At 43.0% G+C, this 144,179-nt stretch overlaps 3 protein-coding genes and 1 pseudogene across 13 annotated transcripts; 1 reads left to right on the top strand and 3 right to left on the bottom strand.

Moving 5' to 3' along the window:
- The first annotated feature begins 12,283 nt into the window (after positions 1-12,283).
- On the top strand, positions 12,284-23,746 carry LOC106603426 (olfactory receptor 8U9-like; annotated as a pseudogene).
- Positions 16,374-19,234, bottom strand: LOC106603566 (olfactory receptor 1052). Its single transcript, XM_014197423.2, has 3 exons — positions 18,796-19,234; positions 17,820-18,482; positions 16,374-17,149 (listed from the first exon to the last, which is right to left on the bottom strand). Exons 1-3 carry the CDS (start codon positions 18,937-18,939, stop codon positions 16,985-16,987), a joined length of 972 nt encoding a protein of 323 aa, XP_014052898.1. The 5' UTR covers positions 18,940-19,234; the 3' UTR covers positions 16,374-16,984.
- Positions 23,747-45,527: 21,781 nt separating the features above from the next.
- LOC106603565 (neuronal acetylcholine receptor subunit alpha-10) lies at positions 45,528-66,458 on the bottom strand. Its single transcript, XM_014197422.2, has 6 exons — positions 66,193-66,458; positions 52,128-52,273; positions 51,869-52,023; positions 50,127-50,373; positions 48,089-48,374; positions 45,528-47,208 (listed from the first exon to the last, which is right to left on the bottom strand). Exons 1-6 carry the CDS (start codon positions 66,251-66,253, stop codon positions 46,301-46,303), a joined length of 1,803 nt encoding a protein of 600 aa, XP_014052897.1. The 5' UTR covers positions 66,254-66,458; the 3' UTR covers positions 45,528-46,300.
- Positions 66,459-69,839: 3,381 nt separating this feature from the next.
- On the bottom strand, positions 69,840-97,677 carry LOC106603563 (nuclear pore complex protein Nup98-Nup96). Of its 11 annotated transcripts, none has more exons than XM_014197418.2 (33): positions 97,443-97,677; positions 96,269-96,397; positions 95,993-96,091; positions 94,971-95,018; positions 92,635-92,820; positions 91,882-92,024; positions 89,623-89,730; positions 89,283-89,469; positions 89,011-89,186; positions 88,790-88,933; positions 88,556-88,688; positions 82,871-82,963; positions 82,496-82,633; positions 81,658-81,979; positions 81,262-81,381; positions 81,032-81,182; positions 80,673-80,865; positions 80,445-80,583; positions 80,014-80,191; positions 79,775-79,930; positions 78,089-78,307; positions 77,868-77,997; positions 77,417-77,670; positions 76,827-77,008; positions 75,934-76,166; positions 75,471-75,731; positions 75,106-75,263; positions 74,624-74,907; positions 74,173-74,394; positions 72,116-72,357; positions 71,871-72,025; positions 71,200-71,311; positions 69,840-71,123 (listed from the first exon to the last, which is right to left on the bottom strand). In XM_014197418.2, exons 2-33 carry the CDS (start codon positions 96,345-96,347, stop codon positions 70,936-70,938), a joined length of 5,433 nt encoding a protein of 1,810 aa, XP_014052893.2. In that variant the 5' UTR covers positions 96,348-96,397; positions 97,443-97,677; the 3' UTR covers positions 69,840-70,935. The 11 variants fall into 11 exon arrangements, with proteins under 11 accessions (XP_014052893.2, XP_014052890.2, XP_014052889.2 ...); XM_014197415.2 differs by having other exon boundaries at positions 88,556-88,691; positions 96,269-96,375; positions 97,443-97,676; XM_014197414.2 differs by having other exon boundaries at positions 88,556-88,691; positions 97,443-97,676.
- Positions 97,678-144,179: the final 46,502 nt, after the last annotated feature.

The raw sequence follows: 144,179 nt of genomic DNA on the forward strand, positions 1-144,179 counted from the left end.
GAACTCCTGTTGTTCTTTGCCAGAATTTACATTTACATTTACATTTCAGTCATTTAGCAGACGCTCTTATCCAGAGCGACTTACATTTCATTAAAAAAAAAAAAAAATCCGTCCTGGCCCCCCGTGGGAATCGAACCCACAACCCTGGCGTTGCAAGCACCATGCGTTGCAAACACCATGCTCTACCAACTGAGCTACAGTCAAAGAATGAAGTAAAAACAGGCAACACTTTCTTTTGTCTTATCAGACCTTTCAGACAGAGGAAATACAAGAACATTTGGTTTCAAAAACTCTATATTTAAGAACTATTTATTAAACATATTTCCTTTCTCACAAACAAGTATTTTCTGTTTGGAGCTCAGTTGAGTGTCTGTGTCAGAGATCTGCTGCTCTCGCACTGAGAAGGAGAAGCTTGGGAAAGCTCCTTTTCACCCAAACATAATTATTAAAGTGCAACCAGAAGCAGTCAAAACAAAATACATCAAAGTCACTTGTTTATTTTGGACCTGTGCACATATCTATACACATGAAAGCCTCTGGGTCAAAATGACCTACAACATCATGTTTGTATACAAAATCTACACAGACATTCCAAAACACATCAGTGTGTCCACATTTTGAAGTTAGATTCATGACCATAAATTAGGAAATGTAATTTAGTTTCATGGAGAAAAAGAGAGGTTAACTAATATTTTAGACAACTCAAAAGTAAAAATGTGTCAAATTGAGCCGCAACAAAATAGGAAGGTTAAAGTCACCATTGGCCTCATGGTGAAATCCCTGAGTGGTTTCCTTCTTCTCCGGCAACTGAGTTAAAAAGGACTCCTGTATCTCTGTAGTGACTGGGTGTATTGATGCATCATCCAAAGTGTAATAACTTCACCATGCTCAAAGGGATATTCAATGTCTGCTTATTTTGTATGATTTTTTACCCATCTACCAATAGGGGCCCTTCTTTGCGAGGATTTGAAAACCTCCCTGGTCTTTGTGGTTGGATCTGTGTTTGATAATTGTATGTTTGGGGTACATAGATGAGGTAGTCATTCAAAAATAATTTTAAACACTATTATTGCAATCAGAGTGAGCCAATGCAACTTATTATGTGACTTCTTAATCAAATTTTTACTCCTGAACTTATTTAGGCTTGCCATAACAAAGGGGTTGAATACTTATTGACTCAAGTCATTTCAGCTTTTAATTATGAATTTGTAACATTTTCTAAATACATAACTCCACTTGGTCATTATTAAATCTCATTGTAATCAATTTCAGGCTGTAACGCAACAAAATGTGGAATAAGTCAATGGGTGTGAATATACTGTTTATATTTAGGTGCAGGAACTCTGCAATACATTTTAGCTTGTATTCCATAAGAGGTGAAGGAACAAAAGCAGTAGAAAGTCAAGCACTGACAATACTGTATGTTTTAAGACGTTGAAGGAATATTCGAGCTTCAGCAAATGAGGATGATGTTTGTTATTTACAGCAATTCTGGTAAATGTCTCTCAGTGTACTCTCTCTCCTGTCTTAACAGACAGACCAAAGATGGCATTTTCTGCAGCTCTGGCTGAAGTATAGGCCCCTTCAGTTATGACCACACACTGAAATATCCTACTACAATCCACCAGGATTTTCAAATCCCTATTTTATCCAATTTATTTTCATCAATAATTAGTCACAAATTATTGCACCTGAATTTGATTCTGAAAATGTGGCAATCATATTGTCTCTGAAAGCTTTTAAGCAATTAATATAATGCGTACAGTCATTTTAATTCAGTAGCTAAGTGAGGAGGTAATGATCACAATAACTTATAGAAAAGAGAGTGAGCGTGTGTGAGTGAGCGAGTGTGTGAGCGAGAGAGAGAGAGATTTCTAGCTAGCCTAATTCTTGAAAGTTGTACCCCCTGTCATGGAAATTCTTACACAGAGACACTCAAAGTCAATCTTAAATGAATCATTGTTTATTGTCAGCGTGCTGGAGAGGTTCCAACCAACTCAATGCACCATAGTACACGTCTGTCAGAAAACTCTGCCGGGGCAGTCCCAACAGTTGTCTTATATACGGCTATACACAAACAAGTTATATTTGCATGATTTTGCATGATGAATTAATCATTACCAGTTTGTTTCATTCATGTGACCGACCAATACAGTTTCATAACATGTGACAGATCAACACCTCACGAGGCTTCTTCTCTCTAAGCTGAGACCTTGAAACTGAGATATCGTTCTTTTGTTCTTAAAACACGGTCATTCGTTCTCAAAACAACGTTTGGGCGTACTGCCAAATTTCAACTACTGATAGGTGTGATTTGTACAACCACTTGCATGAACACAGAAATTGGTTTATAGAACAGCACATGAATAGAACACAGAAATTAGTTATAAGAATATTATTTGTTATAAGAATAACACAAACATAAAAATGTCCCTTACACCCCCAATATAGATGTGAAGTTTTTCTTGATTAATCAGGGATCCTTGTATCTTCGTGTATTTTGTGTTTGACAATGATACATTTTGATTATCCCTGCTCCCCCTCAACACTCATTCTAACGTTACACCTCTCAACTGCCCATTTCAATTGTTGATTTTTAAAAATATATATTTAACCTTTATTTATCTAGGCAAGAGAGTTATGAACAAGTTCTTATTTACAGTGACGGTGTACTCTGGCCAAACCCAGACAACGCTGGACCAATTGTGCGCCGGCCTATGGGACTCCCAATCACAGCCAGATGTGATACAGCCTGGATTTCAACCAGGTACTATAGTGACCTCTCTTATACTGCGATACATTGCCTTAGACCACTGCGCCACTCTAGAGCCCAATTTCTCTCTTGCTCATTCTCCCTGTCATTTACTCAAACTCACAAATGCTCAGTTGCAGAGAAGAGGAGATTTGCCAATTACACCCATTTCTAACAATGTTTGTTGCAGGAATCATATGATATACACACATAAGTTTTGAAAAAGATAATATTTTCTTGTCTCTTTACACATACTTGAATTTTTGTATTTACGTTAATTTTTTTAAGACTGCCAAGCTGTCTTCAATTGGGGGAACCTCTGTCCAGGACAATGTCCTCAGGATTATGGAGCGGTGTGTTTAAAAAACGTTTGAATATTACAACATGTATTAGGATTAAGCAAAGCTTTACCATTTAGAGATTTAAAAATATATATCCAACTACTGTCTACTTTTTCATATCCTCTTTCTTAAAATATTTCAGACTACCAATGAATGAATGTCCCAATTCAATATGAAGGGACAGAGGAGCAAACATGTCTTTGCTACCACTCGTTTGTGCTCCATTCTATTTGGTAAGTAAATGTGAGCAGTTGAAACATTTGACCTAGCCAATGAGAATTTTTTTGGTGCTTTTATTTACTATGCATTACGGTTCTGTCGTGTCCTGTATGCCCACATAATGCCAATCGTTTATTTATTTTCTTCTCTTTTTATGCTTACAGTGTCATGAAAAGCCAGAAAACTCAAAAGGTTGATGTATTGCAGGACCTCTGGAAAGTCCTAAAATATGCCCCTGACCGCAGTGGTGGAGGAGTATGCAAAGTATGTATATGAGCAAGTTGCTCTTTTTTGAAGACATCTCTAAGTTATAACTGCCACAAACTTCTTCAACGAGTACCATGGAAATACTTTAGCCAGCTGAGTCCAAAAAGTTTCTTCAGGAATGTCCTTTTCTAGTTTTCTTTTAAAATCACAAATTGATAAATTTGCAATGTACTGATTCTCTTAGCTGCAGATCTGACCAATCACACCACTCTTCAAGAGGGCCACTACGCTCCAGATCACCTTTTTCTGCTCAGAGGTCCTTGATGAGGATCTACCCCAACTACACCACTCTTATTAATCATTAACAACAACAAAAAATCCAAAGCGTGGAAGACGCTACAAGAGAAGTTGTTTGGCAGAAAGGTTTTTGTTTTTGTGTTTCAATTGTATTCATTTCAGTAAGAATAGAAATGTGTATTTGCATAATACGTATGTAGGTATGTGCACTAAGGACAGTGCCTTGCAAAAGTATTCATCATCCTTGGTGTTTTTAATATTTTGTTGCATTACAACCTGTAATTTAAATTGATTTTTATTTGGATTTCATGTAATAGACATACACAAAATATTTAAAATTGGTGAAGTGAAATGAAAAAAATTGCTTGTTTCAAAGAATTCTCAAAAATAAAAAACTGGAAAGTGGTGCGTGCATATGTACTCACCCCCTTTGCTATGAAGCCCCTAAATAAGATCTGGTGCAACCAATTACCTTCAGAAGTCACATAATTCGTTAAATAACGTCCACCTGTGTGCAATCTAAGTGTCACATGATCTCAGTATATATACACCTGTTCTGAAAGGCCCCAAAGTCTGCAACACCACTACGCAAGGAACACCACCAAGCAAGCGACACCATGAAGACCAAGGACCTCTCCAAACAGGTCAGGGACAAAGTTGTGGAGAAGTACAGATCAGGGTTGAGTTACAAAAAAATATCTGAAACTTTGAACATCCCACGGAGCACCATTAAATCCTTTATTAAAAAATGAAAAGAATATGGCACCACAACAAACCTGCCAAGAGAGGGCCACGGACCAGGCAAGGAGGGCATTAATCAGAGAGGCAACAAAGAGACAAAAGATAGCCATGAAGAACCTGCAAAGCACAGTGGAAATTGGAGTATCTGTCCACAGGACCACTTTAAGCTGTACACTCCACAGAGCTGGGCTTTACGGAAGAGTGGCCAGAAAAAAAGCCATTGCTTAAAGAAACAAATAAGCAAACACGTTCGCCAAAAGGCACGTGGGAGACTCCCCAAACATATGGAAGAAGGTACTCTGCTCACATGAGACTAAAATTGCCTTTTTTTGTCCATCAAGGAAAACGCTATGTCTGGTGCAAACCCAACACCTCTCATCACCCTGAGAACACCATCCCCACAGTGAAGCATGGTGGTGGCAGCATCATGCTGTTGGGATGTTTTTCATCGGCAGGGACTGGGAAACTGGTCAGAATTTAAGGAATGATGGATGGCACTAAATACAGGGGAATTCTTGAGGGAAACCTGTTTCAGTCTTCCAGAGATTTGAGACTGGGACGGAGGTTCACCTTCCAGCAGGACAATGACCATAAGCATACTGCTAAAGCAACACTCGAGTGGTTTAAGGGGAAACATTTAAATGTATTGGAATGGCCTAGTCAAAGCCTAGACCTCAATCCAACTGAGAATCTGTGGTATGACTTAAAGAATGTTGTACACCAGCGAAACCCATCCAACTTGAAGGAGCTGAAGCAGTTTTGCCTTGCAAAATGGGCAAAAATCCCAGTGGCTAGATGTGCCAAGCTTATAGAGACATACCCCAAGAGACTTGCAGCTGTAATTGCTGCAAAAAAGGTGTCTCTACAAAGTATTGACTTTGGGGGAGTGAATAGTTATGCACACTCTAGTTTTCAGTTTTTTTTGTCTTATTTCTTTTTTTCTTTTTTCTTCTTTTGTTTATTGAAAATTCGAAACATACAATATACCTGCAGTGAAGCCGCTCAATAACTACATCATACCAGTCAGCCAACAGATTCCCATTCAGAGCGACACACAGAAGCATCCAGGGTCAATGCCCTGCTTAAGGGCATGTTGATCGATCTACCACCGGGCCAAAAAATGTGAACCCAAATCCTCCAAGATCCCCACACAGTTCCCCAATAGCTGTCCCTCAACCATTCAAGACCCCTCCCACAGTCCCCCCCCAGGAAGAAAAAAATATATAAAAATACAATTAATTCCATTCCCCACCCCCAAGAACCCCCCAATGCACCAACAACCAAGAGAATGAACTAAAGAGAAAATGGAAAAGACAGAAGAAACAGCAAACAACAATGCAAAAATAAAAAATGAAAAAAATAAAACAAAACAAAACTAATTTAAAACAAAGGACATCAAGGACAACTAAAATCGTAACAGCAATGCCAACTGTATATGTTTGTGTGCATGTCTGGCACAATTACATGTATGTGTGTGTTCGTGTATGTGTTTTTTTGAATGAGAGTGTGTGTATATCCATGTGTACAAACACCTGCACGGCATCAGCCTCAGGCAAACTGGCATTACTTGTAAAAACACTGCCACTTAGTGTCATTCAAATGTACTTTTTATTATGTTTTATTTTGACTTTTTATTAGATTTCTTTCTTACTTTTATCTTTGACCATCATTATATCTCTCACACAGTAACTCCACTCCCACTTGTCTCCAATTTCACATACCAACCCTCAGCTTCCCTCAGCCCATCCCATCTATCTCTGCTGGCCACCCACTTCAGATTTATACACAAAACATATCTTTCAACTATGCTGTGATGTTTAACGTACAATTTTAATCTATCTAATGGAATAGAATCCACAGATTGCGAGTTGAAGATAAATACTTTTACTAAGAGAATTAGTATATTAGTAATTGACTGACCCGGTCTCTCCAGATCTCCTAACAGTACTATTTCTAACGTCAATTTTAGATGAATGCTATGCATTTTCAGCCATTCCTGAACCTGGCTATCTGAGGGCAATACCAAAATTGACGGTCTATTGATTCTATATCCTCACAACTAAATCTGCAGAGCTTCGATGATTTTATGCCCCAAATATTCAACATTTTGTTGGTGGCAAGAATTCTATATAATAATTTTAGCTGAAAAGCACGAAGTCTTGAATCTTGCGTTGTTTTATATATCAACTCATACACCCTGTACCATGGAACATAAAAAATCTCTTCCCAACTATTTTGTAATGTGTATGTCACAGTTACAATGGGTGCGTGTTGGTGGCAGGGAAGTCAGGCGCAGGAGAATTGAACTTTGTATAAACGGAGTTGTTTAATCAGTGGTTCACAAAACTCCAAAAGCAAAATTACAAAATAATAAAAAGTGGGTACAAAACCCGTCGCGCACCAACACATAATACACAAACATACAATCAAACAATCTCCGACAAGGACATGAGGGGAAACAGAGGGTTAAATACACAACATGTAATGATGGGATTGGAACCAGGTGTGAAGGAAGACAAGACAAAACCAATGGAAAATGAAAAATGGATCAGTGATGGCTAGAAGGTCGGTGACGTTGACCGCCGAACACCGCCCGATAAGGAGAGGGACCGACTTCGGCGGAAGTCGTGACAACAGTTGTCAACATCCTGGTCCTCAAATGAAACTGGTTTACTTTCCTATTTATGCTATTTTTATTCCTCCGCCAGTTTTAATTCTTTATATTGGGCAGACAGACCAGTTCCCTACCTCCTCCCGCAGCCACCTACCTCCTCCATTTTTGGGGCAATGCTGTAATCAATTGGTGGTACTCTTGGATTGAGCAGACCTTTCCGTACACTTCTGATAACTCCATGAAGGACATAACGCTACCATTCCAATTTCCAATATAATTTAAGAACAAAATACCCTTTTCAAACATCTTTCCCATAAACACAGGTATTTTTCAGGGGGATGAAATTGAAATTGTAGCCAGCTCTGCAATGCTTGTTTGAAAAAGAGAGATACTTTGAAAAAAGTATAATTTTCAATTAATCGAAAATGAGATATGACAATCTGCACAAAGGCAAAAATACTATTTTTAAACAATGAATGAGCTTTTCTTAGTAATCTACTTGAGAACCATTTAGGGTTCAAATAAAACTTTTGAATAAGTGAAGCTTTTAGAGAGAGTTTTAGTGCTTTTATATTTAATAATCTCAACCCACCTAATTCATATTCATTATATAGATAGGCACGTTTTATTTTGTCTGGTTTAGCGACCCAGTTAAAGTGAAATATTTTTTGGCTCATATGATTTTAAAAATGAATCATCAGGAGTAGGCAGCGCCATAAGTAAGTGAGTAAACTGAGATATGACTAAGGAGTTAATCAGGGCAATTTTTCCATAAATAGACAGGTATTTACCTCTCCGTGGTTGCAGGATCTGTCTTATTTCTTGTTTGTTTCACAGTAAAAAAGAATTTGCATCTTCAAAGTGGTTGGCATGTTGTGTAAATATAATGATACAACCCCCCAATAAATCTATTTTAATTCCAGGTTGTAAGGCAACAAAATAGGAAAATACCAAGGGGGTGGACCATTCTTCATACACACAAGAAACTGTTGAGCGTAAAAACCCAGCAGCGTTGCAGTTCTTGACACACTCAAATTGGTGCGCCTGGCACCTAATACCATACCCTGTTCAAAGGCACTTAAATATTTTGTCTTGCCCATTCACCCAGCCTCTGAATGGCACACATACACAATCCATGTCTCAATTGTCTCAAGGTTTAAAAATCATTTTTTAACCTGTCTCCTCATCTACACTGATTGAAGTGGATTTAACAGGTGACATCAATAAGAGGATCATAGCTTTCACCTGGATTCACCTGGTCAGTGTATGTCATGGAAAGAGCAGTTGTTCCTAATGTTTTGTACACTCAGTGTATGCATGTAAGTACGTATGTACCTGTGTGTATATATAAGTATGATCATTTTATTTTTATATACAACAAATATAGTGTCTAATTAGCCCATGTGAGCTGGGCGTCATGAAGATGCATGACACTATAATAAATCATACTGATGTCTTTTCAACCAGGCTTTGCGTACTGGACACCTTCACTGGCTTGCTGCTTTTCACTATGTGATTGGAATACTCTTAGTGCTGTAATGACATAAAGGGTCCTCTCGAATCGTTATGTCATTACAGAACTCTCTGATTACTTTACAGGTAATAAAGACAATGTAAAGCAAAGGTATTTTGTTGTATTTCATAGTTGACACATGTACACTTAAGAATGTAGCAGTAGGAGAAAGGGTCAGTTCAGGAGGAAAGGCAAAGTATAGAAAGAGGTAGAAAGAAGCAGACAGACAACCAGAGAGGGAAGGAAAGAGAGAGAGGGAGCAGGATTCTGAGTCAAGGGATCAGGCTCTGGTGGTAATCAGGGCAGAAGTGCAGCATGGCTGTTTCTCCTCCTCTGGCACCCTCTGCTAAGACTGAATCTAAGCAGAGTTATTAAGGAGTAAGCAAGAACCTGCTGAGAACCATCTCAAGGTCGAAATCCCCCTTCACAGAGTGGCAGTATGATTTCAAACACCGATTCAATAGAACCATTTAGAGTTAGACAACCTACAGGAGCACTGACCCTCTCAACACAATGACTGATGGATTTAACAAGGTTTATCATTAGAGAGATATAGATTTAAAGAACTTACTGAGGCAGTGACCTGTATCGGAGCTATATGATGGGTAGGTCTAGTTCTGGAAACACAGTGAATGTTAAAACCTGTAGACTTCCATTTGGCATGGTGGGGGAATGAATCTGAAGGGTAGTTCACTTGTAGGTACAGATGTAGGTACAGATGTTGGATCTTAATATGAGCACTCTTTTGTTGCTGACAAACTTCTAAAGTTGGTCATTTCCACTCTCAAATTTCCGACCTAATTTGCCATAAAGAAAAATGTATCAACCCCTAAATAAAAATTCCATTAATTATAATCCACATAATAATTAACATTTCCTGTTGCTGCAGCATTATTTTCCTGCCCTAACAAACTGCCTGAAATTAAGCTCCTACATCTGTAACTATAGCTCTGTGCTGAATATTGTATCTGCCTTTGGGAGGGCCACACACATCAACAGCAGAGGGAACACTCACTGCACACAAAGCACAAGTCATGTTTTTGACACGTCCTGATCTGTTTCACCTGTCCTTGTGACTGTCTCCACCCCCTCCAGGTGTCGCTTATTTTCCCTGGTGTATTTATCCCTGTGTTTTCTGTCTCTCTGTGCCAGTTCGTCTCGTCTTGACAAGTCAACCAGCGTGTTTTTTCCGTGCTCCTGCTTTTTCTTCTCTCTCTTTTGATAGTCCTCCCGGTTTTGACCCTTGCCTGCCCTGACTCTGAACCCGCCTGCCTGACCATACTGCCTGCCCTGACCTCGAGCCTGCCTGCCACTCTGTACCTCCTGGACTCTGACCTTGTTATGATCTTTTGCCTGTCCATGACCATTCTCTTGCCTGCCCCTTGGATACTAATAAATATCAGAGACTCGAACCATCTGCCTCCAGTGTCCGCATCTGGGTCTCGCCCTGTGCCCTTATAGTTTTAGTCAGTTTGTTGTATACTGGAATTATAAGATTAAGGCTTAATTTGCATTATTTTCCAAAGAGACAGCGAGGTTTAATGAGCAAGAGAAGGGGTGCCAGAGATACAGAGAGAGGGGAGTTGGCCATTCCCCAATGAACCTGTGGCAGCATGCAGTGTGTGCGTTCATGTGTTTGTTTTGTGTATGTGATAGTGAGGTCATACGGGTTCATTATAGTTAGTGTGATTTTAATTAGTAGGTAAAGTGTGTTTATGTTGACACTGCCCTATTAGTCTTCACTTCAGAGAATGTTCAATGCAGACACCTGGGGCCATCACCTCTCTTAATGAGCTATTACATCAAACAGACTCATGCAAGTACACACACCCTAAGGACTCCACACGCTACATGCTGCCCCAGGTTAACTCTCAAACACTTGTGTGTATCACTTAAGCTTGAATCCTCCCTGACCTTTGGCAGCCACATCAAACAACTGTGTAAAGTGCCATTCAATACCTGAAGAACATTGCCAAACTTCGTCCCACCCTCACTCAGTCTGACTCAGAGAATCTTGTCCATGCTTTTATTTCCTCAAGGCTGGACTATTGCCTATTCCCGAAAGATTGGAAAGCTGCTGCGATCATCCCCCTCTTCAAAGGGGGAGACAGTCTAGACCCAAACTATTATAGACCTATATCTATCCTACCATGCCTTTCTAAAGTCTTCGAAAGTCAAGTTAACAATCAGATCACCGACCATTTCGAATCCCACCGTACCTTCTCCGCTACGCAATCTGGTTTCCGAGCATGTCATGGGTGCACCTCAGCCACGCTCAAGGTCCTAAAAGATATCATAACCGCCAACGATAAAAGACAGTACTGTGCAGCCGTCTTCATCGACCTGGCCAAGGCTTTCAACTCTGTCAATTATTTTAAGAATTATAGATACAGAACTCCTCTATGCACTCGATATGTCCGATTTTAAAATAGCTTTTCGGTGAAAGCACATTTTGCAATATTCTCAGTAGATAGCCCGGCATCACAGGGCTAGCTATTTAGACACCCAGCAAGTTTAGCACTCATCAAAGTCAGATTTACTATAAGAAAAATGTTATTACCTTTGCTGTCTTCGTCAGAATGCACTCCCAGGACTTCTACTTCAATAACAAATGTTGGTTTGGTTCAAAATAATCCATCGTTATATCCAAACAGCGGCGTTTTGTTCGTGCGTTCAAGACACTATCCGAAAGGGTAAATAAGGGTGGCGAGCATGGCGCAATTCGTGACAAAAAAATTCTAAATATTCCATTACCGTACTTCGAAGCATGTCAACCGCTGTTTAAAATAAATTTTTATGCCATTTTTCTCATAAAAAAGCGATAATATTCCGACCGGGAATCTGCGTTTAGGTAAACAGACAAAAGAAAAGAAAGCATTCGGTTGACTCGGGCACGCGCCTAAGCCCATAGTACTCTGAGCGGCCACTTGCCAAAAGCGATAAAGTGTTTCAGCCAGAGCCTGCCTCGATATCGTTCAGCTTTTTCCCGGGCTCTGAGAGCCTATGGGAGCCGTAGGAAGTGTCACGTTATTGCAAAGATCCTCAGTCTTCAATAAAAATAGCCAAGATGAAACACTACTTCTCAGACAGGCCACTTCCTGCATGAAATCTTCTCAGGTTTTGGCCTGCCATATGAGTTCTGTTATACTCACAGACACCATTCAAACAGTTTTAGAAACTTTAGGGTGTTTTCTATCCAAAGCCAATAATTATATGCATATTCTGGGCAGGAGTAGTAACCAGATTAAATCGGGTACGTTTTTTATCCGGCTGTGTCAATACTGCCCCCTAGCCCTAACAGGTTAAATAAGGTAAATAGCAATATAGAATGGGAAAGCAGCCATGTGTTTGGACAATTAATAGACACTGCAGTAAATGAAACCTGTCTTGTCCAGGAACGGAGTCTACGCAGACCGGTGCACCATAGCCAATCAGAGCTACAGTAGGCCTTCATGCAAACAAGAAATTTGCCACACAGGCCTGCCATTGACTTTGAACTGGACTGTGTGTTTACAGGAAGTTGCAACAGCACAACTTTAGATCATTTGAACGCTTTGCAAAAAGCGAGAGGAGAGGAGTCTTTGAAGGACCTGGCGAACATGTTGGATGTGTTCAACCATGGACCTGGAGAAGATGAGGATGTCATCCAAGTACACAAACACAAACTGGTGAAGGAAGTCGTGCAGCACATCATTAACCAGGGCCTGGAAAACGGACCGAGAATTTGTAAGTCCAAACGGCATGACACGGTACACATAATGTCCATTTGGGGTGTTGAACCCTGTCTTCCACTCGTCTCCCTGTCTGATGCGCACCACATTGTACGCATTCCCTAAATCACATTTTGAAAAGAACGTAGCTCCCTGGAGTCTCTCAAAGGCTGACGACATAAGAGGAAGAAGGTAACGGTTCTTGATGGTAATGTTATTTAAACCCCGGTAATTGATACAGGGACGGAATCCCCCATCCCTCTTTCCAACAAAGAAAAAACCCGCTCCTGCAGGTGAAGTGGACGGCCTAATAAACCAGCCGCCAGCGCCTCCTTAATTTAACTGTTCATGGCTGCAGTCTCTGGACCTGAGAGAGAATACAGCCCTCATCTCGGAGGAGTGGTGCCGTGAAGGAGGTCGATGGCACAAACGTAGGACCTGTGAGGAGGCAGTTCGCTGGCCCTTCATTTACTGAAGACCTGACCCAGATCCCAGTAATCCCGAGGTACACGGGAAAGATCAGGCTTGTCATCCCCAGCCGGGGAACAGGAGAATCAGAAGCCTCCAGACGAGCAGGGCTGGAAAGATGTGGAGAGAGTTGCTGGCAGGTGGACTGGCATGAAGGATTCCAACCCCCAGAACTCTTCCCAAGGGCCTGTCAATTTGAGGATTATGGATAGAAAGCCACGGATGTCCAAGAACCAGGGAAAGCTCAGGAGAGTCCAACAAATGTAACTGGATAAACTCCACATGATAATCCAGAACTCGTAGCTAAATAGGCATGGTGAGTTGCTTCACCTTCCCAGACCCTAGGGTTTGACCTTCCAGCATTGTTTCACTGCAGGTTGGCCGGAAGCAAGGTGCGTACCGTGTCGGCAGCTGAAGACTGTATTTGACACGCCAGAATTCTCCCGTCTACTGACGAGTCATCCCGTTTCCCGTCAGCTCGGGATAGGAGGCATGGAAATGTCCAGACTGACCACAGTAAAGACAACATTGCTTGTTAATCCTGCACCATCTCTCCAGAGCGGAAACCTGGTGCGTCCCAATTGCATTGGCTCCTCTGAAGGATATGAAAGAGAACCAGAGCCGAATTGAGGACTCTGAAGGGTACAGGACAAGCAGATGCAGCATAAGGCAGTGGAACAAACAAATAATCGACTCCTTCAGCAGAACCCGAAACACTGGAAACAACTCTGAACCCCTCCGTCCTCTCACGACGACGTTCCCGAAGCCGGTTGTCAATCCGGATGGCCAGAATGATGAGTTCATCCAGAGTGTCAAGGTTGTCCCAGGGAAGCCGGTTCATCCTTGAGAACCTCGCTGAGTCTGTTCAGAAAGGCTGAGTGAGGTGCCTCTGTATCCAACCGCTTTCAACGGCAAGCATCCGAAAGTCAAGGGTGTAATCTGCTATGCTCCGGCTGCCATGCCGAAGCACAATGAGTCTTTTAGCAGCGTTCCTGCCACTGATGGCGTGATCAAAAACCCTCTTCATCTCCTGGGTGAAGCTTTGCCAACTAACACAAATGTCTGATTGCTTCTCTCATATGGCCGTAGCCCAGGCCAGAGCACGTCCTGAGAGGAAGGAGATGACGTATGCCACTCTGGAACGCTCTGTGGGAAACGTTGTTGCCTGCAGCTCGAAGGCCAGTGAGCATTGGAGCATTAACCCACGACACCTCCCAGGATGCCCCTCATAGTGCTCCTGTGCTGGGAGATGAGGCTCCCAAAGGGAGGAAGAGGCTGAGCTGGTAGGGAGTGGAGGATTAGGAACAGCCACAGGTGAAGCAGCCGTTGTTACCGACTGTCCTGTCTGCAGACGGTGCGGACAGTTCTTAAATCATCCGACAATGTCTGCAGCCACCCCTCATGGCAACCAATTTATTTTTATTTTTAATTAACCTTTATTTAACTAGGCATGTACATGCACATCCAATCACAGTTCCATGGTGGGTGAGAGCCGACCATAAATGGTGGAATTCGGAGTGTTCCTCATACGACTGAAAAATCTCTGCTGGGTCCATTGTAGGCTTAGGACTACTGTACCAATAATGCTAGTACGAACTCGAATCCAGGCGCAGAGAAACACAGCAAGCAGGGGTAAGGATAAACCCAGAACTTTTACTTAGTCTTAACAGAAACAAGGCAACCGCACAACAGCACATTAATAAAACATGAGACCTAAGCAAAGATTGAGACCAACTGAGGAACCTAAATAACAAGGCAATCAGGTGAACAGAGAAGGTAAATAAACACAGGAGAATCCAATAAGTTATAATCAGGGTAACCTGAAAACTAGAAAACAGGGTAAGGGAAACCCTCCAGCGGTAACCTAAGGAAACAACAATCAAATAACACAGAAACTGTGACACTTCTGGCTTGTACCATAAGTTTTGTCTATTTCTTCTGCATCCGTTGATACCATTAGTCTGTGTGTTTAATGGGGGCTGAGCTAGAAAGGTGTTTGTGAGACAAGGGCAGATCCTGAAGGGACCCTAGGCCAAGGACCCTAGGCCAAGTCCGAATTGTTTGTGCTGCGAACAATCAAAAGCTATCTATGAAAAGCTGAGACTCTCATGTGACATGTTGTGCTCTATATGACGCTCACAAGCTACACAATAGTCGTTAGAAGGTAAGGGTGGGGTTCTTCATAGAAGAGCATAGGAAATCCCAGGACGTAGTGTCTATAATACTGTAATAAGCTCACATAGTTGCTGTCACAAACTCCACACAGTTGTCACTGACTAGTTGGATATTCATTTCCCACTGAGCAAACAATTTCTGTACTTACAGCATTCATATAAATTCCTTTTAATCAGGTTTTTTAATAATAAAAACATATAAATATGCAGATAAATGAAAGTCAGATGGGTCTCGGGAATGATAAGTTTAAAGAAAACAAATCATGGATTACAGTTCTTCTATCAAGTTATAAAATCCTGAACGTCCCTTTAATCTTTTAAAGGTCACTCAACAGACCACCTACCCTGACCTAATCCTCTTCCTTATTATCTATGTCTTCACCTCGTTGCCAACATCGGCCTCATAGTACTGATCTCCATGGAGAGGAGCCTGCATCATCCCATGTACATCCTTTTCTGAAACGTGTCTCTTAATAACATAGTCGGGGCTAGAGTGATGATACCTCGTCTGTTAGGGGACACCATCCGCCTGGGCATCACCATCCGCCTATCACGCTGTAGGTCTAACATATTTAACCCGTACTGCGACAGCGCCTCCTTATTCAAGCTCTCCTGCGAGAGCGTGTTCATAAATAACATATATGTCTTAACATTTACTGTTATGCTGTTTGTCTCGTCCATAGGCAGCATCAGTCTCACCTATCTGAAGATTGCCATTGTTTGTCTGAGTAGTAGAAACACCTCTTTAAACAGCAAGGCCCTGACAACCTGTAGCACACGCTTACTGGTCTACCATATTGTGCTGGGATGTGGGTTTACCAGTTTCATCCTCCATCACTTCCTAGCTTATGCAGACCTGCGCAAACTGAATAGTGTGCTGGGTAGTGTGGTCCCTACCTGTGTCAACCACATAATATATGGTTTACAGACTAAAGAGATTAAACAGAGGATATTTAGAGTGTTCACAGAGCCAAGGTAGCCGCAGGATTTTGTGTTAAATCTGATGGGAAAATAAATAATCTATAATATAATGAGAACTGCAGTGTATGTGTGTGGCGTTCATAAAACAAGGGTGGAGTTTCTTCTCAACCACCACCTGAGGGACCTGTAAGGGTTCTGTTGAATTGGACCCTAACATTAGTTGAGAGCCATTATTTCATTGATGGTATGCATATTCAAAGCGTGTTGTAACAATTAAAACATACAGCTGCCCCGGTTTGGGTTAGCACTGATGGAAAAAAATCCTAATTCCTGCCATAATGCAAATCTACTGTAAAATACATAACTAGGAAGAACACTACTGTATGTTTTCAAACTGACATTTATTTTAGGTGGTGCAAAGTTTTGGGGGGGTGTTCCATGAATCATTTGTAGATTTAATTTCCACATGCAAACCAACATAGAATATTTTATTGTACAAAGTTTTATTTTAATTTGTGACGCCTACAGAGAAGGCAGAGGCACAAAACCAAAATCTGTTGGTACACTTTATTTGACAGTGTGCTATTTCCCTGATATTTAAGAAATAATATTGCGAGATTGTACTTACACAATAATCACCTGACAATTACTGTTGTTTCTTTGGTATTGATTAATAACAAGTATAATCACATACCATTTAGTACTGTATCTGGTAGTTTGTACAATGCGATTGAACAGGACTGTACAATTGTTATTTCATTTGTTGGTTCTTATCAATAAACTTCAAACTATTAAATCAGATTTATACAGTTGTGCAACCTACACCATGAACCAAATGGTAAACACGAATATTGTTCGGTTTCGTTTATAAGTGTATGATAATGAAACATTGAGCTGTTCTGCCCTCCAAGCAACAAACAATAATTGGAAACAGTGACTTGGCATTATTTTGGAATCTCTGAAAATTATCACACTTTTTAACCCATACTAAACTATTTTAAAGGAGATTGTATTGAATGTTTTGCTGTCAGGACAGTGTGTTGAGTGTTTTGCGGCCCTGCGGTGAGACGTCTCTGTGTCGGCAGAAGGCCCTCTTGATGGCCACTCTCAGCTCCTTGTTCCTCAGGCTGTAGATCACCGGGTTCAGGAAAGGAGTCAGAGCCGAGTACAGCACCGACACGATGATACGCACCTACAACAATAACACAACATGAATACAACATTAAGACAACCGCAATGCAACAATGATACCCACAACCACAATATAATAAACAAAAAGTTACACATTATTAAACAACAATGATAGCACTTACAACATCAACACAATGTTATCTAACCTTATCACAACGTTATTAACAGTATGACCTTGATCATATTCAACCATAAACATATACATAGCATTATTAGGGATGGTTGGATTCCATATCATTTGAGGAAGTACTCTGAAATTCCAATTATCCTCAATGCTTTTCAATTAGGAAAATGGAATTACAATTGGAATTTCATATACTTTCTTAATTGACTGGAATTGAAATGGAATTGACCCCAACCCTGTTTTTAGGATTTTCACAGCACTGCCACCATGACACAAATCTACAATGACTGATGAGCATACGTATGTTACACACAATTAATACAACAGTGCCATCTCATGGTGGGAATGCCATTTGAGTACCATTAGACATCAACAGTGAATGACCAATCAGAGAGGACATGGGTAATGGTGCAAATATCAGTCAAACTCTTCAACTGGTGAATGTAAGAATCACAGTGTTGACTGAAGGTTGTCTGATGGTAGAGTTAAACAGTCATTAGAACAGAGAAAGGAGGAGGGGGAGAAAGAGGATGAAGAGGAGGGTCACCTCTGGAGAGAAGTTTCCCACACGGTAGGAGATGTAGACAAATGAGGCAGAGCTGTAAGAAATGGACACAACCGTCAGGTGGGCGGCACAGGTGCTAAACGCCTTCAGTCGCTGTGCAGCGCCCATTTTAGCTATCTTCACACCGATGAGGATGTAGGAAGTGAGGATGAGCACACCCGTGGTGAGCAGCGCTATGAGGGCAAAAGACAGTGACACAATGCTGTCCACCTGAGTGTCCCCACACACCAGTAGCCTCACTGAGGACGGGTCGCACCAGCAGTGGCGCACCACGTTGGGTCCACAGTATGAACGCTGCAATGCCATGCTAGTGTTTGGGAAGGTGCAGATGGCGCCGAAGGTCCACGCCCCAATGATGAGTAGCAGGCAGACGGGGCGGGTCATCACAGCGGCATAGCGAAGAGGATTACAGATGGCCACATAGCGGTCGTAGGCCATAGCGGTCAGCAGGGCGCGGCCGGTAACAGACATGTGGATGAAACAGTACATTTGGATGAAGCAGCCGGGGACAGACACAGTCTTGACCTCAGTCAGGAAGCCTGACAACATGTTGGGAATGGTGACCGTTGTGTAAATCATGTCCACGATGGACAGGTTGTGGAGGAAGAAGTACATGGGGGAGCCCAGCTTCGGGTCGGTCCGGACCTTTAGGACGAGATAAAGAAAGTGGTTAGACAGTGATGTCATAGATAGGCCCAGCGGAGAGTTTTTCCTGACAACATGTCTCGACCAGGGGAAACTCTGGGCCCAAGCCATAAATCTCAAGAGTTCAAGACTCCTGACTCCTGAGGAGTATAGTGTAGTCTACGGGCCCTTAGAGCAAATTCTAAGTGAGAGGACCTGAATGAAACCTTTTGATTACTTACACTAACTAGAACTCATGGTCTCTCTTATAACATAATCTCTATCTAATGTTATTGTGATCTGGTTCTGGCTGTGCGTGTACAATGTACAGTACCAGGTAGATGATCATGATGTTTCCTCCGAGGATGATGGTGTAGGCCAGCAGGAAGATGATAAACAGGACCATCTTCTTCTCCCCCAGACTGGCCAGGCCCTGGATGATGAAGAAGGCGACAGGGCTGGACTGGGTGCTGTTCATACCTCTGGGCCAGTGGGCCTGATAGGATCTTAGACAAACCTGGTGCAGACAGAGAGATACATTGAGACCTTGTAGCCTACAGATAGAAGAAGCTCATTCTTAACAAACATGGCTTAGTACAGTTATATTCTTGTTGTGAAAGTATCTACAATAATACATGGTGTAACTAACATTTCTGTGAAAAGTGTTGCCTATAGAAGCAAAAAATATAACTCTTATTATTTCAGATTCTCAACCTTGGTGGTGTCAGAGTGGGGAAATCTATGATATATTCAATGTGATAGAACACAAACATGTATAATAATTCATAGCACGTGGTTCTCAATTATGTTTAGTTACAGGCCCAATGCAGTCAAAATTCAGTTTTCCTGTGTTTTGTATCATATTGTGCAACAGCTGATAAAACGCAGACTGTAAAAGTGTGAAGAAATTTGATCAGTGTTATTTCCTGATAGTTGCTAATTGGAAATACAATCTACACAGGACCTTCTAATCGGGAGGTTTTGCATTGGTGGAGTTTTGTATGGATTGAGGCAGTATAATGCCTCGATCCATACAACTGGGAACTTGGAACTCCAACTTCCGTCTTCAGTGTGTTCAAGACAACTGGGAACTCGGGAAAATTGAGCTCAGACTGGGAATCATTGTTTTGAAGAGTTATCCAACTTGGAATTCCGAGTTGGAAACTGCCATCTTTCTAGCCCTCTGACTTTGCCACCTGGAGATCACTGACATCATGATTTTACCTTGTTTTTTTCCGAGTTCCCAGTCCAGTTGTCCTGAAAGTAACATTATTAAAGGTCAGCTTTAATATTGCAGATAGATTGTAACTTCCATCAATGTAATTGTCTGCCTAATTTCTAATCCCCATATACATTTATATGTGTGTGTATACATACATATATACATACATACATAGCCACATATGAACAAATATACATACATATACATATATATATACATAACATTTGTTAATATAGACCAATAACAAACAGTTCCAAACCTTTTTGCCAATAACAGATTACCGTTCAGATGACATATTCATCCCCCACCCCACTCAGACCACTCCCAGACAGTCCAAGAAAAATTATTACTTGAGAAATAGTTTTTGGCTGAAAAGCTATTTTTTTTTTTTTTTTACAATTTGTATGGAAAAATATTACAGTAAGGTACTTATTTGTTAGCCAGAAATGATTTGATATTGAAATAAAAATGCCTGCATTCGGCCAACTAATCTGTTGAAATCTGATTACTATAACATAAAAGTTTGTAAACAGAACAAACATTAACTTAATGCTCATTTTTAAATAATATCTCTATGAGTAATCTATACAAATTTACATAGTGTTTCCTACGGAAATATTTTCAGACAAATCCACAAATCCAACTGTTAAAAAACAAAATCTATGTGATAATTTTGCACTATTGGAGGGTTAACCTCTTACCTGAGTGAGTGCAGGTCACACTCAGTGATCTTGAAGCTGAGCAGCTTCTTAAATACAATTATTTTACCAGCATCCCATAGTCCTTGTTTTTCCACAGGATGATGTGAGAGGCCGAAGGGACTTGTTATTTATCTAGTTTGTACGTCTACACTACATTCATTAAGAACTTTCCCTGGATTAATTAAACAAGATAACTCCAATGCAACGTATGTTTACATTAAACTCCAGGTAAATTGCATCATTACAGAATATTAATCATAAAAAGTAATTTAGCTACTGTATTTAACTCTAATTGGTGGTGTTTGTGTGTATGTGTTCACTTCTCTTGTGAGTAATTAGGTATGGCCTCATTAGCTGCAAACAGATGTTAAATTGGGATATTGTTACTGGTGGAACTGTCCGTAAAATCATGTTTAACAACTCTTACTGTGCACTGTCTTCTATTCCTACGGTGGATGAACAAAGGCCAGAATTCAACTGTAACACATGGCATTGTACTTGTGACTCTGAGAATATACATTTTTTACTTATCGAACAGAAACAGATAACTAAACAACTGGACATAAGCAGAAGAAAAAGAGGCCTCAAGGCAAATTTCAAATGACGTCCTCCACATTCAGTGTACACGTTTTGGGCCTCATTTGTTCTCTTGTCAAAAGTTAGGAATAAAGGCTCATTTGAGACACAGACCTTCAGATAAAACAACAGGTTTTACTCTCCCACAACCTTGTACAATATCAACATTAGAATACCCTGCTGTAAGGTCCTCTTCCTTTATGTTCTCTGGTTTAGTTCTTAAATGTACAGTGCCTTTCGAAAGTATTCACCCCCTTGGAATTTTCCCTATTTTGTTGTCTTACAACCTAGAATTAAAACAGATTTTTGGGGGGTTTGTATCATTTTATTCACTCAAAATGCCTACCACTTTGATGATGCAAAATATTTTTTATTGTGAAACAAACAAGAAATAAGACAAAAAAACTGAAATCTTGAGCGTGCATAACTATTCACCCCCCCTAAAGTCAATACTTTGTAGAGCCACCTTTTGCAGCAATACAGCTGCAAGTCTCTTGGGATATGCCTCTATAAGCTTGGAACATCTAGCCACTGGGATTTTTGACCATTCTTCAAGGCAAAACTGCTCCAGCTCCGTCAAGTTGGATGGGTTCCTGCTGGTGTACAGCAATCTTTAAGTCATACCACAGATTCTCAATTGGATTGAGGTCTGGGCTTTAACTAGGCCATTCCAATACATTTAAATGTTTCCCCTTAAACCACTCGAGTGTTGCCTTAACAGTATGCTTATGGTCCATGTCCTGCTTGAAGGTGAACCTCCATCCCAGTCTCAAATCTCTGGAAGGCTGAAACAGGTTTCCCTCAAGAATTTCCCTGTATTTAGCGCCATCCATCATTCCTTCAATTCTTACTGTTTTCCAGTCCCTGCCTGTTAAAAATATCCCCACAGCATGATGCTGCCACCACCATGCTTCACTGTGGGGATAGGGTTCTCGGGGTGATGAGAGGTGTTGGGTTTGTGCCAAACAGAGCGTTTTCCTTGATGGACAAAAATCTACATTTTAGTCTCATCTGACCAGAGTACATTCTTCCATATGTTTGGAGAGTCTCCTACATGCCTTTTGGCAAACATCAGACATGTTAGCTTATTTTTTCTTCAAGCAATGTTTTTTTTTCTGGCCACTCTTCCATAAAGCCCAGCTCTGTGGAATGTACGGCTTAAAGTGGTCCTATGGACAGATACTCCAATCTCCACTGTGGAGCTTTGCAGGTTCTTCATGGTTATCTTTGGTCTCTCTGTTGCCTCTCTGATTAATGATCTCCCTGCCTGGTCCGTGAGTTTTGGTGTGCGGCCATTCTTGGCAGGTTTGTTGTGGTGCCATATTCTTTCCATTTTGTAATAATGGATTTAATGGTGCTCCGTGGGATGTTCAAAGTTTCAGATATTTTTTATAACCCAACCCTGATTTGTATTTGTCCACAACTTTGTCCCTGGCCTGTTCAGAGAGCTCCTTGGTCTTCATGGTTCTACATGCTTGGTGGTGCCCCTTGCTTAGTGGTGTTGCAGACTCTGGGGCCTTTCAGAACAGGTGTATATATACTGAGATCATGTGACAGATCATGTGACACTTAGATTGCACACAGGTGGACTTTATGTAATTATGTGACTTCTGAAGGTAATTTGTTGCACCAGATCTTATTTAGGGGCTTCATAGCAAAGGGGGTGAATACGTATGCACACACCACTTTTCCGTATTTATATATTTTTTAAATCTTTCAAGCAAGTAATTTTTCTAATTTCTCTTCACCAATTTGGACTGTTTTGTGTATGTCCACTACATGAAATCCAAATAGAAATCCATTTAAATTACAGGTTGTAATGCAACAACATAGGAAAAACACAAAGGGGGTGAATACTTTTGCAAGGCACTGTATTCCACTGAAGACAAGTGTTAGATTCTCATGTATTGGTCACCTATGAATATAAGGACATAGATGGAGCCACAGAGAGTACATTTCTGAACAGGATTAGTTCCAGAATGAGGGGTGCTGTAGGTCTGCTGGTTTTGCTGTTCTGTCTGTTCGGGACATGGGCTCAGGGAGAGAGTGGAGGTGTCTGACATCACTCACACAGGGCTACAGCGAAAAGGGAGTGGGGTCAAGGAACGGAGTCTGAGGAGACAACTCACAAACAGATGAAAGGTCAGACCTCTGCTGACATCTGGGCTGAACTGAGAGTGCTGAGAGACGTGATGGTGGAACAGAGAGTGGAGCTGAGGAACATGGAGGAGGAGCAGGTTGGGGAGCTGCAGAGAGAGAGACTACAGGCAATACCCTTTTGGGATTTGAAGTACGGTTTAATTTTGCAACCTATTTAGTCATGATGAAGATTCACATACTGATCCATGTCATTCATTTTGATTTCCAGCTCAAGTAGTAGCCTTGGAGGCCAGAGTGACCACCACTGAGAGAGAAAATGTGGGTAAGAATATGTGATACAGTTGAAGTTGGAAGTTTACATACACAGGTTGGAGTCATTAAAACTCGTTTTCAACCACTCCACAAATTTCTTGTTAACAAAGTATAGTTTTGGCAAGTCGGTTAGGACATCTACTTTATGCATGACACAAGTCATTTTTCCAACAGCTTGGAACATTTCAGAAAATTATGTCATGGCTTTAGAAGATTCTGATAGGCTAATTGACATCATTTGAGTCAATTGGAGGTGTACCTGTGGATGTATTTCAAGGCCTACCTTCAAACTCAGTGCCTCTTTGCTTGACATCATGAGATAATCAAAAAAAATCAGCCATGACCTCAGAAAAAAATTGCGGACCTCCACAAGTCTGGTTCATCCTTGGGAGCAATTTCCAAACGCCTGAAGGTACCACATTAATCTGTACAAACAATAGTACGCAAAAACACCATGGGACCACGCAGCCGTCAAACCGCTCAGGAAGAAGTTCTGTCTCCTAGAGATGAACGTACTTTGGTGAGAAAAGTGCAAATCAATCCCAGAACAACAGCAAAGGACCTTGTGAAGATGCTGGAGGAAACAGGTCCAAAAATAAAATGAGTAATGTGAGTCCTATATCGACATAACCTGAAAGGCCGCTCAGCAAGGAAGAAGCCACTGCTCCAAAATCGGCATAAAAAGGCCAGACTACGGTTTGCAACTGCACATGGGGACAAAGATCGTACTTTTTGGAGTAATTTCCTCTGGTCTGATGAAACAAAAATAGAACTGTTTGGCCATAATGACTATCCTTTTATTTGGCGGAAAAGGGGGGATGCTTGCAAGCCGAAGAACACCATCCCAACCGTGAAGCACGGGGGTGGCAGCATCATGCTGTGGGGGTGCTTTGCTGCAGGAGGGACTGCTGCACTTCACAAACTAGATGGCATCATGAGGCAGGAAAATTATGTGGATATATAGAATCAACATCTCAAGACATCAGTCAAGAAGTTAAAGCTTGGTCGCAAGTGGGTCTTCCAAATGGACAATGTTGTGGTAAAATGGCTTAAGGACAGCAAAGTCAAGGTATTGGAGTGGCCATCACAAAGCCCTGATCTCAGTCGTATAAAAAATGTGTGGACTGAACGTAAAAGTGTGTGCGAGCAAGGAGGCCTACAAACCTGACTTCGTTACACCAGCTCTGTTACGAGGAAGGGGCCAAAATGCACCTAACATCAAGTGGTGATCCTAACTGACCTAAAACAGGGAATATTTACTTGGATTAAATGTCAGGAATTGTGAAAACCTGAGTTTAAATGTATTTGGCTAAGGTGTATGTAAACTTCCGACTTCAACTGTATGTGTTAAGTAATATGTTTATGATAGGCTAACATATTTTGAGGGTGGGAAAGGTGTTCTACAAATTCATAATATTATTACAATTATTATATTTTGATTAAGATGGTTAGGTTTGTCCATGTTTCTCTCCATTGCAGCATTAGCGGTCAGATTGAGTGTCAGCGAGAACCAGGTAGATGAGCTGAGGAGAGAGAATACAGGCAAAATGACAAAAACTTGAGTTAGGCCTATATAAATCACTTCACATTGATTGTTATTCAAGCCCATGAAGCAGAACTGTCAGCCTTGGAGGACAGAATGACAGAGTAAAAGTGAAACTGCAGGTAAAGCATTGCTAAACTTGTTTTATCTAATATTTGTGATGGGCTTATATTATAATAAAATAGTCTTATGATTATAGTCTTGAAAGGTAGACAGTGCCAGTGAGAGCGAAGTGGAGATACAAATAAAGAATTAAGGTGTATTTAACCTCTACGGGTGTTCGGTGTCCCTCCACCAGGACAGCTGAGCTAACGTGCACTAATGTGATTAGCATGACGGTGTAAGTAACAAGAACATATAAGACATAATCATGTCTTATATGGGCAGAAAGCTTAAATTCTTGTTAATCTAACTTCTATTTACAGTAGCTATTACAGTGAACAAGTACCATGCTATTGTTTGAGGAGAGTGCACAACAACAAATAACTTTTATCACGGCAACCTTTTTGATACATTCACCTCTGAAGGTAAATAATGTGCTTACATTCAGTAATCTTGCTCTGATTTGTCATCCTGAGGGTCCCAGAGATAAAATGTAGCATAGTTTTGTTTGATAAAACACATTTTTATGTTCAAATGTAGGAACATTTGAACTCCTGTTGTTCTTTGGCAAAATGCCACAAGGAGTGCCTGGATACAGCCCTTAGCCATGGTATATTGGCCATGAACCCCCGAGGTGCCTTATTACAATGATAAACTGGTTACCAACATAATTAGAAAAGTAAAAATGTAATTTTGCATCATTCAAAAATGTCTGATATGCCACAGCTTTCAGCCAATCAGAATTCAGGAGCAAGACTACCTGGTTTATAATTTAAAATGCAGTGCCTTCAGAAAGTATTCATACCCCTTTACTTATTCCACATTTTGTTGTGTTACAGCCTGAATTCAAAATGGATTAAAAAATAAATATTCACTCCCATCTACACGCAATACCCCATTATGACAAAGTGAAAACATGCTATTGAAAATAAAATTCAGAAATATCTCATTTACATAAGTTTTCACACCCCTGATTCACCTTTGGCAGCAATTACAGCTGTGAGTCTTTCTGGGTAAGTCTCTAAGAGCTTTCCACACCTGCATTGTACAATATTTGCACATTATTCTCAAAAAAAGTATTCAAGCTCCTTCAAGTTGGTTGTTGCAATGGCAAGACATCCATTTTCATGTCTTGCCATAGATTTTCAAGCCAATTTAAGTCAAAACTATAACAGGCCAAACAGGAACATTCAATGTCATCTTGGTAAACAACTCCAGTGTATATTTGGCCTTGTATTTTAGGTTATTGTCCTGCAAAGGTGAAATTGTCAGCCATTGTCTGTTGGAAAGCAGACAATCGGGTTTTTCTCTATGATTTTGCCTGTGCTTAGCTCTAATACGTTTCTTTTTATCCCCCCAAAAAACTCCCTAGTTCTTGCCGACAAGGATACTCATAACATGATGCAGCCACCACCATGCTTGAAAATATAAAAAGTGATAGTCAGTGATGTGTTGTGTTGGATTTGCCCCAAACATAACGCTTTGTATTCAGGAAATAAAGTTAATTTCTTTGCCACATTTTTTGCAGTTTTACATTGGTGCCAATTGCAAACAGGATGCATGTTTTGGAAAATGTTTTATTCTGTACAGGCTTCTTTATTTCCACACTGTAATTTAGGTTAATTTTGTGGAGTAACTACAATGTTGTTGATCCATCCTTATCAAATCAAATCAAATCACATTTATTTGTCACATACACATGGTTAGCAGGTGTTAATGTAAGTGTAGCGAAATGCTTGTGCTTCTAGTTCCGACCATGCAGTAATATCTAACAAGTAATCTACCAATTCCACAACAACTACCTTGTACACACAAGTGTAAAGGAATGAATACGAATATGTACATAAAAATATATAAATGAGTGATGGCAGAACAGCATAGGCAAGATGTAATAGATGGTATGGAGAACAGTATATACACTGCTCAAAAAAATAAAGGGAACACTAAAATAACACATCCTAGATCTGAATGAATGAAATATTCTTATTAAATACTTTTTTCTTTACATAATTGAATGTGCTGACAACAAAATCACACAAAAATAATCAATGGAAATCCAATTTATCAACCCATGGAGGTCTGGATTTGGAGTCACACTCAAAATTAAAGTGGAAAACCACACTACAGGTGATCCAACTTTGATGTAATGTCCTTAAAACAAGTCAAAATGAGGCTCAGTAGTGTGTGTGGCCTCCACGTGCCTGTATGGTCTCCTGAGGGATCTCCTCCCAGACCTGGACTAAAGCATCTGCCAACTCATGGAGGGCTGTGCGGCCCCCCAAAGAAATGCCACCCCACACCATGACTGACCCACCGCCAAACCGATCATGCTGGAGGATGTTGCAGGCAGCAGAACGTTCTCCACGGCATCTCCAGACTCTGTCACGTCTGTCACATGTGCTCAGTGTGATCCTGCTTTCATCTGTGAAGAGCACAGGGTGCCAGTGGCGAATTTGCCAATCTTGGTGTTCTCTGGCAAATGCCAAACGCCCTGCACGGTGTTGGGCTGTAAGCACAACCCCCACCTGTGGACGTCGGGCCCTCATACCACCCTAATGGAGTCTGTTTCTGACCGTTTGAGCAGACACATGCACATTTGTGGCCTGCTGGAGGTCATTTTGCAGGGCTCTGGCAGTGCTTCTCCTGCTCCTCCTTGCACAAAGGCGGAGGTAGCGGTCCTGCTGCTGGGTTGTTGCCCTCCTACGGCCTCCTCCACGTCTCCTGATGTACTGGCCTGTCTCCTGGTAGCGTCTCCATGCTCTGGACACTACGCTGACAGACACAGCAAACCTTCTTGCCACAGCTCGCATTGATGTGCCATCCTGGATGAGCTGCACTACCTGAGCCACTTGTGTGGGTTGTAGACTCCGTCTCATGCTACCACTAGAGTGAAAGCACCGCCAGCATTCAAAAGTGACCAAAACATCAGCCAGGAAGCATAGGAACTGAGAAGTGGTCTGTGGCCCCCACCTGCAGAACCACTCTTTTATTGGGGGTGTCTTGCTAATTGCCTATAAATTACACCTGTTGTCTATTCCATTTGCACAACAGCATGTGAAATTTATTGTCAATCAGTGTTGCTTCCTAAGTGGACAGTTTGATTTCACAGAAGTGTGATTGACTTGGAGTTACATTGTGTTGTTTAAGTGTTCCCTTCATTTTTTTGAGCAGTGTATATATATCTAACTACAGTCTACTTTTTGATATCCTCTTTCTTAAAATATTTCAGACTACCAATGAATGAATGTCCCAATTCAATATGAAGGGACAGAGGAGCAAACATGCCTTTGCTACCACTCCTTTGTGCTCCATTCTATTTGGTAAGTAAATGTGAGCAGTTGAGACATTTGACCTAGCCAATGAGACATTTTTGCTTTTATTTACTATGCGTTACAGTTCTGTCGTGTACTGCATGACCACATAATGCCAATCGTTTATTTATTTTCTTATCTTTTTATGCTTACAGTGTCATTAAAAGCCAGATAACTCAGGAGGTTGATGTGTTGCAGGACCTCTGGAAAGTCCTAAAATATGCCCCTGACCGCAGTGGTGGAGGAGGATGCAAAGTATGTATATGAGCAACTTTTTTGAAGACATCTCTAAGTTATAACTGCTACAAACGTCTTCAACTAGAACCATGGAAATACTTTAGCCAGCTGAGTCCAAAAAGTTTCTTCAGGAATATCCTTTTCTAGTTTTCTTTTAAAATCACAAATTGATAAAGTTGCAATTCACTGACTCTCTTAGCTGCAGATCTGACCCATCACACCACTCTTCAAGAGGGCCACTACGCTCCAGATCACCTTTTTCTGCTCAGAGGTCCTTGATGAGGATCTACCCCAACCACACCACTCTTATTAATCATTAACAACAACAAAAAATCCAAAGCATGGAAGACGCTACAAGAGAAGTTGTATAGCAGAAAGGTTTTTGTTTTTGTGTTTCAATTGTATTCATTTCAGTAGGAATACACATGTGTATGTCCATAATACATATGTAGGTATGTACACTAAGTACAGTCCCTTGCAAAAGTATTAAACCCCCTTGGTGATTTTACTATTTTGTTGCATTACAACCTATTTGGATTTCATGTAATGGACATACACAAAATATTCAAAATTGGTGAAGGGAAATTAAAAAAATTACTTGTTTCAAAAAATTCTCAAAAATAAAAAAAATGAAAAGTGGTGCGTGCATATGTACTCACCCCCTTTGCTATGAAGCCCCTAAGTAAGATCTGGTGCAACCAATTACCTTCAGAAGTCACATAATTAGTTATATAAAGTCCACCTGTGTGCAATCTAAGTGTCACATGATCTCAGTATATATACACCTGTTCTGAAAGGCCCCAGAGTCTGCAACACCACTACGCAAGCGCACCACCAAGCAAGCGGCACCATGAAGACCAAGGAGCTCTCCAAACAGGTCAGGGACAATGTTGTGGAGAAGTAGAAATCAGGGTTGAGTTAAAAAAAATATCTGAAACTTTGAAAATCCCACGGAGCACCATTAAATCCATTATTAAAAAATGAAAAGAATATGGCACCACAACAAACCTGCCAAGAGAGGGCCGCCCACCAAAACTCACGGACCAGGCAAGGAGGGCATTAATCAGAGAGGCAACAAAGAGACAAAAGATAACCCTGAAGGACCTGCAAAGCACAGTGGAAATTGGAGTATCTGTCCACAGGACCACTTTAAGCCGTACACTCCACAGAGCTGGGCTTTACGGAAGAGTTGCCAGAAAAGAAACATTGCTTAACTAAATACATAAGCAAACACGTTCGCCGAAAGGCATGTGGGAGACTCCCCAAACATATGGAAGAATGTACTCTGGTCAGATGAGACTAAAATTGAGCATTTTGTCCATCAAGAAAAAGGCTATGCCTGGCACAAACCCAACACATCTCATCACCCTGAGAACTCCATCCCCACAGTGAAGCATGGTGGTGGCAGCATCATGCTTTGGCGATGTTTTTCATCGGCAGGGACTGGGAAACTGGTCAGAATTGAAGGAATGATGGATGGCACTAAATACAGGGAAATTCTTGAGGGAAACCTGTTTCAGTCTTCCAGAGATTTGAGACTGGAATGGAGGTTCACCTTCCAGCAGGACAATGACCCTAAGCTTACTGCTAAAGCAACACTCGGGTGGTTTAAGGGGAAACATTTAAATGTCTTGGAATGGCCTAGTCAAAGCTCAGACCTCAATCCAATTGAGGATCTGTGGTATGACTTAAAGAATGCTGTACACCAGCGAAACCCATCCAACTTGACGGAGCTGGAACAGTTTTGCCTTGAAGAATGGGCAAAAATCCCAGTGGCTAGATGTGCCAAGCTTATAGAGACATACCCCAAGAGACTTGCAGCTGTAATTGCTGCAAAAAAGGTGGCTCTACAAAGTATTGACTTTGGGGGAGGGAATAGTTATGCACACTCTAGTTTTCAGTTTTTTTGTCTCATATCTTTTTTATTTATTGAATATTCAAAACATACAATATACCTGCAGTGAAGCCGTTCAATAACTACATCATACCAGTTATCCAACAGATTCCCATTCAGAGCGACACACAGAAGCATCCAGGGTCAATGCCCTGCTCAAGGGCATGTTGATCGATCTACCACCAGGCCAAAAAAATGTGAACCCAAATCCTCGAAGATCCCCACACAGTTCCCCAATAGCTGTCCCTCAACCATTCGAGACCCCTCCCACAGTCCCCCCCAGGAAGAAAACAATATATAAAAATACAATTAATTCCATTCCCCACCCCCAAGAACCCCCCAATGCACCAACAACCAAGAGAATGAACTAAAGAGAAAAAGGAAAAGACAGAAGAAAACAGCAAACAACAATGCAAAAATAAAAAATGCAAAAAAATAAAACAAAACAATACATTTAAAACAAAGGACATCAAGGACAACTAAAATCATAACAGCAATGTATGTGTGTGTTCTTGTATGTGTTTTTTTGAATGAGAGTGTGTGTATATCCATGTGTATAAACACCTGCACGGCATCAGCCTCAGGTAAACCGGCATTAGTTGTAAAATCATTGCCACTTAGTGTCATTCAAATGTACTTTTTATTATGTTTTATTTGGACTTTTTATTCGATTTTTTTCTTACTTTTATCTTTGACCATCATTATATCTCTCACACAGTAACTCCACTCCCACTTGTCTCCAATTCCACATACCAACCCTCAGCTTCCCTCAGCCCATCCCATCTATCTCTGCTGGCCACCCACTTCGGGTTTCTACACAACACATATCTTTCAACTATACTGTGATGTTTAACATACAATTTCAATCTATCTAATCGAATAGAATCCACAGATTGCGAGTTGAAGATAAATACTTTTACTAAGAGTATTAGTATATTAGTAATTGACTAACCTGGTCTCTCCAGATCTCCTTACGGTACTATTTCTAGGGTCAATTTTTGATCAATGCTATGCATTTTCAGCCATTCTTGAACATGAGACCAGAAACAGGCTACCTGAAGGCAATACCAAAATAAATAGTCTATTGATTCTGTATCCTCACAACAAAATCTGCAGAGCTTTGATGATTTTATGCCCCAAATATTCAACTTTTTGTTGGTGGAAATAATTCTATATAATAATTTTAGCTGAAAAGCACAAAGTCTTGAATCTTGCGTTGTTTTATACATCAACTCATACCATGGAATCGGTACATCAAAAATCTCTACCCAACAATTTTGCAATCTGTACTGCACAGTTGTCAACATCCTGGTCCTCAAATTAAACTGGTATTTCCAATTTATGCAATTTTTATTCCTCCGCCAGTTTTGATCCTTTATATTGGGCAGACAGACCAGTTCCCTACCTCCTCCCGCTGCCACCTGCCTCCTCAATTTTTGGGGCAATGCTGTAATCAATTGGTTGTACTCTTCGATTGAACAGACCTTTCCATATAATTCTGATAAGTTCATGAAGGACATAACTCTACCATTCCATCTTTCCAATAAATACAGGTATTTTATCAACCAGTACATTTGAGTTCAGCCATAAAATGTGTTCTATCTTTTCAGGGGGATGAAATTGAAATTGTAGCCAGCTCTGCAATGCTTGTTTGAAAAAGGGAGATACTTTGAAAAAAGTATAATTTTCAATTAATCGAAAATGAGAATTGACAATCTGCACAAAGGCAAAAATACTATTTTTAAACAATGAATGAGCTTTTCTTGGTAATCTACTTGAGAACCATTTAGGGTTCAAATAAAACTTTTGAATAAGTGAAGCTTTTAGAGAGAGTTTTAGTGCTTTTATATTTAATAATCTCAACCCACCTAATTCATATTCATTATATAGATAGGCTCGTTTTATTTTGTCTGGTTTAGCGTCCCAGTTAAAGTGAAATATTTTTTTGCTCATATGATTTTAAAAACGAATCATCAGGAGTAGGCAGCGCCATAAGTAAGTGAGTAAACTGAGATATGACTAAGGAGTTAATCAGGGCAATTTTTCCATAAATAGACAGGTATTTACCTCTCCGTGGTTGCAGGATCTGTCTTATTTCTTGTTTGTTTCACAGTAAAAAAGAATTTGCATCTTCAAAGTGGTTGGCATGTTGTGTAAATATAATGATACAACCCCCCAATAAATCTATTTTAATTCCAGGTTGTAAGGCAACAAAATAGGAAAATACCAAGGGGGGTGAATACTTTCGCAAGCCACTGTATACCATACATAACCACCTTCCTAATATTGAGTTTCTCCAACCCTTTTGCCCTCAGAACAACTTCAATTAGTTTCGGTATGCACTCTACAAGGTGTTGAAAACATTCCACAGGGATGCTGGCCCATGTTAACTCCAGTGTGTCCCACAGTTTTGTCAAGTTGGCTGGAGGTCCTTTTTGTGGTGGACCATTCTTGATACACACAAGAAACTGTTGAGCGTAAAAACCCAGCAGCGTTGCAGTTCTTGACACACTCAAATTGGTGCGCCTGGCACCTAATACCATACCCTGTTCAAAGGCACTTAAATATTTTGTCTTGCCCATTCACCCAGCCTCTGAATGGCACACATACACAATCCATGTCTCAATTGTCTCAAGGTTTAAAAATCATTTTTTAACCTGTCTCCTCATCTACACTGATTGAAGTGGATTTAACAGGTGACATCAATAAGAGGATCATAGCTTTCACCTGGATTCACCTGGTCAGTGTATGTCATGGAAAGAGCAGTTGTTCCTAATGTTTTGTACACTCAGTGTATGCATGTAAGTACGTATGTACCTGTGTGTATATATAAGTATGATCATTTTATTTTTATATACAACAAATATAGTGTCTAATTAGGCCATGTGAGCTGGGCGTCATGAAGATGCATGACACTATAATAAATCATACTGATGTCTTTTCAACCAGGCTTTGCGTACTGGACACCTTCACTGGCTTGCTGCTTTTCACTATGTGATTGGAATACTCTTAGTGCTGTAATGACATAAAGGGTCCTCTCGAATCGTTATGTCATTACAGAACTCTCTGATTACTTTACAGGTAATAAAGACAATGTAAAGCAAAGGTATTTTGTTGTATTTCATAGTTGACACATGTACACTTAAGAATGTAGCAGTAGGAGAAAGGGTCAGTTCAGGAGGAAAGGCAAAGTATAGAAAGAGGTAGAAAGAAGCAGACAGACAACCAGAGAGGGAAGGAAAGAGAGAGAGGGAGCAGGATTCTGAGTCAAGGGATCAGGCTCTGGTGGTAATCAGGGCAGAAGTGCAGCATGGCTGTTTCTCCTCCTCTGGCACCCTCTGCTAAGACTGAATCTTAGCAGAGTTATTAAGGAGTAAGCAAGAACCTGCTGAGAACCATCTCAAGGTCGAAATCCCCCTTCACAGAGTGGCAGTATGATTTCAAACACCGATTCAATAGAACCATTGAGAGTTAGACAACCTACAGGAGCACTGACCCTTTCAACACAATAACTGATGGATTTAACAAGGTTTATCATTAGAGAGATATAGATTTAAAGAACTTACTGAGGCAGTGACCTGTATCGGAGCTATATGATGAAATTATTTAGAAAGTAGGTCTAGTTCTGGAAACACAGTGAATGTTAAAACCTGTAGACTTCCATTTGGATATGGTGGGGGAATGAATCTGAAGGGTAGTTCACATGTAGGTACAGATGTAGGTACAGATGTAGGATCTTAATATGATCACTCTTTTGTTGCTGACAAACTTCTAAAGTTGGTCATTTCCACTCTCAAATTTCCGACCTAATTTGTCATAAAGAAAAACGTATCAACCCCTAAATAAAAATTCCATCAATTATAATCCACATAATAATTCACATTTCCTGTTGCTGCAGCATTATTTTCCTGCTCTAAAAAACTGCCTGAAATTAAGCTCCTACATCTGTAACTATAGCTCTGTGCCGAATATTGTATCTGCCTTTGGGAGGGCCACACACATCAACAGCAGAGGGAACACTCACTGCACACAAAGCACAAGTCATGTTTTTGTCACGTCCTGATCTGTTTCACCTGTCCTTGTGACTGTCTCCACCCCCTCCAGGTGTCGCTTATTTTCCCTGGTGTATTTATCCCTGTGTTTTTTGTCTCTCTGTGCCAGTTCGTCTCGTCTTGACAAGTCAACCAGCGTGTTTTTTCCGTGCTCCTGCTTTTTCTTCTCTCTCTTTTGATAGTCCTCCCGGTTTTGACCCTTGCCTGCCCTGACTCTGAACCCGCCTGCCTGACCATACTGCCTGCCCTGACCTCGAGCCTGCCTGCCACTCTGTACCTCCTGGACTCTGACCTTGTTATGATCTTTTTGCCTGTCCATGACCATTCTCTTGCCTGCCCCTTGGATACTAATAAATATCAGAGACTCGAACCATCTGCCTCCAGTGTCCGCATCTGGGTCTCGCCCTGTGCCCTTATAGTTTTAGTCAGTTTGTTGTATACTGGAATTATAAGATTAAGGCTTAATTTGCATTATTTTCCAAAGAGACAGCGAGGTTTAATGAGCAAGAGAAGGGGTGCCAGAGATACAGAGAGAGGGGAGTTGGCCATTCCCCAATGAACCTGTGGCAGCATGCAGTGTGTGCGTTCATGTGTTTGTTTTGTGTATGTGATAGTGAGGTCATACGGGTTCATTATAGTTAGTGTGATTTTAATTAGTAGGTAAAGTGTGTTTATGTTGGCACTGCCCTATTAGTCTTCACTTCAGAGAATGTTCAATGCAGACACCTGGGGCCATCACCTCTCTTAATGAGTTATTACATCAAACAGACTCATGCAAGTACACACACCCTAAGGACTCCACACGCTACATGCTGCCCCAGGTTAACTCTCAAACACTTGTGTGTATCACTTAAGCTTGAATCCTCCCTGACCTTTGGCAGCCACATCAAACAACTGTGTAAAGTGCCATTCAATACCTGAAGAACATTGCCAAACTTCGTCCCACCCTCACTCAGTCTGACTCAGAGAATCTTGTCCATGCTTTTATTTCCTCAAGGCTGGACTATTGCCTATTCCCGAAAGATTGGAAAGCTGCTGCGGTCATCCCCCTCTTCAAAGGGGGAGACAGTCTAGACCCAAACTATTATAGACCTATATCTATCCTACCCTGCCTTTCTAAAGTCTTCGAAAGCCAAGTTAACCTGTTGGGGATAGGGGGCAGTATTTGCACGGCCGGATAAAAAACATACCCGATTTAATCTGGTTACTACTCCTGCCCAGTAACTAGAATATGCATATAATTGTGTGATTTGGATAGAAAACACCCTAAAGTTTCTAAAACTGTTTGAATGGTGTCTGTGAGTATGACAGAACTCATTTGGCAGGCCAAAACCTGAGAAGATTCCAAACAGGAAGCGCTCTCTCTGACCATTTCATGGCCTTCTTGATCATCTCTAACCAAAACAGGGGATCTCTGGCATGACGTGACATTTTCTAACGCTCCCATAGGCTCTCAGAAGGTGCCAGAACGATGAATGGTGGCTTTGCAGGCCCTGGCTGAAAAACATTAGCGCATTTTGTAAGTGGTCGATCTGAGGACAATGAGACTGGAGGCGCGTGCACGAGCCGACACCATGTTTACTTTCTCTCTCTTTGAACGAAAACAACGACTCCCGGTCGGAATATTATCGCTTTTTTACGAGAAAAATAGCATAAAAATTTATTTTAAACAGCGGTTGACATGCTTCGAAGTACGGTAATGGAATATTTTGAAATTTTTTGTCACGAAACGCGTCGGGCGTGTCACCCTTGTTTACCCTTCGGATAGTGTCTTGAACGCACGAACAAAACGCCGCTATTTGGATATAACTATGGATTATTTTGAACCAAACCAACATTTGTTATTGAAGTAGAAGTCCTGGGAGTGCATTCTGACGAAGAACAGCAAAGGTAATCAAACTTTTCTAATAGTAAATCTGACTTTGGTGAGGGCTAAACTTGGTAGATGTCTAAATAGCTAGCCGTGATGGCTGGGCTATCTACTTAGAATATTGCAAAATGTGCTTTCACCGAAAAGCTATTTTAAAATCGGACATAGCGAGTGCATAAAGGAGTTCTGTATCTATAATTCTTAAAATAATTGTTATGTTTTTTTGTGAACGTTTATCATGAGTAATTTAGTAAATTCACCGGAAGTGTTCGGTGGGAATGCTAGTCACATGCTAGTCACATGCTAATGTAAAAAGCAGTTTTTTGATATAAATATGAACTTGATTGAACAAAACATGCATGTATTGTATAACATAATGTCCTAGGATTGTCATCTGATGAAGATCATCAAAGGTTAGTGCTGCATTTAGCTGTGGTTTGGGTTTATGTGACATTATATGCTAGCTTGAAAAATGGGTGTCTGATATTTCTGGCTGGGTACTCTGCTGACATAATCTAATGTTTTGCTTTCGTTGTAAAGCCTTTTTGAAATCGGACAGTGTGGTTAGATTAACGAGAGTCTTTAAAATGGTGTAAAATAGTCATATGTTTGAGAAATTGAAGTAATAGCATTTCTAAGGTATTTGAATATCGCGCCACGGGATTACACTGGCTGTTGAGTAGGTGGGACGCAAGCGTCCCACCTAGCCCATAGAGGTTAACAATCAGATCACCGACCATTTCGAATCCCACCGTACCTTCTCCGCTACGCAATCTGGTTTCCGAGCGTGTCATGGGTGCACCTCAGCCACGCTCAAGGTCCTAAAAGATATCATAACCGCCATCGATAAAAGACAGTACTGTGCAGCCGTCTTCATCGACCTGGCCAAGGCTTTCGACTCTGTCAATCACCGCATTCTTATCAGCAGGACTCAACAGCCTTGGTTTCTCAAATGACTGCCTCACCTGGTTCACCAACTACTTCTTAGAGTTGTGGCAGTCTCTATGGGGGTGCCACAGGGTTAAGTTCTCGGGCCGACTCTTTTCTCTGTATACAACAATGATGTCGCTCTTGCTGCTGGTGATTCTCTTGATCCACCTCTATGCAGACGACACCATTCTGTATCCTTCTGGCCCTTCTCTGGACACTGTGTTAACAAACCTCCAGACAAGCTTAAATGCCATACAACAGTCCTTCCGTGGCCTCCAACTGCTCTTTAATACAAGTAAAACGAAATGCATGCTCTTCAACCGATTGCTGCCCGCACCCGCCCGCCCTTCTAGCATCACTACTCTGGACGGTTCTGACTTAGAATATGTGGACAACTACATATACATAGGTGTCTGGTTAGACTGTAAACTCTCCTTCCAGACTCACATTAAGCATCTCCAATCCAAAATTAAATCTAGAATCGGCTTCCTATTTCGCAACAAAGCATCCTTCACTCATGCTGCCAAACACACCCTCGTAAAACTGACCATCCTACCGATCCTCGACTTCGGCGATGTCATTTACAAAGTAGCCTCCAACACTCTACTCAGAAAATTGGATGTAGTCTATCACAGTGCCATCCGTTTTGTCACCAAAGTCCCATATACTACCCACCACTGCAACCTGTATGCTCTCGTTGGCTGGCCCTCACTTCATATTCATCGCCAACCCCACTGGCTACAGATCATCTAATAGTCTTTGCTAGGTAAAGCCCTGCCTTATCTCAGCTCACTGGTCACCATAGCAGCACACACCTGTAGCACGCACTCCAGCAGGTATATTTCACTGGTCATCCCCAAAGCCAACTCCTCTTTTGGCCACCTTTCCTTCCAGTTCTCTGCTGCCAATGACTGGAACGAATTGCAAAAATCACTTCACCTGGAGTCTTATCTCCCTCACTAACTTTAAGCATCAGCTGTCAAAGCAGCTTACCGATCATTGCACCTGTACACAGCCCATCTGTAAATAGCCCACCCAACTACCTCATCCCCATATTGTTAATTTTATTTTTTGCTCCTTTGCACCCCAGTATCTCTACTTGCACATTCATCTTCTGCCCATCTATCAGTCCAGTGTTTAATTCCCTAGTTGTAAATATTTTGCCACTATGGCCTATTCATCGCCTTATCTCCCTAATGTTACTACATTTGCACGCAATCTATATAGATTTTTCTATTGTGCTATTGACTGTACGTGTGTTTATCCCATGTGTTACTCTGTGTTGTTTTTGTCGCACTGCTTTGCTTTATCTTGGCCAGGTCGGAGTTGTAAATGAGAACTTGTTCTGAACTGGTCTACCTGGTTAAATAAAGGTGAAATAAAAAATTTAAAAATAATACATTTCAACACACTCTTCCTCTGGGTCCCTGGCAGGAGTCTCTAGAATCTCCAATACATCTAGAAGAGCGCTGCCAGGATCTTGATGAGAGTGTGGAAACACCATCACATCTCCCCCCATCCTGGCATCTCTGCACTGTCTCCCAATCTCATTCTGTATTGAATTCAAAAACCCTCCTGATGACTTTCCAGTGTATTCATTGCAATGCCCTTCCTTATCTTAAAAGAACTGCTCTCCCTCCATAACACCACCCTCAGATCAAGCGATAGCCTGCTCCTCCCCGCCCCCCAGGACCAAGCGCTGCTCCTTGGGGTATCGACTGCCCCCAGCCTCTGGAATGCACTCACGGACCACCTGAAGGCACCACAAACTCTGGGCTCCTTTAACGGCTTAAAGACATTTCTCTTTAGGAAGATTTTCTGTTGATAGCTGTGCTCCTTGGTGTGCTTGTACTTTGTAGTGTCAGGTGTGTTCTTTGTGTCAGTTGCCCTGTCTAGTTGTGTCCCCAAATAAAGTAAAATATACTTTTATGCACTTTTGAGATTATTCTGTATAACGAAAAGCACTTTACAAATGTAATAAATCATTATTATTCACAGTACATCCACTGACACGAAGACAAACTGTATTTTGAAATAGGCAAACAAACACAACCATGATGTTATTCTGTAATTCCCTGCTACAGAAGAGTGTGTTGTTGGTAACAAGGTTATAATGACTGTTGATATGAGCTTGGAGGTGATGAGACACCCACAGGACTCATTAGGACCCTATCTGGAGGAGGGGGGGGGAGGGTGTCAGGAGGGGGCAGTGTTTGTGTGTGTGTGTGTGTGTGTGTGTGTGTGTGTGTGTGTGTGTGTGTGTGTGTGTGTGTGTGTGTGTGTGTGTGTGTGTGTGTGTGTGTGACTGCCCCTATAAACCAACTAATCCCTTTGTGGCATTGATATGATTCAGAAACATTTATTCTAGTGTGAAAATTGACTACAAAGTGTAAATAGGATAATTTGGGTCTTAAAGTCAGTCTCGTCTAAAACGGAGTTTGGAACCTCAGTGCTTTACAACGAGTAAATGAAGGTTGGGTTTTGGATTACAGTTATGTCAACAAATCAAGCCCCCTTTTTCCAGTAACAGTAATGGCAACATTGCCATCTCTACTAATTATGCCATCTCTACTAACTTCCTACTAATTATTTGCCTACTTTAGTAATGTCATTGTATTTCCATGCCACTCTAAGTTAGTGTAATTCAGAACTAAACAGTCCATAGCCTTTGAGGTGCAACCCATGTCTAGGGCACAAATACAGAAGGTAACCCACTTCATTCATATGATATCCCAATTGTGAAGCATAATTAATGTAAACTGACATTATTTGTTGCTTATTTTCTATTTCTTAGATGCATATAATGTCCAGGGCGTAAACTAGCCTGGTGGATGAGTCACATGTGAGGTACTGTATAATGGAACCAACCTGATCGCTGTGTTCACCTTTCTATTTCACTTCACATTTCAAATAGAAAGGTGAACGCAGCAAACGCGTTCACGAGACCTTTTTGAATGAATACAGCATTGTCCGATTGGAATATTATCGCTATTTTACGAGAAAAATACCATAAAAATTGATGTTAAACAGCGTTTGACATGCTTCTAAGTATGGTAAAGGAACATTTTGACATTTTTTGTCTCGAAATGCGCTCGCGTGTTACCCTTTGGATAGTGACCTGAACGCATGAACAAAACGAGGATATTTGCACATAACTATGGATTATTTGGGACAAAAACAACATTTGTTGTGGAAGTAGCAGTCCTGGGAGTGCATTCTGACGAAGATCAGCAAAGGTAATCCAATTTTTCTAATAGTAATTCTAAGTTTAGGTTGCCCCAAACTTGGCGGGTGTCAAATTAGCTAGCCGTGATGGCTGAGCTATGTACTCAGAATATTGCAAAATGTGCTTTCGCCGAAAAGCTATTTTAAAATCTGACATAGCGATTGCATAAAGGAGTTCTGTATCTATAATTCTTAAAATAATTCTTATGTATTTTGTCAATGTTTATCATGAGTAATTTAGTAAATTCACCGGAAGTTTTGGGTGGGAATACTAGTTCTGAACATCACATGCTAATGTAAAAAGCAGTTTTTTTATATAAATATGAACTTGATTGAACAAAACATGCATGTATTGTATAACATAATGTCCTAGGAGTGTCATCTGATGAAGATCATCAAAGGTTAGTGCTGCCTTTAGCTGTGGTTTGGGTTTTTGTGACATATATGCTTGCTTGACAAATGGCTGTGTGATTATTTTTGGCTGGGTACTCTCCTGACATAATCTAATGTTTTGCTTTCGCTGTAAAGCCTTTTTGAAATCGGACAATGTGGATAGATTAACGAGAGTCTTATCTTTCAAATGATGTAAAATAGTGGTATGTTTGAAATATTGAAATTATAGCATTTTTGAGGTATTTGTATTTCACGCCACGCGATTCCACTGGCTGTTGAATAGAGTGGGACGCTAACGTCCCACCTAGCCCATAGAGGTTAAGTCTGACCTGTTCAAACTTCAACATTGTACCTGTTTGTGTGTCAGATATTAACTATCCTAACTGCCATTTGAATAGATCAGCGACTATGTGTGTATGTGTTCACAGAAACATGTATGGAGACAGCACATGGAGACTTGCAAGATGATGTGATGAAGTCCAGACTGACAGACAGGCTTGATAGTGATGTCTCTGAATGGAGAGAAACCCGGCACCCGGCATTACAATTTTACTAGACACAACTTTTACTTGTATTGTCTTTTTTTAATCATTGAATTGAATGTTATCAGTCAATATGGGGAGGGAGAAACCATTTGTATTCTAACCAGGATCAGGATATGCCAAACATTACACTGAATATACAAAAAATTAGGAACACCTTCCTAATATTATGTTGCACCTCCTCCCCCCTTTGCCCTCAGAACAGCCTTAATTCGTCAGGGCATGGACTCTACAAGGTGCCGTAAGCATTCCACAGTGAAGCTGGATCCATGTTGACTCTAATGCTTCCCACATTTGTGTCACGTTGGCTGTCTGTCCTTTCGGTGGTGGACTATTGTTGATACACACGGAAAACTGTTGAGCATGAAAAACTCAGCAGTGTTGCAGTTATTTACACAAACTGGTGCGCCTGGCACCTACTACCATACCCTGTTCAAATGCTTTTAAATATTTTGTCTTGACCATTCACCCTCTGAATGGCACACATACACAATCCATGTCTCAATTGTCTCAAGGCATACAATTCCTTCTTTAACCTGTCTCCACCCATTCATCTACACTGATTGAAATGGATTTAACAACTGACATCAATAAGGGATCACAGCTTTCACTTGGATTCAGCTGGTCAGTCTATGTCATAGAAAGAGCAGTTTTTTTTAATGTTTCGTATACTCAGTGTATACGGGACACAACACAGGAAGGTATGACCACTCTGACATGTTTGCCAAGGTAGCCCCACTACCACCAGACAAAATGTTGATAGGCACAGTATCTGTATCGGCTGGGAATGACAATGAAAGATGAAATGTGCACATTGTTATATTAGCAGAGCACTGCTAATATGTAAAGGCTTATTTATTCTGCATGGACTTGTTACTACATTTGAAAGTTTGTCGTGACGGGACTACCATTAAGTGATGACTGTTATTTTATCAAATCAATTAACTACGTTTAATTGTTACATTATTAAATTAATCATGTAACAATTAACTCATTAGCAATCTTGGGGCACCACGGGAAAAGTTATTTAACGAGTTACTATCTCCCAACTTAAACTCTAAAGATATTTATATCTCTTACATCAATCAGTCAATTATTAATCATTACTTCATCAGTCTCAATCTGAATATCGCAAAATCCTTGGATATCTGCACAAACCCTAACCTAACGTATGAATCAGCAACATTTTGGCTAAATTATTTGTTTACTAACTAACTAAATAATCACACAAAAAGACATAAATACACACAGTATAGGTTGAATTGACTACTAACATAATGCACTGAAAAGACACTAGTGGACTAACCCGACATGATGGCTTGTTACACAATGGAAAGGGGTGGGGAAAGAAAGAACGGGAGAGACAGAGAGGGGACCAATTATACATACAGTTGGAAAACTATGCTCGTGGGAATGTGAATACTTTGCACATGAACGACCACTCTTTCAAAAATAATTGCAATGTACATATTTACGCTTGTATGTCTTTGTCGTCTCTCTCTGTTGAAATTGTTTGGTCGTGGTTTACTAAAGTACTTAAACAGCTGCAGACTGAATGTTCCGATGTAGTATTTATCATCATCTTTTTGGAGCAAGCCAAAAAATGAGGCCAAATCAGCAGGTGTAGTTCCCCTTTAGAGTAGTTCCATCTCGGTGAGAATGGATGGGTAAAGGTGGTAAAATAGTTGCGTAGGGCTGGTTCATGATATACCACTATCTCCATTGGCTCTGTAAACAACTGTTCCCTCTTAAAAAACATATCACTGTAGTAAGCAACTCAAAGTGCTTTTAAAGGCTATGGCCATAAAACTCACTATCCCGATGGATGTCATGCAGGCACATATACACACACCATGTCACTATTTGACATTTTTTGTGTGGGAGGTTTACGAAGGTCACTGCTTTTACATGGATTCAGTTTTAAGGGAATTTAAAAGCTGGCAAAACATCCACTCTCATTATTGTCACAATGAGTATTTGACATCATCAGCTCAAATACCAGCAGAATTATTCAGGATTTCAAAATGTCAAGGATACATACAGGTAACTGCCAAAATAATGAAAACACTTGAGTGACTGGCGGATACAAAGTATATTGAAAGCAGGTGCTTCTAAACAGGTGTGGTTCCAGAGTTAATTAAGCAATTAACATCCCACCATGTTTAAGTTCATGTATAAAAATGCTGGGCAGGCCATTATTTTGGAAATCCAATAGAGTTTCAGACACTTGTAGAATCTACGCCAAGGTGCATTGAAGCTGTTTTGGCCCGTGGTGACCCAAAGCCCTATTAAGACACTTTATGTTGGTGTTTCCTTTATTTTGGCAGTTACAGTGAGCTCCAAAATGATTGAGACCGTAACGTATACACCGGGAGTCAGGTGCAGAAGGTGAGTCAAATCAAATGTTATTGGTCACATACACATGGTTAGCAGATGTTAATGTGAGTGTAGCGAAATGCTTGTGCTTCAAGTTCCGACCATGCAGTAATATCTAACAAGTAATCTAACAATTTCACAACAACTACCTTATACACAAGTGTAAAGGAATGAATAAGAATATGTACATATAAATATATGGATGAGCGATGGCCGAACGGTATAGGCAGGATGCAGTAGATGGTATAGAGTACAGTATATACATATGAGATGAGTAATGTAGGGTATGTAAACATTATATAAAGTGGCATTGTTTAAAGTGACTAGTGATACATTTATTACATACCATTTTTAATTATTAAAGTGGCTAGAGATTTGAGTCAGTATGTTGGCAGCTGCCACTCAATGTTAGTGATGGCTGTTTAACAGTCTGATGGCCTTGAGATAGAAGCTGTTTTTCAGTCTCTTGGTCCCAGCTTTGATGCACCTGTACTGACCTCGCCTTCTGGATGATAGCGGGGTGAACAGGCAGTGGCTCGGGTGGTAGTTGTCCTTGATGATCTTTTTGGCCTTCTTGTGACATCGGGTGCTGTAGGTGTCTTGGAGGGCAGGTAGTTTGCCCCCAGTGATGCGTTGTGCAGACCTCACTACCCGATAAACTGAACAAACATGAGTTGTGTAACCGGTGATGTTGAGCGCCGGTAGGAGGGAGCAGGAGTAGCTGTGACAGATAGTGACATTTTCTTTCGTTTTTTTTGGGCTCTGTACTCCAGCACTTTGGATTTAAAATGATACAATGACTATGAGGATAAAGTGCAGACAGTCAGCTTTCATTTGAGAGTATTTCCATCGATATTGGGTGAAACGTTTAGAAATTACAGCACTTTTTGTACATAGTCCCAACAAATGTATTGGGACAAATTCACTTGTGCATTAAAATAGTAAAAAGTTTAGTATTTGGTCCCATATTCCTAGCACGCAATGATTGCATCAAGCTTCTACAAACTTGGATGCATTTGCTGTTTGGGTTGTTTCAGATTATTTTGTGCCCGATAGGAATGAATGGTAAATAATCTATTGTGTCATCTTGGAGTCACTTTTATTTTAAATAACAATAGAAAATGTTTCTAAACACTGCTACATTAATGTGGATGCTACCATGATTACAGAGTCTCCTGAACGAATCGTGAATAATGATCAGTGTCTTCTGAAGTCCACAATCAGCTCTTTCATTTGTTGGATGTTGAGGGAGAGGTTCTTTTCCTGGCACCACTCCACTAAGCAATTTCAAAGCCTATGAAAATCCTGTTTTCTACAGTGTGTGTAGTTTGGGAGTGTATATGAATGGTTGTCATCGTGAGCAGAATTAGTGCCTGGCAGTGGATGAGAGAGATTACCCTTGTACCGTCACTACAGAACTCTCCAATGGGTTTTAAAGTTAAGGTTAAATGGCTTTTCTAATTCCTTCAAAAAGCCATAATGATGTTAAAGGGTTATTGGATTGCACTACTACATGTCCTAATGTACCGTCCCCCTCATTCTCTTCCATGTATCCTGTACTATTCCTCACAACTGGAATGTATGAGTGTATAACAGTATTCCTTTCCCTTTCATGACTCACTCTGAAATGTTTGCCTGGGGTTACAAAGTGAAAAAAGTCAGAGGGATTTGGATATTATGAAATATTTAATACATTTAATGGCGTACTTGTACATATGCAATATTCTTTATGGTACAAGACAAGTGATGAGCATTGGATACATTAGTCTTCTTAAGCATGGACCACTACTATTATTTTAGCATTGTCATTCTATACTATATCTACACATCAAATCTTCAACAGCGTCAAGTGCACTCAAAGAAAGTGTGCACCTTTCAGGTGTGCACTCATAAAGTACTGTGGTTCTCATGTAGTGACTGGCAGGCCTGAGAAGTACACTTAAAAATACAATTGTCTAATGGATAATTCACATACAGTAAATCAGTAAAAGGACCAAGAGCGGTAAAAGTTATAGTGATATAAAAATGTGGACTTGTTAAACTGTGTGTGTGTGTGTGTTTTATAATAGTCGCCAGGTGGCAGAAGAATTGCTTTGGCTACATTTCACAGATTAAGTTTGTTCCTGTCTCCCCTACAAACACTTTAGACTCACAGAAAACTACTTCTGTATGAAATGAGATCAATTAAGTCTACCTCACAGTGCTGAATATAAACAGCTAGTATACGTACAAAAACCCACACACAGTATCTCCTGTGGTAAACTCTGAATGGTTTAGTTGGCCTACTGCACCTCGGAGTAGGATAAAGTTACTATTAGACACTGATCTCAGGTCAGTTTGGGGTCCTCCTTAATGGTTAAGGTCAGCATTTGGGAAGGGTAGGATCTGATCTTAGATCTGTGCCTGAGGGTCACTTGTACCTGGAGTCTTCTCCCTTTTCTCTCTGCACGTGCTCATACGGCCTTGCCCATAATGAGGAGGCTCATGAGGAAGACCATGATGAAGAAGAGCCACATGAAGAGTCGGTCCATGACCTTGGCCACCTTCCTCCACTCACCCGTACGTCTCTGAGTGGAACGCTGGTCATGATAGCAGCTGGCGATGTACTCGATGTTCCTGCGGAGCGCCTGGTGCTGACACACACACTGGACGCTCACCACCACCTCCCTCCTACCCCTAGCCTCTGCGCCTCCTAATGATCCTTTCCTTCTTTCTCCTCCTCCTTCCACACAGCCTCTCTCTCCTCCTCCTCTTGCACCTCCTCCTCTTGCACCTCCTCTCTCTCCTCCTCCTCCACCTTTGCCTCTTTTTTCCTCTGCCCCTCCCATGCACCCAATGTTTTCTCTGAAACGTTTCTCTCTTTCTGCCTCTCCTCCTCCTTCTCCCTTCTCTCCTCCTGCTGCTCCCTCCTCCTCCTCCTCTGCATCGATACTTACAAACAGGTCGTCTTTCCACCTACTGGGCTCAAACATTTGGTATGACCCTTTTTTCACATCCAGTCTATTCCCCTCCTCTTTCTCTTCCTGTGTCTTTATGCCCACCCCTCCCACTTCCTCTTCACCCCTCCCTTCCATGCCTGCCCAGGCCTGCCCGTTCACATCCCAGTTAGTACGTCTAGTTTGGGGGTTGCTATTGTGGTCGGATGGGGGCTCAGGCGGGGCCTGTTTCTTGGGGGTGCCAGTGAAGCAGTTCTCTCCCACCTCGAAAACGAAGCAGATCCGTGCCAGGTAGTGCAGGATGAAGCGGCGGGCCCATTCAGGGACAGGACGCGCCTCCGGACCACAGTGATGGATATTCATGATGAAGATAGTCAGGGTGGTCGATGCGGTGATCATCGTCATGGTAGCAATGTAGTACTTCCCTGTGGAGAAATAGTGATCAGCAATACAGTCTATTCCATGTATAACAACTCAAACATAATCATTCAATGTAATGGTGTACATTGGCTAACATAACATCACTGCCTTGCAGGATTCTAGACAGTGTTAAATAGACAGACAAGCATAATTGCTCCAGAGAGAGAAGGCAGGGTATAGGTTATCAAGCTGTGATTGCAGCACATTAAATTATCTGGACAGCCAATATCGACTTGCTTGGCCTCTCTACCATTACATCAACATTATCCCACATACACCAACACAATTTAGTACAGCGGCTCTCTAAGCCAAGCACACACAAATACTACAACTCAAATCATTCCTGTATTGAAATACAACTGCAAAAATGCCTACACTCTTGTTTAACTCTGCATGCATTTCAAAGTTGATTCAAATTTAATAAGTGCTTTTTGCTCATCCCAATACTATCACAATAAAATATGGAATAATATAGTGAATGTACATACAAAATATGCTTATTCAGTATTCATAAAGGTCTCCCTGCTGTGTATCACATCTCTACTATTCCAGGCAGTTAAATGGAGCAGCAGAGAGAGGCTGTATGAGGACATTGTGCTGAGCAAGACCCATTCAATATTCACTAAACATTTCTGCCTAAGTTTATGGGAGAAGAAGATCTATAAAAGTCTCTGAGGCGAGCTGGTCAGTCTCTGTTAGTGTTGGAGAAGGAGATAAAATGACCTCAAAAGACCAGAGAAAAGCATATATTCTAATGTGTCTCTTTCTCTCTGATTGCTGTACTCATGGCAAGCTGTTTCTCCCTCCCTTTCTCATTCTCTTTTTCTCCCTCCCTCCTCCATGTCTCTCCCCCCTCTCTCTTTCTAACACCCCCAAGTCCCTCACCTATGAGTGGTACGTTCTCCGAGGGTGGCATGCTCTCTGCCACCAGCAGCTGGAACACGGTCAGGGCCAGCAGCACAGTGACCCCCAGGGACACTTTCTCCCCAGAGTCAGCCGGCAGGTAGAAGCCCAGTGGGGCCAGGAAGGAGATCATCATACAGGGGATGAGTAGGTTGAAGATGTAGAAGGAGGCCCTGCGTTTCAGGTGCAGGGTGTAGGTGATGTCTGGGTAGGGGTCTGAGCAGCAGCCATACAGGATCACGTTCTTCTTGGCTGGCATACCCAGAACCTGTTGTTAGGATAGCATGGAATAGAATAGAAATGCGTGGCCTAGGGTAGTCTAGTGGTCTAAGAACACACATACACTGTATACACCAAAGTATGTGGATTCAGCTACTTCAGCAACACCCTTTCCTGACAGGTATATAAAATCGAGCACACCGCCATGCAATCTCCATAGACAAACATTGACAGTAGAATGTCCTTACTGATAGCTCAGTTACTTTCAACGTGGCAAACCTTTCCAACAAGTCAGTTTGTCAAATTTCTGCCTTGCTAGAGCTGCCCCAGTCAACTGTAAGTGCTGTTATTGTGAAGTGGAAAGGTCTAGGAGAAACAACGGCTCAGCCGCGAAGTGGTAGGCAACACAAGCTCACAGAACGGGACTGCCGAGTGCTAAAGCGTGTAGCTCGTAATAAAAACATTTCTGGCCTCGGTTGCAACACTCACTACCGAGTTCCAAACTGCCTCTGGAAACTGTTCGTCAGGAGCTTCATGAAATGAGTTTCCATGGCCAACCAGCCACATACAAGCCTATGATCACCATGCGCAATGCCAAGCATCTGCTGGAGTGGTGTAAAGTTCACCACCATTGGACTTTGGAGCAGTGGAAACACTGGAGTTATGAATCACGCTTCAACATCTGGTAGTCCGACCGATGAATCTGGGTTTGGCGGATGTCAGTAGAACGAATGCATATTGCCAACTGTAAAGTTCAGTGGAGGAGGAATAATGATCTGGTGCTGTTTTTCATGGGCTAGGCTTCTTAGTTCCAGTGAAGGAAAATCTTGACACTACAGCATAAAATTACATTCTAGACAATTCTTTGCTTCCAGCTTTGTGGCAACAGTTTCGGGAAGGCCCTTTCCTGTTTCAGCATGACAATGCCACCATGCACAAAGCAAGGTCCATACAGAAATGGTTTGCTGAGATCTGTGTGGAAGAACTTGACTGGCATGTACATACTCTTGGATCTCGTCACGGTATCTCTGTGCATTCAAATTGCTATCAATAAAATGCAATTGTGTTCATTGTCCGTAGCTTATGCCTGCCACTATGGGCAGGCATAAGCTGTTCACTGTTCACAACGTTCACATCAGCAAACTGCTCGCCCACACGACGCCATACACGTGGTCTATGTTTGTGAGGCCAGTTGGACGTACTGCCACATAGTCTAAAATTACATTGGAGGTGGCTTATGGAAGAGAAATTAACATTGAATTCTCTGGCAACAGCTCTGGTGGACATTCCTGCAGTCAGCATGGCAATTGCATGATCCCTAAAAACTTGAGACGTCTGTGGCATTGTGTTGTGTGACAAAATATTTTAGAGCGGCCTTTTATTGTCCCTAGTACAAGGTGCACATGTGTAATGATCATGCCATTTAATCTGCTTCTTGATATGCCACACCTGTCAGGTGGATGGATTATCTTGGCAAAGAAGAAATGCTCACTAACAGGGATGTAAACAAATTTGTGCACAAAATTAAACATAATTTGTGCAGAGATATAAGCTTTTTGTGTGTATGGAAAATGTTTTATTTCAGCTCATGAAACCTGGGACCAACACTACATGTTGCAATTATAGTTTTGTTCAGTGTAAAAAAAAACATCAAGATCAGACAGTCTTACAAATGCAAAGGTTTTCAATCAATAAAGTGCAAAAAGGGAATAAAGATCAGGCTTTGCCTGTATAAATAGCAGCAAAAGCATTGGTATAAATAAAGGATAGAAAAGTGGCAAAATAAACTAATCAATCTGACCTCCCACTCTACGTTGGCCACAAAGTCGGCCAGGTCAGCGCTGTCCAGGGCGTTGACCAGGTCCATCTGGTTGCCGTTGTGTGTCCAGGAGCCGAAGGTTAGGCGACACTGCTGGGCATCAAACGGGAAGAAGGACACGTCCACGGAGCACGAGCTCTTACTGATGGCCGGCTGGTCCCACATGATCTGTCCGTCGTTACGGATCACCACGTTGGTCTCCATAGAGCTGGAGAACTGGTCATCAGCACTGTGGGGGGTGGGGGGTTAGGGAGGGAGAGTATGGGTAAGAGGTGACAGGGAGGGGAGGGAGAAGGAGGAGTAGGGAGGTTGGAAAGAGGGGGGGGGTGTATGGGGGAGAAATAGCAAAGGGATGATGGGAGGAGGAGAGATGGAGAAGAGGCAGGGGAAAGAGTGTGTGAGGAATTCATTGGCGAACAAAGAAGGCAATTAAAACCATAGAAAAGTATTTCTTATCTACAATTGATATTAGAGAAAAAGAGAAAATATATACTTACTGTCAAGACTTTAGAGGTGAGACTGGGAAAAGACAGAGGGCAGAAATGTAGGGAAGGAAGATGGGCATGGAGTGTCTAATACCTTAATGACAGACAGACAGACAGACAGACAGACAGACAGACAGACAGACAGACAGACAGACAGACAGACAGACAGACAGACAGACAGACAGACAGACAGACAGACAGACAGACAGACAGACAGACAGACAGACAGACAGACAGACAGACAGAGTGGTTAAAGAGGCAGATGAGAGGGTTAATGACAGTTAATGACATGAAACCTGAATGACTCACAGAGAGATAAAGGATGTCATGATGGTCAGGCAGGATGATTGAAAGGTGATGTTTGAGGCACAAAGAGAGTGGGGAGGGCAAGAGTGGAGCCCTCCTCTCATAGCCAACTCCTACACTCAGCACTCTCACTACATTTCTGACCTTGATCACAGGTACTGGACTGAACATAGAACTTTAATAGTCACCACTCTCAAAGTTGGAATTTTCTCAGAAACCATATTTTAGGAACTGAATCTACATTCTGTGGCATCCCCCTGCTACCAACCTTCCTCCAACAGGGATTCAATATTTAAACAGGTAGAGTGTTAGCTCAGGAAGGGGATTATTGTGAGTTTCATGTAACACACAATCCTCACACCTGTCCAGATATAATCTCTGGAAAAAATTATATAGAACATGTTCAAGTCAAGCCCATCCTAAAGGGATTACTGATTCAGTTGTGTGTTGTAATTACAACAAATGGAGATTAAAACATAACAAAATAAAGGGAGAATAAGATACTGTGAAATAATAAATAGAAGGACTATTCCACTTATACTGTGTTTCCTAATGCAAAACCCTGTACACAGCAGTACGTTTAGATCCAGGTGCTAGTTTTGGCAAGAACAACTAGTATCCAAAAACAAGTGTAAAAACCGCATACTAGAAAAGACAGGCGACCAAACTTGTCAATCTGAAATGAAAAATAAATAGAACTAAAGACATTGCCATAAATTATAACTAGTGCCAGGAAACCGTCCTGTTAACGTAACCTATACACTGTGATGAGCATCAGAAGCACACCTGTTGCCTTGACACCCCCTGAGTAACAGCTTCTAGGGTGTCCAGCTTGTGTTCATAGCAGAGGAGGGTGAGGAAAAGGAGTGTGAGGAAGAGGACAACAAACCCGTGCAGGAAGAACCGATGTGTCTCAATACCAGCCAGACCTACTTGTTATATAGGACAATATCAGGCCTCCATACATAACTACTAGGTATACGGATGGTATCGAGACCATCGTAGTCATCCTTCTTCCAAGTGAGGTAGGCGTCCGTCCACACCATCCGGATCCACAGGTACGTGGTCAGGATCTGGTTACGCTCATCCTGCAGGGAAAACAGTATCAGAGGAGGCCTATACAGAGGGTAAGTAGTGCTTGTGGGGTCATCATGGTGACCTTGTGTATGTATGCATTTGTGTATATGTTTACCATGTCAATGATCTGTGAGAGGGTGATCTGCAGTGTGACGTTGATGATGTGGTCTGTGTCCTCCACCGGTCTCAGAGCGTTGGTGTAGTTAGCGAACAAATCAGTCAACAACTTCTGAGCATATCTCCCATGAGCACCCAGACACACTGTCAGAGAGAGAGAGAGAGAGCTGTAAGCACAGTAAGTAAAGCCTAGCAGAACTTAAGGAACCACATTAAATCCACATCACTCACAACCATTATTATTCTAATTGAAGCCTCAGTTCCTCAAAGGAATGGGGAAAATTGACTCAACAGCATCCCAGCTTGATTAACCTAAGTGGTACCTTGTAATCCACTAAATGATTCCAAAGCTCGCCTATATGTATGTCTGGTCCTCCATGCATGACTCACTACAGCCATTACATTTGATAATGTTACAGTAACTTTGGTTAGCCTCCTTCCAATACTGAACAAGACATTTTCCATACACTCAAAAAGCTTACTTCTCTCAAATGTTGTGCACAAATTTGTTTACATCCCTGTTAATGAGCATTTCTCCTTTGCCAGGATGTTCCATCCAGCTGACAGGTGTGGCATATCAACAAGCTGATTAAACAGCATGGTCATTACACAGGTGCACCTTGTGCTGGGGACAATAAAAGGCCACTCTAAAATGTGCAGGTTTGTCACACAACACAATGCCACAGATGTCACAAATTTTCAGGGAGTGTGCAATTGGCATGCTGACTGCAGGAATGTCCACCAGAGCTGTTGCCAGAGAGTTGAATGTTCATTTCTCTACCATAAGCCGCCTCCTACGTCGTTTTAGAGAATTTGTCAGTACGTCCAACCGGCCTCACAACCGCAGACCATGCCCCTACCTTTTGTTAAGGTATATGTGACCAACAGATGCATATCTGTATTCCCAGTCATGTGAAATCCATAGATTAGGCCCTAATTAATTTATTTCAACTGACCGATTTCCTTATATGAACTGTAACTCAGTAAAATCTTTGAAATTATGTCATGTTGCGTTGATAGTTTTGTTCAGTGTATATGTAGGAACGTTAATTATTAATTAATTGATGGAAGTGGTGGGAGAATCCTGCAGTCTCTCAAGCCTTTGTTGGAAGAGTTGCTGTTGGGTTTGGGACAGCTTATTGAGGCCCAGTTATATTTGGAATTGGTTTGGCAACAAACAAATAAACAATACAATTGCAACCTCATGTGAATTTAATTAGAAATGTAATTTGACAGACAGACACAGAGAGACAGACAGGCAGAGAGAGAGAGAGATAGAATGAGAAAGAAAGAAAGAGACAGGATGAGAGCGAGAGTATTGAGGGAGATGGATGGAGACAGAAAGGGGAAATATTGCAGTGATAAACATGGAGTAGTAAATTAGGAGTGACTTTAGGGTAAGATGAGGAAAGACAGAGAAAAAGGTATAGAGGGAAGGAGGTAATTACTGAATGCTCTGGAGAGAAATGATGGAGAGACGTTGGAGAAGGGAAGAGAGGGGAAGAGATAAGCAGGTAGGTAATTATAAACAGTAAATGAGATAGTGTGTCCATCTAGAGCTGCTAAATGCCTGTCCATTCACTTCCTACTGCAGACAGCAAAGTGTAGCACAGCCACGCTCTATCTGGCACTACACCACCCATAGCAAAACATTTGACACACTCATTGTCTCTACCCAGCCAAGATCTGCCCAGTGATGTGAGCCTACCAGACGAGCTAAATGCCTTCTATGCTCGCTTTGAGGCAAGCAACACTGAACCATGCGTGAGAGCACCAGCTGTTCCAGACGACTGTGTGATCACGCTCTCTGTAGCCGATGTGAGTAAGACCTTTAAACAGGTTAGCATTCACAAGGCCGCAGGGCCAGATGGATTACCAGGACGTGTACTCAGAGCATGCGCTGACCAGTTGGCAAGTGTCTTCACTGACATTTTCAACTTCTCTCTGACTAAGTCTGTAATACCTACATATTTCAAGCAAACCACCATAGTCCCTGTGCCTAAGAACAACAAGGTAACCTGTCTAAATGACTACCGCCCCGTAGCACTCACTTTTGTAGCCATGAGATGCCTTGAAAGGCTGGTCATGGCTCACATCAACACCATCGTCCCAAAAACACTGAACCCACTCCAATTCGCATACCGCCCTAACAGATCCACAGATGACGCAATCTCTACTGCACTCCGCACTGCCCTTTCCCACCTGGACAAACGGAACACCTACGCGAGAATGCTGTTCATTGACAACCGCTCAGCGTTCAACACCATAGTGCCCTCCAAGCTCATCACTAAGCCAATGACCCTGGGACTGAACACCTCCCTCTGCAAATGGATCCTGGACTTCCTGATGGGCCGCCCTCAGGTGGTGAGGGTAGGCAACAACACATCCACCACGCTGACCCTCAACAGGGGGGCCCCTCAGGGGTGCATGCTCAGTCCGCTCCTGTACTCCCTGTTCACCCACGACTGCGTGGCCGCTCACGACTCCAACACCATCATTAAGTTTGCCGATGACACACAGACACACTTTACGTATGCTGCTGCTACTCCATTTATATATACTGACTGCCTTGTCACTTTTACCCCTACCCACATACTGCATTACCTCAACTACCTCGTACCCCTGCCCATTGACTTGGTACTGGTACTCCTTGTATATAGATAGCCTCATTGTTTTTGTGTTAATATTTCCTTTATCAAATTTGTCTTACTTTTTAACCCTGCACTGTTGGGAATGGGCTTGTAAGTTAGCATTTCACTGGTGTATTCAGCGCATGTGACCAATAACATTTTATTTGATACACCTACTAGAATAGTGTGTAACGTGTACGTTAAGAATCGGGAAGCAAGTACAGGGAGTGAGTTTAATAAATAAACAAAGAACAAAATAAGAAACACATAGCATACAGACATGAAACAAACATTAACGCCTGGGGAAAGAACCAAAGGGAGTGACAGATATAGGGGGAGGTAATAAGGAAGGTGATGGAGTCCAGGTGAATCTCATGAATCGCAGGTGCGCGTAATAATGAGCAAACTGGCAACAACGAGCGCCAGAGAGGAGGAGCGAGAGTAGACGGGACAGTACCCTCTCCCTGATGTGCAGCTCCAGCCACCGACCAAAGGGACAGTCCCAAGGACCAGGAACCTGCAGAGCCAGCTGAGTCGCGGGAACCTGCAGAGCCAGCTGAGGCACGGGAATCCCAGTAGCGTCGGCAATGGAAGCCTGACAAGCCAACCGAGGCTTGTGAACCTATCAAGCCAGCTGAGGATTGGAAGCTTGACGAGCCAACTGGGGCATCTCCGGTTGCGTTGGCAGCCGCCCTTGTACCCGACATCACCAGTTCAATTTTTTTTATATACAGTGGGGGGAAAAAGTATTTGATCCCCTGCTGATTTTGTACGTTTGCCCACTGACAAAGAAAGGATCAGTCTATAATTTTAATGGTAGGTTTATTTGAACAGTGAGAGACAGAATAACAACAAAAATATCCAGAAAAACGCATGTCAGAAATGTTATAAATTGATTTGCATTTTAATGCGGGAAATAAATATTTGACCCCCTCTCAATCAGAAAGATTTCTGGCTCCCAGGTGTCTTTTATACAGGTAACGAGCTGAGATTAGGAGCACACTCTTAAAGGGAGTACCAGCTTGTTACCTGTAAAAAAGACACCTGTCCACAGAAGCAATCAATCAATCAGATTCCAAACTCTCCACCATGGCCAAGACCAAAGAGCCCTCCAAGGATTTCAGGGACAAGATTGTAGACCTACACAAGGCTGGAATGGGCTACAAGACCATCGCCAAGCAGCTTGGTGAGAAGGTGACAACATTTGGTGCGATTATTCGCAAATGGAAGAAACACAAAAGAACTGTCAATATCCCTCGGCCTGGGGCTCCATGCAAGATCTCACCTCGTGGAGTTGCAATGATCATGAGAACGGTGAGGAATCAGCCCAGAACTACACGGGAGGATCCTGTCAATGATCTCAAGGCAGCTGGGACCATAGTCACCAAGAAAACAATTTGTAACACACTACGCCGTGAAGGACTGAAATCCTGCAGCGCCCGCAAGGTCCCCCTGCTCAAGAATACATATACATGCCCGTCTGAAGTTTGCTAATGAACATCTGAATGACTCAGAGGACAACTGGTGAAAGTATTGTGGTCAGATGAGACCAAAATGGAGCTCTTTGACATCAACTCAACTCGCCGTGTTTGGAGGAGGAGGAATGCTGCCTATGACCCCAAGAACACCATCTCCACCATCAAACATGGAGGTGGAAACATTATGTTTTGGCGGTGTTTTTCTGCTAAGGGGACAGGACAACTTCACCGCATCAAAGGGACGATGGACGGGGCCATGTACCGTCAAATCTTGGGTGAGAACCCCCTTCCCTCAGCCAGGGCATTGAAAATGGGTCGTGGATGGGTATTCCAGCATGACAATGACCCAAAACACATGGCCAAGGCAACAAAGGAGTGGCTCAAGAAGAAGCACATTAAGGTCCTGGAGTGGCCTAGAGCTGAAGGTTCAAGTTGCCAAACGTCAGCCTCGAAACCTTAATGGCTTGGAGAAGATCTGCAAAGAGGAGTGGGACAAAATCCCTCTTGAGATGTGTGCAAACTTGGTAGCCAACTACAAGAAACGTCTGACCTCTGTGATTGCCAACAACGGTTTTGCCACCAAGTACTAAGTCATGTTTTGCAGAGGGGTCAAATACTTATTTCCCTCATTAAAATGCAAATCATTTTATAACATTTTTGACATGCATTTTTCTGGATTTTTTTGTTGTTATTCGGTCTCTCACTGTTCAAATAAACCTACTATTAAAATTATAGACTGATCATTTCTTTGTAAGTGGGCAAACGTACAAAATCAGCAGGGGATCAAATACTTTTTTCCCCCACTGTATGTATATAAAAAAGCCCTGTTGTTTCCCTTTGGGGAGACGTTATTTTGTAACATGTATACTAATAATCAGGAAGCAAGTACAGGGAATGAATTTGATAAATAAACAAAACAAGAAACACGAGTAGTGTACAGACATGAAACAGAGTCAATAACACCTGGGGAAAGAACCAAAGGGAGTGACAGATAAAGGGGAGGTAATCAGGAAGGTGATGGAGTCCAGATGAGTCTCATGAAGCGCAGGTGCACTTAAAGATGGTGGCAGGTGTGCATAATAATGAGTAAACTGGCAACAATGAGCACCAGAGGAGGAGCGGGAGTGTGTTGGCAGCCCCTATAAATTGGCCACACCTGATCTTAATGAGTGCTTGGTTCCTTTGAAATGGGATCTGTTTGAACAGCTTTGTATGAGTAAAAAAGACATGGCATGCTAGCTCCATTCTGGATAGAGAACAGAACATCATACGTTCGAATCTCACTGACGGCGTGCCACAATAAAAAGAAAGTGTTTGATGATGATTAATGCCGAAGCAAATCAATTTTCCTCTCTTGTCTGTGCTTGGAGTTCAAAACAGTTAACCCAGACTAGCAGTGCTTTTAAAAGTCTTATTGAAAGATGTTCTCAGAACGTTATTTAACTTTAATAAAACTTCCCAGGAAATGTTCAGGGAACCATATTAAAACGCTCTCAGAACCTCCCTACAACCTAAAAATGTATGTTTCCAGAACAGGAGAAATTTTCATTTCAGTTTTACTGGTCAGGAAATGTATGGCCTCGTTCCCAGCACCAATGAGAAACCAAAAACATACGTTCCCACAACTTCCTAGGAACCAAATGTGCTAGCTGGGATGGTTAATGTTATTACGGCTGGTGTGGCCATGAGGGCCTTGCTAGCATGATTATCCATCTGCATTGTACACTGTATATGTGTAAGTGTCATATATGGAAAGCAGATGCCTAGTCAGTTGCACAACTAAATGGATTCAACCGAATTATGTCTTCAGCATTTAACCCAACCCCTCTGAATCAGCATCATCAATGCCTGAGGAGTAGTTGTAGTGGGGGTTAACTGCCTTGCTCAAGGGCAGAACAGCAGATTTTTCCACCTTGCCGGCTCAGGGATTTGAACCAACTACCTTTCAGTTATTGACCCAACACTCTTAAGCGCCAGGCTACCTGACAAGGCTTAATATCCTCTACATACAACATGGATTGCATGTCAACCAACGAGAGGACTTGGCTAAAGTACCAACCACATCTGTCAACCAGGGCATCACTGTAAGTCTACCCCCTTTATCACATAGCGTTCATCCCATAATCTCAATGCCCAACACCTAGCCCATAACTAGACCAACAACTCTGGGTTCTAGTTGTAGCCCATATTGGCTAGGTTCCACAGTTTTCCCATCTCACATTACACAGTTAAAGCTGCAATATGTAACTTTTTGGGCGACCTGACCAAATTCACATAGAAATGTGGTGTTATAGATCTGTCATTGTGAATGAAAGCAAGTCTAAGAAGCGGTAGATCTGTGCGCTATTTCAATGCTTTTCAAGTTTTATTTTCTGTTTCGTACACCAGCTTCAAACTGCTGAAAATACAATATTTTTGGTAATGGAAAATATATTTCACAACAGTTTAGATGGTACAATGAATCTCTACACTATACTAGCTTGTTCTGTCACATAAAATGAAATCCCGTTAACCTTCTGTCTGTACAGTTACTGAAACACTATACAAGGAATTTACTGTACTTGATCAAGTTGCCTTAAAATAAATCCAACTGATCCATCAACAGCAGTGACAAAGAGGAAGTATTGCGGTATCATGCGGTGTCATTTCCAATAGCCTACATCTACACATTTAGAAAAAAGGGTTCCAAAAGGGTTATTTAGCTATCCCCATACCTGGTTCCAGGTAGAATCATTTTTGGTTCCATGTAGAACTCTTTTTGTAAAGGGTTCTACATGGAACTCAAAAGGGTTCTACCTGGAACCAAAAATGGTTCTTCAAAGGGTTCTCCTATGTGGACAGCCGAATAACCCTTTTAGGTTCTAGATAGCACCTTTATTTCTAAGAGTGTAGTCTAAAAGTAAAGGAGGGACATCATGGCTCCTTCGCAGTGCTTTAAGGACCTGAGTAGCTACTCCATCATTTCCCTAATCCGTATACTGTGGTGTTTGTAGCCATAAGGCATCATACCTCTGTGAGTAGCTCCTTCAGTATGCTAATTCACAGCTTTTTATTTATATTAATAGATTGTATTTATGCATAAAAATGTGAGATTTACTGTACTTTGACAGTGTAAGTCAACAACATTTTGCAATTTTACAAAACTTTTCATACAATTCTACTTATTTTATTATCTAAAAATTGTTAGCTGACATGGCTTATTGAATTACTGTCAGTAGACAAGTTTCCATTGACCCAGGTTTATTTCACAAAAGCAATGTTGCAACAAAAATACATTGCAACATTTGTAACATTATGGGCTCCCGAGTGGCGCAGCGGTCTAAGGCACTGCATCTCAGTACTTGAGGCGCCACTACAGACACCCTGGCTTGAATCCGAGCTGTATCACAACCGGCCGTGATTGGGAGTACCATAGGGTGGCGCACAATTGGTCCGGGTTTGTCCGGTGTAGGCAGTCATTGTAACTAAGAATTTGTTCTTAACTGACTTGCCTAGTTAAATAAAATAAAAATAGAAATGGCATCTATAGGAGAAATATTCTAAAGATTGACAAAAATGTTATCCGTTCGTCAGAGGTAGATTTTTCTTTTGTCAAACTTTCTTTATTGCGACAAATGATGGAAACAGTATTTTTTGAATAAATTATGATTGCAGAGTAATTTTGAAGGTACCTCGGGGAACGTGATGTCATTGTGTAACATTAAAGCTCCACTCCGCAATTCTAAACGCCTAGGCAAAAAAAAGAAAAATACTGTTTCTTTACAGGACAAGGATTATGCTGACTTTAAAGAATGCCTGAAATGCTTCGCCTTGCTTTTCTGGTTGGCTGGATGCAAGTTTCACCATCCAATTATTACAGATCTACAGGAGTACACATTTTACCGTGACACGGTTAATCCTGCTCATGCCCTTCACTCAACTCGCTCTCCTCTAGCAACTGGACACACACACACACTCACACAGAGACACAAACACATGCACACACACACAAGAACTTTGGGATCAACTCTAATGGTAGGTTCAGAAGCCTGGACCTCATTTACTATGGCTCTGGGTCATCATTATCTGGACATAATTAACAAGCTTTCTAACCACAAATCATTTTTTATATCACTATCACTAACCATAACTTTAAACATTACCCCTAACCATAGTAGGTAACATACACTACATTACCAAAATGATGTGGACACCTGCTCATCGAACATCTCATTCCAAAATCATGGGCATTAATATGGAGTTGGTCCCCCATTTGCTGCTATAACAGCCTCCACTCTTCTGGGAAGGCTTTCCACTAGATGTTGAAACATTGCTGCGGGGACTTGCTTAAATTCAGCCACAAGAACATCAGTGAGGTCGGGCACACAGTCGGGCACACAGGGTGTTGGGCGATTAGGCCTGGCTCACAGTCGGCGGTCCAATTCACCCCAAAGGTGTTCGATGGAGTTGAGGTCAGGGCTTTGTGCAGGCCAGTCAAGTTCTTCCACACTAATCTAGACAAACCATTTATGTATGGACCTTGCTTTGTACACAGTGGCAAAGGCCTTCCCCAAACTGTTGCCACAAAGTTGGAAGCACAGAATTGTCTAGAATGTCATTGTATGCTGTAGCATTAAGCTTTTCCTTCACTGGAACTAAGGGGCCTAGCCCGAACCATGAAAAACAGCCTCAGACCATTATTCCTCCTCCACCAAACTTTACAGTTGGCACTGTGCATTGGGGCGAGCAGTGTTCCCATGGAATTGCACATGGTGATCTTAGGCGTGTGAGCAACTGCTCGGCAATGGAAACCCAACAAACAGTTATTGGGCTGACGTTGCTTCCCGTGTCAGTTTGGAACTCGGTAGTGAGTTTTGCAACTGAGGACAGGCAATTTCTTTATGAGCTACACGCTTCAGCACTCGGCGGTCCCGTTCTGTGAGCTTGTGTTGCCTACCACTTCGTAGCTGAGCCGTTGTTGCTCCTAAATGTTTCCACTTCACAATAACAGCACTAACAGTTGACCGGGGCAACTCTAGCAGGGCAGAAATTTGATGAACTGACTTGTTGGAAAGGTAGCGTCCTATTTCAGTGCCACGTTGAAAGTCACTGAGCTCTTCAGTAAGGCCATTCTACTGCCAATGTATATAGAGATTGCATGGCTGTGTGCTCAATTTTAAACACCAGGCAGCAACGAGTGTGGCTGAAATAGCCGAATCCACTAATTTGAAGGGGTGTCCACATACTTTTGTACATACTGTGGATTCGGAGTCATCAGACCCCTTGACTTTTTCCACTTTGTTATGTTACAGCCTTATTCTAAAATTGATGAGGAGAAAATGTATTTAATCAATCTACACACAATACCTCAAAATAAAAGTGAAAAGTTGATATATATATATATATATATTAAAATAAATACTTTATTTACATAAGTGTTCAGAACCCTTTGCTATAAGACTCGAAATGTAGCTCAGGTGCATCCTGTTTCCATTGATCATCCTTGAGATGTTTCTACAACTTGATTGGAGTTCACCTGTGATAAATCCAGTTGATTGGACATGATTTGGAAAGGCACACACCTGTCTATATAAGGTCCCACAGTTGACAGTGCATGTCAGAGGCACAGATCTGGGGAAGGGTACCAAACAATTTCTGAAGCATTGAAGGTCCCCAAGAACACAGTGGCCTCCATCATTCTTAAATGGAAGAAGTTTGGAATCACCAAGACTCTTCCTAGAGCTCGCCAGCTGGCTAAACTGAGCAATCGGGGGAGGATGGGCCTTGGTCAGAGAGGTAACTAGAACCTGATGGTCACTCTGACAGAGCTCCAGAGTTCCTCTGTGGAGATGGGAGAACCTTCCAGAAGGACAACCATCTCTGCAGCACTCTACCAATCAGGCCTTTATGGTAGAGTGGCCAGACAAAAGCCACTCCTCAGTAAAATGCACATGACATCCCGCTTGGAGTTTTCCAAAAGGCACCTAAAGGACAAGATTCTCTGGTCTGCTGAAACCAAGATTGAACTCTTTGGCCTGAATTCCAAGCGTCACGTCTGGAGGAAACCTGGCACCATCCCTACGGTGAAGCATGGTAGTAACAGCATCATGCTGTGGGGATGTTTTTCAGCGGCAGGGACTTGGAGACTAGTCAGGTTCGAGAGAAAGATGAATGGAGCAAAGTACAAAGAGATCCTTGATGAAAACCTGCTCCAGAGCACTCAACACCTCAGACTGGGGTGAAAGTTCACCTTCCAACAGGACAATGACCCTAAGCACACAGCCAAGGTAATGCAGGAGGGGCTTCAGGACAAATCTCTGAATGTCCTTGAGTGGCCCAGCCAGAGCCCAGACTTGAACCCGATTGAACATCTCTGGAAAGACCTGAAAATAGCTGTGCAGCGACGCTCCCCATCCAACCTGACAGAGCTTGAGAGGATCTGCAGAGAAGAATGTGAGAAACTCCCCAAATACAGGTGTGCCAAGCTTGTAGCGTCATACCCAACAAAAACTTGAGGCTGCAATCGCTGCCAAAGGTGTTTCAACAAAGTACTGAGTAAAGGGTCTGAATACTTATGTAAATGTCATGTTTCCATTTTTTATTTTTAACTTTGTAACAATTTCTAAAAACGTTTTTTTGCTTTGTCATTATGAGGTATTGTGTGTAGATTGCTGAGGGAAAACATTTATTTAATACATTTTAGAATAAGGCTGTAATGTATCAAAATGTAGAAAAGGTCAAGGGCCCTGAATACTTTCTGAATGCACTCTGTCCTATACCAAATCCTCTTATCTATTATCAGTGCTATGGTAATTTATACTACCATTATGCTTACCATTATTCATTATGATTATTATAATGTATTATTATTACTATTACTTTCATTGATGTTATTACTACAATTAATATTATCCTCATTATTGATATTATCATGATTCATATTATGGTTAATAACACTATTAATTTCATTACTTCTGATACTACTTATTATTATTGGTACGAGGTATGACCAGAAACACAGACAACATTGAATCTCATGCTATAATATAAAATAATATGTTTGCTTAAATGCTTAATTTCAACTGACTGCTGCTCATGGTTAAAGGTAATTATATTTTTGTATGAAGTGCCTATATTAGTATGTGTGTTATCTGTCTAATTTGAAAGGAATTCATGCATTCAGTCATTTATTTCTATAATTGTACAAAAGTGATATATTACAACTGAGGTGAAAGGGTAGGAAATGCTTACTGCTGCTAACCTGATTTTGTGCTGTAAGTGTCACACCACAAGGGAAGGGTTCCAATTTCTTATGGGCCCTAGAATCCATGTGACGAAAAAAATGCTACCCAAGGGAAGTGGTAGCACCGTTGGAAATCATTTTATTCATGATTTTAAATAGCCTTTGGCTTGGGCTTGGTAATGTCTTAATGTACAGTTCGAACAAAACAATTTATAAAGACAGTGCTGGAAGACAATACGTGCAACGGATCAAATACAACAACAATAAATACAATATTATGTGGAAATGGGAGGAGAACAATGCATTTGGGGTACTACAAGAAACAAAGATAATAACACCAGTTAGGAAGCGTTCTCAATACTTACAGTATACATTTAAATGGCTGGCGGAATAAAAATGTAAATGGCCTTAATAGCGCCATAAGAAGGATACAAATATTGTTAAAACTGGAGGTGGTATCATCTTTCTCCAAGAAACACATTTATTTAAAGAGGAACATAGAAAACTAGAACGACTGGCATCAGGACAGGTGGTTTCCTCTTCCTACTGTTCAGCAAGAGGGGTAGCAATAATGATAACAAAAAAATAACTAATATCCCCTTTCACTCAGAACAAACCCTTGCAAAGACAGAAGATACATACTAGTAAAGGGAAGGATTGAGTGCACGGAAATAACATTATTAAATGTATATAACCCACCCGAACTAGGACCCAAATTCATATCCCCCCCAAAAATTTGGCCTACACATTATACCTTGCCATACACTGCGCTCTTCTGCTGTGACTCCACCATAGTCCGAACTACAAATGTATTGGGGATACATGGAACGGACTATGATGACTCCATGCAACCCCAATACATTTGTAGTTCAGTTTAAATTCTGTAATGCTAGTATATCAGTCTATCAACCATCGATGAGTGAAAGAGACTCCGTTACTGAATTATCACTAATCAATTATTTGTAGGAAACCAAACCACAGTCGTTCTGCCAGCATGTACTTTTTTTTTCTTGGTAAAACTGTTTAGGCCTATACTAAATAAGAATCGGAATCCTGGAATATAATGCAATCCTTTTTGATTTTATGTGATATTATATTATATTCTGTGAGTCTTTGAGAATTTTCCAGACAAATTGACAACATAAAGTGCAGAATATGTCCAAACTGATGCGCATAGTGTTCTCTAAGCATGAGAGAGGCCACTGTCCAATTTGATGTACAATATGAAGGACTCTTTGGATTTACACTTTATTCATTTATAAAGCCATAGTATTTGCTTTACATGCGTGCTCATTTTATCCATTTTCATAATTTGACCAAGCGTCTTGCTATAGGTTACCATAGAGGTTCTTCAAAATACATACTTTTGGTATGCTAATCCTTCTTAAGACCTCCCTAAACAACTAATGTAGGCATAGGCCTACAAAGCCGTTTTACTGTTTTTAAAATATAAGGATATATTAAATATTTATTTGTACAGCTGTGGACAGGTCGAGGATATTGAGACAGTAGCATATTATGCCCAGTCTTAACTCGTTGGATAACAAATATAGGCTGTAATAATGTGAAACTATTGACTATAAAGGTGCTGTTTTCTGTTGATTTACTGTATACAGATTGTATCATAAGGAAGGTCCAAGGCAGGTGGATTAATTTGCATACAGGGAAGGACCAGGGAATCTGGTCACAATACAGACACTATGGGCATATATGAGACATTTTATTACCATAGTTATCGGATCATCTTGATCGGATGACCACAACCACATGTTAATGCAAGGTGTAACCACGGCTCCTGTTTCCCCTTTATTCATCTGCTATCTTTTGTCTCCTGTCAGTATCTGCAGGACCAGGCATGAGTCTGGGTTAGAGGTCACAGGGATGACAGCATTAACCCGTTGACTGCTGTCAGATATCACGTGTCCAGACAACAGTTTGTTGGTGTAACGTGTAATCTGTCATTCTCTCATCTGCTCTGATCTCTTTGTGTGTGGTGTGTGTGTGTGTGTGTGTGTATTTGCTCTTTCAGCTCAGTGGTCACGTCAGAACACACGAGCTGTGGGTTTGAGACCCAGATGGTGGGGATTATCAAGGGATGACATGGAGAGCAAGAGAGAGAGGAATTATGAAAGGAACAGCTTGCCATGAGTACAATCAAATTTATAAAGCCCTTTTTATATCAGCAGTTGTTCCAGTGTTTATAAAGAAACCCAGCCTAAACCCCCAAAGAGCAACCAATGCAGATGTAGAAGCATGGGCACATCAATCAGGTATTAATGCACAAACACACCATCATCTCCACAGCGTTGTGAAGAGTGACACCAGCAATAACATTAATAATAGGGTCAGGCACTATGACATGGTAGACCATCAAGTCATATCAACACCTAAGTTATCATCCTGAAATCACCAACCCAGAGTACATAGTGACAGTCCATGGATGCATGCATGTAATATCCACAGTCCACCTTTGCCCCTTAATACATCGTTGAGGGGTTGTTCATTCATTCAGCATCCAATGTGAATGTATAATCTGCCACATTTTCAATGTTAGGTCAGTTAGGTCACTATATTGTAGTTGGCATTTTAGAACACTCGGGGAATAAAACGAAATGGCCTACGGACTGCCAAAGTGAGAAAAATTGCCCTCAAATTCTTCCATCGATAAGCAATCAGAACCATGTCTCTAATACAATACATGTTGTAAAATTGTTAAGCAAAAAGAGCACGTACCTGGAAGAAAACTAAAACAGAGGAAGAATAGCGACGTAGAAAAGACGCCCCATAGATGCATGGTGCTGAACTGGCACAATATGCCGCTTTATGTTTGACACAGCGGACAGAAGAGCAAAATAGTCCCCTACAGCTGAGAGAATTTATCGTATTTGGGGAGTTCAGCGTAGGCCTGAAACGCGCTGCGAAGAGACAGCTGCGCAGAGAGCTGGTTTTGGATGGACTGCCGCTGTATCCAGTAACCTAGTCTTCTTAGCGCGCTGTGGTGCGCGCCCCACATGGTGCAAGAGGAGGCATGGCGCGCCGCGCGATTTTATATACACTGCCTTTATAAAGTATTCACACCCCAGAACTTTATCCACATTTTGTTTAGTTAAAGCCTGAATTTAAAATGGATTAAATTGAGAGAAAAAAAGATGATCGGGTATTCTGTGTAAGCCGGTGACAATGTCAAAGTGGAATGATGTTTTTCGAAATTTGTACAAATTAAGAGTTAATGAGTATTCAACTCCTTTGTTATACCGAACCTAAATAATTACAGGAGCAAAAATGTGCTTAAGTCACATAAGTTCCAGTGCCCTTCTTTGAGAGTCATCTATTGGTAGATGTAAAAATAAAAGCAGACATTGAATATTCCTTTGAGCATGGTGAAGTTTTTACACTTTGAATGGTGTATCAATACACCCAGTCACTACAAAATTACAGGCATCCTTCCTAACTCAGTTGCCAAAGAGGAAGGAAAGAGTTTAATGGCTGTGATAGGAGAAAACTGCAGATGGATGAACACCATTGCAGTTACTACGCAATACTAACATAATTGACAGCATGAAAGGAAAGAAGCCTGTAGAGTGTCATTCCACAGAGGGCTGAATGTCTGCGGTTTTCGCTCTTCCCTTGTACTTGATTGATGAATTAAGGTCACTAATTAGTAAGGAACTCTCCTCACCTGGTTGTTTAGGCCTTAATTGAAAGGAAAAAACTAAAACCAACAGACACTAGACCCTCCATGGAATTAGTTTGACACCCCTGATGTAGAGAATAAAAACATTCCAAAACATGCATCCTGTTTGCAACAAGGCACTAAAGTAATTCTGCAAAAAATGCAGCAAAGCAATTTACTTTTTGTCCTGAATACAAAAGTGTTATGTTTGGGGCAAATATACTGCTCAAAAAAATAAAGGGAACACTTAAACAACACATCCTAGATCTGAATGAAAGAAATAATCTTATTAAATACTTTTTTCTTTACATAGTTGAATGTGCTGACAACAAAATCACACAAAAATAATCAATGGAAATCCAATTTATCAACCCATGGAGGTCTGGATTTGGAGTCACACTCAAAATTAAAGTGGAAAACCACACTACAGGCTGATCCAACTTTGATGTAATGTCCTTAAAACAAGTCAAAATGAGGCTCAGTAGTGTGTGTGGCCTCCACGTGCCTGTATGACCTCCCTACAACGCCTGGGCATGCTCCTGATGAGGTGGTGGATGGTCTCCTGAGGGATCTCCTCCCAGACCTGGACTAAAGCATCCGCCAACTCCTGGACAGTCTGTGGTGCAACGTGGCGTTGGTGGATGGAGCGAGACATGATGTCCCAGATGTGCTCAATTGGATTCAGGTCTGGGGAATGGGCGGGCCAGTCCATAGCATCAATGCCTTCCTCTTGCAGGAACTGCTGACACACTCCAGCCACATGAGGTCTAGCATTGTCTTGCATTAGGAGGAACCCAGGGCCAACCACACCAGCATATGGTCTCACAAGGGGTCTGAGGATCTCATCTCGGTACCTAATGGCAGTCAGGCTACCTCTGGCGAGCACATGGAGGGCTGTGCGGCCCCCCAAAGAAATGCCACCCCACACCATGACTGACCCACCGCAAACCGGTCATGCTGGAGGATGTTGCAGGCAGCAGAACGTTCTCCACGGCATCTCCAGACTCTGTCACGTCTGTCACGTGCTCAGTGTGAACCTGCTTTCATCTGTGAAGAGCACAGGGCGCCAGTGCCGAATTTGCCAATCTTGGTGTTCTCTGGCAAATGCCAAACGTCCTGCACGGTGTTGGGCTGTAAGCACAACCCCCATCTGTGCACGTCGGGCCCTCATACCACCCTCATGGAGTCTGTTTCTGACCGTTTGAGCAGACACATGCACATTTGTGGCCTGCTGGAGGTCATTTTGCAGGGCTCTGGCAGTGCTCCTCCTGCTCCTCCTTGCACAAAGGCGGAGGTAGCGGTCCTGCTGCTGGGTTGATGCCCTCCTATGGCCTCCTCCACGTCTCCTGATGTACTGGCCTGTCTCCTGGTAGCGTCTCCATGCTCTGGACACTACGCTGACAGACACAGCAAACCTTCTTGCCACAGCTCGCATTGATGAGCCATCCTGGATGAGCTGCACTACCTGAGTCACTTGTGTGGGTTGTAGACTTCGTCTCATGCTACCACTAGAGTGAAAGCACCGCAAGCATTCAAAAGTGACCAAAACATCAGCCAGGAAGCATAGGAACTGAGAAGTGGTCTGTGGTCACCACCTGCTGAACCACTCCTTTATTGGGGGTGTCTTGCTTATTGCCTATAATTTCCACCTGTTGTCTATTCCATTTGCACAACAGCATGTGAAATTTATTGTCAATCAGTGTTGCTTCCTAAGTGGACAGTTTGATTTCACAGAAGTGTGATTGACTTGGAGTTACATTGTGTTGTTTAAGTGTTCCCTTTATTTTTTTGAGCAGTGTACAATACATTACTGAGTTCCGTTTTCTTTCAAGAATAGTGGTGGCTGCATCATGTTATGTGTATGCTTGTAGTTGTTAAGGACTGGGGAGTTTTTCCAGGATGAAAAGTAATGGAGCTAAGCACAGACAAAATCCTAGAGGAAAACCTTGTTCTGTCTGCTTTTCACCAGAGACACCTTTCAGCAGGACAATAACCCAAAACACAAGGCCATATCTAGTTCTCACTGTCATTATGGGGAATTGTGTGTAATGGGTGAGAAGCAAAATCTATTTCATCCATTTTGAATTCAGGCTTTAACAATAAATTGTGGAATAAGTCATTGGGTACAAATACTTTCTGAAGGCAGAACGAATGAATGGTAGGTTACATGCAATACTGTAAATCCATTTGAAACAAACTCCAAAGACATAACACTGGGCACCAGAGAAGAGTCCAACTGGCACTGACTCCATAACTTCTGTAACATAAGAGGAAAACACGCCATTAGGTTTTTAAAGATGCATCTGCAAGGAAGGGCAGGTGATGTGAATAATTGAACAGAGAAGCTAGGCCACTTGTCCGAGTTCAATGTAATGGTACCTAAAGCTGCTTGTACCGTGGACACGTCAGGTGGCAGGTACTTAACGCATCCGTCCATCCATCGACACGCATGGTCCCACTCAGCAACCCTGTTCATTGTAACATAATGTAAGCAAGGCACTTCATCTGGAGAAAGGCAAGCACTATAAAAATGCATTAGGTCTTTTAAAAACAGAAAGTAAATGCAGATTCTGTCCGATACAGAAGACGAACAGCCTAGAGAAGAATGGTGGTATGACAATGACTAAAAATAAACCTAGTGAGGGATTCCAGATCTGACATAGAGCATGAGTAAAGGTATAGTATTGCACATAATTGTTGAATACAATTCAGGACAAAATAGAATGCATTTTATTCAGACTAATAAAAATCTTATCACCATCACAATCGTGCACAAAGCAACGGCAGCAACAGAAGTCCGGAGACCCTCCTCGTAAAAGGCACTGTGCGCGAGGGGAGAGGTCTCCCACCCAAAATATACTGCGGCAGCAGCACAACAATCAATAAGTACAAAGGATGAGAATGGAGGGTGTGTGACTGAAGGTAACACCAAGGACTTGTAAATGATATTTAAAATATCTTTCAAACTCCTTGCAAAGACCAGAGAAAATGGATTGGCTCATTAAAAACAAACTATTGTTGGATCACTGATTACAAAAAACAGCTCTGGTAGTCCCCCATAAAATAGAAATCTGAAACATATTTGTGATGAAGTGCTAGTTAGATTCCATTCCAATACACTACACACATACTCAGTTTCAGCCAATATACAAAAAGAACCTACAAAAATATAACTTTATCCATTCTCATTTTACATTTTCTCTGTCTTTTGGTATCCAAAAACAAGAATTGTTCATTTCAAGCCTGCTATTTGTACAATATTACATGAGTCTCCTCCATTTTCAGCTAGATAGAGCTTCCCTATGTATACACATATTGACAGTTCATCCCTGACAGCTCCCTAACCAATCTTACTATAATGACCTTTAAGTTTCCACGTTGATGTAAAACAAGTCAAACAAACAGTTTGCAGAAAGCATTTATACTGGCGGTACACACACCAGCCAATGAGATTTGACCCTGTTTAAAAGGGACAAAGTTGGGAAAGGTGAGTATTAGGAGGGTTCAGCAGTTCAATATTTAAACACATCTTACACAAAACTAAGTACAACAGAGCTATACAAAAAAAACTTGCAAGTCATTCATTTCCACACACACACAGGAAAGCTTCATCCAATAATCTTGTGCCACTTTCTTCAGGAGAAACCAAAGTCCCAAAGGAGCACTCTTCAAGTCCATCGCTGCATTCTCAACCAAACCCCAGTAGTTCTACTAAACTGTCCCAGATAGTCCCCTTCTACCCCCACTGTTCTCATTGGCTTCCAACAAACTACCTCAGTTGCCATTGGGCAGGGGGCAGATCATTAGCTGACAATGAGCTGTCTCAGGTATGATTGGGTGAGACTGCGGAGCTCCTCGAGAGCATAGTCCTCGGGCATGGGCAGACGGCCGATGTTGGACGCAAGCTGGGACAAGGGGATCTCGCCACCCTCACCACCCTGCTGCAGACTCAACACCACACGCAGGATGTTAGCCACACGCTTGGCCATCTCTGGAGACAGGAGAGAGAACAGGGTTAGATAGATATAGGAACACACACACTAAAGCAGACAGCTTGATCTCCTCACCTGATTGGGCGAGGCGGTCCTTGGCGGTGGAGCAAGGGAGGAGCTCTATCCTGCTGCAGAGTGATGCCACCTCAGTGTGTAGACGCTCCAGCTCATAACCAGTACTGTCCATCTGAACACACACACAAAGAGAGAGAGACTCATTAATATACCATTCCAGCTGATAAACAGCAATGTTAATCTGAGTACACAGTAGAAACACTCTCCCATTAACATGCCAAAAGACACCTAAATGTGCGAGTGCTCCAGCTCATAGCCACTATTGTCCATCTGTATATGACAGAGATAAATAATCAGGAGATTAGCAGCACTTATAATTGGCTAACATAATTGGACAGTAATGGAGTCAACATAATGAAGACGACAGACAAGTGGACGCTAGCTGATGCGCTGTGGGACTAGCTTTCAAATGTCTGGACACGTGCTGATTATTTTGCAAATTTCAAGGTGAATTTTAGGTTAATTGAGCTGGGATATTGTGGTGACGACTTTTTTCTGTGTCTTTTGGGAATCATGACGGCACATGGCTACAGCTAGCTCAACAGATTTAGGACAATATAACAGACAAATTTAGATTTGGGGGTTAGAAATCTTTAGTGCGCAGACAAAATCCCCCAAACTCAGTATGGTATGCATGTCTGTTGTAGTCTAGTCCAGACAGACACACGTACCTGTTGTATGGCGTGTAGGGTCTGTATGACTCTGATGTAGTCCAGGTAGACTCTGCCTGCCGTGTCCCAGTCCTGGATCACAGCACTGCGCTCAGGAACTGCAAGCCCCTCCAAGAACTCCAAGAGGTACTCATGGTTATCATTAATGATGCAATCTACAGGGGGAAATCGCACAGAGACAGGGGAACAGGGTTAGAGGTTGTCTGGGTGGGTGTGTGTGTGCGCGCGTGTGTTTACATGCACACCTGAGGCAAGGTGCTGTATGACCAGACTGTGGCAGAGGTTCCAGTGTCCTGCTCTGTACAGGTGAAGGGCCTCTCCGTGTCTGTCTGTGTCTCTTCTGGCTCTGGTAGCTTTGGCCTGGTGGAGCCACTGTCCTGGGATCAGTAGTCTCTCTGTGAGAAATTGCTCTTTCGTGGCAGACTCCTCCGTCTCCAGCAGGGGGCAGTGCAGCTGCAGCATCTCCCTCACCGCCCGCTCACGCAGCCTGGACAGAGGAGAAAGACATGTAAAGTCCGATGAAGTTAACAAGCTAACATGTTTTAAGTTCTCCAACAGTGCTTGCTCACGTAATGTGTAAGCTTTCCTGAGACATTATTACTTCCTTTAGCTCACCGAGCACAGAGGGCTAACACATTGCTCAGATGAGTCGGGTTTGAACTTTGAACACAGCTGGTCACAGTAGCACTTGTGAGATTATGATGAATCCAGGTTATCTGCTGAGAGCACTGACCCTCAAATTCTCCTCAACTTAACCTTCCTCATGACTAGGCGTCAAGTAGCCTGGCGGGTAGGATCATTGGGCCAACAACCGAAAGGTTACTTGATCAAACCCCTAAAGCTGACAAGGTAAAAATGTGTCATTCTTCCCCCGAGCAAGGCGGTTAACCCACTGTTCCCTGGGTACCGAAGATGTGGATGTCGAATAAGGCAGCCCCCAGCACCTCTGATTCAGAGGGGTTGGGTTAAATGCAGAAGACACATTTCAGTTGTACAACTAACTAGGTATACCCCTTTCCCTAATAAGCAAACCACATGTGTCTGTATGAGTGTAATACATCTCACACACACACACACAAATTAGTGGCTTCAGCTATTTCAGCCACACCCTTTGCTGACAGGTGTATAAAATTGAGCACACAGCCATGCGATCTCCATAGAAAAACATTGGTAGTAGAATGGCCTTACTGAAGAACTCTTATGTTCAACGTGGCACCGTCATAGGATGCCACCTTTCCAACAAGTCAGTTTGTCAAATTTCTGCACTGGTCAACTAAGCTGTTATTGTGAAGTGGAAACATCTAGGAGCAACAACGGCACAGCTGCGAAGTGGTAGGCCATACAACCTCAAAACGGGACCGCTGAAGAGCATAAAAATAGTCCGTCCCTGGTTGCAACACTCACTACAGAGTTCCCAAACTGCCTCTGGAAGCAACGTTAGCACAAGAACTGTTAGTCAGGAGCTGCATGAAATGGGTTTCCATGGGAACTTGTTCTCAACTAGCTTACCTGGTTAAATGAAGGTAAAATAAAAATAAAATGGACGAGCAGCCGCAAACAAGCCTAAGATTACCATGCGTAATGCCAAGGGTCGGCTGGAGTGGTGTAAAGCTCGCCACTATTGACTCCGGAGCAGTGGAAAATGTGCTCTCTCGAGTGATAAATCACACTTCACCATTTGGAAGTCAGACGGACGAATCTGGGTTTGGCGGATGCCAGGAGAACGCTACCTGCCCCAATGCATAGTGCCAACTATAAAGTTTAGGGGAGGAGGAATAATGGTCTGGGGCTGTTTTTCGTGGTTTGAGCTAGGCCTCTTAGTTCCAGTGAAGGGAAAGCTTAATGCTACAGCATACAATGACATTGTAGACAATTCTGTGCTTCCAACTTTGTTTGGGAAAGGCCCTTTCCTGTTTCAGCATGACAATGCCCAAATGCACAAAGCGAGGTCCATACAGAAATGAGATTGGTGTGGAAGAACTTGACTGGCCTGCACAGAGCTCTGACCTCAACCTCATTGAACACCTTTGGGATGAATTGGAATGCAGACTGCGAGCCAGGCCTAATCGCCTAACATCAGTACCCGACCTCACTAATGCGCGTGGCTGAATGGAAGCAAGGGGTCTGTGCGTGATGAAGTCCCCGCAGCAATGTTCCAACATCTAGTGGAAAGCCTTCCCAGAAGAGTGGAGGCTGTTACGGTAGCAAAGGGGGGACCAACTCCATATTAATGCCCATGATTTTGGAATGAAATGTTCGACAAACAGGTGTCCACATACTTTTGGTCATGTAGTGTACGTACGTGTTGTCAGGTATGTGCAGCAGTACGTAGATGGCCATGTCCCAGAGGCCAGCACTCTCCAGCTGGGCAGCATAGCTGGTGTGTATGAGGCCCTGTCGGGCGGGGCTGAGGTGTGTGTAGTGCAGCGCCTGCAGGACCGACCACAGGTGCCAGCTCAGACGGTAGTCAAGACGCTCCCATGTCACCGCCAGGGGGTCCAACAACTGCTGCAGGCTGTAGTGCCTGGGAGGGAGAGGGAGCCATCAATTAAACCCGACTCTAGAGGTAGTTTACTGTTATTCTGTTAAATCTGCTTGAGAATAATAATAAATGTAGGATTAGTTCTAGTCAGAGAAACCTACAGCCCCACTCCACCCCTTAGTAAAGCAACATTATTTATTTTGAGAAACATATACAGTGCATTGTGGGAAGTGTATGTAGGCGCAGTGTGTTGTGGGTAGTGTAGTAGTACCTGTCGCTGTAGAGTTTGAGCAGGTGGAAGCAGATATCGTAAAGCGGCCGTTTAGACTCTTCCTCCTCCATGTCCGGCTGGTCTGATTGGTTGAGGTAGGGGGGAAGGGGGGCGCAGGCGTACTTCTGACCCTCAGCAGAGCCCTGGAAGGCAGCCTCGTACTTGGCCAGGGCTTCAGCAATGGAGGCGGTGGGAGGCAGCATGTACCACAGGTGGACCGCCATACAACGCTTCCAGTCTAGTTCTGAACACACGTTCACCACACAGTCTGTAGACTGCCACACCTAGAGAGACCAGTACATACAGCTCAGAAAACATTTATCATTCATGTATTTTCCAACAAATGATGTGGATTGCAAAACCTACACACACACACACACACACACACACACACACACACACACACACACACACACGACAATCCAGTTAATGGCGGTCTGAACACAACGAACGGCAACAGCTGGACACACACAGTTACTTACAGGTTTCCCAGCGAGAAGGGCAAAGATCCGTAGCCTCTCCTCTGGCAGGAAAGCGTCTGTCTGCATCCTGTTCCAGTCTCCAAGCTGCAGTGCCAGCAGCTCCCGGCCGTACTGAGAGCCCACCGCCTGGGACAGCAGCAGGGAGAGACGGTGGTCCCCTACACACAGGTTTAAGACAACTTAATGAGATCCTAGAACCTGTCCCAACGGTTTCGTAAGACACCACTTGTATGCAGCAGGGTTTAGCTTCCTACCCCTCCCCTCCTCCATCCATCCATCTATCCGATCTCCCTTCCTTCCTCAACATCCCCTCAATTTCCAATCCCCCCCACCTCTGTCACCCCTCCAATCCCCCCTCTCCTCACCACTCTTCTGAGCCAGCCTGCAGGCGTCACTGATCCGGTGTCCAGTCAGGTAGCTAAAGATGGCCTCCACGTTTCCTCCCCCCTGGTTCAGGCCCACTTCCTGCTCAATCCTCTGGGTGGCACTGTGGGACAGCCAGGCTGAGAAGCTCCTTCTCCTCTCCATCTGCTGCAGGTAGTCACTGGTACCAGGCCCTGTCGAACACCGTCGGCCCCATAGGGCCTCACACAGAGTCCACACCTGAGCCCAGTGACCCAGGACTGCTACAGGGAGATGGACATAAAGAGGATAGCATTAGCAAGCATATATTTTTTATATATCTGAACACATCGAGATCGCCATGGGAGAGGATTAAAACAGAAATATACAGGGGTGATGTCAGAATAATAGGGAAGTTTTGGAATTGGACCAATAATGAATGTGCACCATCTACCATCGTGTGTGTGTGTGTGTTGCCTCTCTTACCATCTCCAGCACCAGCCTCCTGGTTGAGGTCATTAATCCACTCTGCATACTCGTGCAGGGCGGCCACACCGCTCTGGGGCTGGATGAAGGGGCAGGCCCCCTCTGTACTGATGCTGCTGTGCTTCAGGCTGATCTCCAGGGGCCGCTGGTACATCGCCTGGCTCTCCTCACTGTCCCGCGGCTCCAGACCAACCACCTGCTCGATCACCACCTTGAATGGACTGTCTGACAGTCTGTACAGTGAAAGACAGAAAGATGGGGAGAAAGATGGATATAGAGGAGAGGAAGGAGGAATGTTTAGGCTTTAGTTTCGATCTCTCTAAACAAACCTCAACTCCTTTCATACAAGTCTGGATCCCATTCCCACACTCCTACTGTGTAGATTTATTTATTTATTTAACCCTTATTTTACTAGTAAGTTGACAGACCAAATTCTCATTTACAGCAACAACCTGGGGAATGCTTACAGGGGAGAGAAGAGCCAAATTGGAAGCTGGGGATGATTAGGTGACCATGATGGTATGAGGGCCAGATTGGGAATTTAGCTTGGACACCCAGGTTAACAATACTCTTACGATAAGTGCCATGGGATCTTTAGTGACCACAGAGTTAGGACACCCGTTTAACGTCCCATCTGAAAGACGGCACCCTACACAGGGCAATGTACCCTATCACTGCCCTGGGGCATTGGGATATTTTTTTTAAGACCAGAGGAAAGAGTGCCTCCTATTGGCCCTCAAACACCATTTCGAGCAGCATCTGGTCTCACAGTCAGGGACTGACCAGGACCAACCCTGCTTAGCTTCAGAGGCAAGCCAGCAGTGGGATGCATGGAGGTATGCTGCGGGTCAAGTGGTCTGATGACAGTGGTCTGGTGTGTGTGTGTTGCTTACTGTCTACTCTTGGTAGGTTTGGGCAGGAATCCAAAGCCTGCAGCTCCTGTGTCTCCGTGGTCCTGCTCCTTGTCCCCGGCCCCACTTAGCCCGTCTCCACAGTGGACCAGAGTCCAGCCAGGACCCCAGCCCACCCGAAATGACCGGCCCGTGAACAAAGCCGCATCCATCAGAAGACGGCCCTGGATGGATGGGAATGGATTGATTACAACAACCCGTACTTTACAGCCCAATTCACACATAATAAAACAGTGGAATCATTAAAATTATCCAGCAAATCTCAATGTTATTGATGTAAGTTTCATTTCTTTGCCCCATGTACATCTGAATGTATACTTGTGTAAATCAGTCTACTGTACCTGATATTTCAACTCTTAACTATTACAATTGTATGATGAAGTGTCTAGCAAAAATTCCAGTAACTTTCCCCAAACTCCCAGGTTTTCCAGAAATCCTGGTTGGAGGATTCCAGATTTCCTACTCAGTCCCTCTTAATTCTGTTAATCTTCCAACCAGGAGTTTTGGAAAAACCTGGGAATTTGGGGAAAGTTCCAGGAAATGTAATACATTAGCTTTATTTCTATCAATACCTTCCCCAGTGTGACTGAGTTCTCTGGGTCCACAGGTCCCCCCAGGCGCCGAGCCCCTACTGTCCGTACAGTGGCCTCGGCCGGTGGGGCTGGCAAAAGAAAAGAGGGCCAGGGGGAGACCCGCGACGACTCAGGCACCGCCGGTGACACCCGAGACATGGACAGCCTGCCGGGAAGGCCCCCACCGAAGGGCACGTCAGGCAGCTGAAAGAAGAGACCGGCACCGCTGAAACGAGTCTGCAGGAGACCACCGACTGGAGGGAGAGAAAGCAAAGGGGGGAGCTCGATGAACACAATCCAAGTAAACCACCTTTAATTCATCCAATAATAAAGCTTCATTCAGAAGGACTGCTATATTAGCATTTTAGGCCTGTTAGGGTCTGTAAGTAAAGGATGGTGACTGTTTGTGAGGGTATAAAATCAGTGTTTGGGCTGTGTGTGAGATACTTACTGGAGGGCCTGCCCTGCGTGCCAGGCAGGTGGATGCGAGGAGAGGCCACGTCTAGAGAACTTGTCATCCCTCCCTGCTCCTGGAACATGTCACCATCATCGTCCTCAGCAAACAGGGATGCCTTCATAATCTGAGAAAAGAGAAACACATGCTACCGTCATGAAGTGAGTGAGGGAAAAAACACCACCCACCCACACCATTAAACAAGTAGAGCATGTTACCTGCAGTGTGTGAGGGTTGATCCCCAGCGAGGAGGCGATCTGACTGGACGCTGAGACAGAGTCGTGTTCCGTAGGGGTCACATTCCCCACTCGACTTCCCTTCTCCCCCATGCAACTCTCCCCTTCCTCCTCCCCCAACATGATCTCCCCTGGGGCATCTTGGGTAATGTCGGCCATATCACTGTCCACCTCCGACACGCGATTCAGTACTGCTGTGGACTGTACACAGCGTGTCGACAAACGACACAGCAGGGAAAGTGCCGCCAAACACCAAGAAGAGACAGACACACAGACAAAATCAATTTAGTGTAATCAGATTACGTAAGTAAATGTAAAAATGTCAGTATCTGTATTCAGAGCAGTTGGTTCCAGGTCAGTGAGCTTCACTGGTCTGAGCAGATGGTACAGGTGTGTGGACTAGAAGACCACATATGGTGGACATCACTCTCAATAAGCATTATATTCTTCTCTACATACACAAGTCTGACAAACCAGCAGAATGTCATCTTTAAATCAGTTTATTTCATAGCATTATCAGATATCACAGATGTATATAGGAGCAGTTTTTACAAAATAAGATAAGTCGTAGCTTGATCCAATAATACACCAAGAGTAGTAGTTGTAGTTTCTTAAACCCTCAACCAGACAGAAGACCTAATCCTGAATATATTCTGCAGGACTGGCAGAGTTGCCCAAGAACCGCAGGTTATCGCACATCACTCATCTTTGGTAACTTTTTTAAAGCTTGATTGACAAAAAAAGCTAAAACATAAGCAACTATGAATCTGTGAAGAGATTTTTCAGGTTTAACATCTCTGCATTAATACTGGATTTTAATGAGGTACAACCATGGTAATGTGATGTTTTCTGAAGTTACCATAATCAGTATTAAACCGTTTGTAAATTTTGACTTTAAACACCTAGCAGATGAGACTAACAGTTGGTAAAAGAAATATTATACAATACAAACTTAATTTAAGAAAAAAAATATATATACTACAGTGTTAAAACATTTCCTTAAGTCAGTTGGATTTATTTTTATCCAAAAACCTCATTCAACACTTAGCCCTAAAAACATGTTATTTTCAATCCAACAATTACTTCATGCCTTTGCTAGTGATCCAGGTTGATGTTAAGCTCAGGATATTTAAGATTTAGAGAACAGATGAAGGTGTGCATTCTGAATCGGTTGTGAGGGACAGAACTTAACCACTAACCAGGACTAACAGACTTGTGCAATCCACCCTGCCCACCTCCTGTCTGTGATTGATGAGTTGTGGCACCTCAGGTACCGATGAACCTGGGCGGAGAGGAGAACTCAGACCTCCCCACAACACTGATAAATAGAACATGTGGATGTTTCCCATCTCATCATGTGATGTCAGATTGATGTTTAAGAGCCTTATTGGGGTGCAGAGACCACCATCATCCAGGGCTACCAAACGTAAAACCTTTTTCATAGAAACCTATTGAATACCACCCATAATAGGAGTGGTGAAACAGAGATATAGGCAGAGGACCCAAAGCACTGCATGTGGTTGTAATGGTAGCGAAAAGGAAACACTGCTTCTGTTCAGATCATCGGGTATATTTAGGTTGTATATTGACTAAGGCCATTCAGGTGATGTAGAGAGCAGCGAGTACTGACTGTCAGTGTGGGTGGGCGCACTGTGCTGCTCAGTCTACCTGAGCCTGTGGTGCCACCTGCTGCTGGGAGTGAGGCAGCTGCTGCAGCCCTGGTGGAAGTCTTGTTGCCGTCTTCAGCTTCTTGGAGTCCACTTTGAGAGGGACTTCCTCATCCTCGTCAGAGTCCTGCAGGCCATACTTAGAGAAATGGGCCACCTGCAGACACAGGGAGAGAAGAGTTAGACATGGAAGGGAGAAATTGATTCACACAGACTGTGTGTGTGTCGAGGCATGCTTACCTCAAACACCCAGGACCCTGTCTCGGGGCGGTACTCGAGGAAGCGGGCGCCCTGTTTGCGTGAGGCGTTCTCCAGGCGACCCTCGTAGTTCATCTCAGACAGACGCTCAGGGCTCTTTATTTGAGTACAGGTGGTCTTATCATTAGGCCACACCCCATCCAGAGTCACCTCTGCTCGCCTGGGAGAGGGGACGAGTGAGGGAGAAAGAGATAAGAATATGGGGTTAGTAAAGAATTGTGGTAAAGGATGAGAGAAAGGGAGAGGAAATAAGGAGAATATTAACTTGAGTTATGCCTCAGCTGTGATCACTATCAGAATATATGTCAAATCAGTTTATGACGTCTGTGATGATGGCATTACAAGGAAACTGATAACGACAATGCCCCCACTGTGAAGGGGAGAAAGAGCCCCTGTCCCATCCTGTCACTGACCTGTTGAGCCCCTCCCCCTCAGCGGGCTTGTTCTTGTCGTCGAGGTAGACGATGACCTCTTTACGTCTGAAGTGGACAATCTCATCCAGGTTCAGCCCCGTCACGTTCACCTCACCATGGAAGAACACAGAGCCATAACCTGAGAGCCAATCAGAGAGCAGAGCAGTGAGCTACCGACCAATATGTTTTAAAGAGCAGTGTCCACCCGACCAATCCAGAGAGTCTTACCTTTTCTGCCCACGGTGAAGTTTTCCACCACACACACCCCGTTTTCGTCCACCATTTTGGCCAGCTCATTCATGGCAGGGATGGTGTAGTAGCCCACACGGCCCAGAACAATACCTGCAGGGTGGGGGGGGCCCTCCTCCACTCGCTCCTCCTGTATGGAGTCATCTCCCAGCGATATGTCCTCACTGCTCACCTGAAATCAGAGGAGGCAGGTTCAGAACAGTCATGTCAAAAATGTCTAAAGTAGTGCACTATCTGAGGAGCATGGCCCAAAAAAGAAGTGCCCTTTATGGGGAATCAGGTGTCATTTGAGACAACCATATTCACTGTCTGTCTACTCCTTTTTACTATCAGCTCACCTCTAGCCCGTTCCTGCCCCCAGCCCCCACCCTATGGGCATTGAGCTCTGAAATGGTGTCCTGCAGGCTGGGCTTGGCGTAGAACTTGTTGATCTCCAGGTCGTCCTCGGCTCCTCCCTCCACCACATCATCATCCTCGTCCACACTGGCACTGTAGGTGAGACACATGGTCAGCAACCAACACTCCACAGATAAATATTTGAAATGTTAACTCTGTGTGTGTGTCTGACCCGAGTCCGTTGAGGGGGTACTCTGGTGGAGAGGACAGGTCGTCGGAGTCTCTGTTGATTGGGCTGCTGTACAGGCTGCTGCCATTCAGGTTCTTCAGCACCAGCTTCTTGATGCTCTTCCTAGTTTATAACACCACAGAGAAACATAGATCAGACAACATACACAGATCAACTAACATACACATCAGATACCATACACCAACATCACAGTCAGCAGACAGACAGAAGCATATAGATGCAGCTCATACAAGACGTTACATACAAGAGGTGAAAAGCTATTGAAAATCAAGTTCTAGTATCCGCTAAGAAAAACAGAAAACAGCTGAATTCAGTAAATCAGTGGAAACAGAAACATGTGAACTAGTTAGAAGCGAATTTCCACATACAGACACCTACCTGGGCATGAAGGCTCCGTTGGTAAGAGAAGGCTCATCGTCATCCAACCCATCAAACAGCTGGGACTTGGAGGAGCCCGATGATGTCAGAGCTTTGGGCCGCACACGTGTCGCAGGTCGCGGTGTCAGTTTGTAGTGAGTTGGAGTGGTCAACGCCTTCTGGGCCACCGGATTGGTGGGCTTCAGACGCTCCTCCTTCTTCTTGGGATCAGAGAGGGGGTTTCTGAAGAGGGGGGAGTCTTCGAAGGGGGAGTAGGCCAGAGCATTGATCTGCTGCTGCAGCACTGCCTGCTGGGCCGCCACCGCGTTAGGGTCCGTCACCGCTGAGTAGAGAGACAAGTGAAACAGGCATTAAGAATTGGGAAGTTCACACCACATTGTGTAATGCTATCCAGACAGTTTCTTCAGTACACTAAAAGAGTAATATAACTAGGTACTAGAGCAGTGGTTTTCAAAGTCGGGCTGGCGGGGAAACTGCAGTGGGGAGATTAAGAGTACAGATTGTATGGGACAACAAACGTTTTTTTGAGAAAAACAATTTGAAAATATACAATTGTATTGAGTAAATGTATTCAGTGGTTTCTTTTCATTTTGATAAGTGATACAAATGCAATGAATTTAAGCTTATTTGTTGATGTAAAAATCTAAATGAACTGATTGTAAGGTTGTGTCATTAGATTTGGGGTGTGGTGGGGTCGCAATAAATTATTGGGGGGGAGATAGGGCCCCGGCTGAAAAAGTTTGAATACCACTGTCCTAGAGGAAAAGGCGAGGGATGTGCTTTCACATTGAGCTTCAGACTGGATAGAGTGGTGGTGATAGACGGAAGTGGTATTTACCAACGGGCTGTTGTGGCGCTCCGAAGCCCAGAGTGCTGTTTCCAGTGCTGAATCCCTGCACTCCAAAACCTCCCATTGTTCCCAGAGTGGAACCCAGCGTCTTGTTATTCCCAAACAGAGACATCTGGCCAGTGCCTACTGTTGACAAACACAGAACACACACGCTCAGAGAAACACAGACTAATGACTGACATAATGAAGACTCCGATAAAACGCATCCAAAAAGGCAGGTCTTTGTTTTTGCTATTTTTTACGTGATGGATATTTGATGCATTTGTGGTTTAATTATCATCTTCCATATGATACATGAGAAGTTAACATTATATGTATGCCAGGCCTATTGTGCTCTGGAAGTGTCATCCGTTCCGTTCATACCTGCTCCAAAGCTGGCTCCCAGGCCGGTCCCTAGTCCTCCTGCTGCAGTCTTGTTCCCAAAAAGGCTTCCGGCAGCAGCAGTGGGTCCAAAACCTTCACACAACACAGAAAGAAGAACAACATGGTCACTGACATAGCCAATAGTATCATCTATAAGTTGAGCTGGGCGATATGGCCAAAATATCATATCACAATATTTCTCATGTTTTTACCGTATAACGGTCTCTAATATTTTTTAACAATGAAAGTTCTAAATATGCTTTATGAGTAGTAATTAGAAGGTGATTTCAGTGGCTCTCTCCAGTCCAGTTGTTTATAAAGTTCAATCCAACTTCAAACATGTTCATGAATTTCTGCATTTTTGTTATTTCCACACTGTGCCACACAGAGCAGCGTGATGTGCAAAACATCTAGGCCTAGTAAATTGGTGAACGGTTGGAAAATAGAATGATTAATCAAATTCTAGTTGGAATATAGTGGGCAGCACCTTGAATACATTGTTGTTTGACATGACAACGAACGAATAAGCCAGAGACTAATTATTGACAGGGTAGGAACCAAAGTGTTGGTCAGTGTTTCCAGGGGAGCCTAATTAGATGTTATATTACACATTCTTACCTCATGTATCTGGATAGCTAGCTAACATTCATGCTTTGTCTATTTCTCTCAGATTTAAAAGATACCGTTGCACAAACATGCTCATCTATGCCTACACCAGTACTGGTACCAGGCTGTATTAGCTAGCTACATTTGCTCTGACATTTTGCAAGCTAGCTAGCCAGCTAACTAGCAATTAGTGTCCAACAATTTATTTTGGCCAGAACTTGCTAAAAAATTACAAACAAGCAGTAGTTTGCAGACAAGATACACAAACTAATAGGGATGGGAATGATTAATTGAATTGATGTCTGTTCGAAAACTATCTTTAACCATAGATAAAATTATACTGTAAAATTACTTGGTGGAATGTACTTTGTGGCTGCCCGAATGGGCAAGTGAAATTGTGTCCACTTTTTTTTTTTTTGTCTTGAAGACATTAATTTCCATTTGTACATGTGCATTTACAGGGTAAAAAAAAAAAATGAAAGGCTAAGTAACACAGTCCTTCTCCTCAAATTCCCTTTCCCCTCTAAGGCTCACTCAATTGCATTCCAATCGCTCCCACAAGCTCCCGTTAGGGCTACAGAAATAAATGCCTATAAAAACATAACTGACAAGATAGACAAGCTACATTCTTTGCCAAATGATGCTAGTTTTATTACAAATTCAAAATAGAAAAGTTGATTGAAGTAGGGAAATACTGTATGTGTGTTCCAACAACGAGCTACCGTTTTGGAATAATTGCATCCCATCTTTTTTCCGCTTAGGCTACTTTGCGAACTTCTAGTGCCATTTAGAATTGGTTAGCCTAGGCTATAACCCCTAAACATAGGTTCCACGCTGAAAATATGTAAAATAAAAAAGTGAAATTCACTAGAGCGAAATGCAGGCCAGAGAAACTAGATAATAATTACACCAAAGCAGTGTAAAATATCCAGTCAGAAAATATTGTATATCTTTCGCTCTGTTGTATGCATAGCCATTAGGCTTATAGCATACACCTATTGTTTTTATATAAACGTACACTCCTTAACTACTGTATCTTGTAGCTGTTAAAAATATTTTTAAAAACACCTATATTGCATTATCTCTCCATTTGATAGGCTAGGATTCATTGCAGGCAGAGGGGTTGGGTTAAATGCAGAAGACACATTCAGTTGTACAACTGACTAGGTATCCCCCTTTCTCCCGATTAAACAATGAATATAACAGAGTTCCATCTCAACAAATTACTTGAATAGCCTAAAAACGTAAGGTAGCAAGGGGACTAATAATGACAAACAATATCAATAATTTTTCTATAGGCTATGACAACCCTACTAACAAAGAAATTATCCATGTGGACCATTAAAAAAAAAAAAAGAGAAAAAAAAAATACATTTTTTAAGACTCCATGCGAGGTTGAAAACCAAATGGCCAATAACATATCCTCCTACTAGGCCTATCATAAAAGCTTTAAGGCTAGTTAAAGTTATGAACAGTAGCTTATTTCTCAAATATTCTAGCCTACGAAAAGTGTTGTCCTAAAGTTGTGAACTTCAAAAATAACAATGAAAGTATAAGCTATTCTCAATCACAGCTTTATGAGAGATGGCACAAACAATGCATTTCTTATTTATTTTGAGGCAAATAAAGCAATTATTCAATGCTGAAGAATGTATGCACTCACTACTGTAAGTCGCTTTGAATAAGAGCGTCTACTAAATGTAAAAAAAAATGTATGTAAAAAAAGAAGACTTAAGACCGCGTCTATCCAGCCCATGATGTAGGCCTATAATCAAGCTCGCTACGGTAAGACTCCCGAGTGGCGTAGTGGTCTAAGACACTGCATATCACTGCAGTACCTGGTTCGAATCCAGGCTGCATCACATCCGGCCGTGATTGGGAATCCCATAGTGCAGTCCACAATTGGCCCAGTGTCTTCCGGGTTTGTAAATAAAAATGTGTTCTTAACTGACTTGCCAAGTTAAATAAAGGTTACATAAAAAAAAAAGAAAGACAGCCCGTTCCTCAGTCACTGCTCTATTATGTGCCTGCCACACAGATAGAAACAGACACGCATATAAACCTGTCCTGCTCCTCCACCCGTTAGGAATATAAAAATAAAAGATTTGCCATTACCTCATGATTGCTCCAGTTGAATTTGATTTTGCGCTATAGCTAAACTGTCGTAGCGGGTTTAAAATATATATTATTACTTTTAAATAATTTTGGGGGGTATAAAAGTTATGGGAAGATCACAACAGGTCAAAGGTTGACATCACCCAACCCTAATGCCATAGGCATGTTCCACGATATAACCAGTTGATATTATGGTTAAATACATTTTAAAATGCACTTGTTTTTTTTTTACACTATATTAAAAGAAATGGGAAAATGTAGCCATTAGGATGTGTTATCTGTAATGTTTATGATAAATTAGGCATTGTTGCGCACTGTTGGCATATAGATAGTGCCTTCAGAAAGTATACACACCCATTGACCTTTTCCACATTTTGTTGTGTTACTGCCAGAATTTTAAATTGATTACATTTAGATTTTGTTTGTCACTGGCCTACACACAAAAGCCCATAACGTCAAAGTGGAATTGTGTTTCATTTCTTTCATACAATTTGTTTTATGAAAAGCTGAAATGTCTTGAGTCAATAAATATTCAACCCCTTTATTATGGCAAGCCTAAATAAGTTGAGTAAACTAATTTGCTTAACAAGTCACATAAGTTGCATGGACTCATTATCTGCAATAATAGTGTTTAACGTAATTTTCTTTAGGACTACCTCACAGAGGCCAATGGTGACTTTAAAACCGTTACAGAGTCTAATGGCTGTGATAGGAGAAAACTGAGGATGGGTGAACAACATTGTAGTTACTCTACAATACTACCCTAATTGACAGAGGGAAAAGAAGGAAGCCAGTATAGATAAAAAATATTCCAAAATATGCATTGTTTGTAACAAGGAACTAAAGTAATATTGCAAAACATGTGGCAAAGCAATTCACTTTTCATTCTTAAAAACTTCTTAGGGCTAGACGTCCTGCTAGCGGGACAACTTCCGGGTGAAACTGGAGGGCGCGCAAATCAAATAAATAATCATACAAATTATGGATATTAAACATTTAGGTACATACAAGTGTCATATCGGTTGAAAGCTTAAATTCTTGTTCATCCAACTGCACTGTCCGATTTACAGCGAAAGCATGCCATGCGATTGATTGAGGACGGCGCCCCACATCAATATTTTTCCACCGGCACAGGTTTCATAAATTCACAAATCGCGATGAAATATTACTTCTTGAAAATCTTCCTCTGATTTGTCATCCAAAAGGGTCCCAGCTATAACATGTAGTGTCGTTTTGTTAGATAAAATCTTTCTTTATATCCCAAAAAGTACATTTAGTTGGCGCCATCAATTAGAGTAATCCACTCGTTCAACATGCAGAGAAAGGAATCCGAAAATCTACCACTAAACTTTGTTAAAACAAGTCAAAATACGTTTCTATTGACTCCTCAGATAACCTGATTCAAAAGGCACTCGCACATCTGAGCAATCTTGTTACAGGTGCATGGCAACAGTTGAAACAGGATGAATGAAAAAAGGAAACCGCACACTGTTCTTGATAGTATCACTGATATTTAATAAGCTTACGTATCGGCCTGACGGCCTTCGTCAGAGCTTTTGATAACCTAAAACCTAAAATGTAATCAAACTATAATATTTCTTATAGGAAACCGATATTAGCAGGTGCGTCTTGTCTTCATCGCGCACCCAAACATGAATTTCCAAGATTGTGTTCTTCTACTAAAACTAATTTCTTACTCGTTTTGGAAGTTACAAGCCTGAAACCTTGAACAGACTACTGACACCCTGTGGAAGCCATAGGAATTGCATCCTGTGAGCTGGAATTCATTATGCCCCTATACTTTCCATTGTAAGAGCATGGGATCTCAAAAATAATTCTGGTTGGTTTTCTTTGGACTTTCTCCCACCATATCTATTGTGTTATAGTCTCCTACATTATTTTAACATTTCTGCAAACATCAAAGTGTTTTCTTTCCAATGGTACCAATTATATGCATATCCTGGCTTCAGGGCCTGAGCAACAGGCAGTTTACTTTGGGCACGTCAGTCAGGCGGAAATTGAGAAAAAAGGACCCTAGCAAGTCTTAAAACATTTCAAATCCCCATCCCTATAAAGGAAGTGAAATTATAGAACACTTGTAGAAAGCAGAATCTTTGTCACCAACATCTTTCTGCATCTACAGAGCTGTGAAAAGGTATTTGCCCCCTTTCTAATTCTCTACTTACACATATTTTGAATACTGAATGTTATCTGATCTTCAACCAAAACCTAATATCAGATTAAAAAAAGAAACTTGAGTGAACAAATAACAATTACAAACTTATTTCATAAACAAAGTTATGAAACACCAAACACCCCTGTGTGAAAAGTAATTACCACCTGACACTCAACTGGATGTTGTGCCACCTTTACCTGCAATGACTCCAACCAAACACTTCCTGTAGTTGTTGATCAGTCTCTCACATCGCTGGGGAGGAATTTTGGCCAACCCTTCCATGCACAACTGCTTTAACTCAGCAACATTTGTGGGTTTTCAAGCATGAACTGCTCGTTTCAAGTCCTGACAACGTTAGTGGGGATTAGGTCTGGACTTTGACTAGGCCATATCAAAACGTGTTGCGTTTTTTTTTTTACTGTGGAATGCAGTGTTTGGTTCCACCAGGCATAATGGGACTCATGTCGTCCAAAAAGTGATACTTTTGACTCATCTGTCCATAGAACATGGTGTGGGAAACGGCATGCAGTAGCAGGAAGGAGAAAGACGACAAGTAGCAAACGGAGTAAACTATAGAAATGGACATTACACGTGCCAGAGTTGCAGATCACATTTGACAAACCAAACATTTAAATACCGTTATAGAATTTAAAAACCCAAACCGATCAATGCATCATACCGGTACATCGGAAAACACGGTATACCACCCAGCCCTACAGACGGTTTATTAGCATGTACTAGCCTTCGTCACACAGGTGCATACAAATAAGGGCAGATTATCAACTCACCAAAGTTGGATGTGTTGGTAGCTGTTCCGAGGCTGAGGGCAGGTTTGTTGCCGAAGAGGCCGGTGCCCGTGCCAAACGACGGGGCGCTGGTGGTGGTGGCACCAAACCCTGCCGTTTTATTACCAAACAAGCCCTGCTAGGGATAGGAGCACAGACAGACATCATATTAATAAACATCCATCATACTGTACCGAACAACTTTGTAAAGGCATGAGCAGTTGAGTCAATTAATACCTGTGTGCCGACGTTGCCGAAAGCGGTGTTGGTTTGTCCAAAGAGTCCGGTGCCTGTCCCAAAGCCCGTAGCTGGTGTGGTCTGAGCGGTGTTTCCAAACAACCCCCCTGCCTGGGACGCTGCTGTGGCCCCAAACAGACCCCCCTGGGATGGAGAAAGAGTTACTCTACTGGAATGGTACTATGTTAGGCGTGTATTAACGTGTGTGTGTAGGCTCTCACCATGGTGCTGGTTTGTTGGGGCTGGCCCATGGTGCTGGTGTTGCCGAAGGAGAAGCCTGTGTTGGGGGTGGTTGTGGCCTGGCCGAAGGGCTTGAACAGGCCGACTGCCTGCTGGGCCTGCTGGGGCTGCTGCTGCCCAAACAGACTGCCTGTGGCTGCACCAAACCCACCCGTACCTGAGGACAGAGGTGAGAGGGAGTTACAACATTCCGATAGAATTTTTTGTATTTATATTTTCTATAGGGCTCGGTCTATGGGCCTCTGTGACTTACTAGTTCCGAAGGAGTTTTTGGCCTGGCCGAAGGAGAAGCCTGTGTTAGTGGCTGAGGAGCCAAACAGCCCTGTAGCCCCCGTACTGGGGGTGGCTGCGGCTGCAGCCCCAAAGAGACCCCCTGTTGGTGCAGCCATAGGGTTAGTGGGTCCCTTCCTCCCTGCCTGGTAGTCCTCAAACCTCAGCTCCTACACAGACGCAACACACCACAAAGGAGAGAGGGGGTAAGAGAGGCCTGGCTCCATCTCAATACTCTGAAGTGGATCCCTCTCCTCATCTCTTTCCCTTCCATTTTCCCTGATCTGAGGACAGGTGAAAGTAAACGCCTAACAATGACCCACCTCCAGTGATTTGTTCTCATACTCCTTCATGGCCGTGATGCACTGGTGCTTAGTGTTGATGCTTGTCGTCACACCCCCTTTCACCATGGTGTCACTTCCTGTTGGAGGCTGGATGACAGCAGAGGAGATTCATTGGGATACAAACTCTACTGTATTAGAGCAGGTTGAACTGATTACTTGTACACATAGCAGAGAAAACTGACCTCGGAATTAGGATTACAGTAAAGAGTTGCATAGACATACAGCATTAACTACAGTACATTCCAGATGAAATAACATTTGGTACACGACACATGGCAAAGAGTCCTAGTACAGTAGTTTGGCCCAGGTGTAGTTGGCTAGCCTAGGTCACAGGGATGCAAACTAGTGAGGGCCCAAAAAGGTGAGAATAATAATTTTTGCACAGAAACACTGGAAAAATCTGTAAACTGCAAAAACATTTAGCCTATTTTCAGTATGAGGTTGTCATAATACCAACATTTTACTAACGATGTGATACCAGGCCAAGTATCACGATACCGAGTGGTAGCAGTTGTGGCCAATGGAGCGGTCTCCGACCGCAAATTTTAGAGGCCCTCCTCTTGGCCGCAGAGACTGTTGCTGTTTTAAAGCTAACTTCCTGCAATGCTACACATTTTGCCATGGCTTATGCAGTGTTCTTATGCTAGGTGAGTGACAAAACAAAAAGGACATTTTTGGCATTTTTGATTCTCACCGACTGTCCCGTTTTCATTTTGGTGATTGTAAGTTCTCAAAGATTATCTTTATTTTTAAAAATACATATAAAAACACTGAAAACTTTACACCATCATATTTTTGAGAGGCAGAAACACTGCACCTTTCACTGTATAATAGAAAAGGCTACTGCAGAAAATACCTGATTTGCACATATCCAAAGGCCTACCTGTGAGCAGGAGGAATGTTATAATGAATATACACAGAGTACAAAACAATAGAAACCCCTTCCTAATATTGAGTTGCACCCCCTTTTGCCCTCAGTACAGCCTCAATTCATTGGGACAGACTCTACAAGGTGTCGAAAGCATTCCACAGGGATTCCGGCCCATGTTAACTCCAATGCTTCCCACAGTTCTGTCAAGTTGGCCGGCTATCCTTTGGGTGGTGGACCATTCTTGATACACACGGGGAAAAGGTTGAGCGTAGAAAACCCCAGCAGTGTTGCAGTTTTTGGCAGAAAACGGTGCGCCTGGCACCTACTACCGTAGTAGTAGTAGTAATAGAAGTAGTAGGTGCCAGGCGCACCGTTCAAAGGCAGTTAAATCTTTTGTCTTGCCCATTCACCCTCTGAATGGCACACATACACAATCCATGACTCAAGCTTAAAAATCCTTCCTCAACCCATCTCCTCCCTTCATCTACACTGATTGAAGTGGACTTAACAAGTGACATCAATAAGGGATCATAGCTTTCAACTGGTCAGTCTGTCATGGAAAGAGCAGGTGTTCTTAATGTTTCCTATACTCAATGTAAATGCATAGATTATCTGCATTGTCAATTATGGCACTGAGGCGAACCATCTTTAGCCTACTGTTCAGACAACTTTACAGCCTACACAAGCTACCTCCCACACAAACTTACTCCCTCTCACACCTCCCATAAGTTAAGCAGAAACCAGAATTTTATGAACACCAGAAAAAAATATTTGATTAAGATTTAACTTACAATTACATTGATTAGGCATATGCATCCTACCTTTAAAGCATCTCTTTGAGAAGGCTATCCATTCCTTTTTTTCCTGTGCCATCCAAATGTGTGCATAGTCAAGGGTGTTAGCTAGCTAGCCATGACTAAACAAGGCCGTTTGTTATCAAAACAAAAACTTATGGCCCAGGAGTAGTTTAAAATGGCCCGTGACATGGTTTATAAAATGATATAGCACACGCGCCCATTCACGGTAGAATGGGGTTTGGGCTATAAACTTGAGGTTTTCACTTACATAAAGGCACAAGGTTGACGGTCACTGTTCTGTTCTGTTTTTCCTCTATTAACACAAACCCCATCACTGTCTGCACATCCCAGCATCAAGGCGAAATAACATCTTAAAACTGATGGGGATGCAGACAGAACGGACAGAGAGAAGCAGCAGAGTAGGCCAATGGTTGGTTAGGAGATGCGGCTGGCTGCCCACAGCTGTCACACGCGAATTTGGATAAAGCAAGCATCACTCAATGGGGACATATTCTGCGTCTACTCACCTTGTCAGTGCCCCCCAACCCAACAAACTCAGGCCAAACTCACGTTGAACTTGACAGTGGTGCCTGGCTGGGCAGCCTGCTGGGTAAACCCTGATGCTCCGAACAGGGAGGTAGACGCCCCTCCGAAAGGGTTGGAGTTGGTCGCCCCAAACAGCCCCCCACCGCTGGCCGTGCTCGTACCGAATGCTAAAAAAAATAAATACACATCATTACGATCTAATCAGACATCTATGATATCGACGTGACCCGACTAAGAAAACGCATGCCCCTCATGAGTGATCTAAAATCCTTCTGAAATGTTAGAATAATTTATTTTATTTCTATTGCGCATTTCATAATCTCAAAGCGCTTAAAAAGCATAATAAACAAGCAATACATCATGAGTAGCCTAGCTATAAAAATACATGAATATATTAAAAGAAAATAAACAAAGGTATTACACATCATGATCTCATTATACACCAGCAGAGAATCACAATTACTAGAATGGACCAGAGCCCTCTATTTACTACTATTTGGTAGGCTAAATAGAAGGCTTTGGAGTGGCCATCGGAGTGCCAGCACAAAATAATCAAAATCCAAAACAGGTTCTATTTGCCATTGTTGCACGCATGGAACTATGAGAAAGGCACAGAACTCTAAACTCACACTCCATATAGAACACCTAATATGACCATTGTCCCACCGGCCAAAGATAATTTATTTGAATGGGAATGCCTGTTGGTACTACTGATTCTAATTCTATGGTAAACCGGTTTAAAAGACCAATGCTAGACAATAAAAAAAAGAGACTGACTGCCAAAAGAGGCTGGTTTGGCGGCGCCGAAGGCATTGCCCTGCTGGGAGAAGAGTCCTCCGCCGCCGCCCGTGTTGGTGCTGCCGAACAGGCTGGTGGACGTGCCGCTGGGCGCGCCAAAGCCAAAGCCGCTACTGGTGGATGACGTCACGGGCTGGCTGAAGGTACTGGAACCAAATAGGCCACCTGGGGAGGGACACACACACCAAACTAGCTCACACACAGGTCCCTTTGGCTTATTGTAGGAGTGCACAACTCAAATTCTTGTAGGAGACCGGGCCAATGGTTTGGTTTCATGTTCACCAAGGATCCTCTAGAACTGTAGTTGTGCATTGGTGATCAAAACCAGTACAGACCTTTGGGTTCAGCTCAACTACTTTATAGGAGCCCTGATCATTTCATTCATCACAAGGAGATGTCGTCACAAAACATGCAGCCCTTCATCCCTCTCTCCACAGCTTCATTTTCTTCCTCTCACTAAGCACAAACAGGCCACTCACTCTCACATACAGTTGAAGTCGGAAGTTTACATACACTTAGGTTGGAGTCATTAAAACTTGTTTTTCAACCACTCCACAAATTTCTTGTTCACAACCTATAATTTTGGCAAGTCGGTTAGGACATCTACTTCGTGCATGACAAGTAATTTTTCCAACAATTGTTTACAGACAGATTATTTCACTGTATCAAAATTGCAGTGGGTCAGAAATGTACATACACTAAGTTGACTGTGCCTTTAAACAGCTCGGAAAATTCCAGAAAAAGATGTCATGGATTTAGAAACTTCTGATAGGCTAATTGACATCCTTTCAGTCAAATGGAGGTGTACCTGTGGATGCATTTCAAGGCCTACCTTCAAACTCAGTGCCTCTTTGATTGACATCATGGGAAAATCAAAAGAAATCAGCCAAGACCTCCACAAGTTTGGTTCATCCTTGGGAGCAATTTCCAAACGCCTGAAGGTACAACATTCATCTGTACAAACAATAGTACGCAAGTATAAACACCATGGGACCACGCAGCCGTCATACCGCTTAGGAAGGAGACGCGTTCTGTCTCCTAGAGATTAACGTACTTTGGTGCGAAAAGTGCAAATCAATCCCAGAACAGCAGCAAAGGACCTTGTGAAGATGCTTGAGGAAACAGGTACAAAAGTACCTATATCCACAGTAAAACAAGTCCTATATAAACATAACCTGAAAGACCGCTCAGCAAGGAAGAAGCCACTGCTCCAAAACCGCCATAAAAAAGCCAGACTATGGTTTGCAACTGCACATGGGGACTTTTTGGAAAAATGTCCTCTGGTCTGATGAAACAAAAATAGAACTGTTTGGCCATATTGACCATCGTTTTGTTTGGAGGAAAAAGGGGGAGGCTTGCAAGCCGAAGAACACCATCCCAACCGTGAAGCACGGGGGTGGCAGCATCATGTTGTGAGTGTGCTTTGCTGCAGGAGGGACTGGTGCACTTCACAAAATAGATGGCATCATGAGGAAGGAAAATTATGTGGATATATTGAAGCAACATTTCAAGACATCAGTCAGGAAGTTAAAGCTTGGTCGAAAATGGGTCTTCTATATGGACAATAACCCCAAGCATACTTCCAAAGTTGTGGCAAAATGGCTTAAGGACAACAAAGTCAAGGTATTGAGTGGCCATTACAAAGCCCTGACCTCAATCCTATAGAAAATGTGTGGACAGAACTGAAAAAGCATGTGCGAACAAGGAGGCCTACCAACCTGACTCAGTTACACCAGCTCTGTCAGGAGGAATGGGCCAAAATTCACCCAACTTATTGTGAGAAGCTTGTGGAATGCTACCTAAAACATTTGACCCAAGTTAAACAATTTAAAGGCAATGCTACCAAATACTAATTGAGTGTATGTAAACTTCTGACCCACTGGGAATGTGATGAAAGAAATAAAAGCTGAAATAAATCAATCACTCTCTCAACTATTATTCTGACATTTCACATTCTTAAAATAAAGTGGTGATCCTAACTGACCTAAGACAGGGAATTTTTACTAGGATTAAATGTCAAGAATTGTGAAAAACTCAGTTTAAATGTATTTGGCTAAGGTATGTAAACTTCCGACTTCAACTGTATGACAATAGGGCCATACACAGTGCCACCTGTCTACATGATCACACTCCCTCTAAGAGCAGAATACAGACTGTGGCTTTGCTCCAAACACTACATATTGCATATACTTTGTATGCACGGAAGCCCCTTTTCAAGAGTATAACACCGACTGTGGGTGTCCAGGCTTTTCGTGTGTGCACAGCCGCCTGTTTAAGAGCGGGTTGTGTGTGCGTGCACGGCAGCCAATGCTTACCTCCTCTACCTGCACCAGTGTGGATTTGTTGAGGATTGGCTGTCACCACTTTTGAGAGAGTAGAGCATTACAGGGTGGGGTTAGACACACATGTATGTATGTATGTATGTATGTATGTATGTATGTATGTATGTATGTATATATATATATATATATATAAATAAACCACCACATGTCAGTAGCAGTATCACGGCGGGCACAGATAACACTCACCATCGTATATTGAATAATGGAAAAATGAGAGCACATAGTCAGCTCTCGGTCTACTGCGAGTGGCAGTGTGATCATGCAGGTTCACGGTTCAGGTAGACGTCACAGTACAAAAGCTAGTTTTAAACATGCCCAACATCGTACTTTATCAGTGCCATCACATTGAAACATATAAAACCTCCTGAATCTTTTGTTAATACACCAGTGGGAAATGTAACAACGGAATCTGTAACTTTGCTGTGGTTATGCAAGTTATACAATTAAGCAATAAGGCACGAGGGGGTGCGGTATACGGTCAATATACGACGGCTCAGGGCTGTTCTTAGGCACGATGCCCTTAGCAGTGGTTTATTGGCCATATACCACAAACCCTAAGGTGCCTTAACCCTAAGGCACCCTAAGGTGCCTTATTGCTATTATAAACGTAATTAGAAATGTTTTGTCATACCCGTGGTATACCACAACTTTCAGACAATCAGCATTCAGGGCTCAAACCACCCAGTTTATAAAATACATTATACCACAGACACCTTTCTTCTGTGGCTTTTCATTCAAATGAAGAACATGGTCACCCTAAATACTCAGATGTCAGCCATGTTAACCCCTAAACCACTGCAATGGAGAACAATAGCCTGCTCCTAAACCAAGAATGTAGTGGCAGAAACCACAGTGCATTGGGCCTCAGCTGAGATTGTAATGAAACAAAGTCTAAAGGAAAGCAGCTATGGCCCCTGTAGTACAGAATGTTAAGCAGAAGCAGATACGATATTCGCCAGGACTAGGTGGGTACTGAGGGATTAGATGTGGCAAACCTGGTTTATTCTGCGTTGCCCCAAAGAGTCCTCCAGTGTTGTTGGTCGTCCCAAACGCTGAGGCTCCGAAGCCACCTGTTGCCGCCCCAAAGCTAGTGTCTGCAAACACAGGGTCAACACCACCCCTCTTATAATCCACAACAAGTTAACTTGACTTGAGAGTGAATCCCAAAGCGAAGACATTGATGAGACAAGCGTGAAACCATAAGGGTCCTCAAGTTGTCAGGACATACATTAAAGCTAAGTGTACACCCTGCACCCACTGTTGTTACTTACTTTGTTGCCCAAATGTGGATGAAGTCCCAAATCCTCCAGTCCCTCCCCCAAAGGGAGCACCAAACGACTTGTTGAACATCTTCCCCTGCTAGTAGGACTGCATATGTCTGCTCAGCATGACAGACAGAACTTAAGTTGACATCCCCAGACACACAGAAATGACAAACAGATTTGATAGTTAGAGAGCAATTACAGTAATCACACATGTTCTAAGTTACCAATACCTAGATCGATATAGCTAGCTTTCTATGTATGATTTTTGGCGTGGGGGAAAAAATGTATGGGTCACAGTCCATATCTTTTAGGTATTCTCGTAGCCATGCAAGCGCTTGATAACTCTGGCGGGAACGCAGTAACTTGTTTACTTCAGGGTGTTAATGACGTTCACATTCCAAAAGAGGCTTCAGGCTACGAGACAGCTGATTGGGCTCAGCAACAGGTGTTTAACCTGTCTTCAATGGCATTTATGACACGTTTGCCAACATCAACAAAATATCAACTTTAGTTAGTTGCTATTTGGAACTGAGAGAAGCGTTCGTTCGTTCTGGTGTGAGGTTTCCAGAATAGTTAACTAACCACCGTCCACACATGTTCAATTCATACCACCTGCCAGTCCCCCTTCTATATTTTCCAGCGGCAAGATCGAAAGTCCATTTCGAAAGCTTTATAACAATTTAGGTAACTAAAGTTAGATATATCTAACATAGCGTCTACCAGTCGCCTGGTTTGCTAACTAACGACTGACAAAGCCAGTTAGGCGACAGAAGAATATGTTATCATCACGCTGTGGCCTGCCTGGCAGACGTCGTTAGGTAACGTTAGCTAGCTAAGCTACCTAGCTAGCGCACTACTAGCAACACATACTGATATTATTAGTAACAGTCGACGTTAGTCAGTTAGCTAACTACTGTAACTAAATTACCCAACTCCAATTGTAAAACATTGCATGAAATTAAATTATAGATCACACTAACACCGTACCCGTCGCACAAGATAAAACCAGATATGACCAGTTTAGCCTGCTAACGTTCATTGTAAACATCCGCAAATGTCGCTGGTGAGTCAGAACCACAACACTGCTAGCACGGCTAGTTGTGATGCTAATTGTGATGTTGTGCTAACACGTTAGCTTACATGGTTGAAAAAGGGATGGCAGGACAATGTTAAAACTCACCGTAAATAACACTATGGTCTATCCAGTCACAATATGGGTGAAAATAAGGTCGAAGTCTCTAAACGGGGATAGCTAACTAGCAATGCTAGTTTCCGTAACTATACTCGTCGCACAACGAGGCAATATGCGGTAAGGTGGCCAAAATGCGTCAGGTTTTGAAAATGTCTATGTGCGCCAACGTTTATTTTTTTTTTTTTTTTTGTCTTTTCCTTCTTCTTCTTATTATTATAATTTTTCTCTTTATTGGCAACTACACTCACACGGTGTATTACCGCCACCTACGGTACGGGGTTGTAAACAATATCAACAAAACATGTTTTGGATGAACAAATCATACTACGGTAATTACCAAAAACGAAAAACACTAACCAAATTCACGCTACTACCCTGAATTTCCAACAAAAACTGTACTATTCAGATCTCTACACAGGCTCAGGAACCTGGGAGGGGGGAACTTCTTCATTCAGTAGTACCTGTAACATTTCGGCTGTAAAGTTCCGCAACCTACAGTGGGGGAAAGAAACATGACTCCCAAAAATCGAACAAAACACCCCCCAAAATAAATAAAAAATAAAAATAACTACCAAAAAGTAAATAAAGAAACTAAACTAAATCAAACAAGTTTTCTGTAAAAAAATAAAACAGATCTGACCCCTACACAGACTTAAGGGGAACCTGGGAGGTCGGGTCTTCAGGCGCCAGTACCCCTTGCAAGTCTTCAGATGTAAAATCCTTAGGTCCCAAAAAGGTTTCTGCCGTAGCCACAATAATGTCCAGTTTCTTAAACCGCTAAACTTTTTGGAAATGGAAAGTTCGGTTTCTCACCGAGGTAAAATTAGTTTCAGGTCGGATGTTCGCCTGTAGTTTTCTTCATGTCCACCAACAGCAGTTAGGGACCATCAACATAGTGACAAATCAACTTTTTCAAATTTCAATAGCTCTTTAACCATTACTCCTAAAACTTTAAAAACTGGTTGTAGCTAACCCGATGCCATAGACATATTGCGCACATCTTTTTTTTCATCAATATACATTATTTTAAATTATTTATTTACATTTTGAATTTCAATAGCTCTTTGGTCATATGACCTACTGACATCAAACAAGGTTCAGAATGTACAGTCAGTGGGCCTACACATTGCACAATCTTTAGTTTGTCCATTTTCACCTCACACATTTTTACATAAATTTTTCAAACTTTCAGATTTCAATAGCTCCTTGGTCATGTGACCTACTGACTTCAAACAAGGTTCAGAATGTCCACTGACTACCCATCTATATTGCACACCCTTTAGTTTGCCCATTTTCATCTCACTCGATTTTACATGAATTTTTCAACATTTATAAATTTCACTTCTTATCTAAACAGAGCCCACAGCATAGTTTCCTTGGAGGAAAAAGAAGATTGCGAAGACTTCACAGTGCTCCATCTGTGCTCTGCCCACATCGTTAAGGCTGTCATACAGGGATTTGGGAAGAAAACAAATGACAAAGGGCTCAAAGAGTATGCAACTTTTTGGTTTTTCCTTGTTGCTCAACAGCACCTCTTTCTTCGAGGCACTCAATGTCTTTAGAAACGTGTGTGCTTTTCAAATCACAACATAAAAGTAATCTTGTGGATGAATCACAAAAGCATTTAGATGAGAGTATTATGAAGTCAGAGAAGGTGAAAGTGGAGGATGTGATGAGAGATGAGTTATGAAGAAAGTGCAATGTCAGAAAAAAAGCGAAACAATATGTGGACAATGTGGTTGCTGTTGTGAGGTCTACAGACAAAAAGTCCTCTTTCCTTCTCCGTCATTCAGAGTGTAAAACGCTGCAGCCCCACAAATGGCTTGTGGGCGAGGTAATAAATACTAGTCGTAACATGACAATAAGCATTTTTTCAATCACAATTCTAAACATATCGTCAGGGAAAAAATCATGCAGTATGAAGGATTAACATAGAAGTACATTAGATGTGCACCTAACCAAGTCTAAGGACGTGTAATATCATTATGTAGTTAACTGGAATTGGAGTTGAATGTTTCTGATGACATGGCCCTTATTCTGTCACTTTAAAGTAAATAGTGAAGATGTGTCATAACGTAAACACAGTATTGTCAGCAATAACACTCAATTTTGACTACATAACACCTTATGTATGATACTTAATCTCCCTAACAAGGCATATATACTGTATGTGACAATGACCCATTAAATTGCACGTAGACAGAATATATTACAAAAATAAAAACAAAGGCAAATGTAATTACGTTTGTTTTAAATCTCGATAAACAATCCTTCTAACTAACCAATATTCTCTGAAATGTCTATGTATTTTAGTTTATGCTTAATTATTTGTATAATGTTCTTCACATTCAAAGCATTTGTGGTTTTACTTTCTCTCCTTATATAGACAATCGAATGGTACTTTCAAGCAACCACAAAAAGCTGTGGTCACGGGACAAAGATTTACATCCTAAATCATTACTCAGCCCAAGTCATTCTAAATGGAGAAAGAAGTTTAGTGCGCAAGCAAAGTCTGCCCAAGGAACCAATACAATCTGATTGTGGAATTTTAAAGGATTAACTATTGATACATTTTTTGGGGTTTAGTGGCAAGCATGTGAAATTATTTATTTCAGGTGAACTTCAGTAACTACAATGCTGTCATGAGTTTCTTAAATGTGAACCAGAACCACTGGAAGTTAATTGTGAGTAAAATCATTTTCCCAAAATTGATTTAGGAACATTTTTGTGACGAGGTATGAGGGTTGTGATATGGGTGATTTAATAGTAAAATCATTTCAGGGATCAATACATTTCTATATTGCTTCCCCAGTATCTGCATGAACCATCAGGCCAAGTGTTTTTGGTTGACCCTGCTGGACAGAAAGAGAAGGAGTAATCGGAACACGCTGCATTCAAATTCAGGTCTTAGTTATTCCATTGTACTGGATCTAATACATATTAGCATTTTACATACATTCATAAGTGTAATAATTTTTGATGACATACTGTGAAAAACTCTCTTGGCTGCTGGCTCTGTCAGACATGCGCAGTGCAGACTGAAAGGGGAAGGGTAGCTCTTGACTTGAACCACAGGGGTTCTCTGTAAAGAGAGAGTAATCCAAAAGGCACAGACACACCCCTTGACTTTCAATTGGCACCCTTGACCTGTATGTATTCTCTCCTGATTGGCTCTGTGGTGCTTAGTCAATGGGAACTCCATGGCCGGCCCCATCATAAAGTTTTTACACAGTCTGGCAGTCTGACTAGTGCCAGAGGTATGAGGAGAGACATCCTCCTTTGTATTTATGGGAACAAATATTTCCAAACACTTTGGATCCTATTCTTGGACATGTTAGAAGACACAATGCGTAAGTGCAAAAAAAAAGATAAAAAAAGACTAATTACTGTCCATGAGAAACCTCAACCTTGTGGGTTTGTGGGTGTTTGGGCCAATAAAGTGCCAACTCAATTCTACCACTGACTAGTCTCTCATGCCCCTATGAACGGGGACACAGGGCAATAGTTTTTAATCTAAACCAGACCTTTTTTACTGGAGTACACTAACCCCTAATCGGGGCTCTTTTCTTGACACACAGTAGCAGTTTATCAGATAAGAAGTCAAGAAGATCAAAAAGTAGATTGTTGTAAGAGTGTATTACGTCCTGTGCTGGCCCCAATGTCATATCCATTATGGATTCTGAGTGGTAAAATCACAGCTGAAAAATGCCTCTAACACACAAAGTGTGTTTGTCAAAATAATATCTGAAAATGTCAGTTGTTGAACATAATACTTCTACTTGCAATAGCAATTCATGAGGAATATTCCATGTATCAACACTACATGTAGGACAGACATAAGACATTCCCACATATGTATGATGATACATGACTAGAGGTTATGCAATATGGGTGTATATCCACTGCACGCTTCTTAGGTGTGTAATTGACATGACCAAGGAGCTATTGAAATGTAAAGCTATGAAAAATGTATGTTACACTGCGTGATTTTACAGTACACAAACAGGAGTGTGCAATATGGCTTGTCCATGGACATTCTAATGTTCAGTAGGTCACATGACCAAAGAGCTATTGAAGTTTAATGTCAGTTGTTGAACATGAAAATTCATGTATAATCGAGTGAGATGAAAATTGACAAACTAAAGGGTGTGCAATGTGTAGGCCCACTGAGTGGACATTCTGAACCTTGTTTGAGGTCAGTAGGTCACATGACCAAGGAGCTATTGAAATTTGAAAGTTGAAAAATTAATGTAAAAACGTGTGAGATGAAAATGAACAAACCAAAGGGTGTGCAATATAGAAGGGTAGTCAGTGGACATTCTGAACCTTGTTTGAGTCAAGTAGGTCACATGACCAAGGAGCTATTGAAATTCGAATGTAAAAAAAAGTTTGTACTTTGTTTACGCTCCCTAACTAATTCAACTAGGAATACAAAATTCTGCTCACATTTCCACATGCTTATTCACTTTGGAAAGCAAATTAATGTCCAAGTCATGAAAATAAGACCTGTGCAATGTTGTGTGCAATTTTCCCAACATCATGACACTTATTTGGAGTCTGTGGCTCAAGTGGTTTGAAAGCTATTTAGGTTTGAAAGCGCGAATATCCGTCGAATATCCAACTAGAAACTGTCTTTACCTCGGTCACTTACTGATCCATAAACACAAGTGCAAATAGGTTCAATAGCTCGAATCAGCAGGATGTGGGGCATTATTATTAGGAGGACGTCCAACATGGATGGATCGCAAAAATAATTATTATGATCACACTTAATCGATTTAAATATTATGTGGAGACCTATACATTTGGCCGCCAAGCACGATTTCAGTGTAGCTAGCCTATTATCGTCTAGACATGACGTTGAAATATCTTCACGCCTACAAAAACTTCCTGTGTTCCGTCATAAGTCAATTCAATTTGAAAAAATTAAGAATTACAGGGGGCTGTTTGGAAAAACGAATCCTGTGTGATACCAACTTCTCTTGTAATACCCGTTCCGAATAGGGCTATAAAATGGATAAGAATAGGTTTATCAGCATAGAGTGCGCCGCATCATTCCATGGGATCCGGCAAGGCTGCACACTATGACTGAAATATTCTAGTTACAACATATTACCCTCTTTTTATATTCAAACAAAACAAGCCTTTTTTTCGGCAAATGTGCAGCATTATGCTCATGTCAGTCCTCAAGAACGCAAATGTAGTCTTCCTAGTAGGACCGCAATAATGTGACGGTGTGTATGGGCTCTCGAGTAGCGCAACGGTCGAAGGCACTGCATCTCAGTGCTCGAGGTGTCACTGCAGACACCCTGGTTCAAATCCAGGTTGTATCACAACCGGTCGTGATTGAGCACCCAATACCTTGCCTAGTTAACTCATTTTTAAATAAAAAAAACGGTAGCCTAACACCTTGGCTCTAAATCAATAGTTGTTTAGTAAATGTCTGAAACATTAACTTGATTGGTCATGTAACTGTTTGTTACAGGCACTATGCTTTGTGGACTTGACAGATGTTGTTCTCCTGTTTTGTGATGAAACAAGTGTGGTTGAATTTATTCTGCCAACGTCTTCTTATTGTATCAGCCTTAGGCCTATATATCATGGTGGCAAGGAACTAACAGGTTAAAGAGCAAATGCAATTATTACAAGACATTTTGTAATATGGCTATTTTTTTCCCTGTCATGGCTTCCCCAGTGATTTTACTCATGCACCTCTACTGGTTGTTCATCCTTGTACCAATCATAATCTGAGCAGCACTGCACCACTGCAAAAAAGACTAGGCCTACCTGGAACACCACCCATGGGGATTTTAATGGTAAAACATTGTAACTTTACCTATAGCCTGGACATTTGTCTAGCCTTATGGCTAAATCCAAACAATGTTAATGCATGTACTGGTCTTCAAGTGCCTCATTAAAATGTATGTATGCTGAGCGAACAGCTGTGCAAACCACTTTGCAAAATGTATTTAAAGTTATGAATTAATGATGTGTGCCTACGGCTGTGGCCGTCATGACATTTTGTCCACAGGTGTATTGTCATGGAAAAGCCTGCCAGTCTCACTTAATTTACCGTTAATTAACATAAACACATCTCCAGGCCTCCACACATACAAACCGCATACAAGCAAGTGATGAGCGCCTTTGGAACCTTTACGTTTTAAAAAGTCTAAAATAGATTTTTAATATACACAATAATTCACTTTTTATTTTAGGCAGGTCAAAAGAAACATTATGAATTGAAAAAAATTTACTTAAGAAGAACAGAATATGAGGTGGCCTACTGTATGTTTTCTGGCTATGCGCCATGCTGAAGGTTTGTTAATTTAGCAGACAAGATCTGTGCCATTGTTTCATATTATTTTATAGTAAGAAGAATATCATTGATCTTAGGTGAATAAAATAGAAAGGATATTTTTCCCAAGTGCACGCTTATATGAAGTGGCTATGTTGAGCATAAAGGGGATCATTTGAAACAGGTCCTATACGCTAGATTTAGTTATTTGGCAACATTAGTTGTGAATTCTAAGATACAAATATTAGAATTTCTTAGAAGTCAAAACATATATGGGCTGCATGATGCCACAGGCTATTGATGATTTGAGAAAGTAAAAAAAAAAGTGATGATTTGAGAAAGTAAAAAAAAAGCTTGACTCAGGCTGTACACGCTCTTCTCTCATCAAGTGATCATATTTTCACTCATCAGACTATTCTCAGTTTAATCTTGTCTTTACTAATATGTAAAATTGGTTGAGATTTAGAATGGTCCATTTATCAAATGGGCAGGAACAGGGGCAGGGGAAAAAATACATGTCATCTGTATGCACTCGAATGGCCACTTTCCCGGCAGTTCGTTTTTTCTCACTCATGCCAGGTAGGCTACTCCGGTTATTTCACTCCATACTTCAACCATTGTTTGAGGAGCATGCAGCCTCTTGCTGCGCCACAGATCATAATTCCGCCATGGGCTCTCCAACCGTGTTCCTGCAGCTACCAAGTGCTTAATTTGGGAAACCAAGTGAAATCTATTCGGGAACATCGATAGTAACATGTTTTCACAACTAAGCATATTAAATTGTTGATCGACCATCTCGCTGCGCACTTGAGAAAGGAATGAAGGAGAGAGGGGAGGAGACAGAAACGCAAGGTGGTGAGATATTCTGTAGAAAATACAAATGTACTATAATTGTAGGCTAACTCTGTAAGCCGCCCTGAACAATCAATATACCAACAGCATCGCCTAGGCCTACACGTTCTCTCCCAGACTCATGGATAAGGTAATCAAGTCTATCCAGTATGCATAATAATACAGTCCACAGTCAAAGACAATTACTAGAATTTGTTTAATTTTGGAGTATAGGCTAGACCAATAATGTACCAAAGACATCTGTTTTTTTCAGCCATTTGTAATATGCAGTAGGCTAAGTATTGTTTAACAGCTCAATCATTATTTGAATTCGTTTTTTGGGGGGGTTGGGCTCATATAAAGGCCTATGCATATGGGTTTTTTGAATTAACCATCACCTTAGAATGCACTGTCCATTTTGTTGTGTTAGGCTTTGAAACAACAGCCACAGAAGCCATGTTTTCCACTCAGTTTCAACCTGTTGTTGAACTTCTTTCTTCAAATTGGTCAATCACAGTGAGGTGAGTTTTAAAAGCACATATTGTTTTGATGATCAGTGTTTGATGTGGTTTTCGATTTCATTTGCATTGATGTCAGAGTGGTTAGAGGGACAATACCAGGTCATTAGCGACCTGATGATTGTTAGGGTGTTTAATACTACCAACACCTGTCCAGAGTGCATAAGAGGAGATTACCATGACTCAAAGGTCAGGTGGAAGTTTACTGTGGTCATGACTCATGACTGCCGGTGTGGTGGTAATACGGTCCCCACAGCAGACCTAGGTGTGCCCACTGGGATGCGTAAACTCCAAATCAAACCAACCTGTTTTTGGAGTGGCATGTTTGTAGTGATAAGACGCCCACAGGGAATTAGAATAAGCAGACCATTATTGACACAAAATTACACAAAGGCATCTTGTCCCTCAATCTTAATTGGCGCTCCAGTCCAAAGTGTTATATACCGGCACAGTGGACGCTTCATTATACCCAGCTCATGCACTTGATCATGCACTGCTTCTCGTGGGGTGAGCCTGATGTTTCGCATGTCACACCTGATGACTAATACATGGGGAAAAGGGGGACATAAAGTCAAAATTTCGATGCATCTACAAATTCAATGTTTTACACAATATTGTATCATATTTGAAGAGTTACTGACCTGTTCGTTCACAGGCTCGATGTGCTGTAGTCTCCACAACTGGACACTCGCGCTCTGATCACACTGCCACAGGATGTCCATGCACCAGATGGTCTGAGGGATGCACTCCTGTTAGACTGGAAAACAAAGAGACATTTGGTCAGTGGTGGGTCTTTTACAATCCTGTATCAAATAAAAATGTATTTGTCACATGCGCTGAATACAACAGGTGTAGACCTTACCGTGAAATGCTTACTTACAAGCCCTTAACCAACCATGCCATGTAGAGTAAGAAAATATTTGCTAAATAAATTAAAGTAAAAAAAGTAACACAATAAAATAACAATAATGAGGCTATATACAGGGGGTACCGGTACTGAGTCAATGTGCGGGGGTACAGGTTAGTCGAGGTAAATGAGGTAATATGTACATTTAGGTAGGGGTAAAGTGACTATGCATAGATAATAAACAGTGAGTAGCAGCGTAAAAAAAGTGTGTCAATGCAAATAGTCAGGGTAGCCATTTGATTAACTGTTCAGCAGTCTTATGGCTTAGGGGTAGAAGCTGTTAAGGAGCCTTTTGGACCTAGACTTGGCGCTCCGGTACCGCTTCCCGTGTGGTAGCAGAGAGAACACCATGACTTGGGTGGCTGGAGTCTGACAATTTTTAGAGCCTTCCTCTGGCACTGCCTGGTTTAGAGGTCCTGGATGGCAGGAAACTACCCTCTGCAGCGCCTTGCGGTCGGATGTCGAGCAGGTGCTGTCACGACTTCCGCCGAAGTCGGCTCCTCTCCTTGTTCGGGCGGCGTTCGGCGGCCGACGTCACCGGCTTTCTAGCCATCGCCGCTCCATTTTTCATGTATCCATTTATTTTGTCTGGTTCCCTGCACACCTGGTTTTCATTCCCCATTCAATCTACATGTATTTATTCCTCTGTTCCCCATCATGTCTTTGTGAAAGATTGTTTGTGTTACGTGTTTATTGTTGACGCACCAGACTGGTTTGGTTTTTCCGTGATATTTCACAAAGATGTTTATTGTTGAACATAATTCTTGTGACAGTTTTGCGCATTTTGCACTTTTGCCTCAATAAAGTGTGCGCCTGTTCACAAAATCTCTGCTCTCCTGCACTTGACTTCGCTACCAGTACGCACACACCTGACAGGTGCCATACCAGGCTGTGATGCAATCAGTCAGGATGCTCTCAATGGTGCAGCTGTAGGACCTTTTAAGGATCTGAGGACACATTCCAAATCTTTTCAGTCTCCTGAGGGGGAATAGGCATTGTCATGCCCTCTTTACAACTGTCTTGGTGTGTTTGGACCATGATAGTTTGTTGGTGATGTGGACACCAAGGAACTTGAAGCTCTCAACCCGCTCCACTACAGGTCCTTAGCTTAGTGATGAGCTTTTTGGGTATTGTCACGTCCTGACCAGCAGATGGAGCTGGTGTAGTAGTTTGGGGGTCAGGACGTGGCAGTCTGGTGTGTGTCTTGTGACTCCTGATCAGGAACAGCTGGGAATCGTTGTTCCTGATTGGGAGTCACATATGTAGGAGTTGTTTGTCACTGGGGTTTGTGGGTAATTGTTTCTTGTTTAGTGTGTTTGCACCTGACAGGACTGTTGGCTGTCAGTTTCCTTGTTTTGTTTGTTATAGTGTTCTTTCTAATTAAATTGAAAGATGAATACTAACTCCGCTGCATTTTGGTCCATTCCTGAAGACAGCCCTTACAGAATTACCCACCAAACAAGGACCAAGCAGCGGAAGAGGAAGGAGCAGCGACAGGAGAGAAAAAGGGAGGAATGGACATGGGAGGACGTCCTGGACGGCAAGGGAGTCTACACCTGGGAAGAGATCCTGGCCGGAAGGGATCGCCTCCCATGGGAACAGGTGGAGGCACTCAGTAGAGTGGAGGCAGCTGGACAGAGGAACCATCGGGAACGTTACGCTGGAACACGGTTGGCTAGGAAACCCGAGAGGCAGCCCCAAGATTTTTTTGGGGGGGGGCACACGGGTAGCTTGGCCAGGCCAGGGAAGAGCCGTAAGCCAGCTACCCGTGACTACAGGGAGGTGCAATTGAGGTGGAGGGCGCCATGTTACGCTGTGGTACGCACCATCTCGCCGATACGGACGCACAGCCCAGTTCGCCCAGTACCAGCGCCCCGCAGGTGCCAGGGCAAGGGGAGCATCGAGCCGGAAGGGGTGATGCCAACCCTACAATCAAGACCGCCAGCGCGCCATTTCGGTCCGGTGTTTCCCGCCAGACGCACTAGCATGGAGGTGCGTGTCTCCGGGCTGGCACGTCCTATACCAGCCCCGCGCATCAGGAGTCTAGTGTGTCAACCCAGCCTCGCCAGTCAACAGTCATCAGAGCTGCCCGCCAGTCAACAGTCGTCATCAGAGCTGCCCGCCAGTCAACAGTCGTCATCAGAGCTGCCCGCCAGTCAACAGTCGTCATCAGAGCTGCCCGCCAGTCAACAGTCGTCATCAGAGCTGCCCGCCAGTCAACAGTCGTCATCAGAGCTGCCCGCCAGTCAACAGTCGTCATCAGAGCTGCCCGCCAGTCAACAGTCGTCATCAGAGCTGCCCGCCAGTCAACAGTCGTCATCAGAGCTGCCCGCCAGTCAACAGTCGTCATCAGAGCTGCCCGCCAGTCAACAGTCGTCATCAGAGCTGCCCGCCAGTCAACAGTCGTCATCAGAGCTGCCCGCCAGTCAACAGTCGTCATCAGAGCTGCCCGCCAGTCAACAGTCGTCATCAGAGCTGCCCGCCAGTCAACAGTCGTCAGAGCTGCCCGCCAGTCAACAGTCGTCAGAGCTGCCCGCCAGTCAACAGTCGCCAGAGAGGTCAGACTGCGCTGAACTGCCGGAGTGGCCAGACTGCGCTGAACTGCCGGAGTGGCCAGACTGCGCTGAACTGCCGGAGTGGCCAGACTGCGCTGAACTGCCGGAGTGGCCAGACTGCCCTGAACTGCCGGAGTGGCCAGACTGCCCTGAACTGCCGGAGTGGCCAGACTGCCCTGAACTGCCGGAGTGGCCAGACTGCCCCGAACTGCCGGAGTGGCCAGACTGCCCCGAACTGCCGGAGTGGCCAGACTGCCCCGAGCTGCCGGAGTGGCCAGACTGCCCCGAGCTGCCGGAGTGGCCAGACTGCCCCGAGCTGCCGGAGTGGCCAGACTGCCCCGAGCTGCCGGAGTGGCCAGACTGCCCCGAGCTGCCGGAGTGGCCAGACTGTCCCGAGCTGCCGGAGTGGCCAGACTGTCCCGAGCTGCCGGACTGCCCAGACTGTCCCGAGCTGCCGGACTGCCCAGACTGTCCCGAGCTGCCGGACTGCCCAGACTGTCCCGAGCTGCCAGACTGCCCAGACTGTCCCGAGCTGCCAGACTGCCCAGACTGTCCCGAGCTGCCAGACTGCCCAGACTGTCCCGAGCTGCCAGACTGCCCAGACTGTCCAGACATCCCCGAGCTGCCAGAGCCTGAGCCGCCTCCAGGATAGGTGGGTTGGGGAGGGAGGGTGTAGCACAGTGCCGTCGTTGACGGCAGCCACCCTCCCTTCCCTCCCTTATTGTTTAGGGTTACTGTTTTAGGGTTTTGTTGGGGATTTTGTTTGTTGGTGGTTTTTTGTTGTTGTGGTTAGGTGCATTCCGGGGTCTGCACCTTGAGGGGGGGTACTGTCACGTCCTGACCAGCAGATGGAGCTGGTGTAGTAGTTTGGGGGTCAGGACGTGGCAGTCTGTGTGTCTTGTGACTCCTGATCAGGAACAGCTGGGAATCGTTGTTCCTGATTGGGAGTCACATATGTAGGAGTTGTTTGTCACTGGGGTTTGTGGGTAATTCTTGTTTAGTGTGTTTGCACCTGACAGGACTGTTGGCTGTCAGTTTCCTTGTTTTGTTTGTTATAGTGTTCTTTCTAATTAAATTGAAAGATGAATACTAACTCCGCTGCATTCTGGTCCATTCCTGAAGACAGCCCTTACAGGTACTATGTTGTTGAATGTTGAGCTGTAGTCCATGAACAGTATTCTCATGTCGGTGTTCCTTTTGTCCAAGTGGGAAAGGGCAGAGTGGAGTACAGTAGAGATGTGTCAAGAAGCAGTGCGTCTTGGTTGAGTCATGTTTTGGAGGACGCATGGCTCTCGACCTCCTCCTGTCCTGAGTCCGTACAGAAGTTGCAGCTATGAGACAAGACTGTAACTACCAATTGGATACCACTACATTTTGGAGAAAAAAGGGTAAAATCATTTTAAATAAAAAAAAGTTAATATGTGGAATGTATTTTCTGCTTAATGCATTTGATCCAATCAGTTGTGTTGTGACAAGGTAGGGGTGCTATACAGAATATAGCCCTATTTGGTAAAAGACCAAATCCATATAATGGCAAGAACAACTCAAATAAGGAAAAAGAAACGACAGTTCATCATTACTTTAAGACATGAAGGTCAGTCAATGCAGAAAATGTCAAGAACTTTGAAGGTTTCAGGTGCAGTCAGAAAAACCATCAAGCGCTATGATGAAACTGTCTCTCGTGAGGAATGCCACAGGAAAGGAAGACCCAGAGTTACCTCTGCTGCGAGGAAAAGTTCAGTAGAGTTACCAGCCTCAGAAATTGCAGCCCAATTAAATGCTTCACAGAGTTCAAGTAACAGACACATCTCAACAGCAACTATTCAGAGGAGACTGCGTGAATCAGGCCTTCATGGTCGAATTGCTGCAAAGAAACCACTACTAAAGGACACCAATAAGAAGAAGAGACTTGCTTGGGCCAAGAAACACGAGCAATGGACATTAGACCAGTGTAAATCTGTCCTTTGGTCTGATGAGTCCACCGCCGTGTCTTTGTGAGACACAGAGTAGGTGAACGGATTATCTCCACATGTGTGGTTCCATCCGTGACGCATGGAGGAGGAGGTGTGTTGGTGTGGTGTGGCTTTGTTGGTGACACTGTCGGTGATGCATTTAAAATTTAAGGCACACTTAACCAGCATGGCTACCACAGCCATCCCATCTGGTTTGCACTTAGTGGGATGATCATTTGTTTTTCAACAGGACAATGACCCAACACACCTCCAGGCTGTGTAAGGGCTATTTGACCAAGAAGAAGAGTGATGGAGTGCTGCATCAGATGACCTGGCCTCCACAATCACCCGACCTCAACCCAATTGAGATGGTTTGGGATGAGTTGGACCGCAGAGTGAAGGAAAAGCAGCCAACAAGTGCTCAGCATATGTGGGAACACCTTCAAGACTGTTGGAAAAGCATTCCTCATGAAGCTAGTTGAGAGAATGTGAAGAGTGTGCAAAGCTGTCATCACGGCAGTGTCTACGGCAGTGTCTACTTTGAAGAATCTCAAATATAACGTCTTTTTTTTGGTTACTACATGATTCCATATGTGTTATTTCATAGTTTTGATGTCTTCACTATTATTCTACAATGTAGAAAATAGTAAAAATAAAGAAAAACCCTAAAATGAGTAGGTGTGTCCTTTTGACTGGTACTGTATATCTATCGATCATGGTTTACAAGACACCTGTCTGATTCACACTGAGTGGACTTATCCATTGTGGAGGCCTTGGGAATGGCACAGTCCATCAGTGTAAGACATGTGCTACTGAAATTGGATATGGTTATATTACATAAGAACAATAGTGCAACACTAATAAAAATAATATTATTTTAAAACAAATGTGCTTTCTCCCTCGGATAGCGGTCGCTGTTCACGGTTCTGAAACACATCAGTCCGCTGTTAACTTGGTGCCTTTTCTTAGACCATGTTGCTATGTGCATAATAGCAAAGTTAACCAGCATATTGGTGTTGAGAACAATGCTGCGGAGGCAGCAGTAGAATGAGGAGATGAGAAAACAGCCCTTGCATACGTGTCATGTAAAGAGAGCAAGGGTTGAGGGAATAGGGATTATTTTTCGGTAACATAACTTTTCAGTCAGAAATAGCTGTAATTATGTTGCAGCTTCAGCAACATGGACAGCACAATAAAAACTTTTGTCATTTGTGTTCCCTCTCTGGCCTCTAGGTCACCAGGCTGCTCGTTATGGCACACAACTCTCACCATCGTTATGCGCACCTGCGCATCATCAGACACACCTGGACTCCATCACCTTCCTGATTACCCTCCCTATTACCTTCCCTTTGGTTCCTTCCCCAGGCGTTATTGTTTCTGTTCCAGTGTCATGCCTGTGCTTGGTTTGTGTTTCTTGTTTTGTATTTAGTTGTGTTTATTTATTAAAACACTCACTCCCTGAACTTGCTTCCTGACTCATCAAAGTTACAACTTTGATGTTCTGTGGTGGTCGCTGCAGCAGGGAGGAGAGAGCGACAACGGGTGCTAGTCACAGTCACTTGCTGTCTTTTTTTTTAACACAGCAAGTCTGACTCCGGCACAATGAAAGAAATTGCTGGTCAGACTCCCTCTGGTAATTTGTGTGTCTTAATGATTTATTCAAACCGTGTGCTTAAAGCATCAGACAAGCTCACTGAATATAGTACATAGGATGTGTCAATATACAGTATGGAAAAATAAAAAATGTAAAACGATTGGTCAAAAGAACAGACTCTTGGCCGACCAAGATTTATTTTAGTCGGAGACAGCCCTACTTCAGTGTTGCATGCCTTGAAGCGTGCATAGAAGTAATTTAGCTCACCTGGTAGGTTCGTGTTACTGGGCAGCTCGCGGCTGGGCTTTCCTTTGTAAAGCGTAATCGTTTGCAAGCCCTGCCACATCTAACAAGCGTCAGAGCCGGTGTAGTGGGATTCAATCTTAGTCCTGTATTGACACTTTTCCTGTTTGATGGTTCATCAGAGGGCAAAGCGGGATTTCTTAGAAACTCTGGATTAGTGTCCCGCTCCTTAAAAGTGACAGCACTAGCCCTTATACAGCTCGTTGAGTGCGGTGTTAGTGCCAGCATCGGTTTGTGGTGTTAAATAGACAGCTACAAAAAATATAGATGAAAAATCTCTTTGTAAATAGTGTGGTCTACAGCTTATCGTGAGATACTCTACCTCAGATGAGCAAAACCTTGAGACTTCCTTAATATCACAGATCGTGCACCAGCTGTTATTGACAAATAAACGCAGACCACCACCCCTCGTTTTACCGGAAGTAGCTGTTCTGTCTTGCCGATGCACGGAAAACCCAGCCAACTATATATTATCCATGTTGTCGTTCAGCCATGACTCGGTGAAACATAAAATATTACAGTTTTGAATGTCCCGTTTGTAGGATTGTCTCGAACGGAGCTAATCCAGTTTATTCTCCAATTATTGCACGTTGGCCAGTAGGATGGATGTTAGAGGCGGGTTACCCACTTGCCAACGAATTCTCACAAGGCAACCGGATCTGCGGCCCCTGTATCAGTGTGGATTGACGGAATTTGGGCCTGGTCCAGGAGCAGCAGTAAATCCTTTGCGTCCGACTCATTAAATAAAAAATCTTTGTCCAGGTCGAGGCGAGTAATCGCTGTTCTGATATCCAGATATCCATTCATAAGAGACGGTGGCAGAAACATGTTTTACAGAAGAAGTTACAAACAATACGAAAATCTGGAAAGAAAATGCATTGTTTGTCATAACACAACCCCACCTTGGACAATGTGACAAGTGGTCCGTCAACACCCACTCCTCATGCCTCATTGTTTGTTCTTGGTTCCCAATCAACAGCTACTTACCTGAGGAGTGGGTTTTGGAGGTTTACAAGTGCACAACAAGTCTGCACTAGTACATTATTATGACAACGCAGATAAGGTGGGATAAATCTCAGGAACATGGATCCTTCACAACATGGATCCTGTTTCTCGCTATTTCACTCTCTGTGAACCTTCCATGGTTCAGGAATGGAGGAATGTTCATAGTGACTCCGGCAGGCATCGAGCTCTGGATCAAGAAGCCTTTGTCTGCCAAAATCATGTCTCCAGACGTGAAGATCTTCTCAAACCCCGACTTCTTGGCAATGGCTTTGTCCGACACAGATCCTAAATACAGATCACTGCAGTATGTTATCACTGCATTAGGTGAAACTCCCAGGAGTAGCTTGAAGGAGTGCATTGAATGATACACAGAATAGGTTTGCTTCTGCAGATCCATCGGACTTGGAGTAGCAACTTCTATATCAGTACAGTCAGCAGTTTCTGCTCGACCCTTGAAAAGACGCAGGCAAGCACGTTTGGTTCTTCACCCGACTTGAAACAGTCTTCATGATGCTAATGAAAAAAAGCTTGTGGATCACGTGAATGAAAGGGATGGTAACATTTCTGACAGTGCTTGCACTACAACAGAATTGTTGAGCCAGATGCAAGTTGGTGTAGTTCTGATGCAACTTCAAAAGCACCATAAACACTTGATCCTCAAATGACAGCATCTCGACTCTTCACTTGGCAAAGTAAACGCAGTATTTGTAACGTTCCAAGTATTCAACAACAATGTTGAACATGTCTTTGACTGGAAGTCCTGTTTCCATCCTAAGTACTTTATCAGACAGCTGTGATGCTGAATACCTATTGCTGGTATACAGCTTATTCTCCTGTAGAACCTTCAACTGCGCTAATCTTTCCTCAAAATGCACCTCAGTGAGAACGTTCTGCAATTGTACAGACAACAGCCTCCTACATACTTCAGTGGCTGAGAGGCCTTGAACTTCATCGTCTGCCATGGTGGATGTTTCTGGATCTCCCTCTTCTGCCATGGTGGATGAGTCTGGATCTCCCTCTTCTGCCATGGTGGATGTGTCTGGATCTTCCTCTTCTGCCAAGGTGGATGAGTCTGGATCTTCCTCTTCTGTCATGGTGGATGAGCTACCTTTTCTGGTAAATACAAGGCCATTTTTCTTTCCCAACGGAAAAAGCCAGCTGCAGACCCGAGTGTTGTCACTGGGTTTCCGGTCCGCCCATCTGAAAGAAGGAAAAAAAAGTTACTTTTACTAGCTAGTGTCGTGTCTTTGGCTATGCCGGATTAAGTGATATGACATGCTAACTTATAAAATGATTTCTCTGTAATTAATATTACCTGATTAAGCTAATCATGTAAATGTAATTAACTAGAAAGTCGGGGCACCACGGAAGAACGTTTATAGAGCCGTTATCTTCAGTATAAACTCTTAAAATACTTTGTAATATTTTACATCGATAGCAGTCAATATTAACCCTTGTTTTATTTTCAGTCTCATAATGAAAGTTGTAAATTCTTGGTTATCTTCACGAACCCTGGCTAACAAGTTGAATCAGCAATACAAAATTGGGTTTAATTATTTATTTACTAAATACCTAACTAATCACACAGAATTACAAATACACAGAATACAATGATGTCATACAGAAAACGTCCCGGTAGACGGAACAGATATGACGGCTGGTTACACAAAGGAAAGGGGGTTGGGCTTGAATGAAAGAGCGGGAAGATTTAGGAACAGAGAAACAGCAGCTATGCTATCGTAAATACATTATCTTATGCATTCTAAATTACCGCCCATTTGGAAAAGGAAAATGCAATAAATATTTACTCTGAGCTGCGCTTCGGTAGATTGGTCGTAGATGCTGGCCGGGTTGGCCAACAGATCTCCCTGTTTTCGGAAGAATGTCAATGGTGGTCGATTGGATACTTGGTGGTATCTTCGTCTGGTTGTTAGACTGGATCCGTCGTCCGTCCTTTCCTAGCCCACGTTAGCAGCGGCCGCTGCGAACTCAACGGCTAGGAAGTAGCACTTCTGTAGTGAATAAGCTCAAAGTTCATACCATTCGCCACCAAAGCTCACGCCGAGGTTGGCTTAGTTCTGTTCTTGACATGTGTGTCCTTCTAACGTAGAGGCTGCAGACCTCACGTACAGGAACCAACCTGGTTATCTTTTCGTCAAAGGATTATATAGTGGAGAGGGGGAGGGAGGTGTTTCATCGTTTATAACCCCTGTCCCTTCACAGGGTTGGGCCACTGATCGAGCAGGGCACTTTCCTTATGAAAACCCAAATCTCTCATTCGGAAGCTAAAATTACATTTCATCTCCTAACAAACATTTTCAATATCAAACATTTCAATTGCATAACAATTCCATGTGACTCTGATAACTAGAGGGCGTATACTTTCTCAGATACAGTTTATGTCGTCCTGTCATCAGTCATAATGTCTCAGATGACAACCGAACTGACATACATACTCATTACGTTCCCAAGCATATTTCCAACTGGTTTTATTAACAAAATATGTGGTACCTTTCCCCATTTGTTTGATGTTCCCAGACTCTCTATATTTAACACAGGCTATTCAAGTCCTTCAGTAGATTCAGAGAGGGGAAGTGGTAAAAGGTATTTATGGGGGGGGGGGTCATAAACCTTACCCACAGGCCAATGTCATGACAGTCCCCCCATGTTGGGTTCAATCTTGCGATTAACCTGCATGTTATAACCCAACATAAAAATGAACGTGGGTTGTCCTAGTTGTGGATCATCGTTGTGGTCCCCATCTGGCGGTCGACCCGGGTAGGGTGTCTGCAAATGAAGAAGTCCGCTCCAAGGCTGGGCAGCAGATGTCCAGTTGGTGGTTGCTATTGCAGTCCCCCCTCTGGTGGTCGACCCGGGTAGGGTCTTTGCAAATGAAGAAGTCCTTTCCATGGCTCGGCAGCGGATGTCCAGATTGGGATCGCCGTTCCGGACCCGTCGTCTGGTCGTCCAGACTGGAATATCTGGGCAGTAACTTAGGCAGATGTTAACAACGCACACACACTCATGAAATATATCATTACATTTCCCCCCAAATGAGCGGCGTTGTGGCACTAACTGATGGTTGTATGGGGGAGTTGTTTATGGCTCTATCACTTTCTATGTGCCGAAGAAAATGAAACAAAATGAATGAAAGCATAAACAAAACAAAATATAGTTATGCCACCTTAATCATCTAATTGGACTGTATTCTATCTACGTCCATGGTCTTGGCAAAATGACCCTATCATGGCATTGTCTAATGTCATATCTAGGGCTTTCCTAATTTGCGGGGTGGCGCTTAGGGTACTATCCTAAGTTGACAACTATATGATAAGTCTACAGCTGTAAGGCACTAGTTTTGGGCAGTCAACAGGATGACCTATGGACTTCTGGTTAGAAAACTGGTGAGTGCTGTAGAGTCAAAGGCCTAGAAGTAAATGTTCAACTTTACTAAGGCTGGTATTTTGCTTGGACCCTTAAGTGATCCTAGCATAAATCCTAATTGGATGTTCCGTTGTGCATGTGCGTTTATGCTTACACAATCGCGCATGTCAAGGGAAGAAAACCAAGTATCCTGGCAGATTACAACTTGTTCAGAATGAGTCTGACGTAGTCAGGTAATTTTCAGGTCAATGCCTGGAGGTCAGTCAGAATTGGTGTCAAGGGAGTCTGTAGTAGTTTTCTACAAGTCACTGTGTCTTCCACTATTGTAGTGGCAGTAGGTATGAAGTCAATTTCATAGCTATGTTATCCACGGAGGAGCTAACCTCACGACGGAAGTACTCTAAGTATTAGACCAGTCGTACGTGGTGTGATCATGGTTCATGACTTCTAATAATTTTCTCCTGAACGGAGGGTTCTATTTATTAGTGGCATGTGTTAACCATTGGAAGAGTGCAATGGAGATTCCCTTCCCCGTGTTGCACTCTGAGTGACTCCTATGTCGCTATTATCAATAGCAATTTAACTTGTGAGGTTACTAATCCTCTTACTGAGTGTTGCTGGACTGACTGTGGTATTGGTACTGGTATTCAAGGGGTCCAGTTGTCCTACCGATTTACTCTGAAATATTATCTACCGGAACACATGATTGGAGCATATTACTAGTTGTATTGTAGTTGAACCTACACATGGCAAGGTATGATTATTGTTGCCATTTGTTTTGGAGGTGGACAAGTCCATTGGACTTCCTTTACGACCAGTGTGGTACACCTCAGTACTATCTTAGACGTGTTCTAAGATAATCCCCGTCTAGGGGCCTGTCTGCTCCTCACTGTTCTCATAGGGGAGTTTACAACTAGATTTGATTTATGCTCTGGCGGCCTCGTACGGCGTTGTCCGTAGTCTCGACCCCCCCACCGGCCTCGATGAGGCTCATCATGGGTCTGGGCTACTATTCCCCCCCTTTGTGTCTCGGGACCCCCCACCAGCGGGTGGTGTTGGTGTCCGAGGCGCAAACGAAAAGGTCGGACCCTATGTACGAGTTGTCCGTGGCCGCGTTATTATGAGAATGGCTGTAACCTTTCAACCAAATCTCCTGGTGTTTGTGCTTCAACACCCTCAGTGGCTGTCGAGGTCTGTCAGTCACCACCGCGTCCGCGTGTGGCAACCTCTTCAGTACCTGCAAACTGAGACGAGGATATCGGTCTGTGATATCGCAAAGTGTTTCACCAGTGGGAGTCATCGGGTCAGTTGCTGGACTGACGCCATTAGTGTCATTGTAAGGGGTGACAGTCCCTAACAAAGCAGAAGGTGTATCATCGGAAGCAGAGTGTACTCTGCGCATCAATGTTTTTCTTGCTGAGACGGCCGCAGTGCTTGCGGAAGTGTCCGAAGAGCAAGAGAAGTTAATCTCAACTACCGTATTGCACAACTGCAAGGAGGAGGGAAGTTGCTCATTCACAGAGACAGCTGGCTCGAAATCATGAAAAGAATGGTCAATCAGATTGGCTGGTGGAATGTGTCGAGATATCGTAATATCTCCTTGGATCGGATTCTGCACCAAGAGGTTTCTAAACGTCTTTTCCCAAAGGGGTGCTTTCGACAGATACCCCCCGTGAATGACTGCATTGCAGCTAGCGTTAGGGGAAGACAGTGTGGTCAGTGGAGAAGGCACTGTGGCCTGTGACCATACCTGGTTGGTTTTCCAATCCATCAATGGGAGTAACCGATCCATCAAGTCTGCTCCAAGTAGCAGGGTTACAGTTTCGAGGCTGGTAACATACACAGGGTGAACGAGCGATACGTCCTGGAAGTGTAGTTTCAGCATGACTCTCAATGTGAGAGGCGAGGTAGTCTGAGTGACCCCTCGAAGTTTAGTGTCGCATCGTTCCACTTTTAACCAAGGTTTAGTTGGCTTCAAAGCCCTTTTGAGATCATTAAACAATGTTTGAGAGATGAGTGATATTGTCGCACCCGAATCAATTAGCGCATGACAAGTTAAGCAGTCCTCCAGGACTGTTTCCAGGTATGGCCGTTTAGATTCGTGGTTAGTGGACATATTCCCCACAAAGTGGAGTGGTCGTTCGCAACGACGTGATGTGCCATTTCTGTTCAAGGTGGAAGCAGATTGACTTTTCCGATTTTGAGTGGGCTTGGCTTTAACGAAGAGTTTGACCTTTTTCTTCTTAACTTTTGTATCAGAGTCTACAGACAAAGCCCTGGGGCTTGTTGCTTGATCAAGCGGGCCCTGGATAGGGTCTTGAATGAGAGCGGGAGAAATTTGAACTTTAACGTCCTTGCTATGGGTGTTAATTTCTGCGGACCTGGTGTCCGGTAATTCCCCGTCTAGTCCTTGTGACTTATCTTTTACCCTTTTCTCAAATTGTTCTCGCTTAAGTTCTTCCCGTAGTGGGACTTCTGGAGAACATTGGTCTACGTTTTGATCGTCCTTCAACCCTTTGTTACCCTTGTGCTCTGACACTTTTTGTGGGTTGGGTGCAGGAACGTAGCGAACGGGTCGATTGTAGCGGTAGTCATGTTGATGGCTACGTACTTTACAGTTATTTCGACCGCGGAGGTTATTGGAATCATGGTTTCGTGGTAGAAACTGTTGTGGTGCGTCATCTCTCGACGCTCCAATACCTGATAATGCACCCTCTAACTGGAGTGAGTGCTCCTGGTCAAACTTCAAAACCGAGTGGTCAGGGCTCTTAGCGTTGTGAACTTTTGATGCCTCAAAAGCTGTGCTTGCAAGCTCTCTGAGTTGTAAGATAGGCAAGCCAACGTGGGCTGCAGGGCCCAAGTAGGTAATGAAGGTGGGATACATGTTCGACAGAAACATTTGTTTGAATGGTAACAGCTCTTCCATTCCTGTTTCCGTGAGTAGGCCAAAGTAAGCTGAACGAAGCCTATGATAGAAAGCTTGTGGGTGTTCGTTCCGAGCTTGTTTGACGGTGTTAGCCAGTGAGCTATCGTGTTTGCGAGTCGCAGAACCACTGAATTCTAATATCAAAGCTGTGGCAAGTTTAGCGTAGTCATTTAGCACGTGTTGCTGTTGTAGGCGAATGAACCTCGTCACGTGTCTATTCGACGTTCGCTTCAATAGGTAAACCCTGTCAGAACCCGTAGCATTCGGGTAGCCACCCAACGCGTCCTCTATGTCAGCTAGGAACGTCTCAGTATCGTTTGGCTGACCTGGAACGGGGTCAAAGGTGGGGAAATTCTTGACGAGTTTGTCAAGGTATTCGCGCCAAGCGGGCGGAGAGGGTTGGCTTCATCCTGTGGAGAAATAAGGGGCCGACAGGCCAAGAGGAGAAGCCAAGCTTTGGCTTTGTTGGCCAAGAGGCTCCATATTACTCAGTTCCGAATGGCCAAGAGGAGAAGACTGAGGGACACATGATGGAGGCAATGTCTGAAGCCTATCGTCTTCACTCCTTTGAGTACTGGACTCCGGTTGCTTGGATGGGTAGTCATGCTGTAGAGCGTGACCATTCTGGACTTCCTCCAGATGGTACCTAAGGGTGGTCTTCTGCTGCATTGCAGAGTCCACTTGAGCGCTTAGAGTACCAATTTTGGACACGTGAGTGTCACACCTGCTCCTTTCGGTCTCAAACTTATCTGTCATGGTTTGCAGATAGAGGTCTCGAGTACGGAGCGAGAGATTCAGTGATGAGATTTCCTTTGCTTGCTTAGAAATCAATATTTCCATCCTCATCACCCGAGTTCTCTCATCATTCATTTGGTCAGCGACTTCAATAAGTTCTGCTGATTTGTCATCCAACTTTGTCATTGTGTTCATCAACTGATCGTCTTTGGTCTGCAGAATTTGGAGTAGAACATTGTTACCTTGAGTAACGTTCAACAAAACTGCCTGCATGTTATCAAATTGCGCGTTCCTGTTTGTAGATAACTCGACAGATTTATCTAGTTTGGCGTGGACTACATCGCATTTAGTTTTGGCTAAATCGAGTTGTTCCTGCAGATGACGATTTTGTTGGAGAGTTTGTGCTCGTTCATCGTCATAAGTATTTGCAATTACTTTTAATTGTTCCGATTTCAAACGCGTTTCCTCGACTAGCAGAATGTTTTCATTTCCTGCTTTTGTCAATAGTTGCTCAGTTCTCTCCACCTGTGCCCTCATGTTAGCCATGTCTTGCACGTGCTTCAGCTGTGCACTGTGGTATTGGACCGATGCCAACCTTTGATGGCGATACATAAGTGCTAAAGTGGAGAGAACAGTCACAAAGCCTGTATTTGATGGTTGATTTTGGAGAGCGTTCGCAATTTCGGCTGTTGTTTTTCTAATGGCATAATTAGGGTTGGTATCACTGCTGAGGTCAGAGATCAATCCTTTTATGGGTGGAGGTTCACTAATTAGCGGAGGAGTGGTGACCACCTCCTTTGGTAGCTTGCACATTATTAGAAAAATTTTGAGGAAAAATGTTCCTATTTTTTTTTTCAATGTTTGGGTTTGGAATTCATTGGAAGCTGCAAAGACAAGTTTAATCTATTTATAGATGTTGACGAACCATCAGTACTGTACCAGTAATGTGGAAGTCGGACGTGAATGAATTTGCAAAGCAAATTGAATTAATTAATCAATGCCAATGATTAATCTTACCTGGGTAGGCTATCTGGGTATTAAACTTGAATTAACCTGAGGTTGCTTCATCCAGGTTAATATGGGAAGTTTAAAAGTGTCTCATTTGATTGCAAGAACATTAAGGTATGTTCAACAATTTAACTTATTAAATTGAATGAGATGATAATCCATACAATCTCCATTGATTGGATATCATAAGTGTAAACAGTAGATCAAATGTTGGGAACACTCCCCACTATGGTACACTTCTTCCTTGGGCCGAAGCCACATGGGATTCCTGCTGGGGCGGGACTTCTGTCAGTACTGGATTACTGAATGGGTTTTGCAAAAACCAAGTTTTACTGATAGATCCATTTTAATGATAAATCAAACCTGTATATGCTATTTGGGATTTAAACTTTAATTAACCTGAGAGGTTTATTCATCTAGGTTAATGTGGAAAAAGATTACAATGTCTCATTTAGAAAACTCATCAATTTGGATATTATTTAAACTTGAGAATGTAAATCTGGCAATTTCACTTATTAGTTCAATTGAAAAAGACATCGATATCCGTCTGGATATCACGAGTAACGACTTGAGTGTCACCTGACTAATTATTTGAAGGAAAGTATTGGTGACTTCTTCAGAGGGCACACACTGAAATCAAACGGAAGTACCCAGGGCGGGACTTTCGTTCCGCAAGTCGGATGACTTACAATGTGGCACAAAACACAATGGCTGTTTTCCCTTTGTTAGCTTAGCATCTCGAGCAAGCTAATGCTACTTTATGCCTGAAAAATGCTGAACATAGGATTCCCTTGGCAAGGGAAAGGTTTTACTTATAACGTATTATGTTCAACCCTTTTCGGCGATATTTGACGATGTTTTAACCGGAACTCGCGGGAAACAACGAAACGCACCGTGGTCTACTCGCATCGAAACGCGAGAGACAGAGAGATACTTATCGCTGGTCAAGCTAATCTCTCCTAAATTTCAATCGGCTGGCTCTTTGTCCTCGCTCGAGAAATTAATAATGACCTAGCCAACACGCGTCTGAAACGCGAGAGGCAGAAATACTTAGCATTTGGCCAAACGCGCTATTTCTCAGATAGCTTTATCAGCCATCATACATACATGTATAGTTTATGCTACCCACTGACTACGTCAGAGCACAACACGGAGGCTATTCTCCGGAACACACACGCACCAATAATTCCAGTCTACAATTCCCATAATGTATATAATCAACTTGGTATATTATGTAATCTGCTTTTCAATTTTATATATGCTGAATCAAAATAAAAGCTTCATCCTATTTTAGATTCCTCGCACGGGGGCTCCAATATGTTATCGAAATTACCCAAACGTGCGGCCTAGTTTTAGAGTCCACACAGGGGGCGCCAAAAATTTTCGGATCATTGAACAATGTTAAATTCTTAGGAAGCAGAGTATACTCTGCTAACAAGTGGAGAAGGCACTGTAAAATTGAGTTTAATTATTTATTTACTAAATACCTAACTAATCACACAGAATTACAAATACACAGAATACAATGATGTCATACAGAAAACGTCCTGGTGGACTGAACCTGTATGAAAGCTAGTTACACAAAGGAAAGGGGGTTGGGCTTGACTGAAAGAGCGGGAAGATTTAGGAACACAGAAACAGCAGCTAGGCTATCGTAAATACATTATCTTATGCATTCTAAATTACCGCCCATTTGGAAAAGGAAAATGCAATAAATATTTACTCTGAGCTGCGCTTCGGTAGATTGGTCGTAGATGCTGGCCAGGTTGGCCAACAGATCTTCCTGTACTCGGAAGAATGTCTCTGGTGGTAAATTGGATACGTGGTGGTATCTTCGTCCGTCTGTTAGACTGGATCCGTCGTCCGTCCTTTCCTAGCCCACGTTACAGCGGCCGCTGCTAACTCAACGGCTAGGAAGTAGCACTTCTGTAGTGAATAAGCTCAAAGTTCATACCAGTTCATACCATAGCTCACGCCGACGTTGGCTTAGTTCTGTCCTTGACATGTGTGTCCTTCTAACGTAGAGGCTGCAGACCTCCCGTACTGGAACAACCTGGTTATCTTTTCGTCAAAGGATTATATAGTGGAGAGGGGGAGGGAGGGAGGTGTTTCATCGTTTATAACCCCTGTCCCTTCACAGGGTTGGGCCACTGATCGAGCAGGGCACTTTCCTTATGAAAACCCAAATCTCTCATTCGGAAGCTAAAATTACATTTCATCTCCTAACAAACATTTTCAATATCAAACATTTAAATTGCATAACAATTCCATGTGACTCTGATAACTAGAGGGCGTATACTTTCTCAGATACAGTTTATGTCGTCCTGTCATCAGTCATAATGTCTCAGATGACAACCGAACTGACATACATACTCATTACGTTCCCAAGGATATTTCCAACTGGTTTTATTAACAAAATATGTGGTACCTTTCCCCATTTGTTTGATGTTCCCAGACTCTCTATATTTAACACAGGCTATTCAAGTCCTTCAGTAGATTCAGAGAGGGGAAGTGGTAAAAGGTATTTATGGGGGGGGGGGGGGGGGGGGTCATAAACCTTACCCACAGGCCAACGTCATGACACTAGTTAGGTTGATTACTTAAATGGTAACATTTATATTTAAATAACCCACAGACTTGACTGTAGTAATGGTAAAATATACTGGGCTTTGGTCTATCTGCACATCTAAAATCCTACTATGTGGATGGGACATTTCTGCTGGGATGGAGGAATTATCTGGAATACTCAACTAGTTGATCAGCACAGTCTAGGGTACTATTTGCCCGAAGAGATGAAATATTGCGCTGAGCTATACGACTGTACTTCTGATTCTAATTCTCAAGAGTAAAGTTAAAACCCTCAGCCATAAGGTCACTGATGAGGACCAACAGTGATAGATAGTTAACATTAGCTCACCGTTCATGTAGTCAGACTTTTCTAAGAGGTGACATGCTAGCTAACCAACTATCCTTGCCATGGTGCCGGCCTAACGTTAGCGAGCAAGTCTGACTACATGAACGGTGAGTTAACGTGAACTAGCTAGGTAAATATCCCTTCCCAGGTGGACTAACATTAGCTAGCATATCACCACTTGTAAAAGCAGATGGCTAGTTCGCTAAAGATTCAATAAAAAGGTCACAACAGTCATTGTTAGCCTATGCTGGTTTTCTTTGTACTTTTAAGGAAGGTAACGTGCGTTGTACATGTCGGTGGGTATCTAGCTAATTTTCATAAGCACCTAGTTAACCACAGATCTTTGGCCTAACCAAAACTGCTCATTAGCAGCTAGCAAACAGGGCTGACCTTATCACACGGCTCCAGCAATGCCTCTCGATTACAGATGTTGAAAAAGAGATAATAAAAAATAAGGTCATTTGAAAAATCGAAACAAGTATACACAAGAGAAACACAATATCAATTAATTACCTGAGAAACTAAAAAGGCTATAATATCTAATTGATAGGTTACATGCTACTTGTCAATGAGTTTGCATTGAGAAATGTGCCTTGAGGGATTAAAAAAAATACAACTAAAAATATTTAACCTTTATTTAACCAGGTAGGCCAGTTCAGAACAAGATAAAGAAAAGCAGTGCGATAAAAACAACAACACAGAGTTACACATGGGATAAACAAATGTACAGTCAATAACACAATAGAAAAAAGAAAAATCTATATACAGTGTGGGCAAATGTAGTAAGATTAGGGAGGTAAGGAAATAAATAGGCCATAGTGGCGAAATAATTACAATTTACCATTAACACTGGAGTGATGCGCAGATGATGACGTGCAAGTAGAGATACTGGGGTGCAAAAGAGCAAAAATAAATAACAATATGGGGATGAGGTAGTTGGGTGGGCTATTTACAGATGGGCTGTGTACAGGTGCAGTGATCGGTAAGCTGCTCTGGCAGCTGATGCTTACAGTTAGTGAGGGAGATGTAAGTCTCCAGCTTCAGTGATTTTTGCAATTCGTTCCAGTCATTGGCAGCAGAGAACTGGAAGGAAAGGCGGCCAAAGGAGGTGTTGGCTTTGGAGATGAACAGTGAGATATACCTGCTGGATCGCGTGCTACGGGTGGGTGTTGCTATGTTGACCAGTGAGCTGAGGTAAGGTGGGGATTTACCTAGCAAAGACTTATAGATGACCTGGAGCCAGTGGGTTTGGCGACGAATATGAATCGAGGGCCAGCCAACGAGAGCATACAGGTTGCAGTGGTGGGTAGTATATGGGGCTTTGGTGATAAAACTTATGGCACTGTGATAGACTACATCCAATTTGCTGAGTAGAGTGTTGGAGGCTATTTTGTAAATGACATTTCCGAAGTCGAGGATCGGTAGGATGGTCAGTTTTACGAGGGTATGTTTGGCAGCATGAGTGAAGGATGCTTTGTTGCGAAATAGGATGCCGATTCTAGATTTAATTTTGGATTGGAGATGCTTACTGTCAACAGAAGTGTTTAAGGAGAGTTTATAGTCTAACCAGACACCTAGGTATTTGTAGTTGTCCACATATTCTAAGTCAGAACCGTCCAGAGTAGTGATGCTAGTCGAGCGGGCGGGTGTGGGCAGCGTTCGGTTGAAAAGCATGCATTTAGTTTTACTAGCATTAAAGAGCAGTTGGAGGCCATGGAAGGAGTGTTGTATGGCATTGAAGCTCGTCTGGAGGTTATTTTAACACAGTGTCCAAAAAAGGGCCAGAAGAATACAGAATGGTGTCGTCTGCGTAGAGGTGGATCAGAGAATCACCAGCATTGATATATACAAAGAAAACAGTTGGCCCGAGAATTGAACCCTGTGGCAACCCCATAGAGACTGCCAGAGGTCCAGACAACAGGCCCTCCGATTTGACACACTGAACTCTATCTGAGAAGTAGTTGGTGAACCAGGCGAGGCAGTCATTTGAGAAACCAAGGCTGTTGAGTCTGCCGATAGGAATGCGGTGATTGACAGAGTTGAAAGCCTTGGCCAGGTCGAATGAGGTACGGCTGTGTCACGGTTGTCGTCTGGAATGGACGTGCCAGACTGGGAACACGCACCTCAGGGCTAGTGCGGGGAGCTGGCCTGGGGCTCCATACTCGCCCCGAAAAACTGCCCTTGTGCCCCCCCAAAAAAATTATTGGGGCTGCCTCTCGGGTTTACTTAACTCCTCCATAGCCCTGGAAATGCTCATCCTCATCTCCGCCCACGTCCATTTCTCCCGCCAGTCCATATTGAATTCTCCTTGCTCCTTACTCCGCTGCTTGGTCCATTTGTGGTGGGAGATTCTGTCACGGTTGTCGTCTGGAATGGAGGACCAAAACGCAGCAGGAATGTGAATGCTCATCTTGTATATTTATTTAAATAACAAGAATACCAAAAAAACAACAAAACAAAATGAAACGAACAACGAAACAGTCTTGTCAGGCACACTCAGCAAAACAAGAAACAATCTCCTACAAACACTAAACCAAACAACTACCCATATATAGGACTCTCAATCAGAGGCAACGAGAGAGCACCTGCCTCCAATTGAGAGTCCAACCCCCCATTAACCTAAACATAGAAATACAACTAACTAGACTAAACATAGAAATACATAAACATAGAACAGTGCCCAAAAACCCCGGAATACATAAATCAAATACCCTTCTACAAAAACACCACCCCGAACCACAAAACAAATACCCTCTGCCACGTCCTGACCAAACTACAATAACAAATAACCCTTATACTGGTCAGGACGTGACAGTACCCCCCCTAAAGGTGCAGACCCTGGATGCACCTCATGAATAAAAAAACCCCAAAACCACAACAACAAAAAAAATCCCCCTAAACTAAAGGGAGGGAAGGGAGGTTGGCTGCCGTCACCGACGGCACTTGTGCTACACCCCCCCTCCCCAACCCACCTATACAGGTGGTGGTTCAGGTTCCGGCCTACTGTCCTCCAGAATGCAGACCGACCTAATCCGTTTCGGGCCGTAGGCAGACTCCCCTCATTCCGGATCGTAGGCAGACCTCTTCCATTCCACACTGTCGGCATACTCATTTGAAACACAGTTACTTAATTTTAGTTCTAGATCATTAATAGACTTACTCAGTTCCGGGTTGCTGCTAGACTCCTTTGGTTCCGGGTCATAGGCAGACTCACCCGGTTCCGGGTCACAGGCAGACCTCCTCGGTTCCGGGTCGGCGGGCCACTCTGGCAGATCCGGGTCGGCGGGCCACTCTGGCAGATCCGGTGCGGCGGCCGCTCTGGCAGATCCGGGCAGACGGGCCGCTCTGGCAGATCCGGGCAGACGGGCCGCTCTGGCATATCCGGGCAGACGGGCCGCTCTGGCAGATCCGGGCAGACGGGCCGCTCTGGCATCTCCGGGCAGACGGGCCGCTCTGGCATCTCCGGGCAGGCGGGCCGCTCTGGCATCTCCGGGCAGGCGGGCCGCTCTGGCGACTCCTGACTGGCGAGCAGCTCTGGCGACTCCTGACTGGCGGGCAGCTCTGGCGACTCCTGACTGGCGGGCAGCTCTGGCGACTCCTGACTGGCGGGCAGCTCTGGCGACTCCTGACTGGCGGGCAGCTCTGGCGACTCCTGTCTGGCGGGCAGCTCTGGCAACTCCTGTCTGGCGGGCAGCTCTGGCGACTCCTGACTGGCGGGCAGCTGACGCACTAGATGCCTGATGCGTGGTGCTGATACTGTAGGTATCAGCCTGGGAACACGCACCTCAGAGCTAGTGCGGGGAGCGGGAACAGGACGAGTCGGACTGGGCTGACGCACTGGAAGCCTGGTGCGTGGTGCTGGTACTGGACGTGCCAGACTGGGAACACGCACCTCAGGGCTAGTGCGGGGAGCTGGCCTGGGGCTCCATACTCGCCCCGAAAAACTGCCCTTGTGCCCCCCCCAAAGAAATTCTTGGGGCTGCCTCTCGGGTTTACTTAACTCCTCCATAGCCCTGGAAATGCTCATCCTCATCTCCGCCCACGTCCATTTCTCCCGCCAGTCCATATTGAATTCCCCTTGCTCCTTACTCCGCTGCTTGGTCCATTTGTGGTGGGAGATTCTGTCACGGTTGTCGTCTGGAATGGAGGACCAAAATGCAGCAGGAATGTGAATGCTCATCTTGTATATTTATTTAAATAACAAGAATACAAAAAAACAACAAAAAAAAACAAAAACAAACGAACAACGAAACAGTCTTGTCAGGCACACTCAGCAAAACAAGAAACAATCTCCTACAAACACTAAACCAAACAACTACCCATATATAGGACTCTCAATCAGAGGCAACGAGAGAGCACCTGCCTCCAATTGAGAGTCCAACCCCCCATTAACCTAAACATAGAAATACAACTAACTAGACTAAACATAGAAATACATAAACATAGAACAGTGCCCAAAAACCCCGGAATACATAAATCAAATACCCTTCTACAAAAACACCACCCTGAACCACATAAAACAAATATCCTCTGCCACGTCCTGACCAAACTACAATAACAAATAACCCTTATACTGGTCAGGACGTGACAGGCTGCACAGTAATGTCTTTTATCGATGGCGGTTATGATATCATTTAGGACCTTGAGCGTGGCTGAAATGCACCTATGACCAGCTCGGAAACCAGATTGCATAGCGGAGAAGGTATGGTGGGATTTTAAATGGTCGGTGATCTGTTTGTTAACTTGGCTTTCAAAGACTTTAGAAAGGCAGGGCAGGATGGATATAGGTCTGTAACAGTTTGAGTCTAGAGTGTCTCCCCCTTTGAAGAGGTGAATGACCGTGGCAGCTTTCCAATCTTTAGGGATCTCAGATGATACGAAAGAGAGGTTGAACAGGCTAGTAATAGGGGTTGCAACAATTGCAGTGGATAATTTTAGAAACAGAGGGTCCAGAATGTCTATCCCAGCTGATTTGTAGGCGTCCAGATTTTGCAGCTCTTTCAGAACATCAGCTATCTGGATTTTGGTGAAGGAGAAGTGGTGGGGGGCTTTGGCAAGTTGTTGTGGGGGCTGCAGAGCTGTTGGCCCAGTGTAGGGGTAGCCAGGTGGAAAGCATGTCAAGCAGTAGAGAAATGCTTATTGAAATTCTCGATTATCGTGGATTTATCGGTGGTGACAGTGTTTCCTAGCCTCAGTGCAGTGGGCAGCTGGGAGGAGGTGCTCACATTTTTCATGGACTTGGTTCCTAACTTCCCTGAAAAGTTGCATATGGCGGGGGCTATTCGATGCTAATGCAGAACGCCACAGGATGTTTTTGTGCTGGTCAAGGACTGTTAAGTCTGGAGTGAACCAAGGGCTGTATCTGTTCTTAGTTCTACATTTTTTGAATGGGGCATGCGTATTTAAGATGGTGAGGAAAGCATTTTTAAAGAACAACCTGGCATCCTCTACTGACAGGATGAAGTCAATATCCTTCCAGGATATCTGGGCCAGGTCGATTAGAAAGTCCTGCTCACTGAAGTGTTTTCGGGAGCGTTTGACAGTGATGAGGGGTGGTTGTTTGACCGCGGACCCATTACGGAGGCAGGCAATGAGGCTGTGATCACTAAGATCCTGGTTGAAGACAGCAGACCTGTATTTAGAGGGCAGGTTGGTCAGGATGATATCTATGAGGGTGCCCGTGTTTACGGATTTAGGGTTGTACCTGGTAGGTTCCTTGATAATTTGTGTGAGATAGAGGTCATCTAGCTTAGATTGTAGGATGGCCGGGATGTTAAGCATATCCTGTTTGGGATAGGGGGCAGTATTTTCACGGCCGGATGAAAAAACGTACCCGATTTAAACTGGTTACTTCTCTTGCCCAGAAACGAGAATATGCATATTATTAGTAGATTTGGATAGAAACACTCTGAAGTTTCTAAAAGTGTTTGAATGGTGTCTGTGAGTATAACAGAACTCATATGGCAGGCAAAAACTTGAGAAAATTCCAAGCAGGAAGTGGCCTGTCTGACAATTTGTAGTTCTTCTTTTGATTCTCTATCGAAACTACAGTATCTGTGGGGTTACGTAGCACTTTCTAAGGCTTCCATTGGCTCTCTAAAGCCTTCAGAAAGCGGATTGAGGCGTCTTCTGTCTCTGGGCAGAGTATAGCAGCTCAGTTTGTCAGTGGTCTGCCTGGTGACAAAGAGATTGGATATGCGCATTCACGTGAGCACGCTGTTTTTCCTCTTTGAATGAATACACTATTGTCCGGTTGGAATATTATCACTATTTTATGAGAAAAATACCATCAAAATTGATTTTAAACAGTGTTTGACATGCTTCTAAGTACGGTAATGGAACATTTTTTATTTTTTTGTCTCGAAATGCACTCGTGCGTTACCCTTTGGATAGTGACCTGAACGCATGAACAAAACGGATGTATTTGGACATAACTATGGATTATTTTGAACAAAAACTAAATTTATTGTGGAAGTAGCAGTCCTGGGAGTGCATTCTGACGAAGATCAGCAAAGGTAATACCATTTTTCTAATAGTAATTCTGTGTTTAGGTGACCCCGAAGTTGGCGGATGTCAAAATAGCTAGCCGTGATGTCTGAGAACTCTGTCTGTCTAAGTACTCAGAATATTGCAAAATGTGCTTTCGCCGAAAAGCTATTTTAAAATCTGACATAGCGATTGCATAAAGGAGTTCTGTATCTATAATTCTTAAAATAATTGTTATGTATTTTGTCAATGTTTATGATTTGTAATTTAGTAAATTCACCAGAAGTTTTGGGTGGGAATGCATGTTCTGAACATCACATGCCAATGTAAAAAGCTGTTTTTGGATATAAATATGAACTTGATTGAACAAAACATGCATGTATTGTATAACATAATGTCCTAGGAGTGTCATCTGATGAAGATCATCAAAGGTTAGTGCTTCATTTAGCTGTGTTTTGGGATTTTGTGACATATTTGCTTGCTTGGAAAATGGCTGTATGATTATTTTGGTCTATGTACTCTCCTAACGTAATCTAATGTTTTGCTTTCGCTGTAAAGCCTTTTTGAAATCGGACAATGTGGTTAGATTAATGAGAGTCTTATCTTTCAAATGGTGTAAAATAGTCGTATGTTTGAAAAATTGAAATTAGTGCATTTTTGAGGTATTTGTATTTCGCGCCATGTGATCCCATTGGCTGTTGGCTAGGGGTTCCGCTAGCGGAACGCCTAGATGTAAGAAGATATCCCAGTTTAGGTCACTTAACAGTACGAACTCTGAAGATAAATGGGGGGCAATCAGTTTGCATATGGAGTCCAGGGCACAACTGGGGGCTGAGGGGGGTCTATAAGTGGCAACAGAGATACTTGTTTCTGGAAAGGTGGATTTTTAAAAGTAGAAGCTCGAACTGTTTGGGCACAGACCTGGATAGCATGATAGAACTCTGGAGACTATCTCTGCAGTAGATTGCAACCCCGCCCCTTTGGCAGTTCTATCTTGGCGGAAAATATTGGGGATGGAAATTTCAGAATTTTTGGTGGCATTCCTAAGCCAGGAATCAGATACGTCTAGGACATCAGGTTGGCAGAGTGTGCTAAAGCAGTGAATAAAACAAACTTAGGGAGGAGGCTTCTGATGTTAACATGCATGACACCAAGGCTTTTACGATTACAGAACTCAACAAATGAGAGTGCCTGGAGAATAGGTGTGGTACTGGGGTCGACAGGGCCTGGATTAACCTATACATCACCAGAGGACAGAGGAGGAGTAGGATAAGGGTATGGCTAAAGGCTAGAAGAACTGGTCGTCTAGTGCGTTGGGAACAGAGAATAAAAGGAGCAGATTACTGGCCGTGGTAGAATAGATTTAGGGCATAATGTACAGACAAGGGTATGGTAGGATGTGAGTACAGTGAAGGTAAACCTAGGCGTTGAGTGACGATGAGAGAAGTTTTGTCTCTGGTGGGACCAGTTAAGGCAGGTGAGGTCTCCGCATGTGTCGTGGGTGGGGCAAAAGAGCTATCTAAGGCAAGGTGAGCGGGACTGAGGCATCTACAGTGAAATAAAACAATAAGGACTAGCCGAGACAGCAGTAGACAAGGCATATTGACATTAGAGAGAGGCATAAAACATTCACAGGTGTTGATCGGGAGAGCTAAGACAACAACGGGTAAATGGCGATGAATGGGCAGTGCGGGTCAGTTAGATACATACAGGACCTGAGTTCGAGGCTGGGGCCAACAGATAAACAAAATGAGGTACCATGTTATTGAAACAGTCCAGGGGGCATCAGCTGTGTTGCCGAGTGATCATAGGGTCCAAAGAACAGCAATAGATGAGTCAGGGAGCCGTTCAGTCGTCAGTACTACGCTAGGCGAGTGGGAGACACGGCGCTTAGAAAGCTTGCGGGCCGGGGTGAGAAGATGGGTCTTCGGCGACATCGCAACAGAAAAGCCAGTTGAGACCACATCGAGTGACCACGTCGCAGACTAGTCATGATGGATTGGCGGGGCTCCGTGTCGACAACGAAGGGTCCAGGCCAATTGGCAAAAGAGGTATTGTAGCCCTAGATTTAGCTGGTGTATGTGCTTAGCTCGTGGCTAGCTCAAGGCTAACTGGTGCTTGCTTCGGGACAGAGGCGTTAGCTAACAGTAGCCACTCAATAGCAGCTAGCTAGCTGCGATGATCCAGTGTAATGATCCAGAGTGGCAGTAATCCGGTGATGTGGTAGAGAGAAGCAGTCCGATATGCTCTGGGTTGATATCACGCTGTGCAGACTGGCATGTATTGTCCGAGCTAAAGCTGGCGGTGTTTTAGCTAAAAGGTGAAGACCGCTAGCCGTGGCTAACAAAGACTTGTAACTAGTTAGCTGGCTAGCTCCTGACGGAGGTTCCAGGAATAAAAATAGCAAATCCGTACCACATTGGGTGAGGCGGGTTGCAGGAAAGTATATTTAGTTCGTAGATAGAAAGTGAGATTAAAATGTATACGAGAAAAATTTAAAAACCGTCTATTACACGGGATAAGACGAAGACAAACACAACAAACGACCGACTGCTATGCCATCTTGGATGACGTCAAAGCTTGCGACAAGATGTGTAGTTCTGACAGAATGATCTGGATCTGTATGATAGCCACATTAACGGCTAATTAGCATTTCGTTTTTGGGGGATAGTTACAGGCAAATATATGGATAAAAGTTACCTTGACCGAGAGAGATTTGCACAGCTATCAAAACATCATGCCAGGGTAAGCCTACACGAAACACAAACCTTATATGACTTTGGTCGCCAGCTGTACAGTGTTTCCTCAGACACGTTGGTGCGGCTGGCTTCTGGGTTAAGCAAGCAATGTGTCAAAAAGCAGTGCGGCTTGGCAGTGTCGTGTTTCGGAGGACGCATGACTCTCGACCTTCACCTCCCCCGAGCCCGTATGGGAGTTGCAGCGATGGGACAATTGGGGAGAAAAAAGGGTAAAAAGTACAAAAAAATAAAAAATACTCTTTGCCATGGAGATGTGTCACGCTGAATGAGGCAATTGGTGGTCACACCAGATACTGACTGGTTTTCTGATCCACACCCATACCTTTTTTTTAAGCTATCTGTGACCAACAGATGCTTATCTGTATTCACAGTCATGTGAAATCCATAGATTAGGGCCTAATACATTTATTTAAATTTACTGATTTTCTTATATGAACTGTATGTAACTCAGTAAAATCTTTGAAATTGTTGCATGTCACATTTATATTTTTGTTCAGTATATGTTTTTTACTTTCAAATGACACTAGATGACTGTGATATGTATTGTGATCTGTGAGTTTCTCTGTGGCTCTGATAAGATGCAGACCTACTGGACTTCTAAATGGATTTATGAGAAATGGACATATCAGTGTGGCAACTCTGAAGAATCAGAAAGTATAGCTTTTAATGTATTCAAATCAAAATGCCATGGATGGGATGCCTCCACATGAGCCCTGAAAAATATATTTTCCTCACTTTATGGGTTCATATATTAAATGTATGATGAAAACTTTATATCCCTACATTTGACGGCTAGTATAAAGACACTGTGTGTGTTTGCCCAAATCCTTAAAATGTATCCTTATTCATTGTGTTTCGGTAATTACCCCCATTAATCTTACCGTATACTTCCCAATCGAAACAGTTTGCGCATATATTATGACGAAATTGGCACGTTTTTGTTCATTTTGGCCTTTGCAAGGTTTTTTCGGCTGTTTGTGCACACACATTTTTTTCTTGAGGCAAGTCGAAATTCGGTAGCCGAAGTCTACGCCCCTTCGTCTGTGATTGGTCAACAGTAATTACTCCTAGTAGGAGAGGGAACTATTGATGGGAAGTGTTTGCTGTCACGAGACATGACTAGTTTTCATGCACATTCTTCCACTTGAGAAATACTGCACCAAACATATTAGTTAGATGCAAAATTGCGTGACTAAGACCTCTTTTGCAAAACCGTCAGTTTATGACAGATTTCTTGTTTTATCTCAGATTTATTTTGACTGTTTTGAGGAAGTGTATACTGGCTATAAGAGGGACAAACAATAATATTGTCGCTTCTTTCTAGTATTTTAAGCAAAGTCTTTTAGGGTAGTATGTGAACCACAGACGTTTGCTTCGCCTAGCCGAGATCTGCTAGGAGCAAACCGAACCTATGTATGCGGACGCCTTATCAAACTCAATGGATCCCATTTATGAAGCACCTTTTGTTTAAGAATCTTTTACATATTGGGGTTAACTCACATCTCCCACTACTTAATGTATATGTATGTGGGAGACAACATTTATGTTCTGCTGCATCAAAATGCTATTTGAGTAGATGTGTAGGGAACATTTAAACTCAAACCACTGTTTGCATCTATTTACTTAAAATTGTTAAATGTCTGTGTTTGAATCACTTTGGTAATATAATAGATTATTTGTCTTTAGGTCCGAAGATCATGGAAACGGTAGGATAACATTTTGAGGGGATGTCGGGCACTGGGAAATGTATATTTTCAGCTGGTACAGACGAGGTTGTTGTTGGAGCAGATAAACTAACCATTACAGGTATGTGGACATTTCACACTATTCAGGAAGACAGTCCAACTTTGTTGAATCATAAAACATTCTATGCTAGTTGTGTCTGATGTAACTAAGGCATGTGGCATACATAATGTATCTGCATACTGATTCACATGTTACCATAAGAACATAATCTAAATTGGGCAGCGCTCCTACATTTATGTTCCACAGGATCTGATGGTGCTCTTTGTGAACATTCCATAGAGAGATCCCTGGTCAGGGCAGAGCCTTCCAAGGACTTGAGGTAACTTTGAAAATTTGACACGTAATGGGAGTTTTTCCTGATCATAGGGGAGAGAGGCCTTTGCTTTTCTTGTATTGTTAAATTAGACCTCTGATAATATTGTCATCTCTTTGGTAAACACATACCTTAAGTGATTAAAGAGAATTGGACGTTTTACAATTACCATAAATATCACACAGCAGGGCAACATTTCACAAGATGTCGTCTCTCCTCAATATAAATGTCCCAGGCTGCAACACAGGTTTAACAGGAACAACAGTCCCCTGCGCTGGGGGTTCTGAGCAGCATGTGTCTCCTGTGCCATTTTTATTTCTCCCTCCAGCTTGGTTCACCCCAGTATGTGGCCATCAGCATGCACCGTGCTCTGCTCGTTCTCTCCCTCAGCATACAAAGTGTCCTACCTTATAACAATTCTAAATCCTAATGTCACACACTCCATGTAGTGCCAGTTGGTGGGAGTAAAGACTGTTCTCTTGTGTACATGAGTGGGCAGACCAATAAGTTGGAACTTATGTATTCAGAGGCTTTACTGTTGATGTAAAGGGAACACTTAAAGCTTTTTTAGAAATAAGGGAATCCAATTTACATATTTAATTAAGATAAGAGGTATCAGAGGGGTATTAAGATGTTTTCTTATTTGGAGGGATCCAGGGGTCTCATAGCAACAGCTTGGAGATACTGGGTGTAAATAGCTCTGTCATTAGCTCATATTGTTTGGTGAAAACCCCAGTGAAGTTGCCCACAGTTCTTCCAGCCTCTGCAAACTAATGCAATTCAAATATGTTCTGAATTCTAATTGATAACATAATTGAATTCATTTTCATGTATAATTAATAAATGTTCTAAACTGCCAATGTTTGGATTTGCTGCTACCTAAAGTCTTATTGTTGCACATGCAAATAATTCACAAGTCCTATTCCACCTTGTAAGTGTGAAGTATGCACCAATTGTCCATTCTCTTATTATCATATATTTTATTGTATACCCCATCTTTCTGTGTGGTCAGGCTAGAGGCCCCCACCTGTACCCTCCACCTGGATGCTCCAAAGGGAGTCCATATCAAAGCAGTGACTGGCAGTGCCCAGGCAGTGTCCAGAATGGACATCTCTCTACTCTCTATGGATGGAGTGGTAAGAAAGGCTGGGGGTAACACCACTAAATCTAGGATAGCATACACGGCAACACTTTACTTCAGTGTCCTGATTACAATACTTATTACACTGTAATTATTAATGTATTTGCATTGGAATAAGGACACTGTAAAGCAGTGTTTCCAAATATATGTCTTATTGTTAGAAAAAAAAATACATCAACTGTCTTCTTTTAATTCAATGTGCCCAAACAAATAATGAATGGTGCATCATAGTGTGTAGGCTATCAGTTTAAATGATTTCTCCCATCCAAGCATGCGCTGACCAACTGGCAAGTATCTTCACTGACATTTTCAACCTGTCCCTGTCTGAGTCTGTAATACCAATGTGTTTCGAGCAGACCACCATAGTCCCTGTGCCCAAGAACACTAAGGTAACCTGCCTAAATGACTACCGACCCGTGGCACTCGCGTCGGTAGTCATGAAGGAATTTGAAAGGCTGGTCATGGCTCACAACAACACCATTATCCCAGAAACCCTAGACCCGCTCCAATTTGCATACCCCCCCAACAGATCCACAGATGATGCAATCTCTATTGCACTCCACACTGCCCTTTCACACTCAGCGTTCAACAGGATAGTGCCCTCAAAGCTCATCAATAAGCTAAGGACCCTGGGACTAAACACCTCCCTCTGCAACTGGATCCTGGACTTCCTGATGGGCTGCCCCCAGGTGGTAAGGGTAGGTAATAACACATCTGCCACGCTGATCCTCAACATGGGGGCCCACTCAGGGTTGCATGCTCAGTCCCCTCCTGTACTCACTGTTCACTCATGATTGCACGGCCAGGCACGACTCCAACACCATCATTAAGTTTGCTGATGACACAACAGTAGTAGGCCTGTTTACTCACTACAACGAGACAGCCTATAGGGAGGAGGTCAGAGACCTGACCGTGTGGTGCAAGGACAACAACCTCTCCCTCAACAAGACAAAGGAGATGATTGTGGACTACAGGAAAAGGAGGACTGAGCACACCCCCGTTCTCATCGACGGGGCTGTAGTGGAGCAGTTCCTTGGCCTCCACATCACCAACAAACTAACATGGTCCAAGCACACCAAGACAGTCATGAAGAAGGCACAACAAAACCTATTCCCCCTCAGGAGACTGAAAAGACTTGGCATGGGTCCTCAGATCCTCAAAAGGTTCTATATCTGCACCATCGAGAGCATCCTGACTGGTTGCATCACTGCTTGGTATGGCAATTGCTCGGCCTCCGACTGCAAGGCATTTCAGAGTGTAGTGTGTACGGCCCAGTACATCACCGTGGCCAAGCTTCCTGCCATCCAGGACCTCTATACCAGGTGGTGTCAGAGGAAGGCCTAAAAAATTGTCAAAGACTCCAGCCACCCCAATCATAGACTGTTCTCTCTGCTACCGCACGGCAAGCGGTACCGGAGCACCAAGTCTAGGTCCAAGAGGCTTTTAAACAGCTTCTACCCCCAAGTCATAAGACTCCTGAACAACTAATCAAATGGCTACCTAGACTATTTGCATTGCCCCCCCCATCTACGCTGCTGCCACTCTCTATTATTACCTATGCATAGTCACTTTAATAACTCTACCTACATGCACATATTACCTCAATTACCTCGACTAAACTGTGCCCCCGCACATTGACTCTGTACAGGTACCCCCTGTACATAGCCTCGCTATTCTTATCTTACTGCTGCTCTGTAATTATTTGTTACTTTTATTTGTTACTTTTTTAGGTATTTTCTTAAAACTGCATTGTTGGTTAAGGGCTTGTAAGTAAGCATTTCACTGTAACGTCTACACCTGTTGTATTCGGCTCATGTGACAAATATTATTTGATTTGATTTGATTCTGCAGTTGATTCTGGATGCTGAGATGGTGCGAGGTTACCTCTGTGTGGATAGGGAAAGAGAGGAAGTCCTGGGGAGCAGCTGTATGAAGTGTGTGTGTGCTGATGGGAGACTGTACCGGTCCAAGGCTGGTCACACTTCCATCTGTCATGACAACAGTCACAAGTGTTAACAGAACACACTCCATTATCTACCTGGGATCGTCTTTATAAAGAATATCATCATAGATATACAGTCTTGCCTGAAATGTATGCAAAATGCCTTTTTAGAAAAATGTGAAAGTTCAGAAGTACTTTTTAATAAAGAAACATTTGTCCATTTCAAGAGTTTTTCCTCAGCGTCGTATCTAAAACAATGTACATGCATGGTGATCGACTCTAGTGGCCACTTAATATGGCAACCCAACTCTGTTGCTTGTTTTGCCTGGGAAAAGTTGAATGAATTTGATCAAGCAGAGTGTACAGATATGAAAATCGTTCACAATGTTCAGGGGGATGAATTCGATCATACAGAGTGTACAGATGTGAACATTGTTCACAATGTGCGAACTTGATGTGCTAGTATCTGGTGACGTCAAGGCAGGCAGCAACATAATAATGATGGGACACGATATACTCTAGGAACCCATTATGGAATAAAGGCTGTTGCCTGCATACGTCAGGTCTGACAGATATCTACCTCTTTTTATGTATTATTTTATTTAACCTTTATTTAACTAAGTCATTTAAGAACAAATTCTTATTTACAATGACGGCCTACACCGGCCAAACCCTTGACGACGCTGGGCCAATTGTGCGCCACCCTATGGGACTCCCAATCATGGCCGGTTGTGATACAGCCTGGAATCGAAGCAGGGTGTCTATAGTGACGCCTCAAGCACTGAGATGCAGTTCCTTAGACCTCTAAGCCACTCGAGAGCCTATGTAGGCCTACTTAATATATCATAAAAAATTGGATGTATCAGAAGATGGACCATTTAATCGCATTATTATGAGCGTGGGTGGTATGAAAGTATTAGCCTATTGATTCTGATCCAGGTATTGGCAGAAAAAGGACATTTTTACCTAACTCTGAGACAAAATGGTTAACACGGAGTGGAAGCTAAAGAAGATTCTGTCCCTTTTACTGGAGCTGATTATTTTGTGCTATTTGGAAACGCATGTTTTTCATTTACACATTTACGAATGGAGTTTTTCATTTGTTGTAGTGCATCTGAAGTTTGAGTGATGCCCTTGGGCAGCTTCATGGAACAGCAGAGGAGGATAGAGAATGCAGTCAATGGGGTCCTGGGCAGGATCTATCTATAATGAGTAGTAAAACTTGATATATTCTGTCAATATTATTGATACAACCAGTTATGCTATTGTATAAAGTGCATTCGGTAAGTATTCAGACCCCTTGACTTTTTCCACATTTTGTTACATTACAGCCTTATTCTAAAATGTATTTTATAAAAATAATCCTCATCAATCAACAGACAATACCGAATAATTTCAAAGCAAAAATAGGAGTTTCTCCCATTCTTCTCTGTAGATCCTCTCAAGCTCTGTCAGGTTGGATGGGGAGCGTTACTGCACATCTATTTTCAGGACTCTCCAGAGATGTTCGACTGGGTTCAAGTCCGGGCTATGGCTGGGCCACTCAGAGATTTTCTCCGAAACCACTCCAACGTTGTCTTGGCTGTGTGCTTAGGGTCATTGTCCTGTTGGAAGGTGTACCTTTGCCTCAGTCTGAGGTCCTGAGCACCCTGGATCAGGTTTTCATCAAGGATCTCTCTGGACTTTGCTCCGTTCATCTTTATTCATTTGAAAAAATGTAACCCCCTTTTTCTCCCCAATTTTGTGGAATCGAATTAGTAGTTACAGTCTTGTCTCATCGCTGCAACTCCCATACGGACTCGGGAGAGGTGAAAGTCGAGAGCCGTGCGTCCTCCGAAACACAACCCAACCAAGTCACACTGCTTCTTGACACAATGCCCACTTAACCCGGAAGCCAGCCGCACCAATATGCCGGAGGAAACACCGTACACCTGGCGACCGTGTCAGCATGCACTGCGCCCGGCCCACCACAGGAGTCGCTAGTGTGCGATGGGACAAGGACATCACTGCAGTTAAACTCTCCCCTAACCCGGACGACGCTGGGCCAATTGTGCGCCGCCCCATGGGTCTCCCTGTCGCGGCCGACTGCGACAGAGCCTGGACTCAAACCCAGAATCTTTAGTGGCACAGGTAGCCCTTAGACTACTGTGCCACTCAGGAGGCCCCTGCTCCATTCATTTTTGCCTCGATCCTGACTAGTCTCCCAGTCCCTGCTCTGAAAGATATCCTAACAGCATGATGCTGCCACCACCATGATTCACCGTAGGGATGGTGCCAGGTTTCCTCCAGATGTGACGCTTGGCATTCAGGCCAAAGAGTTCAATCTTGGTTTCATCAGACCAGAGAATCTTGTTTCTCATGGTCTGAGAGTCTTTAGGGCCTTTGGGAAAACTCCAAGCGGGCTGTCATGTGCCTTTTACGGATGAGTGTCTTTCGTCTGGCCACTCTTGTCACGCGGAATGACGCTGGAGAGACGAAGCAGGTACGGGGAGTAAACATTTAATGAAGAACGGACATGGCACGAGACAGAACAGCGTCAAAAGACTAAAACTAAAGACAAAAAAACAATCAATGCAGCAGCAGGGAACAGAGCAAGGGAACAGACAAATATAGGGGAGGAAATGAACATGTGATAAGTGAGTACAGGAAGTCCAGTAACGCTGATGTGAGTAACGAGGGAGGGCAGGTGTGAGTGATGGATGGCAGGAGCGTGTGATCCAGGGTAATCTGGCACCCTCAAGCGCCAGGAGAAGGGAAGAGCGGGAGCAGACGTGACAGTACCCCTCCCTCTTGGGACACCAATCGGTGTCCCACCTGGGCGGACCGGCCAAGACATGGGCGCTGGGCAAACCGGTATGGGCGTGTGAGCCCAACGAACCGGCAGGAGCATGAGAGCCTGGCGAGCAGTCCGAGGCAAGACGCCTGTCGATCCCGCTGAGGAAACCCGAAGATCCAGCGGAGCATGACGTGGGATGGAAACCTGCCGAGCCAACCGAGGCAACGAAACCTCTCCAGCCAGCCAGGGCGTGAAAACCCGACGGGCTGGCTGAGGTACCCCCGGTTCCATCGGCGGCGGAATCCACCCCGACGTCACAAACAAAACAAACAAAACACTCCTGGACCGGTTATGCGCACAAAAACTGACGATCCGGCTGAGGCCCGACGTGGGATGGGCACCCTCTGAGCCAACCGGGGAAAGGAAACCTCTCGAACCAGCTAGGGCGTGGAAGCCCGACGAGCTGGCTAGGCATCCCCGCTTCCATTGATGGCGACCCAGAGCCACTGCCACCATTCCAACCGGAACGCCAGTACTCGATGCTTCGTAGGTTGGCTGCTGCATTCTGTCACGCGGAATGACGCTGGAGAGATGAAGCAGGTATGGGGAGTAAACATTTAATGAAGAACGGACATGGCACGAGACAGAACAGCGTCAAAGACTAAATACAAGGACAAAAACAATACAATGAAGCAGCAGGGAACAGAGCAAGGGAACAGACAAATATAGGCTAGGAAATGAACATGTGATAAGTGAGTCCAGGTGAGTCCAATAACGCTGATGCGAGTGACGATGGAGGGCAGGTGTGAGTGATGGATGGCAGGAGCGTGTGATGCAGGGTAATCTGGCGCCCTCAAGCGCCAGGGAAGGGAAGAGCGGGAGCAGACGTGACAACTCTACCATAAAGGCCTGATTGGTGGAGTGCTGCAGAGATGGTTGTCCTTCTGGAAGGTTCTCCCATCTCCACAGAGGAGCTCTAAAGCTCTGTCAGAGAGGCCATCAGGTTTTTGGTCACCTCCCTGACTAAGGCCCTTCTCTCCCGATTGCTCAGTTTGGCCGGGCGCGAGCTCTAAGAAGAGTCTTGGTGGTTCCAATGTCACGCTTGTTGAAATGAGTGGACCAAGGCGCAGCGTGCGTAGAGTTCCACATTATATTTAATCGTGAAACTTACAACAAAACAACAAAGAATATAACAAACGTGCAGTCACGGAGCACACAAAGCACTAACCAAAACAATATCCCACAATGCAGGTGGGAACAGGGACTCCTTAAGTATGATCCCCAATTAGAGACAACGATAATCAGCTGCCTCTAATTGGGAACCATACTCAAACCCAAACATAGAAATATAATTGACTAGAACACACCCTAGTCACGCCCTGACCTACAACACCATAGAGAACCAAGGGCTCTCTATGGTCAGGGTGTGACATCCAAACTTCTTCCATTTAAGAATGATGGAGGCCACTGTGTTCTTGGGGACCTTCAATTCTGCAGAAATGTTCTGGTAACCTTCCCCAGATCTGTGCCTCGAAACAATCCTGCCTCGGAGCTCTACAGACAATTCCTTCGACCTCATGGCTTGGTTTTTGCTCTGACATGCACTGTCAGCTGTGGTACCTTATATAGACAGATGTGTGCCTTTCCAAATCATGTCCAATCAACTGAATTTACCACAGGTGGACTCCAAGTTGTAGAAACATACCAAGGATGACCAATGGAAACAGGATGTAACTGAGCTCAATTTCGAGTCTCATAGCAAAGGGTCTGAATACTTACTGTTGTTTTTTATTTTTAATAGATTTGCAAACATTTCTCAACCTGTTTTTGCTTTGTCATTATGGGGTATTGTGTATAGATTGCGGAGGAGTATTTTTATTTAATGAATTTTAGAATAAGGATGTAACGTAACAAAATGTGGATAAAGTCAAGGGGTCTGAAAACTTTCTGAAGGCACTGTAAATATAATGAATGTCTTGTCACGTACTGTGTTGACATGCCACATTTATCCTATCTCATACATAGTATCCTATTTATGTTTTGAATTAAATATTAACGCATAAGCTACTATATTTGTGCCAAGTATTCAAACTTTCTTACACAGCTGAACACTATGCACTTTCCAATCAGACACAGGTGGTTTAAACTCCTGGCAGTCAGACCAGCACAAAGTAAGTTGCTGTAGCTTCTCAAATGTTGATGGCCATCCGGTTCCATTGACTGCATCTGAGAACCCCCAGAATATGAGAAGGTTTGTAGCATGCCTCTATGCAAGTTGTCTCTCTTTTTCTCACAGCCACTGTCAGGGAATTCCCAACTTCCATATCACCACCTCCCAATCAGCTGGGTCTCCTGTATGTGTGTGGGCTAATCCCCACAGGAATGTGAATTTGGCTACAGGGTGGGTGCCTGCTTTGTGCCCTGTAGACCTGGCAGCTACGAAGAGGAGGCAGGAGGGCAAAAATGCAAGTCGTGTCTATCATGTGCCCACGCTATGTCTTCTCACTACAGCCTCCAGTTGTGATTGAGCGGCATTTCATTCATAGTGACGATTAAAAAACAAAAGCAATGTCTAGGCCATCACAACTAAGTTCTTGCATATCCTGAACTATCTTACCGTAGCTTGTACTTCCAA

This window comes from Salmo salar, chromosome ssa04, assembly GCF_905237065.1.
Source record: "Salmo salar chromosome ssa04, Ssal_v3.1, whole genome shotgun sequence".
NCBI classification, from domain to species: domain Eukaryota; kingdom Metazoa; phylum Chordata; class Actinopteri; order Salmoniformes; family Salmonidae; genus Salmo; species Salmo salar.

Bases quoted from the DNA above. Each gene is read 5' to 3' on its own strand.
- LOC106603566 (XM_014197423.2), bottom strand. From the start codon at position 18,939: ATGAACAGCACCCAGTCCAGCCCTGTCGCCTTCTTCATCATCCAGGGC. The intron at 18,483-18,795 runs GTACTGTACATT...CTCGTCCTAAAG, and splicing joins ACATCATGATCATCTACCTG to GTCCGGACCGACCCGAAGCT. The intron at 17,150-17,819 runs GTGACCCTCCTC...TTATTGTTGTAG, and splicing joins TGGGAAACTTCTCTCCAGAG to GTGCGTATCATCGTGTCGGT.
- LOC106603565 (XM_014197422.2), bottom strand. From the start codon at position 66,253: ATGCATCTATGGGGCGTCTTTTCTACGTCGCTATTCTTCCTCTGTTTT. The intron at 52,274-66,192 runs GTACGTGCTCTT...TCTCTCTGACAG, and splicing joins CTGTTTTAGTTTTCTTCCAG to TGTGTCTGGGTGCTCATGGG. The intron at 50,374-51,868 runs GTAGGTCTGGCT...CACCCCCCACAG, and splicing joins GATATTGTCCTATATAACAA to TGCTGATGACCAGTTCTCCA.
- LOC106603563 (XM_014197415.2), bottom strand. From the start codon at position 96,347: ATGTTCAACAAGTCGTTTGGTGCTCCCTTTGGGGGAGGGACTGGAGGA. The intron at 96,092-96,268 runs GTAAGTAACAAC...CTGTGTTTGCAG, and splicing joins ATCCACATTTGGGCAACAAA to ACACTAGCTTTGGGGCGGCA. The intron at 75,732-75,933 runs GTAAGAGAGGCA...ATCTCCCTGTAG, and splicing joins GGAGGCTGGTGCTGGAGATG to CAGTCCTGGGTCACTGGGCT.